This window comes from Ochotona princeps, chromosome 1 (genome assembly GCF_030435755.1).
Source record: "Ochotona princeps isolate mOchPri1 chromosome 1, mOchPri1.hap1, whole genome shotgun sequence".
NCBI lineage: Eukaryota > Metazoa > Chordata > Mammalia > Lagomorpha > Ochotonidae > Ochotona > Ochotona princeps.
In genome coordinates, this window is record NC_080832.1 from 144,690,559 (window position 1) to 144,832,914 (window position 142,356).

The following is a 142,356-nucleotide window of genomic DNA, read 5'->3' on the forward strand; positions in this document are numbered from 1 at the left end:
CTGTGCTGCTGCTTCGGGCAGTTGCCATTCACCAACACACTCCCTTCCCTAGGTGTCATATCCACTTTCAGACATACGTGCTGCCAGAGTACTTGGTTTCCATGGCAGCGGGAAATGGCTTGGGCACTGAACTTGTCTTTGGCCGTGGAGTTTTGAGCGCCTTGAGTGAGGAGCTCCATGTTCGTTTTGTGTGGGTGCTGAAGCTGCTTGATTCCATCCCACTGGGCTCAATGGGACTGGAAGTGACCCCACAGGGTTTCCTAGATAGCAGCCAGGACAGCTGATGGTATGTGAAGTTCATGAGGCAGGTGGAGTTGTTTTGGCACTGGAAGAGCTGTGCTGCTGCTTCGGGCAGTTGCCATTCACCACCACACTCCCTTCCCTAGGTGTCATATCCACTTTCAGACATATGTGCTGCCAGAGCACTTGGTTTCCATGGCAGCGGGAAATGGCTTGGGCACTGAACTTGTCTTTGGCTGTGGAGTTTTGAGCGCCTTGAGTGAGGAGCTCCATGTTCGTTTTGTGTGGGTGCTCAAGCTGCTTGATTCCATATCACTGGGCTCACTGGGCTCAATGGGACCGGAAGTGACCCAACAGGGTTTCCTAGATAGCAGCCAGGGCAGCTGATGGTATGTGAAGTTCATGAGGCAGGTGGAGTTGTTTTGGCAGTGGAAGAGCTGTGCTGCTGCTTCGGGCAGTTGCCATTCACCAGCACACTCCCTTCCCTAGGTGTCATATCCACTTTCAGACATATGTGCTGCCAGAGCACTTGGTTTCCATGGCAGCGGGAAATGGCTTGGGCACTGAACTTGTCTTTGGCCGTGGAGTTTTGAGCGCCTTGACTGAGGAGCTCCATGTTAGTTTTGTGTGGGTCCTCAAGCTGCTTGATTCCATCCCACTGGGCTCAATGGGCATGGCACCGGAAGTGACCCAACAGGGTTTCCTAGATAGCTGCCAGGACAGCTGATGATATGTGAAGTTCATGAGGCAGGTGGAGTTGTTTTGGCAGTGGAAGAGCTGTGCTGCTGCTTCGAGCAGTTGCCATTCACCAGCACACTCCCTTCCCTAGGTGTCATATCCACTTTCAGACATATGTGCTGCCAGAGCTCTTGGTTTCCATGGCAGCGGGAAATGGCTTGGGCACTGAACTTGTCTTTGGCCATGGAGTTTTGAGCGCCTTGAGTGAGGAGCTCCATGTTCGTTTTGTGTGGGTGCTCAAGCTGCTTGATTCCATCCCACTGGGCTCAATGGGACTGGAAGTGACCCCACAGGGTTTCCAGGATAGCTGCCAAGACAGCAGATGGTATGTGAGGTTGATGAGGCAGGTGGAGTTGTTTTGGCAGTGGAAGAGCTGTGCTGCTGCTTCGGGCAGTTGCCATTCACCAGCACACTCCCTTGCCTAGGTGTCATATCCACTTTCAGACATATGTGCTGCCAGAGCACTTGGTTTCCATGGCAGCAGGAAATATCTTGGGCACTGAACTTGTTTTTGGCCATGGAGTTTTGAGCGCCTTGAGTGAGGAGCCCCATGTTACTTTTGTGTGGGTGCTGAAGCTGCTTGATTCCATCCCCCTGGGCTCAATGGGCATGGGACCGGAAGTGACCCAACAGGGTTTCCTAAATAGCAGCCAGGACAGCTGATGGTATGTGAAGTTCATGATTCAGTTGGAGTTGTTTTGGCACTGGAAGAGCCGTGCTGCTGCTTCGGGCTGTTGCCATTCACCACCACACTCCCTTCCCTAGGTGTCATATCCACTTTCAGACATATGTGCTGCCAGAGCACTTGGTTTCCATGGCAGCGGGAAATGGCTTGGGCACTGAACTTGTCTTTGGCCATGGAGTTTCGAGCGCCTTGAGTGAGGAGCTCCATGTTCGTTTTGTGTGGGTGCTGAAGCTGCTTGATTCCATCCCACTGGGCTCAATGGGCATGGGACCGGAGTGACCCAACAGGGTTTCCTAGATAGCTGCCAGGACAGCTGATGGTATGTGAAGTTCATGAGGTAGGTGGAGTTGTTTTGGCACTGGAAGAGCTGTGCTGCTGCATCAGGCAGTTGCCATTCACCACCAGACTCCCTTCCCTAGGTGTCATATCCACTTTCAGACATATGTGCTGCCAGAGCACTTGGTTTCCATGGCAGCGGGAAATGGCTTGGGCACTGAACTTGTCTTTGGCTGTGGAGTTTTGAGCGCCTTGAGTGAGGAGCTCCATGTTCGTTTTGTGTGGGTGCTGAAGCTGCTTGATTCCATCCCCCTGGGCTCAATGGGCATGGGACCGGAAGTGACCCAACAGGGTTTCCTAGATAGCTGCCAGGACAGCTGATGGTATGTGAAGTTCATGAGGTAGGTGGAGTTTTTTTGGCACTGGAAGAGCTGTGCTGCTGCTTTGGGCAGTTGCCATTCACCAGCACACTCCCTTCCCTAGGTGTCATATCTACTTTCAGACATATGTGCTGCCAGAGCACTTGGTTTCCATTGCTGAGCACAGTCAGTCGCCATTACAAGATGGCGACAGGAACAGAGTAAACAACTCTGCCCTGACGTAGCTTCCTGCCCCAGTTTGCCTGGCAACAGCAGCGACCTATCCCGATCTCAAGTAAGCACTCACTGTCCTATCACGACCCGTCACTGAGCCACAGACACGCCTCTCATAGAGATGTATATAAGCCATCCGCTTTGCTCTCCCTGCGCCCCTCACCCCCATCTCACCCTCAATCAAGCAGCGCTCGAATAAAGTGTGATCAGAGAAGGACTTCGGTGTCTGCGTTTTATTCCCTGCTGGCCAGGGGCGCGCAACAGCTGGTGCCGGAACCCGGGAAACTTCGAATCCAGCGGACACCAGTGAGGGGTTGAAGTTCAGAACTCTACACACGGAGCGGACTACCGGTAGGTAACCTCTCAGGTATGATAAACCCTGTTCTTGTTGCTCTCATTGTTTTGGTACGGTAATAGTGGGACTGCTGTGTTGATTTTTCCTGCGCCTACATCAGCCTGGTCGTGAGTGTTTTTGCTGCTGCGAACCCGAACAAAGTGAAAGTAACTCCGCTGTAGATAAAGCGGCCTTTCACGAGATCTGAGAAAATGGGTAATAATCAAGGCCGAATATCAGCCAGCAGCGAGTTCGCTGACCCCATATTGGGACTCCTTAAACAACGAGGCTTAAAAGTTTCAGCAAGGTCAGTGCAGAAGATAATAAATGATTACGACGCAGCTGCGCCGTGGTTCGCAGTCTCCGGAGATCTGACCTTGAGCTGCTGGGACAAACTAGGCAAAGATTTGGAAAAGGCAAAAGAGGAAGGAAGGCTAGGACCTGGATCCCTCCCACTTTGGAAGTTGGTCCGGTCCTGTTTAAAAGAGGGACGGAACATGGAGCATGTTAGACAGGGTCGAGAGCAGCTCATTAAGTATCAGGAGAGCCTCTCGGAAGCAGAATCAATTGATGAGAGGGGTAAGAGCCTCTCGGAAGCAGAATCAATTGATGAGAGGGGTAATAGGCCTAAAAGAAAAAAGGAAGCATGCTTAAAAGAAAAAGATAAAGAAAAGAGTAATAAACAGCCGCTGTATCCAATATTAGATGAGTTTAGAAATTTAAAGGTAGCTACACAAGAAGACTCTTCTGATGATGAGTTATCAGAACTAGAAGAAAAGGACCATAGTCTACATGAGGCTTCCGTGTCTTCTGGAGAAATGGAATGCCGACCTCCCCCGTACTTCTTATTGTGCTTTGTTCTCCATTTTAATTATAAAAAGATTTCGTAGCAATAAACAGCTTTTTTGGTAAGGATGTAAATAATAATTTTTCCTCATAGCTTTAAACAGCTTACTTATTTAATATCCAAGGATGAAATAAGACAAATAGCACTATTAGCCCTTGTGGGTATAGGAGATTAAACTAAATTGGGCCCATAGAAGAATACTTAACTTCTTGTACTTCATAAACAATATTAGTACAAAATTAACATCTTTTTAAAATTGTTAAAATTTTATCTTGAATTTTTGAATTTTATGAATATAACTCTCAAGGTATTATTTGAGGCATTGCTTTAAAAGTGTAACATTTACCCCAATATGAACTGGTATAAAAGTAACATCTAAAAATTTTTCCAGGTATGGGATGCACCATATACTTTTATCTGCTATTTAAATAAAGAATAAATTCAAGTATACAAATGTGTTCTTGATGAAAAAGGTTGTAGAGGAAAGTTCTTGGATAAAAGAAAAAGGGCATGGCTTGTAAAATATTCTGTCCTATAGGAGAATGGCTACATTAGACTGCAGCACTGAAGAGGACAAAATATTGACAGGATAAAGTTTGTTAAAGAAGGGATAGAATAGCCATGAAGGTTGTGCAAAGAATACATCCTGTATGATTTATATTCGATGTAATTAATCATATTCTCTACACACTGTTTGCAGCATTTTCTAAAATGTTCATCCTTGATGCATGGAATCTGATCATCTGTTATAGCAACAAAGTTTTAAAATCACATGGTATTATAACATCTTCTCTTAAATATTTTTATCTACCTAATGATTAAATTTTTCTAGTTAGCTCCGGCGAACTCCAGACCTGACTTTGCTGAAGTGTCTCAGAATATGATAAGATTCTATATCGAGATATCAAGGTGATACTTGTATTTTCTGCCTTACAGTATGTTCATATTGCTTAAGATTGATAAAAGTTGTGCATTTATTTTATAGGTACTGAAGTGATCACTTAATGCCAACAATTAAACCTAACCTATATTGTGTTATATAAAGAGATCTTATTTCAACTAGATATTATGAGCCCTGGCATCAAAATAATTCAGAAATTTTATTTCATAGATATAATAACTGAGTAGGCTTTTGGATTGTATTAAATATGCTGTCAGATGCCAAGTAGAGCAAAATTTTGTCATATCAAAATACTACTAATTTTTTTTTTACAGACGTCTAATTCAAATTTGTGTGTTTTCCAATGTTCCAGGACAAGTAGTGCTTAATAATAATAGAATGCAGGCCAAAAAGCCAAGAAAGGATAAATGTTTACAGTTTTGTAAATATGTCCAGGCTATTAACTGCATGTCTCTTTTGCTAATTTATATTGTTGGGATAACTAATATCAATGTCTTCAATAATGACCAATATTTTTTTCTCTCAGGGTTTCTATTCACACTAAATTATCATTGTTGACTCTTCACTTATTAATTTTGAATGGGTACTGCTATCACCAAGCTTGGTTTATAAAGGCGCCTTAGTAAATCCTAAATTTGTCTGACATGATCTCTCATGCACTTTGCAACATTTTGGAGGCCTCAGTTAGAGGATAGTGGCCATCCTGTGTTTTAGAGCCTGGCTCGGTAGTCTGGGGAGGCCACCGTGATGATTAACACGGCCCCAGTGCCAGTCCTGGCTTCCTGGCTCACAGGATCTACACTGACCTCTGCCAATAAACAGGTATCTCATCATCCAAATTTGCTTGTTTTGAGTACTCATCTGGGACTCAAGAGGGTTGGATATAACATGACTTCTTGAGTCAGGGTCCATACAAGACATCGTTATGGCCCATTAGATTTTTAAAATTGAGTGAGTGTGGTGGCCACCTATGTCTGTCTTTCTGTATGTCTTTTGTCAAAATTGTTTGAAATTTTACTTATAGTCCTCTATAGTATGTAAAAAAATGTGTGTGTGTCTGTGTGTGTGTGTGTGTGTGTTTGCTGTTTGGCTTCAATGTTCCTTGATATCACATGAAATATAGATATATAGTAGATCTTAGTTTTATGCTGATTTTTTTTTGCAGCTAGAGTTTTTATAAAAAAATTTTTTTAGTTGTTACCATATTGTTTGTGTTTACCAGTTAGGAAATGCTATACTTTTGTTTGATTTTTGAAGTTTTTGTTACAGAAATATTATTTGAAAAAGCAGATGTACATGACTGAGATATTCCCTTGTCATCTTGGTAAGATCTTAATCATAATCCATTTTGTATTCTCCTCTATCTATACTTGTAAACCATCTGAACAACCATGGCACACTCATGTTGCTACAAAAACAGTCATCTTCCGACGTTTGAGCTCCATGATTCGGGCCACTCGCAGAGAACTGCGCATCCTTCTACTCAATAATATAAAAAGGGGAGATGCTGGGGTCTGTGCAGTAGGTGTGGATGACACAAAGGTGTGAAGAAACCAGCTCCCCTGTGTGGCAGGCCCGGTGAAAATCTCTCTCACCACCTTAGAAGAGGGCCTCCTTAATGTGCCACAATGAGAACACTTGGGAGAAGACTTAAAGAGAGCCAATAACCAACGCCTCTTCCCCTGGGGACAGGATAGCTCCACTGCTGATCTTACCCAGCTGCCATAGTTTATTTCCAGTTTAAAAGCCTTCAGAATGTCCCACTTGGTTTCTGATCATGGTAACAAAAGCACCATAGAGTTTTATCTTTCTTGTTAACAATGCTGGTTAGGTAGGGATTCACTTAACTTGTGGAACAGATTGCTCTTTTTCAGAAAATTGGAATACAACCGAGCACCCCCTGGCTGTGGTGATGTGCGTGCCCACCTATTTTTCCAGACCAGCGGCAGTTAAAGAAGACCTGTCAGTCCTCCTATGACCAGAGCACGACTTCGGGGTTACTGCTGCCGTTGTGACAGCAATAGCTAAAAGTAGCCTTGGACAAAGTAGAAAGGGCCATTGAACAGGCACAGCTATTTCGTCACGACCCCACCAAACCTCTTGCTTTATGCCTCTTACAAACCAAGGCCTATCCAACGGGAGTACTATGGCAAGAAGGACCCCTGTGGTGGCTTCATGGACATTCATTAGGAGCTAAGACCCTCGCATATTATCCTGAGCTTGTTGCACATTTAGCATTAGTGGGTTTGAAATTTTGTCTTAGTCATTTTGGTATGGATCCCCAATCCTTGATTGTACCTTATAATAGATCCCAAATAGAAGTATTGGCGGCCACTGTTGATGAGTGGGCTATTTTATGCAGCAGTTTTCCAGGATATATTGATAACCATTATCCAAACGATCCAATATTGTCCTTTGTGAGTAGAAATTTAGTCTATTTCCCAAAAATTACGTCCCAAGAACCGTTATCCCAGGCACTTGTTATATTCACAGATGGGTCCAAAACAGGTCGTGGTGCTTACATGGTTCAGGGACGGAAACCAGTCTGCCAGACGTTCCGCCCCGATGCCCCGCAAGTAGTTGAATGCCGCATAGTTCTTTCAGTGTTTCAGCAGTTTGAAGAACCTTTTAATTTGTATTCAGATTCTCAATATGTTGTTAACGTCGTCCGCGGATTAGAGGTTGCGGCAGATATCAATCATGTTAGTATGGTAGCACCCATTTTGCAACAAATCCAGTTATATGTTTTGTCAAGAAAGAATCCATTTTATATAAGCCATATTAGGGCTCATTCTTTGCTTCCAGGGCCATTATCAATGGGGAATGATTTAGTGGATAAGGCTACCCGTGCCATGGTTTTTCTTGCCACTGATCCATGTGTTTTGGCTGAAAATTTTCATAAATTATATCATGTTCCTAGCAGTGTTTTACGATCTAAATTCAAGATTACTAGAGAGCAAGCTCGTACTATTGTCAAGAGCGGTGGTTCTTGTGTTCCTTTTCATCCTTCCCCCCATGTGGGCGTCAATCCCCGTGGTTTAAAACCTTTGGCTTTGTGGCAGATGGATGTTACTCATATTCCAAAATTTGGTAGACTGAAATATGTCCATGTGTCAGTTGACACGTATTCCGGCATTATTCATGCCACCCCGCTGCCAGGAGAAAGAGTAACGCATGTCAAGACTCATTGCCTTGAGGCTTGGGCAGCATGGGGAAAGCCACTTAATTTAAAGACAGATAATGGACCAGCCTATACTTCCACAGGATTTGCAACATTTTGCTCACGGTTACAGGTTTCTCATACCACTGGCTTAGCCTATAATCCACAAGGACAAGGAATTGTTGAGAGAGCGAATCGCTCTTTGAAAGAGATGTTATTTAAGCAAAAAGGGGGAGTTTTAGGACTTGCCACCCCCAAGGAAAGAGTGTCTCTAGCACTCTACACACTTAATTTTTTTATTTTACGCGATCAGGGCTCCTCAGCGGCTGATCGTCATGCATCCCCGGTAAATAGCCCACCTATGACAGTAATGTGGAAAGATATTTTAGGTAACAAATGGTACGGACCGGATCCTGTGCTTCAGAGATCCAGGGGAGCTGTTTGTGTTTTTCCGCAGACTCGTTCTGATCCTGTGTGGGTTCCAGAGAGACTGACCAAGAAGATCGCGGCAACGCCACGCCAAAGCAATGAGGAAGATGATCTTACTTCGGAGCCTAATCTGGATGATATGCCTGATGATGTTGAGCATGGCTGAGAGTACAGACAAGATCTTCTGGTCCTTTACCAGGACCTGACCCATTCCCATTCCTGTCCATAATGAATCCAATAATTTTCCACAGTTTGTTGCTACTGCTTGCCGTTTTGAAGTACCCTGTTCTTCTGTATTAGATGGTAGTAGCAATGAGAAAAGTTTTAATCAGACTCATTTTTTACTTAATGGCACACTGTGCTTTTCCTATAATCGATCAGCCCCCTGTTTTTTCCTTAAGAATGGGACATTTGCTAGTTTTCAAAATCCTCTCATGAATCTAAAGGTAGGTAGTAAAATACTTACAGAAATGTTAACTAATATTGTTTCTAAAGGAGTTTTATCTGGGAGTGGTAATGGAAGTCATGGTTCTGTTACCGTTAATGTTACCACCTATATGATTTATAGTTTAGTTAGTTATCCCTCCGTTAAAAGATTTTCTTCGAATTTAACGGTTTCTATTTCTTTGCCTCGCTGTCCCAATTCCTATTTAGATTATCCTCCTCAGTTTTTGAATTGCAAAGATAGTTATATGAGAGCAATGCCCATATCTGATGGTTTTTGGATTGCACCCCATTTTTCTCGTTTTTTATGGAAGCATAATTCTACCAAGCTTGGAAATCCCTTTTCAGCCTGGATATTAGGCAATGCTCAGGGTGCTGTAGGCGATCTTTCAGCATTTGCTACCTTATCCCATAGCTCTATTACATTGTATAATGCTACTGGATTCTTAAATACCTCATCTCACAGTTTTACAGTAACCCACAAGCAGCAGTTAAACCAACTCAATTATACAGGAGGAAGAGTGTGTGTACATCCTCCCTTCTTTTTTTTACAATTTAATTATTCTACAGATGATTTGGAATGCGGCTTACAGAATTGTGTCCTGAGTCAATGTTGGCAGTCCAGCCGACACGATTCTGCAGTCGTTATGCGCCTACCAGTGTTTGTGCCTATCCCAGTACAGGCCAATCCAGAAGCCTTTCCTATAGCTAATTTGTTCCGCACAAAGAGAGATTTTGGCATTACAGCGGCCATTGTTACAGCCATAGTGACATCAGTGGCAGCCGCTGCCACAGCCGGCGTGGCTATGGCTAGCCAAGTACAAACAGTTCAGACGGTCAATACAGTAGTGGAAAGAACAGCACAAGCATTATATACTCAGCAAAGGATTAGCAACCATTTAGCCACCGGACTATTACTTTTAAATAAAAGAGTTGATTTGGTAGAACAGTCTATAGGTGAGTTATTTGATATAGTTAGTATAAGTTGTGTTAGCTGAGATAAGCATATGTGTATTACTCCCTATCCCGCTTCTTTACAGGAATCCAAAAAACTCTCCGCCTTTCTTGCAGGGAATTGGTCCCGGGAATTTGAAAAATTAATGAATAATCTTACCCTTGAGATTGTAAGCCTGAATGCCACCCGAGCCGAGGTGGTGACCCTTCAAGATTTTACCGATTGGATTTGGAATACCTTTTCCTATTTTAAAGAATGGGTTGGCGTAGGAATGTTTGCAATTTTTTGCCTCGGAGGTATAGTCTTGGCTCTGTTCTTGGTCTGTAGGATTCGGCGAAGTGTCAGGCGGGACAAGGTCGCCATCGTTCGAGCCTTGGCAGCTATGGAGGCAGGCGCTTTCCCCCAAGTCTGGATCAGTTTGCTCAGAGGAGAATGATGAGACCCTACCTGATGCCCTTGCACTCGGAGGCTTTTAAGCCATTGCACCCGATAGGGATCGGTAGTCTCAAGCCCATCACTTCTGGTTCTCACCTATACAGTAGCCAGGACTGGTAGTCAAAGACGGGCAACCTCTGACCCAGTCAGGTACCAACCTAAGACAGGAGTTAGGCCTTACCATCTGCCTAAGCTTCCCATGACGGGTAAGGACCTGACGGGAGGTCAGATGACCTAAGACAGGCAGAGTCACTGAGCCATACATTTGCTGTATCATACAAAAAATAAAAGGGGGAATTGCTGAGCACAGTCAGTCGCCATTACAAGATGGCGACAGGCACAGAGTAAACAACTCTACCCTGACGTAGCTTCCTGCCCCAGTTTGCCTGGCAACAGCAGAGACGTATCCCGATCTGACAAGTAAGCACTCACTGTCCTATCACGACCGGTCACTGAGCCACAGACACGCCTCACATAGAGATGTATATAAGCCATCCGCTTTGCTCTCCCTGCACCCCTCACCCCCATCTCACCCTCAATCAAGCAGCGCTCGAATAAAGTGTGATCAGAGAAGGACTTCGGTGTCTGCGTTTTATTCCCTGCTGGCCAGGGGCGCGCAACATTCCATGGCAGCGGGAAATGGCTTGGGCACTGAACTTGTCTTTGGCCGTGAAGTTTTGAGCGCCTTGAGTGAGGAGTTTCATGTTCGTTTTGTGTGGGTGCTCAAGCTGCTTGATTCCATCCCACTGGGCTCAATGCGACCGGAAGTGACCCAACAGGGTTTCCTAGATAGCTGCCAGGACAGCTGATGGTATGTGAAGTTCATGAGGCAGGTGGAGTTGTTTTGGCACTGGAAGAGCTGTGCTGCTGCTTCGGGCAGTTGCCATTCACCAGCACACTCCCTTCCCTAGGTGTCATATCCACTTTCAGACATATGTGCTGCCAGAGCACTTGGTTTCCATGGCAGCGGGAAATGGCTTGGGCACTAAACTTGTTTTGGCTGTGGAGTTTTGAGCGCCTTGAGTGAGGAGTTCCATGTTCGTTTTGTGTGGGTGCTCAAGCTGCTTGATTCCATCCCCCTGGGCTCAATGGGTATGGGACCGGAAGTGACCCAACAGGGTTTCCTAGACAGCTGCCAGGACAGCTGATGGTATATGAAGTTCATGAGGCAGGTGGAGTTGTTTTGGCAGTGGAAGAGCTCTGCTGCAGCTTCGGGCAGTTGCCATTCACCACCAGACTCCCTTCCCTAGGTGTCATATCCACTTTCAGACATATGTGCTGCCAGAGCACTTGGTTTCCATGGCAGCGGGAAATGGCTTGGGCACTGAACTTGTCTTTGGCCGTAGAGTTATGAGCAACTTGAGTGAGGAGCTCCATGTTCGTTTTGTGTGGGTGCTGAAGCTGCTTGATTGCATCCCACTGGGCTCAATGGGCATGGGACTGGAAGTGACCCAACAGGGTTTCCTAGATAGCTGCCAGGACAGCTGATGGTATGTGAAGTTCATGAGGCAGGTGGAGTTGTTTTTGCAATTGAAGAGCTGTGCTGCTGCTTCGGGCAGTTGTCATTCACCAGCACACTCCCTTCCCTAGGTGTCATATCCACTTTCAGACATATGTGCTGCCAGAGCACTTGGTTTCCATGGCAGCGGGAAATGGCTTGGGCACTGAACTTGTCTTTGGCCGTGGAGTTTTGAGCGCCTTGAGTGAGGAGCTCCATGTTCGTTTTGTGTGGGTGCTCAAGCTGCTTGATTCCATCCCACTGTACTCAGTGGGCATGGGACCGGAAGTGATCCAACAGGGTTTCCTAGATTGCTGCCAGGACAGCTGATGGTATGTGAAGTTCATGAGGCAGGTGGAGTTGTTTTGGCTGTGGAAGAGCTGTGCTGCTGCTTTGGGCATTTGCCATTCACCACCACACTCCCTTCCCTGGGTGTCATATCCACTTTCAGACATATGTGCTGCCAGAGCACTTGGTTTCCATGGCAGCGGGAAATGGCTTGGGCACTGAACTTGTCTTTGGCTGTGGAGTTTTGAGCGCCTTGAGTGAGGAGATCCATGTTGGTTTTGTGTGGGTGCTCAAGCTGCTTGATTCCATCCCCCTGGGCTCAATGGGCATGGGACCGGAAGTGACCCAACAGGGTTTCCTAGATAACTGCCATGACAGCAGATGGTATGTGAGGTTCATGAGGCAGGTGGAGTTGTTTTGTCATTGGAAGAGCTGTGCTGCTGCTTCGGGCAGTTGCCATTCACCAGCACACTCCCTTCCCTAGTGTCATATCCACTTTCACACATATGTGCTGCCAGAGCACTTGGTTTCCATGGCAGCGGGAAATGGCTTGGGCACTGAACTTTTCTTTCTCAATGTAGTTTTGAGCGCCTTGAGTGAGGAGCTCCATGTTAGTTTTGTGTGGGTGCTGAAGCTGCTTGATTCCATCCCACTGGGCTCAACGGGCATGGGACCGCAAGTGACCCAACAGGGTTTCCTAGATAGCTGCCAGGACAGCTGATGGTATGTGAAGTTCATGAGGCAGGTGGAGTTGTTTTGGCAGTGGAAGAGCTGTACTGCAGCTTCGGACAGTTGCCATTCACCAGCACACTCCCTTCCCTAGGTGTCATATCCACTTTCAGACATATGTGCTGCCAGAGCACTTGGTTTCCATGGCAGCGGGAAATGCTTGGGCACTGAACTTGTCTTTGGCCGTGGAGTTTTGAGCGCCTTGAGTGAGGAGCTCCATGTTCGTTTTGTGTGGGTGCTGAAGCTGCTTGACTGCATCCCACTGGGCTCAATGGGCATGGGACCGGAAGTGACCCAACAGGGTTTCCTAGATAGCTGCCAGGACAGCTGATGGTATGTGAAGTTCATGAGGCAGGTGGAGTTGTTTTGGCAGTGGAAGAGCTGTGCTGCTGCTTCGGGCAGTTGCCATTCACCAACACACTCCCTTCCCTAGGTGTCATATCCACTTTCAGACATATGTGCTGCCAGAGCACTTGGTTTCCATGGCAGCGGGAAATGGCTTGGGCACTGAACTTTTCTTTGGCCGTGAAGTTTTGAGCGCCTTGAGTGAAGATCTCCATGTTCGTTTTGTGTGGGTGCTGAAGCTGCTTGATTCCATCCCACTGATCTCTATGCGACCGGGTGACCCAACAGGGTTTCCTAGATAGCTGCCAGGACAGCTGATGGTATGTGAAGTTCATGAGGCAGGTGGAGTTGTTTTGGCACTGGAAGAGCTGTGCTGCTGCTTCGGGCAGTTGCCATTCACCAGCACACTCCCTTCCCTAGGTGTCATATCCACTTTCAGACATATGTGCTGCCAGAGCACTTGGTTTCCATGGCAGCGGGAAATGGCTTGGGAACTGAACTTGTCTTTGGCTGTGGAGTTTTGAGCGCCTTGAGTGAGGAGCTCCATGTTAGTTTTGTGTGGGTGCTCAAGCTGCTTGATTCCATCCCACTGGGCTCAATGGGCATGGGACCGGAAGTGACCCAACAGGGTTTCCTAGATAGCTGCCAGGACAGCTGATGGTATGTGAAGTTCATGAGGTAGGTGGAGTTGTTTTGGCAGTGGAAGAGCTGTGCTGCTGCTTCGGGCAGTTGCCATTCACCACCACACTCCCTTCCCTAGGTGTCATATCCACTTTCAGACATATGTGCTGCCAGAGCACTTGGTTTCCATGGCAGCGGGAAATGGCTTGGGCACTGAACTTGTCTTTGGCCGTGGAGTTTTGAGCGCCTTGAGTGAGGAGCTCCATGTTCATTTTCTGTGGGTGCTGAAGCTGCTTGATTCTATCCCACTGGGCTCAATGCGACCGGAAGTGACCCAACAGGGTTTCCTAGATAGCTGCCAGGACAGCAGATGGTATGTGAAGTTCATGAGGCAGTTGGAGTTGTTTTGGCAGTGAAAGAGCTGTGCTGCTGCTTCGGGCAGTTGCCATTCACCAGCACACTCCCTTCCCTAGGTGTCATATCCACTTTCAGACATATGTGCTGCCAGAGCACTTGGTTTCCATGGCAGCGGGAAATGCGTTGGGCACTGAACTTGTCTTTGGCTGTGGAGTTTTGAGCGCCTTGAGTGAGGAGCTCCATGTTAGTTTTGCGTGGGTGCTCAACCTGCTTGATTCGATCCCACTGTACTCAGTGGGCATGGGACCGGAAGTGATCCAACAGGGTTTCCTAGATAGCTGCCAGGACAGCTGATGGTATGTGAAGTTCATGAGGCAGGTGGAGTTGTTTTGGCTGTGGAAGAGCTGTGCTGCTGCTTCAGGCAGTTGCCATTCACCACCACACTCCCTTCCCTGGGTGTCATATCCACTTTCAGACATATGTGCTGCCAGAGCACTTGGTTTTCATGGCAGCGGGAAATGGCTTGGGCACTGAACTTCTCTTTGGCTGTGGAGTTTTGAGCGCCTTGAGTGAGGAGATCCATGTTGGTTTTGTGTGGGTGCTCAAGCTGCTTGATTCCATCCCCCTGGGCTCAATGGGCATGGGACCGGAAGTGACCCAACAGGGTTTCCTAGATAGCTGCCATGACAGCAGATGGTATGTGAGGTTCATGAGGCAGGTGGAGTTGTTTTGTCATTGGAAGAGCTGTGGTGCTGCTTCGGGCAGTTGCCATTCACCAGCACACTGCCTTGCCTAGGTGTCATATCCACTTTCAGACATATGTGCTGCCAGAGCACTTGGTTTCCATGGCAGCGGGAAATGGCTTGGGCACTGAACTTTTCTTTCTCAATGTAGTTTTGAGCGCCTTGAGTGAGGAGCTCCATGTTAGTTTTTTGTGGGTGCTCAAGCTGCTTGTTTCCATCCCCCTGGGCTCAATGGGCATGGGACCGGAAGTGACCCAACAGGGATTCCCAGATAGCTGCCAGGACAGCTGATGGTATGTGAAGTTCATGAGGCAGGTGGAGTTGTTTGGTACTGGAAGAGCTGTGCTGCTGCTTCGGGCAGTTGCCATTCACCAGCACACTCCCTTCCCTAGGTGTCATATCCACTTTCAGACATATGTGCTGCCAGAGCACTTGGTTTCCATGGCAGAGGAAAATGGCTTGGGCACTGAACTATTCTGTGGCCGTGAAGTTTTGAGCGCCTTGAGTGAGGAGCTCCATGTTAGTTTTGTGTGGGTGCTGAAGCTGATTGATTCCATCCCACTGATCTCAATGCGACCGGGTGACCCAACAGGGTTTCCTAGATAGCTGCCAGGACAGCTGATGGTATGTGAAGTTCATGAGGCAGGTGGAGTTGTTTTGGCAGTGGAAGAGCTGTGCTGCTGCTTCAGACAGTTGCCATTCACCAGCACACTCCCTTCCCTAGGTGTCATATCCACTTTCAGACATATGTGCTGCCAGAGCACTTGGTTTCCATGGCAGCGGGAAATGGCTTGGGCACTGAACTTGTCTTTGGCCGTGGAGTTTTGAGCTCCTTGAGTGAGGAGCTCCATGTTGGTTTTGTGTGGGTGCTGAAGCTGCTTGCTTCCATCCCACTGGGCTCAATGGGCATGGGACCGGAAGTGACCCAACAGGGTTTCCTAGATAGCTGCCAGGACAGCTGATGGTATGTGAAGTTCATGAGGCAGGTGGAGTTGTTTTGGCACTGGAAGAGCTGTGCTGCTGCTTCGGACAGTTGCCATTCACCAACACACTCCCTTGGCTACTTGTCATATCCACTTTCAGACATATGTGCTGCCAGAGCACTTGGTTTCCATGGCAGCAGGAAATGGCTTGGGCACTGAACTTGTCTTTGGCCGTGGAGTTTTGAGCGCCTTGAGTGAGGAACTCCATGTTGGTTTTGTGTGGGTGCTGAAGCTGCTTGATTCCATTCCCCTGGGCTCAATGTGCATGGGACCGGAAGTGACCCAATAGGGTTTCCTAGACAGCTGCCAGGACAGCTGATGGTATGTGAAGTTCATGAGGCAGGTGGAGTTGTTTTGGCAGTGGAAGAGCTGTGCTGCTGCTTCGGACAGTTGCCATTCACCAACACACTCCCTTCCCTAGGTGTCATATCCACTTTCAGACATATGTGCTGCCAGAGCACTTGGTTTTCATGGCAGCGGGAAATGGCTTGGGCACTGAACTTCTCTTTGGCTGTGGAATTTTGAGCGCCTTGAGTGCGGAGCTCCATGTTGGTTTTTTGTGGGTGCTGAAGCTGCTTGATTCCATCCCCCTGGGCTCAATGGGCATGGGACCGGAAGTGACCCAACAGGGTTTCCTAGATAGCTGCTAGGACAGCTGATGGTATGTGAAGTTCATGAGGCAAGTGGAGTTGTTTTGTCATTGGAAGAGCTGTGCTGCTGCTTCGGGCAGTTGCCATTCACCAACACACTCCCTTGCTTAGGTGTCATATCCACTTTGAGACATATGTGCTGCCAGAGCACTTGGTTTCCATGGCAGCGGGAAATGGCTTGGGCACTGAACTTGTCTTTGGCCGTGGAGTTTTGAGCGCCTTGAGTGAGGAGCTCCATGTTCGTTTTGTGTGGGTGCTCAAGCTGCTTGATTCCATCCCACTGGGCTCAATGGGCATGGGACCAGAAGTGACCCAACAGGGTTTCCTAGACAACTGCCAGGACAGCTGATGGTATGTGAAGTTCATGAGGCATGTGGAGTTGTTTTGGCAGTGGAAGAGCTGTGCTGCTGCTTCGGACAGTTGCCATTCACCAGCACACTCCCTTCCCTAGGTGTCATATCCACTTTGAGACATATGTGCTGCCAGAGCACTTGGTTTTCATGGCAGCGGGAAATGGCTCGGGCACTGAACTTGTCTTTGGCTGTGGAATTTTGAGCGCCTTGAGTGTGGAGCTCCATGTTGGTTTTTAGTGGGTGCTGAAGCTGCTTGATTCCATCCCCCTGGGCTCAATGGGCACGGGACCGGAAGTGACCCAACAGGGTTTCCTAGATAGCTGCCAGGACAGCTGATGGTATGTGAAGTTCATGAGGCAAGTGTAGTTGTTTTGGCAGTGGAAGAGCTGTGCTGCTGCTTCGGGCAGTTGCCATTCACCACCACACTCCCTTGCTTAGGTGTCATATCCACTTTGAGACATATGTGCTGCCAGAGCACTTGGTTTCCATGGCAGCGGGAAATGGCTTGGGCACTGAACTTGTCTTTGGCTGTGGAGTTTTGAGCGCCTTGAGTGAGGAGCTCCATGTTCGTTTTGTGTGGGTGCTGAAGCTGCTTGATTCCATCCCACTGGGCTCAATGGGCATGGGCCCGGAAGTGACCCAACAGCGTTTCCTAGATAGCTGCCAGGACAGCTGATGGTATGTGAAGTTCATGAGGCAGGTGGAGTTGTTTTGGCACTGGAAGAGCTGTGCTGCTGCTTCGGACAGTTTCCATTCGCCAGCACACTCCCTTCCCTAGGTGTCATATCCACTTTCAGACATATGTGCTGCCAGAGCACTTGGTTTCCATGGCAGCGGGAAATGGCTTGGGCACTGAACTTGTCTTTGGCCATGGAGTTTTGAGCGCCTTGAGTGAGGAGCTCCATGTTCGTTTTGTGTGCGTGCTCAAGCTGCTTGATTCCATCCCCCTGGGCTCACTGGGCATGGGACCGGAAGTGACCCAACAGGGTTTCCTAGACAGCTGCTAGGACAGCTGATGGTATGTGAAGTTCATGAGGCAGGTGGAGTTGTTTTGGCAGTGGAAGAGCTGTGCTGCTGCTTCGTGCAGTTGCCATTCACCCGCACACTCCCTTCCCTAGGTGTCATATCCACTTTCAGACATATGTGCTGCCAGAGCACTTGGTTTCCATGGCAGCGGGAAATGGCTTGGGCACTGAACTTGTCTTTGGCTGTGGAGTTTTGAGCGCCTTGAGTGAGGAGCTCCATGTTCGTTTTGTGTGGGTGCTGAAGCTGCTTGATTCTATCCCTGCGGGCTCAATGGGCATGGGACCGGAAGTGACCCAACAGGGTTTCCTAGATAGCTGCCAGGACAGCTGATGGTATGTGAAGTTCATGAGGCAGGTGGAGTTGTTTTGGCAGTGGAAGAGCTGTGCTGCTGCTTCGGACAGTTGCCATTCACCAGCACACTCCCTTCCATAGGTGTCATATCCACTTTCAGACATATGTGCTGCCAGAGCACTTGGTTTCCATGGCAGCGGGAAATGGCTTGGGCACTGAACTTGTCTTTGGCTGTGGAGTTTCGAGCGCCTTGAGTGAGGAGCTCCATGTTCTTTTGTGTGGGTGCTCAAGCTGCTTGATTCCATCCCCCTGGGCTCAATGGGCATGGGATCAGAAGTGACCCAACAGGGTTTCCTAGATAGCTGCCAGGACAGCTGATGGTATGTGAAGTTCATGAGGCAGGTGGAGTTGTTTTGGCAGTGGAAGAGCTGTGCTGCTGCTTCGGGCAGTTGCCATTCACCAGCATACTCCCTTCCCTAGGTGTCATATCCACTTTCAGACATATGTGCTGCCAGAGCACTTGGTTTCCATGGCAGCGGGAAATGGCTTGGGCACTGAACTTGTCTTTGGCTGTGGAGTTTCGTGCGCCTTGAGTGAGGAGCTCCATGTTGGTTTTTTGTGGGTGCTGAAGCTGCTTGATTCCATCCCACTGGGCTCAATGGGCATGGGATCGGAAGTGACCCAACAGGGTTTCCTAGATAGCTGCCAGGACAGCTGATGGTATGTGACGTTCATGAGGCAGGTGGAGTTGTTTTGGCACTGGAAGAGCTGTGCTACTGCTTCGGGCAGTTGCCATTCACCAGCACACTCCCTTCCCTAGGTGTCATATCCACTTTCAGACATATGTGCTGCCAGAGCACTTGGTTTCCATGACAGCAGGAAATGGCTTGGGCACTGAACTTGTCTTTGGCTGTGGAGTTTTGAGCACCTCGAGTGAGGAGCTCCATGTTAGTTTTGTGTGGGTGCTGAAGCTGCTTGATTCCATCCCACTGGGCTCAATGGGCATGGGACCGGAAGTGACCCAACAGGGTTTCCTAGACAGCTGCCAGGACAGCTGATGGTATGTGAAGTTCATGAGGCAGGTGGAGTTGTTTTGGCAGTGGAAGAGCTGTGCTGCTGCTTCGGGCAGTTGCCATTCACCAACACACTCCCTTGACTACTTGTCATATCCACTTTCAGACATATGTGCTGCCAGAGCACTTGGTTTCCATGGCAGCAGGAAATGGCTTGGGCACTGAACTTGTCTTTGGCCGTGGAGTTTCGAGCGCCTTGAGTGAGGAGCTCCATGTTCATTTGTGTGGGTGCTCAAGCTACTTGTTTCCATCCCACTGGGCTCAATGGGCATGGGACCGGAAGTGACCCAACAGGGTTTCCTAGATAGCTGCCAGGACAGCTGATGGTATGTGAAGCTCATGAGGCAGGTGGAGTTGTTTTGGCAGTGGAAGAGCTGTGCTGCTGCTTCGGACAGTTGCCATTCACCAGCACACTCCCTTCCCTAGGTGTCATATCCACTTTCAGACATATGTGCTGCCAGAGCACTTGGTTTCCATGGCAGCGGGAAATGGCTTGGGCACTGAACTTGTCTTTGGCTGTGGAATTTTGAGCGCCTTGAGTGAGGAACTCCATGTTCGTTTTGTGTGGGTGCTGAAGCTGCTTGATTCCATCCCCCTGGGCTCAATGTGCATGGGACCGGAAGTGACCCAATAGGGTTTCCTAGACAGCTGCCAGGACAGCTGATGGTATGTGAAGTTCATGAGGCATGTGGAGTTGTTTTGGCAGTGGAAGAGCTGTGCTGCTGCTTCGGACAGTTGCCATTCACCAGCACACTCCCTTCCCTAGGTGTCATATCCACTTTCAGACATATGTGCTGCCAGAGCACTTGGTTTTCATGGCAGCGGGAAATGGCTTGGGCACTGAACTTGTCTTTGGCTGTGGAATTTTGAGCGCCTTGAGTGCGGAGCTCCATGTTGGTTTTTTGTGGGTGCTGAAGCTGCTTGATTCCATCCCACTGGGGTCAATGGGCATGGGACCGGAAGTGACCCAACAGGGTTTCCTAGATAGCTGCCAGGACAGCTGATGGTATGTGAAGTTCATGAGGCAAGTGGAGTTGTTTTGGCAGTGGAAGAGCTGTGCTGCTGCTTCGGGCAGTTGCCATTCACCAGCACACTCCCTTCCCTAGGTGTCATATCCACTTTGAGACATATGTGCTGCCAGAGCACTTGGTTTCCATGGCAGCGGGAAATGGCTTGGGCACTGAACTTGTCTTTGGCCGTGGAGTTTTGAGCGAATTGAGTGAGGAGCTCCATGTTCGTTTTGTGTGGGTGCTCAAGCTGCTTGATTCCATCCCACTGGGCTCAATGGGCATGGGACCGGAAGTGACCCAACAGGGTTTCCTCGATAGCTGCCAGGACAGCTGATGGTATGTGAAGTTCATGAGGCAGGTGGAGTTGTTTTGGCACTGGAAGAGCTGTGCTGCTGCTTCGGACAGTTGCCATTCAGCAGCACACTCCCTTCCCTAGGTGTCATATCCACTTTCAGACATATGTGCTGCCCCAGCACTTGGTTTCCATGGCAGCGGGAAATGGCTTGGGCACTGAACTTGTCTTTGGCTGTGGAGTTTTGGGCGCCTTGAGTGAGGAGCTCCATGTTCGTTTTGTGTGGGTGCTGAAGCTGCTTGATTCCATCCCACTGGGCTCAATGGGCATGGGACCGGAAGTGACCCAACAGGGTTTCCTAGATAGCTGCCAGGACAGCTGATGGTATGTGAAGTTCATGAGGCAGATGGAGTTGTTTTGGCAGTGGAAGAGCTGTGCTGCTGCTTTGGGCAGTTGCCATTCACCAGCACACTCCCTTCCCTAGGTGTCATATCCACTTTCAGACATATGTGCTGCCAGAGCACTTGGTTTTCATGGCAGCGGGAAATGGCTTGGGCACTGAACTTGTCTTTGGCTGTGGAGTTTTGAGCTCCTTGAGTGAGGAGCTCCATGTTAGTTTTGTGTGTTTGCTGAAGCTGCTTCATTGCATCCCCCTGGGCTCAATGGGCATGAGACCGGAAGTGACCCAACAGGGTTTCCTAGATAGCTGCCAGGACAGCTGATGGTATGTGAAGTTCATGAGGCAGGTGGAGTTGTTTTGGCAGTGGAAGAGCTGTGCTGCTGCTTCAGGCAGTTGCCATTCACCAGCACACTCCCTTCCCTAGGTGTCATATCCACTTTCAGACATATGTGCTGCCAGAGCACTTGGTTTCCATGGCAGCGGGAAATGCCTTGGGCACTGAACTTGTCTTTGGCCATGGAGTTTTTAGCGCCTTGAGTGAGGAGCTCCATGTTCGTTTTGTGTGGGTGCTGAAGCTGCTTGATTCCATCCCACTGGGCTCAATGGGCATGGGACCGGAAGTGACCCAACAGGGTTTCCTAGATAGCTGGTAGGACAGCTGATGGTATGTGAAGTTCATGAGGCAGGTGAAGTTGTTTTGGCACTGGAAGAGCTGTGCTGCTGCTTCGGGCAGTTGCCATTCACCAGCACCCTCCCTTCCCTAGGTGTCATATCCACTTTCAGACATATGTGCTGCCAGAGCACTTGGTTTCCATGGCAGCGGGAAATGGCTTGGGCACTGAACTTGTCTTTGGCTGTGGAAGTTTGAGCGCCTTGAGTGAGGAGCTCCATGTTCGTTTTGTGTGGGTGCTGAAGCTGCTTGATTCCATCCCACTGGGCTCAATGGGCATGGGACCGGAAGTGACCCAACAGGGTTTCCTAGATAGCTGCCAGGACAGCTGATGGTATGTGAAGTTCATGAGGCAGGTGGAGTTGTTTTGGCACTGGAAGAGCTGTGCTGCTGCTTCGGGCAGTTGCCATTCACCACCACACTCCCTTCCCTAGGTGTCATATCCACTTTCAGACATATGTGCTGCCAGAGCACTTGGTTTCCATGGCAGCGGGAAATGGCTTGGGCACTGAACTTGTCTTTGGCTGTGGAGTTTTGAGCGCCTTGAGTGAGGAGCTCCATGTTTGTTTTGTGTGGGTGCTGAAGCTGCTTGATTCCATCCCACTGGGCTCAATGGGCATGGGACCGGAAGTGACCCAACAGGGTTTCCTAGATAGCTGACAGGACAGCTGATGGTATGTGAAGTTCATGAGGTAAGTGGAGTTGTTTTGGCAGTGGAAGAACTGTGCTGCTGCTTCAGGCAGTTGCCATTCACCAGCATACTCCCTTCCCTAGGTGTCATATCCACTTTCAGACATATGTGCTGCCAGAGCACTTGGTTTCCATGGCAGCGGGAAATGGCTTGGGCACTGAACTTGTCTTTGGCTGTGGAGATTTGAGCGCCTTGAGTGAGGAGCTCCATGTTCGTTTTGTGTGGGTGCTGAAGCTGCTTGATTCCATCCCACTGGGCTCAATGGGCATGGGACCGGAAGTGACCCAACAGGGTTTCCTCGATAGCTGCCAGGACAGCTGATGGTATGTGAAGTTCATGAGGCAGGTGGAGTTGTTTTGGCACTGGAAGAGCTGTGCTGCTGCTTCGGACAGTTGCCATTCAGCAGCACACTCCCTTCCCTAGGTGTCATATCCACTTTCAGACATATGTGCTGCCCCAGCACTTGGTTTCCATGGCAGCGGGAAACGGCTTGGGCACTGAACTTGTCTTTGGCTGTGGAAGTTTGAGCGCCTTGAGTGAGGAGCTCCATGTTGGTTTTGTGTGTTTGCTGAAGCTGCTTAATTCCATCCCCCTGGGCTCAATGGGCATGGGACCGGAAGTGACCCAACAGGGTTTCCTAGACAGCTGCCAGGACAGCTGATGGTATGTGAAGTTCATGAGGCATGTGGAGTTGTTTTGCCAGTGGAAGAGCTGTGCTGCTGCTTCGGGCAGTTGCCATTCGCCAGCACACTCCCTTCCCTAGGTGTCATATCCACTTTCAGACATATGTGCTGCCAGAGCACTTGGTTTCCATGGCAGCGGGAAATGGCTTCGGCACTGAACTTGCCTTTGGCTGTGACGTTTTGAGCGCCTTGAGTGAGGAGCTCCATGTTGGTTTTGTGTGGGTGCTGAAGCTGCTTGATTCCATCCCACTGGGCTCAATGGGCATGGGACCGGAAGTGACCCAACAGGGTTTCCTAGATAGCTGCCAGGACAGCTGATGGTATGTGAAGTTCATGAGGCAGGTGGAGTTGTTTTGGCAGTGGAAGAGCTGTGCTGCTGCTTCGGGCAGTTGCCATTCACCAGCACACTCCCTTCCCTAGGTGTCATATCCACTTTCAGACATATGTGCTGCCAGAGCACTTGGTTTCCATGGCAGCGGGAAATGGCTTGGGCACTGAACTTGTCTTTGGCTTGGAGATTTGAGCGCCTTGAGTGAGGAGCTCCATGTTGGTTTTGTGTGGGTGCTGAAGCTGCTTGATTGCATCCCCCTGGGCTCAATGGGCATGGGACCGGAAGTGACCCAACAGGGTTTCCTAGATAGCTGCCAGGACAGCTGATGGTATGTGAAGTTCATGAGGCAGGTGGAGTTGTTTTGGCAGTGGAAGAGCTGTGCTGCTGCTTCGGGCAGTTGCCATTCACCAGCACACTCCCTTCCTTAGGTGTCATATCCACTTTCAGACATATGTGCTGCCAGAGCACTTGGTTTCCATGGCAGCGGGAAATGGCTTGGGCACTGAACTTGTCTTTGGCTGTGGAGTTTTGCGCGCATTGAGTGAGGAGCTCCATGTTCGTTTTGTGTGGGTGCTGAAGCTGTTTGATTCCATCCCCCTGGGCTCAATGGGCATGGGACCGGAAGTGACCCAACAGGGTTTCCTAGACAGCTGCCAGGACAGCTGATGGTATGTGAAGTTCATGAGGCAGGTGGAGTTGTTTTGGCACTGGATGAGCTGTGTTGCTGCTTCGGGCAGTTGCCATTCACCACCACACTCCCTTCGCTAGGTGTCATATCCACTTTCAGACATATGTGCTGCCAGAGCACTTGGTTTCCATGGCAGCGGGAAATGGCTTGGGCACTGAACTTGTCTTTGGCTGTGGAGATTTGAGCGCCATGAGTGAGGAGCTCCATGTTCGTTTTGTGTGGGTGCTCAAGCTGCTTGATTCAATGAGACTGGGCTCAATGGGCATGGGACCGGAAGTGACCCAACAGGGTTTCCTAGATAGCTGCCAGGACAGCTGATGGTATGTGAAGTTCATGAGGTAGGTGGAGTTGTTTTGGCAGTGGAAGAGCTGTGCTGCTGCTTCGGGCAGTTGCCATTCACCAGCACACTCCCTTCCCTAGGTGTCATATCCACTTTCAGACATATGTGCTGCCAGAGCACTTGGTTTCCATGGCAGCGGGAAATGGCTTGGGCACTGAACTTGTCTTTGGCCGTGGAGTTTTGAGCGCCTTGAGTGAGGAGCTCCATGTTCGTTTTGTGTGGGTGCTGAAGCTGCTTGTTTCCATCCCCGTGGGCTCACTGGGCATGGGACCGGAAGTGACCCAACAGGGTTTCCTAGATAGCTGCCAGGGCAGCTGATGGTATGTGAAGTTCATGAGGCAGGTGGAGTTGTTTTGGCAGTGGAAGAGCTGTGCTGCTGCTTCGGGCAGTTGCTATTCACCAGCACCCTCCCTTCCCTAGGTGTCATATCCACTTTCAGACATATGTGCTGCCAGAGCACTTGGTTTCCATGGCAGCGGGAAATGGCTTGGGCACTGAACTTGTCTTTCGCAATGTAGTTTTGAGCGCCTTGAGTGAGGAGCTCCATGTTAGTTTTGTGTGGGTGCTGAAGCTTCTTGATTCCATCCCACTGGGCTCAATGGGCATGGGACCGGAAGTGACCCAACAGCGTTTCCTAGATAGCTGCCAGGACAGCTGATGGTATGTGAAGTTCATGAGGCAGGTGGAGTTGTTTTGGCAGTGGAAGAGCTGTGCTGCTGCTTCGGGCAGCTGCAATTCACCAACATACTCCCTTCGCTAGGTGTCATATCCACTTTCAGACATATGTGCTGCCAGAGCACTTGGTTTCCATGGCAGCGGGAAATGGCTTGGGCACTGAACTTGTCTTTGGCCGTGGAGTTTTGAGCGCCTTGAGTGAGGAGCTCCATGTTCGTTTTGTGTGGGTGCTGAAGCTGCTTGATTCCATCCCGCTGGGCTCAATGGGCATGGGACCGGAAGTGACCCAACAGGGTTTCCTAGATAGCTGCCAGGACAGCTGATGGTATGTGAAGTTCATGAGGCAGGTGGAGTTGGTTTGGCACTGGAAGAGCTGTGCTGCTGCTTCGGGCAGTTGCCATTCACCAGAACACTCCCTTCCCTAGGTGTCATATCCACTTTCAGACATATGTGCTGCCAGAGCACTTGGTTTCCATGGCAGCGGGAAATGGCTTGGGCACTGAACTTGTCTTTGGCTGTGGAAGTTTGAGCGCCTTGAGTGAGGAGCTCCATGTTCGTTTTGCGTGGGTGCTCAAGCTGCTTGATTCAATGAGACTGGGCTCAATGGGCATGGGACCGGAAGTGACCCAACAGGGTTTCCTAGATAGCTGCCAGGACAGCTGATGGTATGTGAAGTTCATGAGGCAGGTGGAGTTGTTTTGGCAATGGAAGAGCTGTGCTGCTGCTTCGGGCAGTTGCCATTCACCAGCACACTCCCTTCCCTAGGTGTCATATCCACTTTCAGACATATGTGCTGCCAGAGCACTTGGTTTCCATGGCAGCGGGAAATGGCTTGGGCACTGAACTTGTCTTTGGCTGTGGAGTTTTGAGCGCCTTGAGTGAGGAGCTCCATGTTCGTTTTGTGTGGGTGCTCAAGCTGCTTGATTCCATCCCTCTGGGCTCAATGGGCATGGGACCGGAAGTGACCCAACAGGGTTTCCTAGATAGCTGCCAGGACAGCTGATAGTATGTGAAGCTCATGAGGCAGGTGGAGTTGTTTTGGCAATGGAAGAGCTGTGCTGCTGCTACGGGCAGTTGCCATTCACCAGCACAGTCCCTTCCCTAGGTGTCATATCCACTTTCAGACATATGTGCTGCCAGAGCACTTGGTTTCCATGGCAGCGGGAAATGGCTTGGGCACTGAACTTGCCTTTGGCCGTGGAGTTTTGAGCGCCTTGAGTGAGGAGCTCCATGTTCGTTTTGTGTGGGTGCTGAAGCTGCTTGATTCCATCCCACTGGGCTCAATGGGCATGGGACCGGAAGTGACCCAACAGGGTTTCCTAGATAGCTGCCAGGACAGCTGATGGTATGTGACGTTCATGAGGCAGGTGAAGTTGTTTTGGCAGTGGAAGAGCTGTGCTGCTGCTTCGGGCAGTTGCCATTCACCAGCCCCCTCCCTTCCCTAGGTGTCATATCCACTTTCAGACATATGTGCTGCCAGAGCACTTGGTTTCCATGGCAGCGGGAAATGGCTTGGGCACTGAACTTGTCTTTGGCTGTGGAAGTTTGAGCGCCTTGAGTGAGGAGCTCCATGTTCGTTTTGTGTGGGTGCTGAAGCTGCTTGATTCCATCCCACTGGGCTCAATGGGCATGGGACCGGAAGTGACCCAACAGGGTTTCCTAGATAGCTGCCAGGACAGCTGATGGTATGTGAAGGTCATGAGGCAGGTGGAGTTGTTTTGGCACTGGAAGAGCTGTGCTGCTGCTGCCGCAGTTGCCATTCACCAGCACCCTCCCTTCGCTAGGTGTCATATCCACTTTCAGACATATGTGCTGCCAGAGCACTTGGTTTCCATGGCAGCGGGAAATGGCTTGGGCACTGAACTTGTCTTTCGCAATGTAGTTTTGAGCGCCTTGAGTGAGGAGCTCCATGTTCGTTTTGTGTGGGTGCTCAAGCTGCTTGATTCAATGAGACTGGGCTCAATGGGCATGGGACCGGAAGTGACCCAACAGGGTTTCCTAGATAGCTGCCAGGACAGCTGATGGTATGTGAAGTTCATGAGGCAGGTGGAGTTGTTTTGGCAGTGGAAGAGCTGTGCTGCTGCTTCGGGCAGTTGCCATTCACCAGCACAGTCCCTTCCCTAGGTGTCATATCCACTTTCAGACATATGTGCTGCCAGAGCGCTTGGTTTCCATGGCAGCGGGAAATGGCTTGGGCACTGAACTTGTCTTTGGCTGTGGAGTTTTGAGCGCCTTGAGTGAGGAGCTCCATGTTCGTTTTGTGTGGGTGCTGAAGCTGCTTGATTGCATCCCCCTGGGCTCAATGGGCATGGGACCGGAAGTGACCCAACAGGGTTTCCTAGACAGCTGCCAGGACAGCTGATGGTATGTGAAGTTCATGAGGCAGGTGGAGTTGTTTTGAAAGTGGAAGAGCTGTGCTGCTGCTTCGGGCAGTTGCCATTCACCAGCACACTCCCTTGCCTAGGTGTCATATCCACTTTCAGACATATGTGCTGCCAGAGCACTTGGTTTCCATGGCAGCGGGAAATGGCTTGGGCACTGAACTTGTCTTTGGCCGTGGAGTTTTGAGCGCCTTGAGTGAGGAGCTCCATGTTGGTTTTGTGTGGGTGCTGAAGCTGCTTGATTGCATCCCCCTGGGCTCAATGGGCATGGGACCGGAAGTGACCCAACAGGGTTTCCTAGACAGCTGCCAGGACAGCTGATGGTATGTGAAGTTCATGAGGCAGGTGGAGTTGTTTTGGCACTGGATGAGCTGTGCTGCTGCTTCAGGCAGTTGCCATTCACCACCACACTCCCTTCCCTAGGTGTCATATCCACTTTCAGACATATGTGCTGCCAGAGCACTTGGTTTCCATGGCAGCTGGAAATGGCTTGGGCACTGAACTTGTCTTTGGCCGTGGAGTTTCGAGCGCCTTGAGTGAGGAGCTCCATGTTCATTTGTGTGGGTGCTCAAGCTACTTGTTTCCATCCCACTGGGCTCAATGGGCATGGGACCGGAAGTGACCCAACAGGGTTTCCTAGATAGCTGCCAGGACAGCTGATGGTATGTGAAGCTCATGAGGCAGGTGGAGTTGTTTTGGCAGTGGAAGAGCTGTGCTGCTGCTTCGGACAGTTGCCATTCACCAGCACACTCCCTTCCCTAGGTGTCATATCCACTTTCAGACATATGTGCTGCCAGAGCACTTGGTTTCCATGGCAGCTGGAAATGGCTTGGGCACTGAACTTCTCTTTGGCCGTGGAGTTTTGAGCGCCTTGAGTGAGGAGCTCCATGTTCGTTTTGTGTGGGTGCTGAAGCTGCTTGATTCCATCCCCGTGGGCTCACTGGGCATGGGACCGGAAGTGACCCAACAGGGTTTCCTAGATAGCTGCCAGGGCAGCTGATGGTATGTGAAGTTCATGAGGCAGGTGGAGTTGTTTTGGCAGTGGAAGAGCTGTGCTGCTGCTTCGGGCAGTTGCTATTCACCAGCACCCTCCCTTCCCTAGGTGTCATATCCACTTTCAGACATATGTGCTGCCAGAGCACTTGGTTTCCATGGCAGCGGGAAATGGCTTGGGCACTGAACTTGTCTTTCGCAATGTTGTTTTGAGTGCCTTGAGTGAGGAGCTCCATGTTAGTTTTGTGTGGGTGCTGAAGCTTCTTGATTCCATCCCACTGGGCTCAATGGGCATGGGACCGGAAGTGACCCAACAGGGTTTCCTAGATAGCTGCCAGGACAGCTGATCGTATGTGAAGTTCATGAGGCAGGTGGAGTTGTTTTGGCAGTGGAAGAGCTGTGCTGCTGCTTCGGGCAGTTGCTATTCACCAGCACCCTCCCTTCGCTAGGTGTCATATCCACTTTCAGACATATGTGCTGCCAGAGCACTTGGTTTCCATGGCAGCGGGAAATGGCTTGGGCACTGAACTTGTCTTTGGCCGTGGAGTTTTGAGCGCCTTGAGTGAGGAGCTCCATGTTCGTTTTGTGTGGGTGCTGAAGCTGCTTGATTCCATCCCACTGGGCTCAATGGGCATGGCACCGGAAGTGACCCAACAGGGTTTCCTAGATAGCTGCCAGGACAGCTGATGGTATGTGAAGTTCATGAGGCATGTGTAGTTGGTTTGGCACTGGAAGAGCTGTGCTGCTGCTTCGGGCAGTTGCAATTCACCAGAACACTCCCTTCCCTAGGTGTCATATCCACTTTCAGACATATGTGCTGCCAGAGCACTTGGTTTCCATGGCAGCGGGAAATGGCTTGGGTACTGAACTTGTCTTTGGCTGTGGAAGTTTGAGCGCCTTGAGTGAGGAGCTCCATGTTCGTTTTGCGTGGGTGCTCAAGCTGCTTGATTCAATGAGACTGGGCTCAATGGGCATGGGACCGGAAGTGACCCAACATTGTTTCCTAGATAGCTGCCAGGACAGCTGATGGTATGTGAAGTTCATGAGGCAGGTGGAGTTGTTTTGGCAGTGGAAGAGCTGTGCTGCTGCTTCGGGCAGTTGCCATTCACCAGCACACTCCCTTGCCTAGGTATCATATCCACTTTCAGACATATGTGCTGCCAGAGCACTTGGTTTCCATGGCAGCGGGAAATGGCTTGGGCACTGAACTTGTCTTTGGCCGTGGAGTTTTGAGCGCCTTGAGTGAGGAGCTCCATGTTGGTTTTTTGTGGGTGCTGAAGCTGCTTGATTGCATCCCCCTGGGCTCAATGGGCATGGGACCGGAAGTGACCCAACAGGGTTTCCTAGACAGCTGCCAGGACAGCTGATGGTATGTGAAGTTCATGAGGCAGGTGGAGTTGTTTTGCCAGTGGAAGAGCTGTGCTGCTGCTTCGGGCAGTTGCCATTCACCAGCACACTCCCTTCCCTAGGTGTCATATCCACTTTCAGACATATGTGCTGCCAGAGCACTTGGTTTCCATGGCAGCGGGAAATGGCTTGGGCACTGAACTTGTCTTTGGCCGTGGAGTTTTGAGCGCCTTGAGTGAGGAGCTCCATGTTGGTTTTGTGTGGGTGCTGAAGCTGCTTGATTGCATCCCCCTGGGCTCAATGGGCATGGGACCGGAAGTGACCCAACAGGGATTCCTAGACAGCTGCCAGGACAGCTGATGGTATGTGAAGTTCATGAGGCAGGTGGAGTTGTTTTGGCACTGGATGAGCTGTGCTGCTGCTTCAGGCAGTTGCCATTCACCACCACACTCCCTTCCCTAGGTGTCATATCCACTTTCAGACATATGTGCTGCCAGAGCACTTGGTTTCCATGGCAGCGGGAAATGGCTTGGGCACTGAACTTGTCTTTGGCCGTGGAGTTTTGAGCGCCTTGAGTGAGGAGCTCCATGTTCGTTTTGTGTGGGTGCTGAAGCTTCTTGATTCCATCCCCGTGGGCTCACTGGGCATGGGACCGGAAGTGAGCCAACAGGGTTTCCTAGATAGCTGCCAGGACAGCTGATGGTATGTGAAGTTCATGAGGCAGGTGGAGTTGTTTTGGCAGTGGAAGAGCTGTGCTGCTGCTTCGGGCAGTTGCTATTCACCAGCACCCTCCCTTCCCTAGGTGTCATATCCACTTTCAGACATATGTGCTGCCAGAGCACTTGGTTTCCATGGCAGCGGGAAATGGCTTGGGCACTGAACTTGTCTTTCGCAATGTAGTTTTGAGCGCCTTGAGTGAGGAGCTCCATGTTCGTTTTGTGTGGGTGCTCAAGCTGCTTGATTCCATCCCACTGGGCTCAATGGGCATGGGACCGGAAGTGACCCAACAGGGTTTCCTAGATAGCTGCCAGGACAGCTGATGGTATGTGAAGTTCATGAGGCAGGTGGAGTTGTTTTGGCAGTGGAAGAGCTGTGCTGCTGCTTCGGGCAGTTGCTATTCACCAGCACCCTCCCTTCGCTAGGTGTCATATCCACTTTCAGACATATGTGCTGCCAGAGCACTTGGTTTCCATGGCGGCGGGAAATGGCTTGGGCACTGAACTTGTCTTTGGCCGTGGAGTTTTGAGCGCCTTGAGTGAGGAGCTCCATGTTGGTTTTTTGTGGGTGCTGAAGCTGCTTGATTGCATCCCCCTGGGCTCAATGGGCATGGGACCGGAAGTGACCCAACAGGGTTTCCTAGACAGCTGCCAGGACAGCTGATGGTATGTGAAGTTCATGAGGCAGGTGGAGTTGTTTTGCCAGTGGAAGAGCTGTGCTGCTGCTTCGGGCAGTTGCCATTCACCAGCACACTCCCTTGCCTAGGTGTCATATCCACTTTCAGACATATGTGCTGCCAGAGCACTTGGTTTCCATGGCAGCGGGAAATGGCTTGGGCACTGAACTTGTCTTTGGCCGTGGAGTTTTGAGCGCCTTGAGTGAGGAGCTCCATGTTCGTTTTGTGTGGGTGCTGAAGCTGCTTGATTCCATCCCCTTGGGCTCACTAGGCATGGGACCGGAAGTGACCCAACAGGGTTTCCTAGATAGCTGCCAGGGCAGCTGATGGTATGTGAAGTTCATGAGGCAGGTGGAGTTGGTTTGGCAGTGGAAGAGCTGTGCTGCTGCTTCGGGCAGTTGCCATTCACCAGCACCCTCCCTTCCCTAGGTGTCATATCCACTTTCAGACATATGTGCTGCCAGAGCACTTGGTTTCCATGGCAGCGGGAAATGGCTTGGGCACTGAACTTGTCTTTCGCAATGTAGTTTTGAGCGCCTTGAGTGAGGAGCTCCATGTTAGTTTTGTGTGGGTGCTGAAGCTTCTTGATTCCATCCGACTGGGCTCAATGGACATGGGACCGGAAGTGACCCAACAGGGTTTCCTAGATAGCTGCCAGGACAGCTGATGGTATGTGAAGTTCATGAGGCAGGTGGAGTTGTTTTGGCAGTGGAAGAGCTGTGCTGCTGCTTCGGGCAGCTGCAATTCACCAACATACTCCCTTCCCTAGGTGTCATATCCACTTTCAGACATATGTGCTGCCAGAGCACTTGGTTTCCATGGCAGCGGGAAATGGCTTGGGCACTGAACTTGTCTTTGGCCGTGGAGTTTTGAGCGCCTTGAGTGAGGAGCTCCATGTTCGTTTTGTGTGGGTGCTGAAGCTGCTTGATTCCATCCCACTGGGCTCAATGGGCATGGGACCGGAAGTGACCCAACAGGGTTTCCTAGATAGCTGCCAGGACAGCTGATGGTATGTGAAGTTCATGAGGCAGGTGGAGTTGGTTTGGCACTGGAAGAGCTGTGCTGCTGCTTCGGGCAGTTGCCATTCACCAGAACACTCCCTTCCCTAGGTGTCATATCCACTTTCAGACATATGTGCTGCCAGAGCACTTGGTTTCCATGGCAGCGGGAAATGGCTTGGGCACTGAACTTGTCTTTGGCTGTGGAAGTTTGAGCGCCTTGAGTGAGGAGCTCCATGTTCGTTTTGCGTGGGTGCTGAAGCTGCTTGATTCCATCCCACTGGGCTCAATGGGCATGGGACCGGAAGTGACCCAACAGGGTTTCCTAGATAGCTGCCAGGACAGCTGATAGTATCTGAAGCTCATGAGGCAGGTGGAGTTGTTTTGGCAATGGAAGAGCTGTGCTGCTGCTTCGGGCAGTTGCCATTCACCAGCACAGTCCCTTCCCTAGGTGTCATATCCACTTTCAGACATATGTGCTGCCAGAGCACTTGGTTTCCATGGCAGCGGGAAATGGCTTGGGCACTGAACTTGTCTTTGGCCGTGAAGTTTTGAGCGCCTTGAGTGAGGAGCTCCATGTTCGTTTTGTGTGGGTGCTGAAGCTGCTTGATTCTATCCCTGCGGGCTCAATGGGCATGGGACCGGAAGTGACCCAACAGGGTTTCCTAGATAGCTGCCAGGACAGCTGATGGTATGTGACGTTCATGAGGCAGGTGAAGTTGTTTTGGCACTGGAAAAGCTGTGCTGCTGCTTCGGGCAGTTGCCATTCACCAGCACCCTCCCTTCCCTAGGTTTCATATCCACTTTCAGACATATGTGCTGCCAGAGCACTTGGTTTCCATGGCAGCGGGAAATGGCTTGGGCACTGAACTTGTCTTTGGCTGTGGAAGTTTGAGCGCCTTGAGTGAGGAGCTCCATGTTCGTTTTGTGTGGGTGCTGAAGCTGCTTGATTCCATCCCACTGGGCTCAATGGGCATGGGACCGGAAGTGACCCAACAGGGTTTCCTAGATAGCTGCCAGGAGAGCTGATGGTATGTGAAGGTCATGAGGCAGGTGGAGTTGTTTTGGCACTGGAAGAGCTGTGCTGCTGCTTCGGGCAGTTGCCATTCACCAGCAAACTCCCTTCCCTAGGTGTCATATCCACTTTCAGACATATGTGCTGCCAGAGCACTTGGTTTCCATGGCAGCGGGAAATGGCTTGGGCACTGAACTTGTCTTTGGCTTGGAGATTTGAGTGCCTTGAGTGAGGAGCTCCATGTTCGTTTTGTGTGGGTGCTCAAGCTGCTTGATTCCATCCCACTGGGCTCAATGGGCATGGGACCGGAAGTGACCCAACAGGGTTTCCTAGATAGCTGCCAGGACAGCTGATGGTATGTGAAGTTCATGAGGCAGGTGGAGTTGTTTTGGCAGTGGAAGAGCTGTGCTGCTGCTTCGGGCAGTTGCTATTCACCAGCACCCTCCCTTCCCTAGGTGTCATATCCACTTTCAGACATATGTGCTGCCAGAGCACTTGGTTTCCATGGCAGCGGGAAATGGCTTGGGCACTGAACTTGTCTTTCGCAATGTAGTTTTGAGCGCCTTGAGTGAGGAGCTCCATGTTAGTTTTGTGTGGGTGCTGAAGCTTCTTGATTCCATCCCACTGGGCTCAATGGGCATGGGACCGGAAGTGACCCAACAGCGTTTCCTAGATAGCTGCCAGGACAGCTGATGGTATGTGAAGTTCATGAGGCAGGTGGAGTTGTTTTGGCAGTGGAAGAGCTGTGCTGCTGCTTCGGGCAGCTGCAATTCACCAACATACTCCCTTCGCTAGGTGTCATATCCACTTTCAGACATATGTGCTGCCAGAGCACTTGGTTTCCATGGCAGCGGGAAATGGCTTGGGCACTGAACTTGTCTTTGGCCGTGGAGTTTTGAGCGCCTTGAGTGAGGAGCTCCATGTTCGTTTTGTGTGGGTGCTCAAGCTGCTTGATTCCATCCCACTGGGCTCAATGGGCATGGGACCGGAAGTGACCCAACAGGGTTTCCTAGATAGCTGCCAGGACAGCTGATGGTATGTGAAGTTCATGAGGCAGGTGGAGTTGGTTTGGCACTGGAAGAGCTGTGCTGCTGCTTCGGGCAGTTGCCATTCACCAGAACACTCCCTTCCCTAGGTGTCATATCCACTTTCAGACATATGTGCTGCCAGAGCACTTGGTTTCCATGGCAGCGGGAAATGGCTTGGGCACTGAACTTGTCTTTGGCTGTGGAAGTTTGAGCGCCTTGAGTGAGGAGCTCCATGTTCGTTTTGCGTGGGTGCTCAAGCTGCTTGATTCAATGAGACTGGGCTCAATGGGCATGGGACCGGAAGTGACCCAACAGGGTTTCCTAGATAGCTGCCAGGACAGCTGATGGTATGTGAAGTTCATGAGGCAGGTGGAGTTGTTTTGGCACTGGAAGAGCTGTGCTGCTGCTTCGGGCAGTTGCCATTCACCAGCACACTCCCTTCCCTAGGTGTCATATCCACTTTCAGACATATGTGCTGCCAGAGCACTTGGTTTCCATGGCAGCGGGAAATGGCTTGGGCACTGAACTTGTCTTTCGCAATGTAGTTTTGAGCGCCTTGAGTGAGGAGCTCCATGTTAGTTTTGTGTGGGTGCTGAAGCTTCTTGATTCCATCCCACTGGGCTCAATGGGCATGGGACCGGAAGTGACCCAACAGGGTTTCCTAGATAGCTGCCAGGACAGCTGATGGTATGTGAAGTTCATGAGGCAGGTGGAGTTGTTTTGGCAGTGGAAGAGCTGTGCTGCTGCTTCGGGCAGTTGCTATTCACCAGCACCCTCCCTTCGCTAGGTGTCATATCCACTTTCAGACATATGTGCTGCCAGAGCACTTGGTTTCCATGGCAGCGGGAAATGGCTTGGGCACTGAACTTGTCTTTGGCCGTGGAGTTTTGAGCGCCTTGAGTGAGGAGCTCCATGTTCGTTTTGTGTGGGTGCTGAAGCTGCTTGATTCCATCCCACTGGGCTCAATGGGCATGGGACCGGAAGTGACCCAACAGGGTTTCCTAGATAGCTGCCAGGACAGCTGATGGTATGTGAAGTTCATGAGGCAGGTGGAGTTGGTTTGGCAGTGGAAGAGCTGTGCTGCTGCTTCGGGCAGTTGCCATTCACCAACACACTCCCTTCCCTAGGTGTCATATCCACTTTCAGACATATGTGCTGCCAGAGCACTTGGTTTCCATGGCAGCGGGAAATGGCTTGGGCACTGAACTTGTCTTTGGCTGTGGAAGTTTGAGCGCCTTGAGTGAGGAGCTCCATGTTCGTTTTGTGTGGGTGCTGAAGCTGCTTGATTCCATCCCACTGGGCTCAATGGGCATGGGACCGGAAGTGACCCAACAGGGTTTCCTAGATAGCTGCCAGGACAGCTGATGGTATGTGAAGTTCATGAGGCAGGTGGAGTTGTTTTGGCAATGGAAGAGCTGTGCTGCTGCTTCGGGCAGTTGCCATTCACCAGCACAGTCCCTTCCCTAGGTGTCATATCCACTTTCAGACATATGTGCTGCCAGAGCACTTGGTTTCCATGGCAGCGGGAAATGGCTTGGGCACTGAACTTGTTTTTGGCTGTGGAGTTTTGAGTACCTTGAGTGAGGAGCTCCATGCTCGTTTTGTGTGGGTGCTCAAGCTGCTTGATTCAATGAGACTGGGCTCAATGGGCATGGGACCGGAAGTGACCCAACAGGGTTTCCTAGATAGCTGCCAGGACAGCTGATGTTATGTGAAGTTCATGTGGCAGGTGGAGTTGTTTTAGCAGTGGAAGAGCTGTGCTGCTGCTTCAGGCAGTTGCCATTCACCAACACACTCCCTTCCCTGGGTGTCATATCCACTTTCAGACATATGTGCTGACAGAGCACTTGGTTTCCATGGCAGCGGGAAATGGCTTGGGCACTGAACTTGTCTTTCGCTGTGAAGTTTTGAGCGCCTTGAGTGAGGAGCTCCATGTTAGTTTTGCCTGGGTGCTGAAGCTGCTTGATTCCATCCCACTGGGCTCAATGGGCATGGGACCGGAAGTGACCCAACAGGGTTTCCTAGATAGCTGCCAGGACAGCTGATGGTATGTGAAGTTCATGAGGCAGGTGGAGTTGTTTTTGCAGTGGAAAAGCTGTGCTGCTGCTTCGGGCAGTTGCCATTCACCAACACACTCTCTTCCCTAGGTGTCATATCCACTTTCAGACATATGTGCTGCCAGAGCACTTGGTTTCCATGGCAGCGGGAAATGGCTTGATCACTGAACTTGTCTTTGGCTGTGAAGTTTTGAGCGCCTTGAGTGAGGAGCTCCATGTTCGTTTTGTGTGGGTGCTGAAGCTGCTTGATTCCATCCCACTGGGCTCAATGGGCATGGGACCGGAAGTGACCCAACAGGGTTTCCTAGATAGCTGCCAGGACAGCTGATGGTATGTGAAGTTCATGAGGCAGGTGGAGTTGGTTTGGCAGTGGAAGAGCTGTGCTGCTGCTTCGGGCAGTTGCCATTCACCAACACACTCCCTTCGCTAGGTGTCATATCCACTTTCAGACATATGTGCTGCCAGAGCACTTGGTTTCCATGGCAGCGGGAAATGGCTTGGGCACTGAACTTGTCTATGTCCGTGGAGTTTTGAGCGCCTTGAGTGAGGAGCTCCATGTTCGTTTTGTGTGGGTGCTGAAGCTGCTTGATTCCATCCCACTGGGCTCAATGGGCATGGGACCGGAAGTGACCCAACAGGGTTTCCTAGATAGCTGCCAGGACAGCTGATGGTATGTGAAGTTCATGAGGCAGGTGGAGTTGTTTTGGCAATGGAAGAGCTGTGCTGCTGCTTCGGGCAGTTGCCATTCACCAGCACACTCCCTTCCCTAGGTGTCATATCCACTTTCAGACATATGTGCTGCCAGAGCACTTGGTTTCCATGGCAGCGGGAAATGGCTTGGGCACTGAACTTGCCTTTGGCTGTGGAGTTTTGAGCGCCTTGAGTGAGGAGCTCCATGTTCGTTTTGTGTGGGTGCTCAAGCTGCTTGATTCAATGAGACTGGGCTCAATGGGCATGGGACCGGAAGTGACCCAACAGGGTTTCCTAGATAGCTGCCAGGACAGCTGATGGTATGTGAAGTTCATGAGGCAGGTGGAGTTGTTTTGGCAGTGGAAGAGCTGTGCTGCTGCTTCAGGCAATTGCCATTCACCAACACACCTCCTTCGCTAGGTGTCATATCCACTTTCAGACATATGTGCTGCCAGAGCACTTGGTTTCCATGGCAGCGGGAAATGGCTTGGGCACTGAACTTGTCTATGTCCGTGGAGTTTTGAGCGCCTTGAGTGAGGAGCTCCATGTTTGTTTTGTGTGGGTGCTGAAGCTGCTTGATTCCATCCCACTGGGGTCAATGGGCATGGGACCGGAAGTGACCCAACAGGGTTTCCTAGATAGCTGCCAGGACAGTTGATGGTATGTGAAGTTCATGAGGCAGGTGCAGTTGTTTTGGCACTGGAAGAGCTGTGCTGCTGCTTCGGGCAGTTGCCATTCACCACCACACTCCCTTCCCTAGGTGTCATATCCACTTTCAGACATATGTGCTGCCAGAGCACTTGGTTTCCATCGCAGCGGGAAATGGCTTGGGCACTGAACTTGTTTTTGGCTGTGGAGTTTTGAGCGCCTTGAGTGAGGAGCTCCATGTTCGTTTTGTGTGGGTGCTGAAGCTGCTTGATTCCATCCCACTGGGCTCAATGGGCATGGGACCGGAAGTGACCCAACAGGGTTTCCTAGATAGCTGCCAGGACAGCTGATGGTATGTGAAGTTCATGAGGCAGGTGGAGTTGTTTTGGCAGTGGAAGAGCTGTGCTGCTGCTTCAGGCAGTTGCCATTCACCAACACACTCCCTTCCCTAGGTGTCATATCCACTTTCAGACATATGTGCTGCCAGAGCACTTGGTTTCCATGGCAGCGGGAAATGGCTTGGGCACTGAACTTGTCTTTGGCCGTGGAGTTTTGAGCGCCTTGAGTGAGGAGCTCCATGTTCGTTTGTGTGGGTGCTGAAGCTGCTTGATTCCATCCCCCTGGGCTCAATGGGCATGGGTCCGGAAGTGACCCAACAGGGTTTCCTAGATAGCTGCCAGGACAGCTGATGGTATGTGAAGTTCATGAGGCAGGTGGAGTTGTTTTGGCAGTGGAAGAGCTGTGCTGCTGCTTCAGGCAGTTGCCATTCACCAGCACACTCCCTTCCCTAGGTGTCACATCCACTTTCAGACATATGTGCTGCCAGAGCACTTGGTTTCCATGGCAGCGGGAAATGGCTTGGGCACTGAACTTGTCTTTGGCTGTGAAGTTTTGTGCGCCTTGAGTGAGAGCTCCATGTTCGTTTTGTGTGGGTGCTGAAGCTGCTTGATTCCATCCCACTGGGCTCAATGGCATGGGACCGGAAGTGACCCAACAGGGTTTTCTAGAAAACTGCCAGGACAGCTGATGATATGTGAAGTGCATGAGGCAGGTGGAGTTGTTTTGGCAGTGGAAGAGCTGTGCTGCTGCTTCGGGCAGTTTCCATTCACCAACACACTCCCTTCCCTAGGTGTCATATCCACTTTCAGACCTATGTGCTGCCAGAGCACTTGGTTTCCATGGCAGCGGGAAATGGCTTGGGCACTGAACTTGTCTTTGGCCATGGAGTTTTGAGCGCCTTGAGTGAGGAGCTCCATGTTCGTTTTGTGTGGGTGCTGAAGCTGCTTGATTCCATCCCTCTGGGCTCAATGGGCATGGGACCGGAAGTGACCCAACAGGGTTTCCTAGATAGCAGCCAGGACAGCTGATGGTATGTGAAGTTCATGAGGCAGGTGGAGTTGTTTTGGCAGTGGAAGAGCTGTGCTGCTGCTTAGGACAGTTGCCATTCACCAGCACACTCCCTTTTCTAGGTGTCATATCCACTTTCAGACATATGTGCTGCCAGAGCACTTGGTTTCCATGGCAGCGGGAAATGGCTTGGGCACTGAACTTGTCTTTGGCCGTGGAGTTTTGAGCGCCTTGAGTGAGGAGCTCCATGTTCGTTTTGTGTGGGTGCTCAAGCTGCTTGATTCCATCCCACTGGGCTCAATGGCCATGGGACCGGAAGTGACCCAACAGGGTTTCCTAGATAGCTGCCAGGACAGCTGATGTTATGTGAAGTTCATGTGGCAGGTGGAGTTGTTTTAGCAGTGGAAGAGCTGTGCTGCTGCTTCAGGCAGTTGCCATTCACCAACACACTCCCTTCCCTGGGTGTCATATCCACTTTCAGACATATGTGCTGCCAGAGCACTTGGTTTCCATGGCAGCGGGAAATGGCTTGGGCACTGAACTTGCCTTTGGCTGTGAAGTTTTGAGCGCCTTGAGTGAGGAGCTCCATGTTCGTTTTGTGTGGTTGCTGAAGCTGCTTGATTCCATCCCACTGGGCTCAATGGGCATGGCACCGGAAGTGACCCAACAGGGTTTCCTAGATAGCTGCCAGGACAGCTGATGGTATGTGAAGTTCATGAGGCAGGTGGAGTTGTTTTGGCACTGGAAGAGCTGTGCTGCTGCTTCAGGCAATTGCCATTCACCAACACACTCCCTTCCCTAGGTGTCATATCCACTTTCAGACATATGTGCTGCCAGAGCACTTGGTTTCCATGGCAGCCGGAAATGGCTTGGGCACTGAACTTGTCTAGGTCCGTGGAGTTTTGAGCACCTTGAGTGAGGAGCTCCATGTTCGTTTTGTGTGGGTGCTGAAGCTGCTTGATTCCATCCCACTGGGCTCAATGGGCATGGGACCGGAAGTGACCCAACAGGTTTTCTAGATAGCTGCCAGGACAGTTGATGGTATGTGAAGTTCATGAGGCAGGTGCAGTTGTTTTGGCAGTGGAAGAGCTGTGCTGCTGCTTCGGGCAGTTGCCATTCACCAGCACAGTCCCTTCCCTAGGTGTCATATCCACTTTCAGACATATGTGCTGCCAGAGCACTTGGTTTCCATGGCAGCGGGAAATGGCTTGGGCACTGAACTTGTTTTTGGCTGTGGAGTTTTGAGCGCCTTGAGTGAGGAGCTCCATGTTCGTTTTGTGTGGGTGCTGAAGCTGCTTGATTCCATCCCACTGGGCTCAATGGGCATGGGACCGGAAGTGACCCAACAGGGTTTCCTAGATAGCTGCCAGGACAGCTGATGGTATGTGAAGTTCATGAGGCAGGTGGAGTTGTTTTGGCAGTGGAAAAGCTGTGCTGCTGCTTCGGGCAGTTGCCATTCACCAACACACTCTCTTCCCTAGGTGTCATATCCACTTTCAGACATATGTGCTGCCAGAGCACTTGGTTTCCATGGCAGCGGGAAATGGCTGGGGCACTGAACTTGTCTTTGGCCGTGGAGTTTGGAGCGCCTTGAGTGAGGAGCTCCATGTTCGTTTTGTGTGGATGCTCAAGCTGCTTGATTCCATCCCACTGGGCTCAATGGGCATGGGACCGGAAGTGACCCAACAGGGTTTCCTAGATAGCTGCCAGGACAGCTGATGGTATGTGAAGTGCATGAGGCAGGTGGAGTTGTTTTGGCACTGGAAAAACTGTGCTGCTGCTTCAGGCAGTTGCCATTCACCAACACACTCTCTTCCCTAGGTGTCATATCCACTTTCAGACATATGTGCTGCCAGAGCACTTGGTTTCCATGGCAGCGGGAAATGGCTTGGGCACTGAACTTGTCTTTGGCCGTGGAGTTTTGAGCGTCTTGAGTGAAGAGCTCCATGTTTGTTTTGTGTGGATGCTCAAGCTGCTTGATTCCATCCCACTGGGCTCAATGGGCATGGGACCGGAAGTGACCCAACAGGGTTTCCTAGATAGCTGCCAGGACAGCTGATGGTATGTGAAGTGCATGAGGCAGGTGGAGTTGTTTTGGCACTTTAAGAACTGTGCTGCTGCTTCAGGCAGTTGCCATTCACCACCACACTCCCTTCCCTAGGTGTCACATCCACTTTCAGACATATGTGCTGCCAGAGCACTTGGTTTCCATGGCAGCGGGAAATGGCTTGGGCACTGAACTTGTTTTTGGCTGTGGAGTTTTGAGCGCCTTGAGTGAGGAGCTCCATGTTCGTTTTGTGTGGGTGCTGAAGCTGCTTGATTCCATCCCACTGGGCTCAATGGGCATGGGACCGGAAGTGACCCAACAGGGTTTCCTAGATAGCTGCCAGGACAGCTGATGGTATGTGAAGTTCATGAGGCAGGTGGAGTTGTTTTCTCGGTGGAAGAGCTGCGCTGCTGCTTCGGATAGTTCCCATTCACCAACACACTCCCTTCCCTAGGTGTCATATCCACTTTCAGACATATGTGCTGCCAGAGCACTTGGTTTCCATGGCAGCGGGAAATGGCTTGGGCACTGAACTTGTTTTTGGCTGTGGAGTTTTGAGCGCCTTGAGTGAGGAGCTCCATGTTCGTTTTGTGTGGGTGCTGAAGCTGCTTGATTCCATCCCACTGGGCTCAATGGGCATGGGACCGGAAGTGACCCAACAGGGTTTCCTAGATAGCTGCCAGGACAGCTGATGGTATGTGAAGTTCATGTGGCAGGTGGAGTTGTTTTAGCAGTGGAAGAGCTGTGCTGCTGCTTCAGGCAGTTGCCATTCACCAACACACTCCCTTCCCTGGGTGTCATATCCACTTTCAGACATATGTGCTGACAGAGCACTTGGTTTCCATGGCAGCGGGAAATGGCTTGGGCACTGAACTTGTCTTTGGCTGTGAAGTTTTGAGCGCCTTGAGTGAGGAGCTCCATGTTAGTTTTGCCTGGGTGCTGAAGCTGCTTGATTCCATCCCACTGGGCTCAATGGGCATGGGACCGGAAGTGACCCAACAGGGTTTCCTAGATAGCTGCCAGGACAGCTGATGGTATGTGAAGTTCATGAGGCAGGTGGAGTTGTTTTTGCAGTGGAAGAGCTGTGCTGCTGCTTCAGGCAATTGCCATTCACCAACACACTCCCTTAGCTAGGTGTCATATCCACTTTCAGACATATGTGCTGCCAGAGCACTTGGTTTCCATGGCAGCTGGAAATGGCTTGGGCACTGAACTTGTCTTTGGCCGTGGAGTTTTGAGCGCCTTGAGTGAGGAGCTCCATGTTCGTTTTGTGTGGATGCTCAAGCTGCTTGATTCCATCCCTCTGGGCTCAATGGGCATGGGACCGGAAGTGACCCAACAGGGTTTCCTAGATAGCTGCCAGGACAGCTGATGGTATGTGAAGTTCATGAGGCAGGTGGAGTTGTTTTGGCAGTGGAAAAGCTGTGCTGCTGCTTCGGGCAGTTGCCATTCACCAACACACTCTCTTCCCTAGGTGTCATATCCACTTTCAGACATATGTGCTGCCAGAGCACTTGGTTTCCATGGCAGCGGGAAATGGCTTGGGCACTGAACTTGTCTTTGGCCGTGGAGTTTTGAGCGCCTTGAGTGAGGAGCTCCATGTTCGTTTTGTGTGGATGCTGAAGCTGCTTGATTCCATCCCACTGGGCTCAATGGGCATGGGACCGGAAGTGACCCAACAGGGTTTCCTAGATAGCTGCCAGGACAGCTGATGGTATGTGAAGTGCATGAGGCAGGTGGAGTTGTTTTGGCACTGGAAGAACTGTGCTGCTGCTTCAGGCAGTTGCCATTCACCAACACACTCTCTTCCCTAGGTGTCATATCCACTTTCAGACATATGTGCTGCCAGAGCACTTGGTTTCCATGGCAGCGGGAAATGGCTTGGGCACTGAACTTGTCTTTGGCTGTGGAGTTTTGAGCGTCTTGAGTGAAGAGCTCCATGTTTGTTTTGTGTGGATGCTCAAGCTGCTTGATTCCATCCCACTGGGCTCAATGGGCATGGGACCGGAAGTGACCCAACAGGGTTTCCTAGATAGCTGCCAGGACAGGTGATGGTATGTGAAGTGCATGAGGCAGGTGGAGTTGTTTTGGCACTTTAAGAACTGTGCTGCTGCTTCAGGCAGTTGCCATTCACCACCACACTCCCTTCCCTAGGTGTCACATCCACTTTCAGACATATGTGCTGCCAGAGCACTTGGTTTCCATGGCAGCGGGAAATGGCTTGGGAACTGAACTTGTCTTTGGCCGTGGAGTTTTGACCGTCTTGAGTGAGGAGCTCCATGTTAGTTTTTTGTGGGTGCTGAAGCTGCTTAATTCCATCCCACTGGGCTCAATGGGCATGGGACCGGAAGTGACCCAACAGGGTTTCCTAGATAGCTGCCAGGACAGCTGATGGTATGTGAAGTTCATGAGGCAGGTGGAGTTGTTTTCTCGATGGAAGAGCTGCGCTGCTGCTTCGGATAGTTCCCATTCACCAACACACTCCCTTCCCTAGGTGTCATATCCACTTTCAGACATATGTGCTGCCAGAGCACTTGGTTTCCATGGCAGCGGGAAATGGCTTGGGCACTGAACTTGCCTTTGGCCGTGGAGTTTTGAGCGCCTTGAGTGAGGAGCTCCATGTTCGTTTTGTGTGGATGCTCAAACTGCTTGATTCCATCCCACTGGGCTCAATGGGCATGGGACAGGAAGTGACCCAACAGGGTTTCCTAGATAGCTGCCAGGACAGCTGATGGTATGTGAAGTTCATGAGGCAGGTGGAGTTGTTTTGGCAGTGGAAGAGCTGTGCTGCTGCTTCGGGCAGTTGCCATTCACCAACACACTCTCTTCCCTAGGTGTCATATCCACTTTCAGACATATGTGCTGCCAGAGCACTTGGTTTCCATGGCAGCGGGAAATGGCTTGGGAACTGAACTTGTCTTTGGCTTTGGAGTTTTGACCGCCTTGAGTGAGGAGCTCCATGTTAGTTTTTTGTGGGTGCTGAAGCTGCTTGATTCCATCCCACTGGGCTCAATGGGCATGGGACCGGAAGTGACCCAACAGGGTTTCCTAGATAGCTGCCAGGACAGCTGATGGTATGTGAAGTTCATGAGGCATGTGTAGTTGTTTTGGCAGTGGAAGAACTGTGCTGCTGCTTCAGACAATTGCCATTCACCAACACACTCCCTTCCCTAGGTGTCATATCCACTTTCAGACATATGTGCTGCCAGAGCACTTGGTTTCCATGGCAGCGGGAAATGGCTTGGGCACTGAACTTGTCTTTGGCCGTGGAGTTTTGAGCGCCTTGAGTGAGGAGCTCCATGTTCGTTTGTGTGGGTGCTGAAGCTGCTTGATTCCATCCCACTGGGCTCAATGGGCATGGGACCGGAAGTGACCCAACAGGGTTTCCTAGATAGCTGCCAAGACAGCTGATGGTATGTGAAGTTCATGAGGCAGGAGGAGTTGTTTTGGCAGTGGAAGAGCTGTGCTGCTGCTTCGGACAGTTCCCATTCACCAACACACTCCCTTCCCTAGGTGTCATATCCACTTTCAGACATATGTGCTGCCAGAGCACTTGGTTTCCATGGCAGCGGGAAATGGCTTGGGCACTGAACTTGTCTTTGGCCGTGGAGTTTTGAGCGCCTTGAGTGAGGAGCTCCATGTTCGTTTGTGTGGGTGCTGAAGCTGCTTGATTCCATCCCACTGGGCTCAATGGGCATGGGACCGGAAGTGACCCAACAGGGTTTCCTAGATAGCTGCCAGGACAGCTGATGGTATGTGAAGTTCATGAGGCAGGTGGAGTTGTTTTGGCAGTGGAAGAGCTGTGCTACTGCTTTGGGCAGTTGCCATTCACCAGCACACTCCCTTCCCTAGGTGTCATATCCACTTTCAGACATATGTGCTGCCAGAGCACTTGGTTTCCATGGCAGCGGGAAATGGCTTGGGCACTGAACTTCTCTTTCGCCGAGTAGTTTTGAGCGCCTTGAGTGAGGAGCTCCATGTTCTTTTTGTGTGGGTGCTGAAGCTGCTTGATTCCATCCCACTGGGCTCAATGGGCATGGGACCGGAAGTGACCCAACAGGGTTTCCTAGATAGCTGCCAGGATAGTTGATGGTATGTGAAGTTCATGAGGCAGGTGGAGTTGTTTTGGCAGTGGAAGAGCTGTGCTGCTGCTTCGGGCAGTTGCCATTCACCAACACACTCCCTTCCCTAGGTGTCATATCCACTTTCAGACATATGTGCTGCCAGAGCACTTGGTTTCCATGGCAGCGGGAAATGGCTTCAGCACTGAACTTGTTTTTGGCTGTGGAGTTTTGAGCGCCTTGAGTGAGGAGCTCCATGTTCGTTTTGTGTGGGTGCTGAAGCTGCTTGATTCCATCCCACTGGGCTCAATGGGCATGGGACCGGAAGTGACCCAACAGGGTTTCCTAGATAGCTGCCAGGACAGCTGATGGTATGTGAAGTTCATGAGGCAGGTGCAGTTGTTTTGGCAGTGGAAGAGCTGTGCTACTGCTTTGGGCAGTTGCCATTCACCAGCACACTCCCTTCCCTAGGTGTCATATCCACTTTCAGACATATGTGCTGCCAGAGCACTTGGTTTCCATGGCAGCGGGAAATGGCTGGGGCACTGAACTTGTCTTTCGCAATTTTATTTTGAGCGCTTTGAGTGAGGAGCTCCATGTTCGTTTTGTGTGGGTGCTCAAGCTGCTTGATTCCATCCCACTGGGCTCAATGGGCATGGGACCGGAAGTGACCCAACAGGGTTTCCTAGATAGCTGCCAGGACAGCTGATGGTATGTGAAGTTCATGAGGCAGGTGCAGTTGTTTTGGCAGTGGAAGAGCTGTGCTGCTGCTTCGGGCAGTTGCCATTCACCAACACACTCTCTTCCCTAGGTGTCATATCCACTTTCAGACATATGTGCTGCCAGAGCACTTGGTTTCCATGGCAGCGGGAAATGGCTTGGGCACTGAACTTGTCTTTGGCCGTGGAGTTTTGAGCGCCTTGAGTGAGGAGCTCCATGTTCGTTTTGTCTGGATGCTCAAGCTGCTTGATTCCATCCCACTGGGCTCAATGGGCATGGGACCGGAAGTGACCAAACAGGTTTTCCTAAATAGCTGCCAGGACAGTTGATGGTATGTGAAGTTCATGAGGCAGGTGCAGTTGTTTTGGCACTGGAAGAGCTGTGCTGCTGCTTCGGGCAGTTGCCATTCACCACCACACTCCCTTCCCTAGGTGTCATATCCACTTTCAGACATATGTGCTGCCAGAGCACTTGGTTTCCATGGCAGCGGGAAATAGCTTGGGCACTGAACTTGTCTTTGGCTGTGGAGTTTTGAGCGCCTTGAGTGAGGAGCTCCATGTTCGTTTTGTGTGGGTGCTCAAGCTGCTTGATTCCATCCCACTGGGCTCAATGGGCATGGGACCGGAAGTGACCCAACAGGGTTTCCTAGATAGCTGCCAGGACAGCTGATGGTATGTGAAGTTCATGAGGCAGGTGGAGTTGTTTTGGCAGTGGAAGAGCTGTGCTGCTGCTTCGGGCAGTTGCCATTCACCACCAGACTCCCTTCCCTAGGTGTCATATCCACGTTCAGACATATGTGCTGCCAGAGCACTTGGTTTCCATGGCAGCGGGAAATGGCTTGGGCACTGAACTTGTCTTTGGCTGTGGAAGTTTGATCGCCTTGAGTGAGGAGCTCCATGTTCGTTTTGTGTGGGTGCTGAAGCTGCTTGATTCCATCCCACTGGGCTCAATGGGCATGGGACCGGAAGTGACCCAACAGGGTTTCCTAGATAGCTGCCAGGACAGCTGATGGTATGTGAAGTTCATGAGGCAGGTGGAGTTGTTTTGGCAGTGGAAGAGCTGTGCTGCTGCTTCGGGCAGTTCCCATTCACCAGCACACTCCCTTCCCTAGGTGTCATATCCACTTTCAGACATATGTGCTGCCAGAGCACTTGGTTTCCATGGCAGCGGGAAATGGCTTGGGCACTGAACTTGTCTTTGGCCGTGGAGTTTTGAGCGCCTTGAGTGAGGAGCTCCATGTTCGTTTTGTGTGGGTGCTCAAGCTGCTTGATTCCATCCCACTGGGCTCAATGGGCATGGGACCGGAAGTGACCCAACAGGGTTTCCTAGATAGCTGCCAGGACAGCTGCTGTTATGTGAAGTTCATGTGGCAGGTGGAGTTGTTTTAGCAGTGGAAGAGCTGTGCTGCTGCTTCAGGCAGTTGCCATTCACCAACACACTCCCTTCCCTGGGTGTCATATCCACTTTCAGACATATGTGCTGACAGAGCACTTGGTTTCCATGGCAGCGGGAAATGGCTTGGGCACTGAACTTGTCTTTGGCTGTGAAGTTTTGGCCGCCTTGAGTGAGGAGCTCCATGTTAGTTTTGCCTGGGTGCTGAAGCTGCTTGATTCCATCCCACTGGGCTCAATGGGCATGGGACCGGAAGTGACCCAACAGGGTTTCCTAGATAGCTGCCAGGACAGCTGATGGTATGTGAAGTTCATGAGGCAGGTGGAGTTGTTTTGGCACTGGAAGAGCTGTGCTGCTGCTTCAGGCAATTGCCATTCAGCAACACACTCCCTTAGCTAGGTGTCATATCCACTTTCAGACATATGTGCTGCCAGAGCACTTGGTTTCCATGGCAGCGGGAAATGGCTTGGGCACTGAACTTGTCTTTGGCCGTGGAGTTTTGAGCGCCTTGAGTGAGGAGCTCCATGTTCGTTTTGTGTGGATGCTCAAGCTGCTTGATTCCATCCCTCTGGGCTCAATGGGCATGGGACCGGAAGTGACCCAACAGGGTTTCCTAGATAGCTGCCAGGACAGCTGATGGTATGTGAAGTGCATGAGGCAGGTGGAGTTGTTTTGGCACTGGAAGAACTGTGCTGCTGCTTCAGGCAGTTGCCATTCACCAACACACTCTCTTCCCTAGGTGTCATATCCACTTTCAGACATATGTGCTGCCAGAGCACTTGGTTTCCATGGCAGCGGGAAATGGCTTGGGCACTGAACTTGTCTTTGGCCGTGGAGTTTTGAGCGTCTTGAGTGAGGAGCTCCATTTTTGTTTTGTGTGGATGCTCAAGCTGCTTGATTCCATCCCACTGGGCTCAATGGGCATGGGACCGGAAGTGACCCAACAGGGTTTCCTAGATAGCTGCCAGGACAGGTGATGGTATGTGAAGTGCATGAGGCAGATGGAGTTGTTTTGGCACTTTAAGAACTGTGCTGCTGCTTCAGGCAGTTGCCATTCACCACCACACTCCCTTCCCTAGGTGTCACATCCACTTTCAGACATATGTGCTGCCAGAGCACTTGGTTTCCATGGCAGCGGGAAATGGCTTGGGAACTGAACTTGTCTTTGGCCGTGGAGTTTGACCGTCTTGAGTGAGGAGCTCCATGTTCTTTTTGTGTGGGTGCTGAAGCTGCTTGATTCCATCCCACTGGGCTCAATGGGCATGGGACCGGAAGTGACCAAACAGGGTTTCCTAGATAGTTGCCAGGACAGCTGATGGTATGTGAAGTTCATGAGGCAGGTGGAGTTGTTTTGGCAGTGGAAGAGCTGTGCTGCTGCTTCGGGCAGTTGCCATTCACCAACACACTCCCTTCCCTAGGTGTCATATCCACTTTCAGACATATGTGCTGCCAGAGCACTTGGTTTCCATGGCAGCGGGAAATGGCTTCAGCACTGAACTTGTTTTTGGCTGTGGAGTTTTGAGCGCCTTGAGTGAGGAGCTCCATGTTCGTTTTGTGTGGGTGCTGAAGCTGCTTGATTCCATCCCACTGGGCTCAATGGGCATGGGACCGGAAGTGACCCAACAGGGTTTCCTAGATAGCTGCCAGGACAGCTGATGGTATGTGAAGTTCATGAGGCAGGTGGAGTTGTTTTGGCAGTGGAAGAGCTGTGCTACTGCTTTGGGCAGTTGCCATTCACCAGCACACTCCCTTCCCTAGGTGTCATATCCACTTTCAGACATATGTGCTGCCAGAGCACTTGGTTTCCATGGCAGCGGGAAATGGCTGGGGCACTGAACTTGTCTTTCGCAATTTTATTTTGAGCGCTTTGAGTGAGGAGCTCCATGTTCGTTTTGTGTGGGTGCTCAAGCTGCTTGATTCCATCCCACTGGGCTCAATGGGTATGGGACCGGAAGTGACTCAACAGGATTTCCTAGATAGCTGCCAAGACAGCTGATGGTATGTGAAGTTCATGAGGCAGGTGGAGTTGTTTTGGCAGTGGAAGAGCTGTGCTGCTGCTTCGGGCAGTTGCCATTCACCAACACACTCTCTTCCCTAGGTGTCATATCCACTTTCAGACATATGTGCTGCCAGAGCACTTGGTTTCCATGGCAGCGGGAAATGGCTTGGGCACTGAACTTGTCTTTGGCCGTGGAGTTTTGAGCGCCTTGACTGAGGAGCTCCATGTTTGTTTTGTGTGGATGCTGAAGCTGCTTGATTCCATCCCACTGGGCTCAATGGGCATGGGACCGGAAGTGACCCAACAGGGTTTCCTAGATAGCTGCCAGGACAGTTGATGGTATGTGAAGTTCATGAGGCAGGTGCAGTTGTTTTGGCAGTGGAAGAGCTGTGCTGCTGCTTCGGGCAGTTGCCATTCACCAGCACACTCCCTTCCCTAGGTGTCATATCCACTTTCAGACATATGTGCTGCCAGAGCACTTGGTTTCCATGGCAGCGGGAAATGGCTTGGGCACTGAACTTGTCTTTGGCTGTGGAGTTTTGAGCGCCTTGAGTGAGGAGCTCCATGTTCGTTTTGTGTGGGTGCTGAAGCTGCTTGATTCCATCCCACTGGGCTCAATGGGCATGGGACCGGAAGTGACCCAACAGGGTTTCCTAGATAGCTGCCAGGACAGCTGATGGTATGTGAAGTTCATGAGGCAGGTGGAGTTGTTTTGGCAGTGGAAGAGCTGTGCTGCTGCTTCGGGCAGTTGCCATTCACCAGCATACTCCCTTCCCTAGGTGTCATATCCACTTTCAGACATATGTGCTGCCAGAGCACTTGGTTTCCATGGCAGCGGGAAATGGCTTGGGCACTGAACTTGTCTTTGGCCGTGGAGTTTTGAGCGCCTTGAGTGAGGAGCTCCATGTTCGTTTTGTGTGGATGCTGAAGCCGCTTGATTCCATCCCACTGGGCTCAATGGGCATGGGACCGGAAGTGACCCAACAGGGTTTCCTAGAGAGCTGCCAGGACAGCTGATGGTATGTGAAGTTCATGAGGCAGGTGGAGTTGTTTTGGCAGTGGAAGAGCTGTGCTGCTGCTTCGGGCAGTTGCCATTCACCAACACACTCCCTTCCCTAGGTGTCATATCCACTTTCATACATATGTGCTGCCAGAGCACTTGGTTTCCATGGCAGCGGGAAATGGCTGGGGCACTGAACTTGTCTTTCGCAATTTTATTTTGAGCGCTTTGAGTGAGGAGCTCCATGTTCGTTTTGTGTGGGTGCTGAAGCTGCTTGATTCCATCCCACTGGGCTCAATGGGCATGGGACCGGAAGTGACCCAACAGGGTTTCCTAGATAGCTGCCAGGACAGCTGATGGTATGTGAAGTTCATGAGGCAGGTGGAGTTGTTTTGGCACTGGAAGAGCTGTGCTGCTGCTTCGGGCAGTTGCCATTCACCAACACACTCTCTTCCCTAGGTGTCATATCCACTTTCAGACATATGTGCTGCCAGAGCACTTGGTTTCCATGGCAGCGGGAAATGGCTTGGGAACTGAACTTGTCTTTGGCTGTGGAGTTTTGACCGCCTTGAGTGAGGAGCTCCATGTTAGTATTTTGTGGGTGCTGAAGCTGCTTAATTCCATCCCACTGGGCTCAATGGGCATGGGACCGGAAGTGACCCAACAGGGTTTCCTAGATAGCTGCCAGGACAGCTGATGGTATGTGAAGTTCATGAGGCATGTGTAGTTGTTTTGGCACTGGAAGAACTGTGCTGCTGCTTCGGGCAATTGCCATTCACCAACACACTCCCTTCCGTAGGTGTCATATCCACTTTCAGACATATGTGCTGCCAGAGCACTTGGTTTCCATGGCAGCGGGAAATGGCTTGGGAACTGAACTTGTCTTTGGCCGTGGAGTTTTGACCGTCTTGAGTGAGGAGCTCCATGTTCGTTTTTTGTGGGTGCTGAAGCTGCTTAATTCCATCCCACTGGACTCAATGGGCATGGGACCGGAAGTGACCCAACAGGGTTTCCTAGATAGCTGCCAGGACAGCTGATGGTATGTGAAGTTCATGAGGCAGGTGGAGTTGTTTTCTCGGCGGAAGAGCTGTGCTACTGCTTCGGATAGTTCCCATTCACCAACACACTCCCTTGCCTAGGTGTCATATCCACTTTCAGACATATGTGCTGCCAGAGCACTTGGTTTCCATAACAGCGGGAAATGGCTTCAGCACTGAACTTGTCTTTGGCTGTGGAGGTTTGAGCGCCTTGAGTGAGGAGCTCCATGTTCGTTTTGTGTGGGTGCTGAAGCTGGTTGATTCCATCCCACTGAGCTCAATGGACATTGGTCCAGAAGTGACACAACAGGGTTTCCTAGATAGCTGCCAGGACAGCTGATGGTATGTGAAGTTCATGAGGCAGGTGTAGTTGTTTTGGCAGTGGAAAAGCTTTGCTTCTGCTTCGGGCAGTTGCTATTCAGCAGCACCCTCCCTTCCCTAGGTGTCATATCCACTTTCAGACATATGTGCTGCCAGAGCACTTGGTTTCCATGGCAGCGGGAAATGGCTTGGGCACTGAACTTGTCTTTGGCTGTGGAAGTTTGAGCGCCTTGAGTGAGGAGCTCCATGTTCGTTTTTTGTGGGTGCTCAAGCTGCTTGATTCCATCCCACTGGGCTCAATGGGCATGGGACCGGAAGTGACTCAACAGGATTTCCTAGATAGCTGCCAGGACAGCTGATGGTATGTGAAGTTCATGAGGCAGGTGGAGTTGTTTTGGCACTGGAAGAGCTGTGCTGCTGCTTCGGGCAGTTGCCATTCACCAACACACTCTCTTCCCTAGGTGTCATATCCACTTTCAGACATATATGCTGCCAGAGCACTTGGTTTCCATGGCAGCGGGAAATGGCTTGGGAACTGAACTTGTCTTTGGCTGTGGAGTTTTGACCGCCTTGAGTGAGGAGCTCCATGTTAGTTTTTTGTGGGTGCTGAAGCTGCTTAATTCCATCCCACTGGGCTCAATGGGCATGGGACCGGAAGTGACCCAACAGGGTTTCCTAGATAGCTGCCAGGACAGCTGATGGTATGTGAAGTTCATGAGGCATGTGTAGTTGTTTTGGCACTGGAAGAACTGTGCTGCTGCTTCGGGCAATTGCCATTCACCAACACACTCCCTTCCCTAGGTGTCATATCCACTTTCAGACATATGTGCTGCCAGAGCACTTGGTTTCCATGGCAGCGGGAAATGGCTTGGGCACTGAACTTGTCTTTGGCCGTGGAGTATTGAGCGCCTTGAGTGAGGAGCTCCATGTTCGTTTTGTGTGGGTGCTCAAGCTGCTTGATTCCATCCCTCTGGGCTCAATGGGCATGGGACCGGAAGTGACCCAACAGGGTTTACTAGATAGCTGCCAGGACAGCTGATGGTATGTGAAGTTCATGAGGCAGGTGGAGTTGTTTTGGCACTGGAAGAGCTGTGCTGCTGCTTCTGGCAGTTGCCATTCACCAACACACTCCCTTCCCTAGGTGTCATATCCACTTTCAGACATATGTGCTGCCAGAGCACTTGGTTTCCATGGCAGCGGGAAATGGCTTGGGCACTGAACTTGTCTTTGGCCGTGGAGTTTTGAGCGTCTTGAGTGAAGAGCTCCATGTTTGTTTTGTGTGGGTGCTGAAGCTGCTTGATTCCATCCCACTGGGCTCAATGGGCATGGGACCGGAAGTGACCCAACAGGGTTTCCTAGATAGCTGCCAGGACAGCTGATGGTATGTGAAGTTCATGAGGCAGGTGGAGTTGTTTTCTCGGTGGAAGAGCTGTGCTACTGCTTCGGATATTCCCATTTACCAACACACTCCCTTGCCTAGGTGTCATATCCACTTTCAGACATATGTGCTGCCAGAGCACTTGGTTTCCATGGCAGCGGGAAATGGCTTGGGCACTGAACTTGTCTTTGGCCGTGGAGTTTTGAGCGCCTTGAGTGAGGAGCTCCATGTTGGTTTTGTGTGGGTGCTGAAGCTGCTTGATTCCATCAGACTGGGCTCAATGGGCATGGGACCGGAAGTGACCCAACAGGGTTTCCTAGATAGCTGCCAGGACAGCTGATGGTATGTGAAGTTCATGAGGCAGGTGGAGTTGTTTTGGCAGTGGAAGAGCTGTGCTGCTGCTTCGGGCAGTTGCCATTCACCAGCACACTCCCTTCCCTAGGTGTCATATCCACTTTCAGACATATGTGCTGAGAGAGCACTTGGTTTCCATGGCAGCGGGAAATGGCTTCGGCACTGAACTTGTCTTTGGCTGTGGAGGTTTGAGCGCCTTGAGTGAGGAGCTGCATGTTCGTTTTGTGTGGGTGCTGAAGCTGCTTGATTCCATCCCACTGGGCTCAATGGGCATTGGTCCAGAAGTGACCCAACAGGGTTTCCTAGATAGCTGCCAGGACAGCTGATGGTATGTGAAGTTCATGAGGCAGGTGTAGTTGTTTTGGCAGTGGAAAAGCTTTGCTTCTGCTTCTGGCAGTTGCTATTCACCAGCACCCTCCCTTCCCTAGGTGTCATATCCACTTTCAGACATATGTGCTGCCAGAGCACTTGGTTTCCATGGCAGCGGGAAATGGCTTCGGCACTGAACTTGTCTTTGGCTGTGGAAGTTTGAGCGCCTTGAGTGAGGAGCTCCATGTTCGTTTTGTGTGGGTGCTGAAGCTGCTTGATTCCATCCCACTGGGCTCAATGGGCATGGGACCGGAAGTGACCCAACAGGGTTTCCTAGATAGCTGCCAGGACAGCTGATGGTATGTGAAGTTCATGAGGCAGGTGGAGTTGTTTTGGCACTGGAAGAGCTGTGCTGCTGCTTCGGGCAGTTGCCATTCACCAACACACTCTCTTCCCTAGGTGTCATATCCACTTTCAGACATATATGCTGCCAGAGCACTTGGTTTCCATGGCAGCGGGAAATGGCTTGGGAACTGAACTTGTCTTTGGCTGTGGAGTTTTGACCGCCTTGAGTGAGGAGCTCCATGTTAGCTTTTTGTGGGTGCTGAAGCTGCTTAATTCCATCCCACTGGGCTCAATGGGCATGGGACCGGAAGTGACCCAACAGGCTTTCCTAGATAGCTGCCAGGACAGCTGATGGTATGTGAAGTTCATGAGGCATGTGTAGTTGTTTTGGCACTGGAAGAACTGTGCTGCTGCTTCGGGCAATTGCCATTCACCAACACACTCCCTTCCCTAGGTGTCATATCCACTTTCAGACATATGTGCTGCCAGAGCACTTGGTTTCCATGGCAGCGGGAAATGGCTTGGGCACTGAACTTGTCTTTGGCCGTGGAGTATTGAGCGCCTTGAGTGAGGAGCTCCATGTTCGTTTTGTGTGGGTGCTCAAGCTGCTTGATTCCATCCCTCTGGGCTCAATGGGCATGGGACCGGAAGTGACCCAACAGGGTTTCCTAGATAGCTGCCAGGACAGCTGATGGTATGTGAAGTTCATGAGGCAGGTGGAGTTGTTTTGGCACTGGAAGAGCTGTGCTGCTGCTTCGGGCAGTTGCCATTCACCACCACACTCCCTTCCCTAGGTGTCATATCCACTTTCAGACATATGTGCTGCCAGAGCACTTGGTTTCCATGGCAGCGGGAAATGGCTTGGGCACTGAACTTGTCTTTGGCCGTGGAGTTTTGAGCGTCTTGAGTGAAGAGCTCCATGTTTGTTTTGTGTGGGTGCTGAAGCTGCTTGATTCCATCCCACTGGGCTCAATGGGCATGGGACCGGAAGTGACCCAACAGGGTTTCCTAGATAGCTGCCAGGACAGCTGATGGTATGTGAAGTTCATGAGGCAGGTGGAGTTGTTTTGGCACTGGAATAACTGTGCTGCTGCTTCGGGCAATTGCCATTCACCAACACACTCCCTTCCCTAGGTGTCATATCCACTTTCAGACATATGTGCTGCCAGAGCACTTGGTTTCCATGGCAGCGGGAAATGGCTTGGGCACTGAACTTGTCTTTGGCCGTGGAGTATTGAGCGCCTTGAGTGAGGAGCTCCATGTTCGTTTTGTGTGGGTGCTCAAGCTGCTTGATTCCATCCCATGGGCTCAATGGGCATGGGACCGGAAGTGACCCAACAGGGTTTCCTAGATAGCTGCCAGGACAGCTGATGGTATGTGAAGTTCATGAGGCAGGTGGAGTTGTTTTGGCACTGGAAGAGCTGTGCTGCTGCTTCGGGCAGTTGCCATTCACCAACACACTCCCTTCGCTAGGTGTCATATCCACTTTCAGACATATGTGCTGCCAGAGCACTTGGTTTCCATGGCAGCGGGAAATGGCTTGGGCACTGAACTTGTCTTTGGCCGTGGAGTTTTTAGCGTCTTGAGTGAAGAGCTCCATGTTTGTTTTGTGTGGGTGCTGAAGCTGCTTGATTCCATCCCACTGGGCTCAATGGGCATGGGACCGGAAGTGACCCAACAGGGTTTCCTAGATAGCTGCCAGGACAGCTGATGGTATGTGAAGTTCATGAGGCAGGTGGAGTTGTTTTGGCAGTGGAAGAGCTGTGCTGCTGCTTCGGACAGTTGCCATTCACCACCACACTCCCTTCCCTAGGTGTCACATCCATTTTCAGACATATGTGCTGCCAGAGCACTTGGTTTCCATGGCAGTGGGAAACGGCTTGGGAACTGAACTCGTCTTTGGCCGTGGAGTTTTGACCGTCTTGAGTGAGGAGCTCCATGTTAGTTTTTTGTGGGTGCTGAAGCTGCTTAATTCCATCCCACTGGGCTCAATGGGCATGGGACCGGAAGTGACCCAACAGGGTTTCCTAGATAGCTGCCAGGACAACTGATGGTATGTGAAGTTCATGAGGCAGGTGGAGTTGTTTTCTCGGTGGAAGAGCTGTGCTACTGCTTCGGATATTCCCATTCACCAACACACTCCCTTGCCTAGGTGTCATATCCACTTTCAGACATATGTGCTGCCAGAGCACTTGGTTTCCATGGCAGCGGGAAATGGCTTGGGCACTGAACTTGTCTTTGGCCGTGGAGTTTTGAGCGCCTTGAGTGAGGAGCTCCATGTTGGTTTTGTGTGGGTGCTGAAGCTGCTTGATTCCATCAGACTGGGCTCAATGGGCATGGGACCGGAAGTGACCCAACAGGGTTTCCTAGATAGCTGCCAGGACAGCTGATGGTATGTGAAGTTCATGAGGCAGGTGGAGTTGTTTTGGCAGTGGAAGAGCTGTGCTGCTGCTTCGGGCAGTTGCCATTCACCAGCACACTCCCTTCCCTAGGTGTCATATCCACTTTCAGACATATGTGCTGAGAGAGCACTTGGTTTCCATGGCAGCGGGAAATGGCTTCGGCACTGAACTTGTCTTTGGCTGTGGAGGTTTGAGCGCCTTGAGTGAGGAGCTGCATGTTCGTTTTGTGTGGGTGCTGAAGCTGCTTGATTCCATCCCACTGGGCTCAAAGGGCATTGGTCCAGAAGTGACCCAACAGGGTTTCCTAGATAGCTGCCAGGACAGCTGATGGTATGTGAAGTTCATGAGGCAGGTGGAGTTGTTTTGGCACTGGAAAAGCTTTGCTTCTGCTTCGGGCAGTTGCTATTCACCAGCACCCTCCCTTCCCTAGGTGTCATATCCACTTTCAGACATATGTGCTGCCAGAGCACTTGGTTTCCATGGCAGCGGGAAATGGCTTCGGCACTGAACTTGTCTTTGGCTGTGGAAGTTTGAGCGCCTTGAGTGAGGAGCTCCATGTTCGTTTTGTGTGGGTGCTGAAGCTGCTTGATTCCATCCCACTGGGCTCAATGGGCATGGGACCGGAAGTGACCCAACAGGGTTTCCTAGATAGCTGCCAGGACAGCTGATGGTATGTGAAGTTCATGAGGCAGGTGGAGTTGTTTTGGCAGTGGAAGAGCTGTGCTGCTGCTTCGGGCAGTTGCTATTCACCAGCACCCTCCCTTCGCTAGGTGTCATATCCACTTTCAGACATATGTGCTGCCAGAGCACTTGGTTTCCATGGCAGCGGGAAATGGCTGGGGCACTGAACTTGTCTTTCGCAATTTCATTTTGAGCGCTTTGAGTGAGGAGCTCCATGTTCGTTTTGTGTGGGTGCTGAAGCTGCTTGATTCCATCCCACTGGGCTCAATGGGCATGGGACCGGAAGTGACCCAACAGGGTTTCCTAGATAGCTGCCAGGACAGCTGATGGTATGTGAAGTTCATGAGGCAGGTGGAGTTGGTTTGGCACTGGAAGAGCTGTGCTGCTGCTTCGGGCAGTTGCCATTCACCAACACAATCTCTTCCCTAGGTGTCATATCCACTTTCAGACATATGTGCTGCCAGAGCACTTGGTTTCCATGGCAGCGGGAAATGGCTTGGGAACTGAACTTGTCTTTGGCTGTGGAGTTTTGACCGCCTTGAGTGAGGAGCTCCATGTTAGTATTTTGTGGGTGCTGAAGCTGCTTAATTCCATCCCACTGGGCTCAATGGGCATGGGACCGGAAGTGACCCAACAGGGTTTCCTAGATAGCTGCCAGGACAGCTGATGGTATGTGAAGTTCATGAGGCATGTGTAGTTGTTTTGGCACTGGAAGAACTGTGCTGCTGCTTCGGGCAATTGCCATTCACCAACACACTCCCTTCCGTAGGTGTCATATCCACTTTCAGACATATGTGCTGCCAGAGCACTTGGTTTCCATGGCAGCGGGAAATGGCTTGGGAACTGAACTTGTCTTTGGCCGTGGAGTTTTGACCGTCTTGAGTGAGGAGCTCCATGTTCGTTTTTTGTGATTGCTGAAGCTGCTTAATTCCATCCCACTGGACTCAATGGGCATGGGACCGGAAGTGACCCAACAGGGTTTCCTAGATAGCTGCCAGGACAGCTGATGGTATGTGAAGTTCATGAGGCAGGTGGAGTTGTTTTCTCGGTGGAAGAGCTGTGCTACTGCTTCGGATAGTTCCCATTCACCAACACACTCCCTTCCCTAGGTGTCATATCCACTTTCAGACATATGTGCTGCCAGAGCACTTGGTTTCCATGACAGCGGGAAATGGCTGGGGCACTGAACTTGTCTTTGGCTGTGGAGGTTTGAGCGCCTTGAGTGAGGAGCTCCATGTTCGTTTTGTGTGGGTGCTGAAGCTGGTTGATTCCATCCCACTGAGCTCAATGGACATTGGTCCAGAAGTGACACAACAGGGTTTCCTAGATAGCTGCCAGGACAGCTGATGGTATGTGAAGTTCATGAGGCAGGTGTAGTTGTTTTGGCAGTGGAAAAGCTTTGCTTCTGCTTCGGGCAGTTGCTATTCAGCAGCACCCTCCCTTCCCTAGGTGTCATATCCACTTTCAGACATATGTGCTGCCAGAGCACTTGGTTTCCATGGCAGCGGGAAATGGCTTGGGCACTGAACTTGTCTTTGGCTGTGGAAGTTTGAGCGCCTTGAGTGAGGAGCTCCATGTTCGTTTTGTGTGGGTGCTCAAGCTGCTTGATTCCATCCCACTGGGCTCAATGGGCATGGGACCGGAAGTGACTCAACAGGATTTCCTAGATAGCTGCCAGGACAGCTGATGGTATGTGAAGTTCATGAGGCAGGTGGAGTTGTTTTGGCACTGGAAGAGCTGTGCTGCTGCTTCGGGCAGTTGCCATTCACCAACACACTCTCTTCCCTAGGTGTCATATCCACTTTCAGACATATATGCTGCCAGAGCACTTGGTTTCCATGGCAGCGGGAAATGGCTTGGGAACTGAACTTGTCTTTGGCTGTGGAGTTTTGAGCGCCTTGAGTGAGGAGCTCCATGTTAGTTTTTTGTGGGTGCTGAAGCTGCTTAATTCCATCCCACTGGGCTCAATGGGCATGGGACCGGAAGTGACCCAACAGGCTTTCCTAGATAGCTGCCAGGACAGCTGATGGTATGTGAAGTTCATGAGGCAGGTGGAGTTGTTTTGGCACTGGAAGAACTGTGCTGCTGCTTCGGGCAATTGCCATTCACCAACACACTCCCTTCCCTAGGTGTCATATCCACTTTCAGACATATGTGCTGCCAGAGCACTTGGTTTCCATGGCAGCGGGAAATGGCTTGGGCACTGAACTTATCTTTGGCCGTGGAGTATTGAGCGCCTTGAGTGAGGAGCTCCATGTTCGTTTTGTGTGGGTGCTCAAGCTGCTTGATTCCATCCCTCTGGGCTCAATGGGCATGGGACCGGAAGTGACCCAACAGGGTTTACTAGATAGCTGCCAGGACAGCTGATGGTATGTGAAGTTCATGAGGCAGGTGGAGTTGTTTTGGCAGTGGAAGAGCTGTGCTGCTGCTTCGGGCAGTTGCCATTCACCAACACACTCCCTTCCCTAGGTGTCATATCCACTTTCAGACATATGTGCTGCCAGAGCACTTGGTTTCCATGGCAGCGGGAAATGGCTTGGGCACTGAACTTGTCTTTGGCCGTGGAGTTTTGAGCGTCTTGAGTGAAGAGCTCCATGTTTGTTTTGTGTGGGTGCTGAAGCTGCTTGATTCCATCCCACTGGGCTCAATGGGCATGGGACCGGAAGTGACCCAACAGGGTTTCCTAGATAGCTGCCAGGACAGCTGATGGTATGTGAAGTTCATGAGGCAGGTGGAGTTGTTTTGGCAGTGGAAGAGCTGTGCTGCTGCTTCGGACAGTTGCCATTCACCACCACACTCCCTTCCCTAGGTGTCACATCCACTTTCAGACATATGTGCTGCCAGAGCACTTGGTTTCCATGGCAGTGGGAAACGGCTTGGGAACTGAACTTGTCTTTGGCCGTGGAGTTTTGACCGTCTTGAGTGAGGAGCTCCATGTTAGTTTTTTGTGGGTGCTGAAGCTGCTTAATTCCATCCCACTGGGCTCAATGGGCATGGGACCGGAAGTGACCCAACAGGGTTTCCTAGATAGCTGCCAGGACAGCTGATGGTATGTGAAGTTCATGAGGCAGGTGGAGTTGTTTTCTCGGTGGAAGAGCTGTGCTGCTGCTTCGGATAGTTCCCATTCACCAACACACTCCCTTGCCTAGGTGTCATATCCACTTTCAGACATATGTGCTGCCAGAGCACTTGGTTTCCATGGCAGCGGGAAATGGCTTGGGCACTGAACTTGTCTTTGGCCGTGGAGTTTTGAGCGCCTTGAGTGAGGAGCTCCATGTTCGTTTTGTGTGGGTGCTGAAGCTGCTTGATTCCATCCCACTGGGCTCAATGGGCATGGGACCGGAAGTGACCCAACAGGGTTTCCTAGATAGCTGCCAGGACAGCTGATGGTATGTGAAGTTCATGAGGCAGGTGGAGTTGTTTTGGCAGTGGAAGAGCTGTGCTGCTGCTTCGGGCAGTTGCCATTCACCAGCACACTCCCTTCCCTAGGTGTCATATCCACTTTCAGACATATGTGCTGCCAGAGCACTTGGTTTCCATGGCAGCGGGAAATGGCTTCGGCACTGAACTTGTCTTTGGCTGTGGAGGTTTGAGCGCCTTGAGTGAGGAGCTCCATGTTCGTTTTGTGTGGGTGCTGAAGCTGCTTGATTCCATCCCACTGGGCTCAATGGGCATTGGTCCAGAAGTGACCCAACAGGGTTTCCTAGATAGCTGCCAGGACAGCTGATGGTATGTGAAGTTCATGAGGCAGGTGTAGTTGTTTTGGCAGTGGAAAAGCTTTGCTTCTGCTTCGGGCAGTTGCTATTCAGCAGCACCCTCCCTTCCCTAGGTGTCATATCCACTTTCAGACATATGTGCTGCCAGAGCACTTGGTTTCCATGGCAGCGGGAAATGGCTTGGGCACTGAACTTGTCTTTGGCTGTGGAAGTTTGAGCGCCTTGAGTGAGGAGCTCCATGTTCGTTTTGTGTGGGTGCTGAAGCTGCTTGATTCCATCCCACTGGGCTCAATGGGCATGGGACCGGAAGTGACTCAACAGGATTTCCTAGATAGCTGCCAGGACAGCTGATGGTATGTGAAGTTCATGAGGCAGGTGGAGTTGTTTTGGCACTGGAAGAGCTGTGCTGCTGCTTCGGGCAGTTGCCATTCACCAACACACTCTCTTCCCTAGGTGTCATATCCACTTTCAGACATATATGCTGCCAGAGCACTTGGTTTCCATGGCAGCGGGAAATGGCTTGGGAACTGAACTTGTCTTTGGCTGTGGAGTTTTGACCGCCTTGAGTGAGGAGCTCCATGTTAGTTTTTTGTGGGTGCTGAAGCTGCTTAATTCCATCCCACTGGGCTCAATGGGCATGGGACCGGAAGTGACCCAACAGGCTTTCCTAGATAGCTGCCAGGACAGCTGATGGTATGTGAAGTTCATGAGGCAGGTGGAGTTGTTTTGGCACTGGAAGAACTGTGCTGCTGCTTCGGGCAATTGCCATTCACCAACACACTCCCTTCCCTAGGTGTCATATCCACTTTCAGACATATGTGCTGCCAGAGCACTTGGTTTCCATGGCAGCGGGAAATGGCTTGGGCACTGAACTTGTCTTTGGCCGTGGAGTATTGAGCGCCTTGAGTGAGGAGCTCCATGTTCGTTTTGTGTGGGTGCTCAAGCTGCTTGATTCCATCGCTCTGGGCTCAATGGGCATGGGACCGGAAGTGACCCAACAGGGTTTACTAGATAGCTGCCAGGACAGCTGATGGTATGTGAAGTTCATGAGGCAGGTGGAGTTGTTTTGGCACTGGAAGAGCTGTGCTGCTGCTTCGGGCAGTTGCCATTCACCAACACACTCCCTTCCCTAGGTGTCATATCCACTTTCAGACATATGTGCTGCCAGAGCACTTGGTTTCCATGGCAGCGGGAAATGGCTTGGGCACTGAACTTGTCTTTGGCCGTGGAGTTTTGAGCGTCTTGAGTGAAGAGCTCCATGTTTGTTTTGTGTGGGTGCTGAAGCTGCTTGATTCCATCCCACTGGGCTCAATGGGCATGGGACCGGAAGTGACCCAACAGGGTTTCCTAGATAGCTGCCAGGACAGCTGATGGTATGTGAAGTTCATGAGGCAGGTGGAGTTGTTTTGGCAGTGGAAGAGCTGTGCTGCTGCTTCGGACAGTTGCCATTCACCACCACACTCCCTTCCCTAGGTGTCACATCCACTTTCAGACATATGTGCTGCCAGAGCACTTGGTTTCCATGGCAGTGGGAAACGGCTTGGGAACTGAACTTGTCTTTGGCCGTGGAGTTTTGACCGTCTTGAGTGAGGAGCTCCATGTTAGTTTTTTGTGGGTGCTGAAGCTGCTTAATTCCATCCCACTGGGCTCAATGGGCATGGGACCGGAAGTGACCCAACAGGGTTTCCTAGATAGCTGCCAGGACAGCTGATGGTATGTGAAGTTCATGAGGCAGGTGGAGTTGTTTTCTCGGTGGAAGAGCTGTGCTGCTGCTTCGGATAGTTCCCATTCACCAACACACTCCCTTGCCTAGGTGTCATATCCACTTTCAGACATATGTGCTGCCAGAGCACTTGGTTTCCATGGCAGCGGGAAATGGCTTGGGCACTGAACTTGTCTTTGGCCGTGGAGTTTTGAGCGCCTTGAGTGAGGAGCTCCATGTTCGTTTTGTGTGGGTGCTGAAGCTGCTTGATTCCATCCCACTGGGCTCAATGGGCATGGGACCGGAAGTGACCCAACAGGGTTTCCTAGATAGCTGCCAGGACAGCTGATGGTATGTGAAGTTCATGAGGCAGGTGGAGTTGTTTTGGCAGTGGAAGAGCTGTGCTGCTGCTTCGGGCAGTTGCCATTCACCAGCACACTCCCTTCCCTAGGTGTCATATCCACTTTCAGACATATGTGCTGCCAGAGCACTTGGTTTCCATGGCAGCGGGAAATGGCTTCGGCACTGAACTTGTCTTTGGCTGTGGAGGTTTGAGCGCCTTGAGTGAGGAGCTCCATGTTCGTTTTGTGTGGGTGCTGAAGCTGCTTGATTCCATCCCACTGGGCTCAATGGGCATTGGTCCAGAAGTGACCCAACAGGGTTTCCTAGATAGCTGCCAGGACAGCTGATGGTATGTGAAGTTCATGAGGCAGGTGTAGTTGTTTTGGCAGTGGAAAAGCTTTGCTTCTGCTTCGGGCAGTTGCTATTCACCAGCACCCTCCCTTCCCTAGGTGTCATATCCACTTTCAGACATATGTGCTGCCAGAGCACTTGGTTTCCATGGCAGCGGGAAATGGCTTCGGCACTGAACTTGTCTTTGGCTGTGGAAGTTTGAGCGCCTTGAGTGAGGAGCTCCATGTTCGTTTTGTGTGGGTGCTGAAGCTGCTTGATTCCATCCCACTGGGCTCAATGGGCATGGGACCGGAAGTGACCCAACAGGGTTTCCTAGATAGCTGCCAGGACAGCTGATGGTATGTGAAGTTCATGAGGCAGGTGCAGTTGTTTTGGCAGTGGAAGAGCTGTGCTACTGCTTTGGGCAGTTGCCATTCACCAGCACACTCCCTTCCCTAGGTGTCATATCCACTTTCAGACATATGTGCTGCCAGAGCACTTGGTTTCCATGGCAGCGGGAAATGGCTGGGGCACTGAACTTGTCTTTCGCAATTTTATTTTGAGCGCTTTGAGTGAGGAGCTCCATGTTCGTTTTGTGTGGGTGCTCAAGCTGCTTGATTCCATCCCACTGGGCTCAATGGGCATGGGACCGGAAGTGACTCAACAGGATTTCCTAGATAGCTGCCAGGACAGCTGATGGTATGTGAAGTTCATGAGGCAGGTGGAGTTGTTTTGGCACTGAAAGAGCTGTGCTGCTGCTTCGGGCAGTTGCCATTCACCAACACACTCTCTTCCCTAGGTGTCATATCCACTTTCAGACATATGTGCTGCCAGAGCACTTGGTTTCCATGGCAGCGGGAAATGGCTTGGGAACTGAACTTGTCTTTGGCTGTGGAGTTTTGACCGCCTTGAGTGAGGAGCTCCATGTTAGTTTTTTGTGGGTGTTGAAGCTGCTTAATTCCATCCCACTGGGCTCAATGGGCATGGGACCGGAAGTGACCCAACAGGGTTTCCTAGATAGCTGCCAGGACAGCTGATGGTATGTGAAGTTCATGAGGCAGGTGGAGTTGTTTTGGCACTGGAAGAACTGTGCTGCTGCTTCGGGCAATTGCCATTCACCAACACACTCCCTTCCAGAGGTGTCATATCCACTTTCAGACATATGTGCTGCCAGAGCACTTGGCTTCCATGGCAGCCGGAAATGGCTTGGGCACTGAACTTGTCTTTGGCCGTGGAGTTTTGAGCGTCTTGAGTGAAGAGCTCCATGTTTGTTTTGTGTGGGTGCTGAAGCTGCTTGATTCCATCCCACTGGGCTCAATGGGCATGGGACCGGAAGTGACCCAACAGGGTTTCCTAGATAGCTGCCAGGACAGCTGATGGTATGTGAAGTTCATGAGGCAGGTGGAGTTGTTTTGGCAGTGGAAGAGCTGTGCTGCTGCTTCGGACAGTTGCCATTCACCACCACACTCCCTTCCCTAGGTGTCACATCCACTTTCAGACATATGTGCTGCCAGAGCACTTGGTTTCCATGGCAGCGGGAAATGGCTTGGGAACTGAACTTGTCTTTGGCCGTGGAGTTTTGACAGTCTTGAGTGAGGAGCTCCATGTTCGTTTTGTGTGGGTGCTGAAGCTGCTTAATTCCATCCCACTGGGCTCAATGGGCATGGGACCGGAAGTGACCCAACAGGGTTTCCTAGATAGCTGCCAGGACAGCTGATGGTATGTGAAGTTCATGAGGCAGGTGGAGTTGTTTTCTCGGTGGAAGAGCTGTGCTACTGCTTCGGATATTCCCATTCACCAACACACTCCCTTGCCTAGGTGTCATATCCACTTTCAGACATATGTGCTGCCAGAGCACTTGGTTTCCATGGCAGCGGGAAATGGCTTGGGCACTGAACTTGTCTTTGGCCGTGGAGTTTTGAGCGCCTTGAGTGAGGAGCTCCATGTTGGTTTTGTGTGGGTGCTGAAGCTGCTTGATTCCATCAGACTGGGCTCAATGGGCATGGGACTGGAAGTGACCCAACAGGGTTTCCTAGATAGCTGCCAGGACAGCTGATGGTATGTGAAGTTCATGAGGCAGGTGGAGTTGTTTTGGCAGTGGAAGAGCTGTGCTGCTGCTTCGGGCAGTTGCCATTCACCAGCACACTCCCTTCCCTAGGTGTCATATCCACTTTCAGACATATGTGCTGCCAGAGCACTTGGTTTCCATGGCAGCGGGAAATGGCTTCGGCACTGAACTTGTCTTTGGCTGTGGAGGTTTGAGCGCCTTGAGTGAGGAGCTCCATGTTCGTTTTGTGTGGGTGCTGAAGCTGCTTGATTCCATCCCACTGGGCTCAATGGGCATTGGTCCGGAAGTGACCCAACAGGGTTTCCTAGATAGCTGCCAGGACAGCTGATGGTATGTGAAGTTCATGAGGCAGGTGTAGTTGTTTTGGCAGTGGAAAAGCTTTGCTTCTGCTTCGGGCAGTTGCTATTCACCAGCACCCTCCCTTGCCTAGGTGTCATATCCACTTTCAGACATATGTGCTGCCAGAGCACTTGGTTTCCATGGCAGCGGGAAATGGCTTGGGCACTGAACTTGTCTTTGGCTGTGGAAGTTTGAGCGCCTTGAGTGAGGAGCTCCATGTTCGTTTTGTGTGGGTGCTGAAGCTGCTTGATTCCATCCCACTGGGCTCAATGGGCATGGGACCGGAAGTGACCCAACAGGGTTTCCTAGATAGCTGCCAGGACAGCTGATGGTATGTGAAGTTCATGAGGCAGGTGGAGTTGTTTTGGCAGTGGAAGAGCTGTGCTACTGCTTTGGGCAGTTGCCATTCACCAGCACACTCCCTTCCCTAGGTGTCATATCCACTTTCAGACATATGTGCTGCCAGAGCACTTGGTTTCCATGGCAGCGGGAAATGGCTGGGGCACTGAACTTGTCTTTCGCAATTTTATTTTGAGCGCTTTGAGTGAGGAGCTCCATGTTCGTTTTGTGTGGGTGCTCAAGCTGCTTGATTCCATCCCACTGGGCACAATGGGCATGGGACCGGAAGTGACCCAACAGGGTTTCCTAGATAGCTGCCAGGACAGCTGATGGTATGTGAAGTTCATGAGGCAGGTGGAGTTGTTTTGGCACTGGAAGAGCTGTGCTGCTGCTTCGGGCAGTTGCCATTCACCAACACACTCTCTTCCCTAGGTGTCATATCCACTTTCAGACATATGTGCTGCCAGAGCACTTGGTTTCCATGGCAGCGGGAAATGGCTTGGGAACTGAACTTGTCTTTGGCTGTGGAGTTTTGACCGCCTTGAGTGAGGAGCTCCATGTTAGTATTTTGTGGGTGCTGAAGCTGCTTAATTCCATCCCACTGGGCTCAATGGGCATGGGACCGGAAGTGAGCCAACAGGGTTTCCTAGATAGCTGCCAGGACAGCTGATGGTATGTGAAGTTCATGAGGCATGTGTAGTTGTTTTGGCACTGGAAGAACTGTGCTGCTGCTTCGGGCAATTGCCATTCACCAACACACTCCCTTCCGTAGGTGTCATATCCACTTTCAGACATATGTGCTGCCAGAGCACTTGGTTTCCATGGCAGCGGGAAATGGCTTGGGAACTGAACTTGTCTTTGGCCGTGGAGTTTTGACCGTCTTGAGTGAGGAGCTCCATGTTCGTTTTGTGTGGGTGCTGAAGCTGCTTAATTCCATCCCACTGGACTCAATGGGCATGGGACCGGAAGTGACCCAACAGGGTTTCCTAGATAGCTGCCAGGACAGCTGATGGTATGTGAAGTTCATGAGGCAGGTGGAGTTGTTTTCTCGGTGGAAGAGCTGTGCTACTGCTTCGGATAGTTCCCATTCACCAACACACTCCCTTGCCTAGGTGTCATATCCACTTTCAGACATATGTGCTGCCAGAGCACTTGGTTTCCATGACAGCGGGAAATGGCTTCAGCACTGAACTTGTCTTTGGCTGTGGAGGTTTGAGCGCCTTGAGTGAGGAGCTCCATGTTCGTTTTGTGTGGGTGCTGAAGCTGGTTGATTCCATCCCACTGGGCTCAATGGGCATGGGACCGGAAGTGACCCAACAGGGTTTCCTAGATAGCTGCCAGGACAGCTGATGGTATGTGAAGTTCATGAGGCAGGTGTAGTTGTTTTGGCAGTGGAAAAGCTTTGCTTCTGCTTCGGGCAGTTGCTATTCAGCAGCACCCTCCCTTCCCTAGGTGTCATATCCACTTTCAGACATATGTGCTGCCAGAGCACTTGGTTTCCATGGCAGCGGGAAATGGCTGGGGCACTGAACTTGTCTTTGGCTGTGGAAGTTTGAGCGCCTTGAGTGAGGAGCTCCATGTTCGTTTTGTGTGGGTGCTGAAGCTGCTTGATTCCATCCCACTGGGCTCAATGGGCATGGGACCGGAAGTGACCCAACAGGGTTTCCTAGATAGCTGCCAGGACAGCTGATGGTATGTGAAGTTCATGAGGCAGGTGGAGTTGTTTTGGCACTTTAAGAACTGTGCTGCTGCTTCAGGCAGTTGCCATTCACCAGCACACTCCCTTCCAGAGGTGTCATATCCACTTTCAGACATATGTGCTGCCAGAGCACTTGGTTTCCATGGCAGCGGGAAATGGCTTGGGCACTGAACTTGTCTTTGGCCGTGGAGGTGTGACCGCCTTGAGTGAGGAGCTCCATGTTAGTTTTTTGTGGGTGCTGAAGCTGCTTGATTCCATCCCACTGGGCTCAATGGGCATGGGACCCGAAGTGACCCAACAGGGTTTCCTAGATAGCTGCCAGGACAGCTGATGGTATGTGAAGTTCATGAGGCAGGTGGAGTTGTTTTGGCACTGGAAGAACTGTGCTGCTGCCTCAGGCAATTGCCATTCACCAACACACTCCCTTCCCTAGGTGTCATATCCACTTTCAGACATATGTGCTGCCAGAGCACTTGGTTTCCATGGCAGCGGGAAATGGCTTCGGCACTGAACTTGTCTTTGGCCGTGGAGTATTGAGCGCCTTGAGTGAGGAGCTCCATGGTCGTTTTGTGTGGGTGCTCAAGCTGCTTGATTCCATCCCACTGGGCTCAATGGGCATGGGACCGGAAGTGACCCAACAGGGTTTACTAGATAGCTGCCAGGACAGCTGATGGTATGTGAAGTTCATGAGGCAGGTGGAGTTGTTTTGGCACTGGAAGAGCTGTGCTGCTGCTTCGGGCAGTTGCCATTCACCAACACACTCCCTTCGCTAGGTGTCATATCCACTTTCAGACATATGTGCTGCCAGAGCACTTGGTTTCCATGGCAGCGGGAAATGGCTTGGGCACTGAACTTGTCTTTGGCCGTGGAGTTTTGAGCGTCTTGAGTGAAGAGCTCCATGTTTGTTTTGTGTGGGTGCTGAAGTTGCTTGATTCCATCCCACTGGGCTCAATGGGCATGGGACCGGAAGTGACCCAACAGGGTTTCCTAGAGAGCTGCCAGGACAGCTGATGGTATGTGAAGTTCATGAGGCAGGTGGAGTTGTTTTGGCACTTTAAGAACTGTGCTGCTGCTTCAGGCAGTTGCCATTCACCACCACACTCCCTTCCCTAGGTGTCACATCCACTTTCAGACATATGTGCTGCCAGAGCACTTGGTTTCCATGGCAGCGGGAAATGGCTTGGGAACTGAACTTGTCTTTGGCCGTGGAGTTTTGATCGTCTTGAGTGAGGAGCTCCATGTTAGTTTTTTGTGGGTGCTGAAGCTGTTTGATTCCATCCCACTGGGCTCAATGGGCATGGGACCGGAAGTGACCCAACAGGGTTTCCTAGATAGCTGCCAGGACAGCTGATGGTATGTGAAGTTCATGAGGCAGGTGGAGTTGTTTTGGCAGTGGAAGAGCTGTGCTGCTGCTTCGGGCAGTTGCCATTCACCAACACACTCCCTTCCGTAGGTGTCATATCCACTTTCAGACATATGTGCTGCCAGAGCACTTGGTTTCCATGGCAGCGGGAAATGGCTTGGGCACTGAACTTGTCTTTGGCCGTGGAGTTTTGAGCGCCTTGAGTGAGGAGCTCCATGTTCGTTTTGTGTGGGTGCTCAAGCTGCTTGATTCCATCCCACTGGGCTCAATGGGCATGGGACCGGAAGTGACCCAACAGGGTTTCCTAGATAGCTGCCAGGACAGCTGATGGTATGTGAAGTTCATGAGGCAGGTGGAGTTGTTTTGGCAGTGGAAGAGCTGTGCTGCTGCTTCGGGCAGTTGCCATTCACCAGCACACTCCCTTCCCTAGGTTTCATATCCACTTTCAGACATATGTGCTGCCAGAGCACTTGGTTTCCATGGCAGCGGGAAATGGCTTCGGCACTGAACTTGTCTTTGGCCGTGGAGGTTTGAGCGCCTTGAGTGAGGAGCTCCATGTTCGTTTTGTGTGGGTGCTGAAGCTGCTTGATTCCATCCCACTGGGCTCAATGGGCATTGGTCCGGAAGTGACCCAACAGGGTTTCCTAGATAGCTGCCAGGACAGCTGATGGTATGTGAAGTTCATGAGGCAGGTGGAGTTGTTTTGGCAGTGGAAAAGCTTTGCTTCTGCTTCGGGCAGTTGCTATTCACCAGCACCCTCCCTTGCCTAGGTGTCATATCCACTTTCAGACATATGTGCTGCCAGAGCACTTGGTTTCCATGGCAGCGGGAAATGGCTTGGGCACTGAACTTGTCTTTGGCTGTGGAAGTTTGAGCGCCTTGAGTGAGGAGCTCCATGTTCGTTTTGTGTGGGTGCTGAAGCTGCTTGATTCCATCCCACTGGGCTCAATGGGCATGGGACCGGAAGTGACCCAACAGGGTTTCCTAGATAGCTGCCAGGACAGCTGATGGTATGTGAAGTTCATGAGGCAGGTGGAGTTGTTTTGGCACTTTAAGAACTGTGCTGCTGCTTCAGGCAGTTGCCATTCACCACCACACTCCCTTCCCTAGGTGTCACATCCACTTTCAGACATATGTGCTGCCAGAGCACTTGGTTTCCATGGCAGCGGGAAATGGCTTGGGAACTGAACTTGTCTTTGGCCATGGAGTTTTGACCGTCTTGAGTGAGGAGCTCCATGTTAGTTTTTTGTGGGTGCTGAAGCTGTTTGATTTCTTCCCACTGGGCTCAATGGGCATGGGACCGGAAGTGACCCAACAGGGTTTCCTAGATAGCTGCCAGGACAGCTGATGGTATGTGAAGTTCATGAGGCAGGTGGAGTTGTTTTGGCAGTGGAAAAGCTTTGCTTCTGCTTCGGGCAGTTGCTATTCACCAGCACCGTCCCTTCCCTAGGTGTCATATCCACTTTCAGACATATGTGCTGCCAGAGCACTTGGTTTCCATGGCAGCGGGAAATGGCTTGGGCACTGAACTTGTCTTTGGCTGTGGAAGTTTGAGCGCCTTGAGTGAGGAGCTCCATGTTCGTTTTGTGTGGGTGCTGAAGCTGCTTGATTCCATCCCACTGGGCTCAATGGGCATGGGACCGGAAGTGACCCAACAGGGTTTCCTAGATAGCTGCCAGGACAGCTGATGGTATGTGAAGTTCATGAGGCAGGTGGAGTTGTTTTGGCACTTTAAGAACTGTGCTGCTGCTTCAGGCAGTTGCCATTCACCACCACACTCCCTTCCCTAGGTGTCACATCCACTTTCAGACATATGTGCTGCCAGAGCACTTGGTTTCCATGGCAGCGGGAAATGGCTTGGGAACTGAACTTGTCTTTGGCCGTGGAGGTTTGACCGCCTTGAGTGAGGAGCTCCATGTTAGTTTTTTGTGGGTGCTGAAGCTGCTTGATTCCATCCCACTGGGCTCAATGGGCATGGGACCCGAAGTGACCCAACAGGGTTTCCTAGATAGCTGCCAGGACAGCTGATGGTATGTGAAGTTCATGAGGCAGGTGGAGTTGTTTTGGCAGTGGAAGAGCTGTGCTGCTGCTTCGGGCAGTTGCCATTCACCACCACACTCCCTTCCCTAGGTTTCATATCCACTTTCAGACATATGTGCTGCCAGAGCACTTGGTTTCCATGGCAGCGGGAAATGGCTTTGGCACTGAATTTGTCTTTGGCCGTGGAGGTTTGAGCGCCTTGAGTGAGGAGCTCCATGTTCGTTTTGTGTGGGTGCTCAAGCTGCTTGATTCTATCCCACTGGGCTCAATGGGCATTGGTCCGGAAGTGACCCAACAGGGTTTCCTAGATAGCTGCCAGGACAGCTGATGGTATGTGAAGTTCATGAGGCAGGTGTAGTTGTTTTGGCAGTGGAAAAGCTTTGCTTCTGCTTCGGGCAGTTGCTATTCAGCAGCACCCTCCCTTCCCTAGGTGTCATATCCACTTTCAGACATATGTGCTGCCAGAGCACTTGGTTTCCATGGCAGCGGGAAATGGCTTGGGCACTGAACTTGTCTTTGGCTGTGGAAGTTTGAGCGCCTTGAGTGAGGAGCTCCATGTTCGTTTTGTGTGGGTGCTGAAGCTGCTTGATTCCATCCCACTGGGCTCAATGGGCATGGGACCGGAAGTGACCCAACAGGGTTTCCTAGATAGCTGCCAGGACAGCTGATGGTATGTGAAGTTCATGAGGCAGGTGGAGTTGTTTTGGCACTTTAAGAACTGTGCTGCTGCTTCAGGCAGTTGCCATTCACCAGCACACTCCCTTCCAGAGGTGTCATATCCACTTTCAGACATATGTGCTGCCAGAGCACTTGGTTTCCATGGCAGCGGGAAATGGCTTGGGAACTGAACTTGTCTTTGGCCGTGGAGGTTTGACCGCCTTGAGTGAGGAGCTCCATGTTAGTTTTTTGTGGGTGCTGAAGCTGCTTGATTCCATCCCACTGGGCTCAATGGGCATGGGACCGGAAGTGACCCAACAGGGTTTCCTAGATAGCTGCCAGGACAGCTGATGGTATGTGAAGTTCATGAGGCAGGTGGAGTTGTTTTGGCACTGGAAGAACTGTGCTGCTGCCTCAGGCAGTTGCCATTCACCACCAGACACCCTTCCCTAGGTGTCATATCCACTTTCAGACATATGTGCTGCCAGAGCACTTGGTTTCCATGGCAGCGGGAAATGGCTTGGGCACTGAACTTGTCTTTGGCCGTGGAGTATTGAGCGCCTTGAGTGAGGAGCTCCATGTTCGTTTTGTGTGGGTGCTCAAGCTGCTTGATTCCATCCCATGGGCTCAATGGGCATGGGACCGGAAGTGAGCCAACAGGGTTTCCTAGATAGCTGCCAGGACAGCTGATGGTATGTGAAGTTCATGAGGCAGGTGGAGTTGTTTTGGCACTGGAAGAGCTGTGCTGCTGCTTCGGGCAGTTGCCATTCACCAACACACTCCCTTCCCTAGGTGTCATATCCACTTTCAGACATATGTGCTGCCAGAGCACTTGGTTTCCATGGCAGCGGGAAATGGCTTGGGCACTGAACTTGTCTTTGGCCGTGGAGTTTTGAGCGTCTTGAGTGAGGAGCTCCATGTTAGTTTTTTGTGGGTGCTGAAGCTGTTTGATTCCATCCCACTGGGCTCAATGGGCATGGGACCGGAAGTGACCCAACAGGGTTTCCTAGATAGCTGCCAGGACAGCTGATGGTATGTGAAGTTCATGAGGCAGGTGGAGTTGTTTTCTCGGTGGAAGAGCTGTGCTGCTGCTTCGGATAGTTCCCATTCACCAACACACTCCCTTGCCTAGGTGTCATATCCACTTTCAGACATATGTGCTGCCAGAGCACTTGGTTTCCATGGCAGCGGGAAATGGCTTGGGCACTGAACTTGTCTTTGGCCGTGGAGTTTTGAGCGCCTTGAGTGAGGAGCTCCATGTTCGTTTTGTGTGGATGCTCAAGCTGCTTGATTCCATCCCACTGGGCTCAATGGGCATGGGACCGGAAGTGACCCAACAGGGTTTCCTAGATAGCTGCCAGGACAGCTGATGGTATGTGAAGTTCATGAGGCAGGTGGAGTTGTTTTGGCAGTGGAAGAGCTGTGCTGCTGCTTCGGGCAGTTGCCATTCACCAACACACTCCCTTCCGTAGGTGTCATATCCACTTTCAGACATATGTGCTGCCAGAGCACTTGGTTTCCATGGCAGCGGGAAATGGCTTGGGCACTGAACTTGTCTTTGGCCGTGGAGTTTTGACCGCCTTGAGTGAGGAGCTCCATGTTCGTTTTGTGTGGGTGCTGAAGCTGCTTGATTCCATCCCACTGGGCTCAATGGGCATGGGACCGGAAGTGACCCAACAGGGTTTCCTAGATAGCTGCCAGGACAGCTGATGGTATGTGAAGGTCATGAGGCAGGTGGAGTTGTTTTGGCAGTGGAAGAGCTGTGCTGCTGCTTCGGGCAGTTGCCATTCACCACCACACTCCCTTCCCTAGGTTTCATATCCACTTTCAGACATATGTGCTGCCAGAGCACTTGGTTTCCATGGCAGCGGGAAATGGCTTCGGCACTGAACTTGTCTTTGGCCGTGGAGGTTTGAGCGCCTTGAGTGAGGAGCTCCATGTTCGTTTTGTGTGGGTGCTGAAGCTGCTTGATTCCATCCCACTGGGCTCAATGGGCATTGGTCCGGAAGTGACCCAACAGGGTTTCCTAGATAGCTGCCAGGACAGCTGATGGTATGTGAAGTTCATGAGGCAGGTGGAGTTGTTTTGGCAGTGGAAAAGCTTTGCTTCTGCTTCGGGCAGTTGCTATTCACCAGCACCCTCCCTTCCCTAGGTGTCATATCCACTTTCAGACATATGTGCTGCCAGAGCACTTGGTTTCCATGGCAGCGGGAAATGGCTTGGGCACTGAACTTGTCTTTGGCTGTGGAAGTTTGAGCGCCTTGAGTGAGGAGCTCCATGTTCGTTTTGTGTGGGTGCTGAAGCTGCTTGATTCCATCCCACTGGGCTCAATGGGCATGGGACCGGAAGTGAGCCAACAGGGTTTCCTAGAGAGCTGCCAGGACAGCTGATGGTATGTGAAGTTCATGAGGCAGGTGGAGTTGTTTTGGCACTTTAAGAACTGTGCTGCTGCTTCAGGCAGTTGCCATTCACCACCACACTCCCTTCCCTAGGTGTCACATCCACTTTCAGACATATGTGCTGCCAGAGCACTTGGTTTCCATGGCAGCGGGAAATGGCTTGGGAACTGAACTTGTCTTTGGCCGTGGAGTTTTGACCGTCTTGAGTGAGGAGCTCCATGTTAGTTTTTTGTGGGTGCTGAAGGTGTTTGATTTCTTCCCACTGGGCTCAATGGGCATGGGACCGGAAGTGACCCAACAGGGTTTCCTAGATAGCTGCCAGGACAGCTGATGGTATGTGAAGTTCATGAGGCAGGTGGAGTTGTTTTCTCGGTGGAAGAGCTGTGCTGCTGCTTCGGATAGTTCCCATTCACCAACACACTCCCTTGCCTAGGTGTCATATCCACTTTCAGACATATGTGCTGCCAGAGCACTTGGTTTCCATGGCAGCGGGAAATGGCTTGGGCACTGAACTTGTCTTTGGCCGTGGAGTTTTGAGCGCCTTGAGTGAGGAGCTCCATGTTCGTTTTGTGTGGATGCTCAAGCTGCTTGATTCCATCCCACTGGGCTCAATGGGCATGGGACCGGAAGTGACCCAACAGGGTTTCCTAGATAGCTGCCAGGACAGCTGATGGTATGTGAAGTTCATGAGGCAGGTGGAGTTGTTTTGGCACTGGAAGAGCTGTGCTGCTGCTTCGGGCAGTTGCCATTCACCAACACACTCCCTTCCGTAGGTGTCATATCCACTTTCAGACATATGTGCTGCCAGAGCACTTGGTTTCCATGGCAGCGGGAAATGGCTTGGGCACTGAACTTGTCTTTGGCCGTGGAGGTTTGAGCGCCTTGAGTGAGGAGCTCCATGTTCGTTTTGTGTGGGTGCTGAAGCTGGTTGATTCCATCCCACTGGGCTCAATGGGCATTGGTCCAGAAGTGACCCAACAGGGTTTCCTAGATAGCTGCCAGGACAGCTGATGGTATGTGAAGTTCATGAGGCAGGTGGAGTTGTTTTGGCAGTGGAAAAGCTTTGCTTCTGCTTCGGGCAGTTGCTATTCAGCAGCACCCTCCCTTCCCTAGGTGTCATATCCACTTTCAGACATATGTGCTGCCAGAGCACTTGGTTTCCATGGCAGCGGGAAATGGCTTGGGCACTGAACTTGTCTTTGGCTGTGGAAGTTTGAGCGCCTTGAGTGAGGAGCTCCATGTTCGTTTTGTGTGGGTGCTGAAGCTGCTTGATTCCATCCCACTGGGCTCAATGGGCATGGGACCGGAAGTGACCCAACAGGGTTTCCTAGATAGCTGCCAGGACAGCTGATGGTATGTGAAGTTCATGAGGCAGGTGGAGTTGTTTTGGCACTTTAAGAAGTGTGCTGCTGCTTCAGGCAGTTGCCATTCACCAGCACACTCCCTTCCAGAGGTGTCATATCCACTTTCAGACATATGTGCTGCCAGAGCACTTGGTTTCCATGGCAGCGGGAAATGGCTTGGGCACTGAACTTGTCTTTGGCCGTGGAGGTTTGACCGCCTTGAGTGAGGAGCTCCATGTTAGTTTTTTGTGGGTGCTGAAGCTGCTTGATTCCATCCCACTGGGCTCAATGGGCATGGGACCGGAAGTGACCCAACAGGGTTTCCTAGATAGCTGCCAGGACAGCTGATGGTATGTGAAGTTCATGAGGCAGGTGGAGTTGTTTTGGCACTGGAAGAGCTGTGCTGCTGCTTCAGGCAGTTGTCATTCACCACCAGACTCCCTTCCCTAGGTGTCATATCCACTTTCAGACATATGTGCTGCCAGAGCACTTGGTTTCCATGGCAGCGGGAAATGGCTTCGGCACTGAACTTGTCTTTGGCCGTGGAGTATTGAGCGCCTTGAGTGAGGAGCTCCATGTTAGTTTTGTGTGGGTGCTCAAGCTGCTTGATTCCATCCCATGGGCTCAATGGGCATGGGACCGGAAGTGACCCAACAGGGTTTCCTAGATAGCTGCCAGGACAGCTGATGGTATGTGAAGTTCATGAGGCAGGTGGAGTTGTTTTGGCACTTTAAGAACTGTGCTGCTGCTTCAGGCAGTTGCCATTCACCACCACACTCCCTTCCCTAGGTGTCACATCCACTTTCAGACATATGTGCTGCCAGAGCACTTGGTTTCCATGGCAGCGGGAAATGGCTTGGGAACTGAACTTGTCTTTGGCCGTGGAGTTTTGACCGTCTTGAGTGAGGAGCTCCATGTTAGTTTTTTGTGGGTGCTGAAGCTGTTTGATTTCTTCCCACTGGGCTCAATGGGCATGGGACCGGAAGTGACCCAACAGGGTTTCCTAGATAGCTGCCAGGACAGCTGATGGTATGTGAAGTTCATGAGGCAGGTGGAGTTGTTTTGGCAGTGGAAGAGCTGTGCTGCTGCTTCGGGCAGTTGCCATTCACCAGCACACTCCCTTCCCTAGGTGTCATATCCACTTTCAGACATATGTGCTGCCAGAGCACTTGGTTTCCATGGCAGCGGGAAATGGCTTCGGCACTGAACTTGTCTTTGGCTGTGGAGGTTTGAGCGCCTTGAGTGAGGAGCTCCATGTTCGTTTTGTGTGGGTGCTGAAGCTGCTTGATTCCATCCCACTGGGCTCAATGAGCATGGCACCGGAAGTGACCCAACAGGGTTTCCTAGATAGCTGCCAGGACAGCTGATGGTATGTGAAGTTCATGAGGCAGGTGGAGTTGTTTTGGCAGTGGAAAAGCTTTGCTTCTGCTTCGGGCAGTTGCCATTCACCACCACACTCCCTTCCCTAGGTGTCATATCCACTTTCAGACATATGTGCTGCCAGAGCATTTGGTTTCCATGGCAGCGGGAAATGGCTTGGGCACTGAACTTGTCTTTGGCTGTGGAAGTTTGAGCGCCTTGAGTGAGGAGCTCCATGTTCGTTTTGTGTGGGTGCTGAAGCTGCTTGATTCCATCCCCCTGGGCTGAATGGGCATGGGACCGGAAGTGACCCAACAGGGTTTCCTAGAGAGCTGCCAGGACAGCTGATGGTATGTGAAGTTCATGAGGCAGGTGGAGTTGTTTTGGCACTTTAAGAACTGTGCTGCTGCTTCGGGCAGTTGCCATTCACCAGCACACTCCCTTCCAGAGGTGTCATATCCACTTTCAGACATATGTGCTGCCAGAGCACTTGGTTTCCATGGCAGCGGGAAATGGCTTGGGCACTGAACTTGTCTTTGGCCGTGGAGTTTTGAGTGCCTTGAGTGAGGAGCTCCATGTTCGTTTTGTGTGGGTGCTCAAGCTGCTTGATTCCATCCCACTGGGCTCAATGGGCATGGGACCGGAAGGGACCCAACAGGGTTTCCTAGATAGCTGCCAGGACAGCTGATGGTATGTGAAGTTCATGAGGCAGGTGGAGTTGTTTTGGCAGTGGAAGAGCTGTGCTGCTGCTTTGTTCAGTTGCCATTCACCAGCACACTCCCTTCCCTAGGTGTCATATCCACTTTCAGACATATGTGCTGCCAGAGCACTTGGTTTCCATGGCAGCGGGAAATGGCTTGGGCACTGAACTTGTCTTTGGCCGTGGAGTTTTGAGCGCCTTGAGTGAGGAGCTCCATGTTCGTTTTGTGTGGGTGCTCAAGCTGCTTGATTCCATCCCGCTGGGCTCAATTGGCATGGCACTGGAAGTGACCCAACAGGGTTTCCTAGATAGCTGCCAGGACAGCTGATGGTATGTGAAGTTCATGAGGCAGGTGGAGTTGTTTTTGCAATGGAAGAGCTGTGCTGCTGCTTCGGGCAGTTGCCATTCAGCAACACACTCCCTTCCCTAGGTGTCATATCCACTTTCAGACATATGTGCTGCCAGAGCACTTGGTTTCCATGGCAGCGGGAAATGGCTTGGGCACTGAACTTGTCTTTCGCCAAGTAATTTTGAGCGCCTTGAGTGAGGAGCTCCATGTTCGTTTAGTGTGGGTGCTGAAGCTGCTTGATTCCATCCCACTGGGCTCAATCGGCATGGGACCGGAAGTGACCCAACAGGGTTTCCTAGATAGCTGCCAGGACAGCTGATGGTATGTGAAGTTCATGAGGCAGGTGGAGTTGTTTTGGCAGTGGAAGAGCTGTGCTGCTGCTTCGGGCAGTTGCCATTCACCAGCACACTCCCTTCCCTAGGTGTCATATCCACTTTCAGACATATGTGCTGCCAGAGCACTTGGTTTCCATGGCAGCGGGAAATGGCTTCGGCACTGAACTTGTCTTTTGCTGTGGAGGTTTGAGCGCCTTGAGTGAGGAGCTCCATGTTCGTTTTGTGTGGGTGCTGAAGCTGCTTGATTCCATCCCACTGGGCTCAATGGGCATTGGTCCGGAAGGGACCCAACAGGGTTTCCTAGATAGCTGCCAGGACAGCTGATGGTATGTGAAGTTCATGAGGCAGGTGGAGTTGTTTTGGCAGTGGAAAAGCTTTGCTTCTGCTTCGGGCAGTTGATATTCACCACCACACTCCCTTCCCTAGGTGTCATATCCACTTTCAGACATATGTGCTGCCAGAGCATTTGGTTTCCATGGCAGCGGGAAATGGCTTGGGCACTGAACTTGTCTTTGGCTGTGGAAGTTTGAGCGCCTTGAGTGAGGAGCTCCATGTTCGTTTTGTGTGGGTGCTCAAGCTGCTTGATTCCATCCCCCTGGGCTGAATGGGCATGGGACCGGAAGTGACCCAACAGGGTTTCCTAGAGAGCTGCCAGGACAGCTGATGGTATGTGAAGTTCATGAGGCAGGTGGAGTTGTTTTGGCACTTTAAGAACTGTGCTGCTGCTTCGGACAGTTGCCATTCACCAGCACACTCCCTTCCCTAGGTGTCATATCCACTTTCAGACATATGTGCTGCCAGAGCACTTGGTTTCCATGGCAGCGGGAAATGGCTTGGGAACTGAACTTGTCTTTGGCCGTGGAGTTTTGAGCGCCTTGAGTGAGGAGCTCCATGTTCGTTTTTTGTGGGTGCTGAAGCTGCTTGATTCCATCCCACTGGGCTCAATCGGCATGGGACCCGAAGTGACCCAACAGGGTTTCCTAGATAGCTGCCAGGACAGCTGATGGTATGTGAAGTTCATGAGGCAGGTGGAGTTGTTTTGGCACTGGAAGAACTGTGCTGCTGCTTCAGGCAATTGCCATTCACCAACACACTCCCTTCCCTAGGTGTCATATCCACTTTCAGACATATGTGCTGCCAGAGCACTTGGTTTCCATGGCAGCGGGAAATGGCTTGGGCACTGAACTTGTCTTTGGCCGTGGAGTTTTGAGCGCCTTGAGTGAGGAGCTCCATGTTCGTTTTGTGTGGGTGCTCAAGCTGCTTGATTCCATCAGACTGGGCTCAATGGGCATGGGACCGGAAGTGAGCCAACAGGGTTTCCTAGATAGCTGCCAGGACAGCTGATGGTATGTGAAGTTCATGAGGCAGGTGGAGTTGTTTTGGCACTGGAAGAGCTGTGCTGCTGCTTCGGTCAGTTGCCATTCACCAGCACACTCCCTTCCCTAGGTGTCATATCCACTTTCAGACATATGTGCTGCCAGAGCACTTGGTTTCCATGGCAGCGGGAAATGGCTTGGGCACTGAACTTGTCTTTGGCCGTGGAGTTTTGAGCGCCTTGAGTGAGGAGCTCCATGTTCGTTTTCTGTGGGTGCTGAAGCTGCTTGATTCCATCCCACTGGGCTCAATGGGCATGGGACCGGAAGTGACCCAACAGGGTTTCCTAGATAGCTGCCAGGACAGCTGATGGTATGTGAAGTTCATGAGGTAAGTGGAGTTGTTTTGGCAGTTGAAGAGCTGTGCTACTGCTTCGGGCAGTTGCCATTCACCAACACACTCCCTTCCCTAGGTGTCATATCCACTTTCAGACATATGTGCTGCCAGAGCACTTGGTTTCCATGGCAGCGGGAAATGGCTTCGGCACTGAACTTGTCTTTGGCCGTGGAGTTTTGAGTACCTTGAGTGAGGAGCTCCATGTTCGTTTTGTGTGGGTGCTGAAGCTGCTTCATTCTATCCCACTTGGTTCAATGGGCATGGGACCGGAAGTGACCCAACAGGGTTTCCTAGATAGCTGCCAGGACAGCTGATGGTATGTGAAGTTCATGAGGCAGGTGGAGTTGTTTTGGCACTGGAAGAGCTGTGCTGCTGCTTCGGGCAGTTGCCATTCACCAGCACACTCCCTTCCAGAGGTGTCATATCCACTTTCAGACATATGTGCTGCCTGAGCACTTGGTTTCCATGGCAGCCGGAAATGGCTTGGACACTGAACTTGTCTTTGGCCGTGGAGTTTTGAGCGCCTTGAGTGAGGAGCTCCATGTTGGTTTTGTGTGGGTGCTGAAGCTGCTTGATTCCATCCCCCTGGGCTCAATGGGCATGGGACCGGAAGTGACCCAACAGGGTTTCCTAGATAGCTGCCAGGACAGCTGATGGTATGTGAAGTTCATGAGGCAGGTGGAGTTGTTTTGGCACTGGAAGAACTGTGCTGCTGCTTCAGGCAATTGCCATTCACCAGCACACTCCCTTCCCTAGGTGTCATATCCACTTTCAGACATATGTGCTGCCAGAGCACTTGGTTTCCATGGCAGCGGGAAATGGCTTGGGCACTGAACTTGTCTTTCGCCAAGTAATTTTGAGCGCCTTGAGTGAGGAGCTCCATGTTCGTTTAGTGTGGGTGCTGAAGCTGCTTGATTCCATCCCACTGGGCTCAATGGGCATGGGACCGGAAGTGACCCAACAGGGTTTCCTAGATAGCTGCCAGGACAGCTGATGGTATGTGAAGTTCATGAGGCAGGTGGAGTTGTTTTGGCAGTGGAAGAGCTGTGCTGCTGCTTCGGGCAGTTGCCATTCACCAGCACACTCCCTTCCCTAGGTGTCATATCCACTTTCAGACATATGTGCTGCCAGAGCACTTGGTTTCCATGGCAGCGGGAAATGGCTTCGGCACTGAACTTGTCTTTGGCTGTGGAGGTTTGAGCGCCTTGAGTGAGGAGCTCCATGTTCGTTTTGTGTGGGTGCTGAAGCTGCTTGATTCCATCCCACTGGGCTCAATGGGCATTGGTCCGGAGGTGACCCAACAGGGTTTCCTAGATAGCTGCCAGGACAGCTGATGGTATGTGAAGTTCATGAGGCAGGTGGAGTTGTTTTGGCAGTGGAAAAGCTTTGCTTCTGCTTCGGGCAGTTGCCATTCACCACCACACTCCCTTCCCTAGGTGTCATATCCACTTTCAGACATATGTGCTGCCAGAGCACTTGGTTTCCATGGCAGCGGGAAATGGCTTGGGCACTGAACTTGTCTTTGGCTGTGGAAGTTTGAGCGCCTTGAGTGAGGAGCTCCATGTTCGTTTTGTGTGGGTGCTGAAGCTGCTTGATTCCATCCCCCTGGGCTGAATGGGCATGGGACCGGAAGTGACACAACAGGGTTTCCTAGATAGCTGCCAGGACAGCTGATGGTATGTGAAGTTCATGAGGCAGGTGGAGTTGTTTTGGCACTGGAAGAACTGTGCTGCTGCTTCGGGCAGTTGCCATTCACCAGCACACTCCCTTCCAGAGGTGTCATATCCACTTTCAGACATATGTGCTGCCAGAGCACTTGGTTTCCATGGCAGCGGGAAATGGCTTGGGAACTGAACTTGTCTTTGGCCGTGGAGTTTTGAGCGCCTTGAGTGAGGAGCTCCATGTTCGTTTTTTGTGGGTGCTGAAGCTGCTTGATTCCATCCCACTGGGCTCAATCGGCATGGGACCCGAAGTGACCCAACAGGGTTTCCTAGATAGCTGCCAGGACAGCTGATGGTATGTGAAGTTCATGAGGCAGGTGGAGTTGTTTTGGCACTGGAAGAACTGTGCTGCTGCTTCAGGCAATTGCCATTCACCAACACACTCCCTTCCCTAGGTGTCATATCCACTTTCAGACATATGTGCTGCCAGAGCACTTGGTTTCCATGGCAGCGGGAAATGGCTTGGGCACTGAACTTGTCTTTGGCCGTGGAGTTTTGAGCGCCTTGAGTGAGGAGCTCCATGTTCGTTTTGTGTGGGTGCTCAAGCTGGTTGATTCCATCCCACTGGGCTCAATGGGCATGGGACCCGAAGTGACCCAACAGGGTTTCCTAGATAGCTGCCAGGACAGCTGATGGTATGTGAAGTTCATGAGGCAGGTGGAGTTGTTTTGGCAGTGGAAGAGCTGTGCTGCTGCTTCGGTCAGTTGCCATTCAGCAGCACACTCCCTTCCCTAGGTGTCATATCCACTTTCAGACATATGTGCTGCCAGAGCACTTGGTTTCCATGGCAGCGGGAAATGGCTTGGGCACTGAACTTGTCTTTGGCCGTGGAGTTTTGAGCGCCTTGAGTGAGGAGCTCCATGTTCGTTTTGTGTGGGTGCTGAAGCTGCTTGATTCCATCCCACTGGGCTCAATGGGCATGGGACCGGAAGTGACCCAACAGGGTTTCCTAGATAGCTGCCAGGACAGCTGATGGTATGTGAAGTTCATGAGGCAGGTGGAGTTGTTTTGGCAGTTGAAGAGCTGTGCTACTGCTTCGGGCAGTTGCCATTCACCAACACACTCCCTTCCCTAGGTGTCATATCCACTTTCAGACATATGTGCTGCCAGAGCACTTGGTTTCCATGGCAGCGGGAAATGGCTTGGGCACTGAACTTGTCTTTGGCCGTGGAGTTTTGAGTACCTTGAGTGAGGAGCTCCATGTTCGTTTTGTGTGGGTGCTGAAGCTGCTTCATTCTATCCCACTAGGTTCAATGGGCATGGGACCGGAAGTGACCCAACAGGGTTTCCTAGATAGCTGCCAGGACAGCTGATGGTATGTGAAGTTCATGAGGCAGGTGGAGTTGTTTTGGCACTGGAAGAGCTGTGCTGCTGCTTCGGGCAGTTGCCATTCACCAGCACACTCCCTTCCCTAGGTGTCATATCCACTTTCAGACATATGTGCTGCCTGAGCACTTGGTTTCCATGGCAGCCGGAAATGGCTTGGACACTGAACTTGTCTTTGGCCGTGGAGTTTTGAGCGCCTTGAGTGAGGAGCTCAATGTTCGTTTTGTGTGGGTGCTGAAGCTGCTTGATTCCATCCCCCTGGGCTCAATGGGCATGGGACCGGAAGTGACCCAACAGGGTTTCCTAGAGAGCTGCCAGGACAGCTGATGGTATGTGAAGTTCATGAGGCAGGTGGAGTTGTTTTGGCACTGGAAGAACTGTGCTGCTGCTTCAGGCAATTGCCATTCACCAGCACACTCCCTTCCCTAGGTGTCATATCCACTTTCAGACATATGTGCTGCCAGAGCACTTGGTTTCCATGGCAGCGGGAAATGGCTTGGGCACTGAACTTGTCTTTGGCCGTGGAGTTTTGAGCGCCTTGAGTGAGAAGCTCCATGTTCGTTTTGTGTGGGTGCTCAAGCTGCTTGATTCCATCCCACTGGGCTCAATGGGCATGGGACCGGAAGGGACCCAACAGGGTTTCCTAGATAGCTGCCAGGACAGCTGATGGTATGTGAAGTTCATGAGGCAGGTGGAGTTGTTTTGGCAGTGGAAGAGCTGTGCTGCTGCTTCGGGCAGTTGCCATTCACCAGCACACTCCCTTCCCTAGGTGTCATATCCACTTTCAGACATATGTGCTGCCAGAGCACTTGGTTTCCATGGCAGCGGGAAATGGCTTGGGCACTGAACTTGTCTTTGGCCGTGGAGTTTTGAGCGCCTTGAGTGAGGAGCTCCATGTTCGTTTTGTGTGGGTGCTCAAGCTGCTTGATTCCATCCCACTGGGCTCAATGGGCATGGGACCGGAAGTGACCCAACAGGGTTTCCTAGATAGCTGCCAGGACAGCTGATTGTATGTGAAGTTCATGAGGCAGGTGGAGTTGTTTTGGCACTGGAAGAGCTGTGCTGCTGCTTCGGGCAGTTGCCATTCACCAGCACAGTCCCTTCCCGAGGTGTCATATCCACTTTCAGACATATGTGCTGCCAGAGCACTTGGTTTCCATGGCAGCGGGAAATGGTTTGGACACTGAACTTGTCTTTGGCCGTGGAGTTTTGAGCGCCTTGAGTGAGGAGCTCCATGTTCGTTTTGTGTGGGTGCTCAAGCTGCTTGATTCCATCCCGCTGGGCTCAATGGGCATGGCACTGGAAGTGACCCAACAGGGTTTCCTAGATAGCTGCCAGAACAGCTGATGGTATGTGAAGTTCATGAGGTAGGTGGAGTTGTTTTTGCAATGGAAGAGCTGTGCTGCTGCTTCGGGCAGTTGCCATTCAGCAACACACTCCCTTCCCTAGGTGTCATATCCACTTTCAGACATATGTGCTGCCAGAGCACTTGGTTTCCATGGCAGCGGGAAATGGCTTGGGCACTGAACTTGTCTTTCGCCAAGTAATTTTGAGCGCCTTGAGTGAGGAGCTCCATGTTCGTTTAGTGTGGGTGCTGAAGCTGCTTGATTCCATCCCACTGGGCTCAATGGGCATGGGACCGGAAGTGACCCAACAGGGTTTCCTAGATAGCTGCCAGGACAGCTGATGGTATGTGAAGTTCATGAGGCAGGTGGAGTTGTTTTGGCAGTGGAAGAGCTGTGCTGCTGCTTCGGGCAGTTGCCATTCACCAGCACACTCCCTTCCCTAGGTGTCATATCCACTTTCAGACATATGTGCTGCCAGAGCACTTGGTTTCCATGGCAGCGGGAAATGGCTTCGGCACTGAACTTGTCTTTGGCTGTGGAGGTTTGAGCGCCTTGAGTGAGGAGCTCCATGTTCGTTTTGTGTGGGTGCTGAAGCTGCTTGATTCCATCCCACTGGGCTCAATCGGCATTGGTCCGGAAGTGACCCAACAGGGTTTCCTAGATAGCTGCCAGGACAGCTGATGGTATGTGAAGTTCATGAGGCAGGTGGAGTTGTTTTGGCAGTGGAAAAGCTTTGCTTCTGCTTCGGGCAGTTGCCATTCACCACCACACTCCCTTCCCTAGGTGTCATATCCACTTTCAGACATATGTGCTGCCAGAGCATTTGGTTTCCATGGCAGCGGGAAATGGCTTGGGCACTGAACTTGTCTTTGGCTGTGGAAGTTTGAGCGCCTTGAGTGAGGAGCTCCATGTTCGTTTTGTGTGGGTGCTGAAGCTGCTTGATTCCATCCCCCTGGGCTGAATGGGCATGGGACCGGAAGTGACCCAACAGGGTTTCCTAGAGAGCTGCCAGGACAGCTGATGGTATGTGAAGTTCATGAGGCAGGTGGAGTTGTTTTGGCACTTTAAGAACTGTGCTGCTGCTTCGGACAGTTGCCATTCACCAGCACACTCCCTTCCAGAGGTGTCATATCCACTTTCAGACATATGTGCTGCCAGAGCACTTGGTTTCCATGGCAGCGGGAAATGGCTTCGGCACTGAACTTGTCTTTGGCCGTGGAGTTTTGAGCGCCTTGAGTGAGGAGCTCCATGTTCGTTTTGTGTGGGTGCTCAAGCTGCTTGATTCCATCCCACTGGGCTCAATGGGCATGGGACCGGAAGGGACCCAACAGGGTTTCCTAGATAGCTGCCAGGACAGCTGATGGTATGTGAAGTTCATGAGGCAGGTGGAGTTGTTTTGGCAGTGGAAGAGCTGTGCTGCTGCTTTGTTCAGTTGCCATTCACCAGCACACTCCCTTCCCTAGGTGTCATATCCACTTTCAGACATATGTGCTGCCAGAGCACTTGGTTTCCATGGCAGCGGGAAATGGCTTTTGCACTGAACTTGTCTTTGGCCGTGGAGTTTTGAGCGCCTTGAGTGAGGAGCTCCATGTTCGTTTTGTGTGGGTGCTGAAGCTGCTTGATTCCATCCCACTGGGCTCAATGGGCATTGGTCCGGAAGTGACCCAACAGGGTTTCCTAGATAGCTGCCAGGACAGCTGATGGTATGTGAAGTTCATGAGGCAGGTGGAGTTGTTTTGGCAGTGGAAAAGCTTTGCTTCTGCTTCGGGCAGTTGCCATTCACCACCACACTCCCTTCCCTAGGTGTCATATCCACTTTCAGACATATGTGCTGCCAGAGCATTTGGTTTCCATGGCAGCGGGAAATGGCTTGGGCACTGAACTTGTCTTTGGCTGTGGAAGTTTGAGCGCCTTGAGTGAGGAGCTCCATGTTCTTTTTGTGTGGGTGCTGAAGCTGCTTGATTCCATCCCCCTGGGCTGAATGGGCATGGGACCTGAAGGGACCCAACAGGGTTTCCTAGATAGCTGCCAGGACAGCTGATGGTATGTGAAGTTCATGAGGCAGGTGGAGTTGTTTTGGCAGTGGAAGAGCTGTGCTGCTGCTTCGGGCAGTTGCCATTCACCAGCACACTCCCTTCCCTAGGTGTCATATCCACTTTCAGACATATGTGCTGCCAGAGCACTTGGTTTCCATGGCAGCGGGAAATGGCTTGGGCACTGAACTTGTCTTTGGCCGTGGAGTTTTGAGCGCCTTGAGTGAGGAGCTCCATGTTCGTTTTGTGTGGGTGCTCAAGCTGCTTGATTCCATCCCACTGGGCTCAATGGGCATGGGACCGGAAGTGACCCAACAGGGTTTCCTAGATAGCTGCCAGGACAGCTGATTGTATGTGAAGTTCATGAGGCAGGTGGAGTTGTTTTGGCACTGGAAGAGCTGTGCTGCTGCTTCGGGCAGTTGCCATTCACCAGCACAGTCCCTTCCCGAGGTGTCATATCCACTTTCAGACATATGTGCTGCCAGAGCACTTGGTTTCCATGGCAGCGGGAAATGGTTTGGACACTGAACTTGTCTTTGGCCGTGGAGTTTTGAGCGCCTTGAGTGAGGAGCTCCATGTTCGTTTTGTGTGGGTGCTCAAGCTGCTTGATTCCATCCCGCTGGGCTCAATGGGCATGGCACTGGAAGTGACCCAACAGGGTTTCCTAGATAGCTGCCAGAACAGCTGATGGTATGTGAAGTTCATGAGGCAGGTGGAGTTGTTTTTGCAATGGAAGAGCTGTGCTGCTGCTTCGGGCAGTTGCCATTCAGCAACACACTCCCTTCCCTAGGTGTCATATCCACTTTCAGACATATGTGCTGCCAGAGCACTTGGTTTCCATGGCAGCGGGAAATGGCTTGGGCACTGAACTTGTCTTTCGCCAAGTAATTTTGAGCGCCTTGAGTGAGGAGCTCCATGTTCGTTTAGTGTGGGTGCTGAAGCTGCTTGATTCCATCCCACTGGGCTCAATGGGCATGGGACCGGAAGTGACCCAACAGGGTTTCCTAGATAGCTGCCAGGACAGCTGATGGTATGTGAAGTTCATGAGGCAGGTGGAGTTGTTTTGGCAGTGGAAGAGCTGTGCTGCTGCTTCGGGCAGTTGCCATTCACCAGCACACTCCCTTCCCTAGGTGTCATATCCACTTTCAGACATATGTGCTGCCAGAGCACTTGGTTTCCATGGCAGCGGGAAATGTCTTGGGCACTGAACTTGTCTTTGGCTGTGGAGGTTTGAGCGCCTTGAGTGAGGAGCTCCATGTTCGTTTTGTGTGGGTGCTGAAGCTGCTTGATTCCATCCCACTGGGCTCAATCGGCATTGGTCCGGAAGTGACCCAACAGGGTTTCCTAGATAGCTGCCAGGTCAGCTGATGGTATGTGAAGTTCATGAGGCAGGTGGAGTTGTTTTGGCAGTGGAAAAGCTTTGCTTCTGCTTCGGGCAGTTGCCATTCACCACCACACTCCCTTCCCTAGGTGTCATATCCACTTTCAGACATATGTGCTGCCAGAGCATTTGGTTTCCATGGCAGCGGGAAATGGCTTGGGCACTGAACTTGTCTTTGGCTGTGGAAGTTTGAGCGCCTTGAGTGAGGAGCTCCATGTTCGTTTTGTGTGGGTGCTGAAGCTGCTTGATTCCATCCCCCTGGGCTGAATGGGCATGGGACCGGAAGTGACCCAACAGGGTTTCCTAGAGAGCTGCCAGGACAGCTGATGGTATGTGAAGTTCATGAGGCAGGTGGAGTTGTTTTGGCACTTTAAGAACTGTGCTGCTGCTTCGGACAGTTGCCATTCACCAGCACACTCCCTTCCAGAGGTGTCATATCCACTTTCAGACATATGTGCTGCCAGAGCACTTGGTTTCCATGGCAGCGGGAAATGGCTTGGGCACTGAACTTGTCTTTGGCCGTGGAGTTTTGAGCGCCTTGAGTGAGGAGCTCCATGTTCGTTTTGTGTGGGTGCTCAAGCTGCTTGATTCCATCCCACTGGGCTCAATGGGCATGGGACCGGAAGGGACCCAACAGGGTTTCCTAGATAGCTGCCAGGACAGCTGATGGTATGTGAAGTTCATGAGGCAGGTGGAGTTGTTTTGGCAGTGGAAGAGCTGTGCTGCTGCTTTGTTCAGTTGCCATTCACCAGCACACTCCCTTCCCTAGGTGTCATATCCACTTTCAGACATATGTGCTGCCAGAGCACTTGGTTTCCATGGCAGCGGGAAATGGCTTTTGCACTGAACTTGTCTTTGGCCGTGGAGTTTTGAGCGCCTTGAGTGAGGAGCTCCATGTTCGTTTTGTGTGGGTGCTGAAGCTGCTTGATTCCATCCCACTGGGCTCAATGGGCATTGGTCCGGAAGTGACCCAACAGGGTTTCCTAGATAGCTGCCAGGACAGCTGATGGTATGTGAAGTTCATGAGGCAGGTGGAGTTGTTTTGGCAGTGGAAAAGCTTTGCTTCTGCTTCGGGCAGTTGCCATTCACCACCACACTCCCTTCCCTAGGTGTCATATCCACTTTCAGACATATGTGCTGCCAGAGCATTTGGTTTCCATGGCAGCGGGAAATGGCTTGGGCACTGAACTTGTCTTTGGCTGTGGAAGTTTGAGCGCCTTGAGTGAGGAGCTCCATGTTCTTTTTGTGTGGGTGCTGAAGCTGCTTGATTCCATCCCCCTGGGCTGAATGGGCATGGGACCGGAAGTGACCCAACAGGGTTTCCTAGATAGCTGCCAGGACAGCTGATGGTATGTGAAGTTCATGAGGCAGGTGGAGTTGTTTTGGCACTTTAAGAACTGTGCTGCTGCTTCGGGCAGTTGCCATTCACCAGCACACTCCCTTCCAGAGGTGTCATATCCACTTTCAGACATATGTGCTGCCAGAGCACTTGGTTTCCATGGCAGCGGGAAATGGCTTGGGAACTGAACTTGTCTTTGGCCGTGGAGTTTTGAGCGCCTTGAGTGAGGAGCTCCATGTTCGTTTTTTGTGGGTGCTGAAGCTGCTTGATTCCATCCCACTGGGCTCAATCGGCATGGGACCCGAAGTGACCCAACAGGGTTTCCTAGATAGCTGCCAGGACAGCTGATGGTATGTGAAGTTCATGAGGCAGGTGGAGTTGTTTGGCACTGGAAGAACTGTGCTGCTGCTTCAGGCAATTGCCATTCACCAACACACTCCCTTCCCTAGGTGTCATATCCACTTTCAGACATATGTGCTGCCAGAGCACTTGGTTTCCATGGCAGCGGGAAATGTCTTGGGCACTGAACTTGTCTTTGGCCGTGGAGTTTTGAGCGCCTTGAGTGAGGAGCTCCATGTTCGTTTTGTGTGGGTGCTCAAGCTGGTTGATTCCATCCCCCTGGGCTCAATGGGCATGGGACCGGAAGTGAGCCAACAGGGTTTCCTAGATAGCTGCCAGGACAGCTGATGGTATGTGAAGTTCATGAGGCAGGTGGAGTTGTTTTGGCACTGGAAGAGCTGTGCTGCTGCTTCGGTCAGTTGCCATTCACCAGCACACTCCCTTCCCTAGGTGTCATATCCACTTTCAGACATATGTGCTGCCAGAGCACTTGGTTTCCATGGCAGCGGGAAATGTCTTGGGCACTGAACTTGTCTTTGGCCGTGGAGTTTTGAGCGCCTTGAGTGAGGAGCTCCATGTTCGTTTTGTGTGGGTGCTCAAGCTGCTTGATTCCATCCCACTGGGCTCAATCGGCATTGGTCCGGAAGTGACCCAACAGGGTTTCCTAGATAGCTGCCAGGACAGCTGATGGTATGTGAAGTTCATGAGGCAGGTGGAGTTGTTTTGGCAGTGGAAAAGCTTTGCTTCTGCTTCGGGCAGTTGCCATTCACCACCACACTCCCTTCCCTAGGTGTCATATCCACTTTCAGACATATGTGCTGCCAGAGCATTTGGTTTCCATGGCAGCGGGAAATGGCTTGGGCACTGAACTTGTCTTTGGCTGTGGAAGTTTGAGCGCCTTGAGTGAGGAGCTCCATGTTCGTTTTGTGTGGGTGCTGAAGCTGCTTGATTCCATCCCCCTGGGCTGAATGGGCATGGGACCGGAAGTGACCCAACAGGGTTTCCTAGAGAGCTGCCAGGACAGCTGATGGTATGTGAAGTTCATGAGGCAGGTGGAGTTGTTTTGGCACTTTAAGAACTGTGCTGCTGCTTCGGGCAGTTGCCATTCACCAGCACACTCCCTTCCAGAGGTGTCATATCCACTTTCAGACATATGTGCTGCCAGAGCACTTGGTTTCCATGGCAGCGGGAAATGGCTTGGGCACTGAACTTGTCTTTTGCCCTGGAGTTTTGAGCGCCTTGAGTGAGGAGCTCCATGTTCGTTTTGTGTGGGTGCTCAAGCTGCTTGATTCCATCCCACTGGGCTCAATGGGCATGGGACCGGAAGGGACCCAACAGGGTTTCCTAGATAGCTGCCAGGACAGCTGATGGTATGTGAAGTTCATGAGGCAGGTGGAGTTGTTTTGGCAGTGGAAGAGCTGTGCTGCTGCTTTGTTCAGTTGCCATTCACCACCACACTCCCTTCCCTAGGTGTCATATCCACTTTCAGACATATGTGCTGCCAGAGCACTTGGTTTCCATGGCAGCGGGAAATGGCTTGGGCACTGAACTTGTCTTTGGCCGTGGAGTTTTGAGCGCCTTGAGTGAGGAGCTCCATGTTCGTTTTGTGTGGGTGCTCAAGCTGCTTGATTCCATCCCACTGGGCTCAATGGGCATGGGACCGGAAGTGACCCAACAGGGTTTCCTAGATAGCTGCCAGGACAGCTGATTGTATGTGAAGTTCATGAGGCAGGTGGAGTTGTTTTGGCAGTGGAAGAGCTGTGCTGCTGCTTCGGGCAGTTGCCATTCACCAGCACAGTCCCTTCCCTAGGTGTCATATCCACTTTCAGACATATGTGCTGCCAGAGCACTTGGTTTCCATGGCAGCGGGAAATGGTTTGGACACTGAACTTGTCTTTGGCCGTGGAGTTTTGAGCGCCTTGAGTGAGGAGCTCCATGTTCGTTTTGTGTGGGTGCTCAAGCTGCTTGATTCCATCCCGCTGCGCTCAATTGGCATGGCACTGGAAGTGACCCAACAGGGTTTCCTAGATAGCTGCCAGAACAGCTGATGGTATGTGAAGTTCATGAGGCAGGTGGAGTTGTTTTGGCAATGGAAGAGCTGTGCTGCTGCTTCGGGCAGTTGCCATTCAGCAACACACTCCCTTCCCTAGGTGTCATATCCACTTTCAGACATATGTGCTGCCAGAGCACTTGGTTTCCATGGCAGCGGGAAATGGCTTGGGCACTGAACTTGTCTTTCGCCAAGTAATTTTGAGCGCCTTGAGTGAGGAGCTCCATGTTCGTTTAGTGTGGGTGCTGAAGCTGCTTGATTCCATCCCACTGGGCTCAATGGGCATGGGACCGGAAGTGACCCAACAGGGTTTCCTAGATAGCTGCCAGGACAGCTGATGGTATGTGAAGTTCATGAGGCAGGTGGAGTTGTTTTGGCAGTGGAAGAGCTGTGCTGCTGCTTCGGGCAGTTGCCATTCACCAGCACACTCCCTTCCCTAGGTGTCATATCCACTTTCAGACATATGTGCTGCCAGAGCACTTGGTTTCCATGGCAGCGGGAAATGGCTTCGGCACTGAACTTGTCTTTTGCTGTGGAGGTTTGAGCGCCTTGAGTGAGGAGCTCCATGTTCGTTTTGTGTGGGTGCTGAAGCTGCTTGATTCCATCCCACTGGGCTCAATCGGCATTGGTCCGGAAGTGACCCAACAGGGTTTCCTAGATAGCTGCCAGGACAGCTGATGGTATGTGAAGTTCATGAGGCAGGTGGAGTTGTTTTGGCAGTGGAAAAGCTTTGCTTCTGCTTCGGGCAGTTGCCATTCACCACCACACTCCCTTCCCTAGGTGTCATATCCACTTTCAGACATATGTGCTGCCAGAGCATTTGGTTTCCATGGCAGCGGGAAATGGCTTGGGCACTGAACTTGTCTTTGGCTGTGGAAGTTTGAGCGCCTTGAGTGAGGAGCTCCATGTTCTTTTTGTGTGGTTGCTGAAGCTGCTTGATTCCATCCCCCTGGGCTGAATGGGCATGGGACCGGAAGTGACCCAACAGGGTTTCCTAGAGAGCTGCCAGGACAGCTGATGGTATGTGAAGTTCATGAGGCAGGTGGAGTTGTTTTGGCACTTTAAGAACTGTGCTGCTGCTTCGGGCAGTTGCCATTCACCAGCACACTCCCTTCCAGAGGTGTCATATCCACTTTCAGACATATGTGCTGCCAGAGCACTTGGTTTCCATGGCAGCGGGAAATGGCTTGGGAACTGAACTTGTCTTTGGCCGTGGAGTTTTGAGCGCCTTGAGTGAGGAGCTCCATGTTCGTTTTTTGTGGGTGCTGAAGCTGCTTGATTCCATCCCACTGGGCTCAATCGGCATGGGACCCGAAGTGACCCAACAGGGTTTCCTAGATAGCTGCCAGGACAGCTGATGGTATGTGAAGTTCATGAGGCCGGTGGAGTTGTTTGGCACTGGAAGAACTGTGCTGCTGCTTCAGGCAATTGCCATTCACCAACACACTCCCTTCCCTAGGTGTCATATCCACTTTCAGACATATGTGCTGCCAGAGCACTTGGTTTCCATGGCAGCGGGAAATGGCTTGGGCACTGAACTTGTCTTTGGCCGTGGAGTTTTGAGCGCCTTGAGTGAGGAGCTCCATGTTCGTTTTGTGTGGGTGCTCAAGCTGGTTGATTCCATCCCCCTGGGCTCAATGGGCATGGGACCGGAAGTGAGCCAACAGGGTTTCCTAGATAGCTGCCAGGACAGCTGATGGTATGTGAAGTTCATGAGGCAGGTGGAGTTGTTTTGGCACTGGAAGAGCTGTGCTGCTGCTTCGGTCAGTTGCCATTCACCAGCACACTCCCTTCCCTAGGTGTCATATCCACTTTCAGACATATGTGCTGCCAGAGCACTTGGTTTCCATGGCAGCGGGAAATGGCTTGGGCACTGAACTTGTCTTTGGCCGTGGAGTTTTGAGCGCCTTGAGTGAGGAGCTCCATGTTCGTTTTGTGTGGGTGCTCAAGCTGCTTGATTCCATCCCACTGGGCTCAATCGGCATTGGTCCGGAAGTGACCCAACAGGGTTTCCTAGATAGCTGCCAGGACAGCTGATGGTATGTGAAGTTCATGAGGCAGGTGGAGTTGTTTTGGCAGTGGAAAAGCTTTGCTTCTGCTTCGGGCAGTTGCCATTAACTACCACACTCCCTTCCCTAGGTGTCATATCCACTTTCAGACATATGTGCTGCCAGAGCATTTGGTTTCCATGGCAGCGGGAAATGGCTTGGGCACTGAACTTGTCTTTGGCTGTGGAAGTTTGAGCGCCTTGAGTGAGGAGCTCCATGTTCGTTTTGTGTGGGTGCTGAAGCTGCTTGATTCCATCCCCCTGGGCTGAATGGGCATGGGACCGGAAGTGACACAACAGGGTTTCCTAGATAGCTGCCAGGACAGCTGATTGTATGTGAAGTTCATGTGGCAGGTGGAGTTGTTTTGGCACTGGAAGAGCTGTGCTGCTGCTTCGGGCAGTTGCCATTCACCAGCACAGTCCCTTCCCGAGGTGTCATATCCACTTTCAGACATATGTGCTGCCAGAGCACTTGGTTTCCATGGCAGCGGGAAATGGTTTGGACACTGAACTTGTCTTTGGCCGTGGAGTTTTGAGCGCCTTGAGTGAGGAGCTCCATGTTCGTTTTGTGTGGGTGCTCAAGCTGCTTGATTCCATCCCGCTGGGCTCAATGGGCATGGCACTGGAAGTGACCCAACAGGGTTTCCTAGATAACTGCCAGAACAGCTGATGGTATGTGAAGTTCATGAGGCAGGTGGAGTTGTTTTTGCAATGGAAGAGCTGTGCTGCTGCTTCGGGCAGTTGCCATTCAGCAACACACTCCCTTCCCTAGGTGTCATATCCACTTTCAGACATATGTGCTGCCAGAGCACTTGGTTTCCATGGCAGCGGGAAATGGCTTGGGCACTGAACTTGTCTTTCGCCAAGTAGTTTTGAGCGCCTTGAGTGAGGAGCTCCATGTTCGTTTAGTGTGGGTGCTGAAGCTGCTTGATTCCATCCCACTGGGCTCAATGGGCATGGGACCGGAAGTGACCCAACAGGGTTTCCTAGATAGCTGCCAGGACAGCTGATGGTATGTGAAGTTCATGAGGCAGGTGGAGTTGTTTTTGCAATGGAAGAGCTGTGCTGCTGCTTCGGGCAGTTGCCATTCACCAACACACTCCCTTCCCTAGGTGTCATATCCACTTTCAGACATATGTGCTGCCAGAGCACTTGGTTTCCATGGCAGCGGGAAATGGCTTGGGCACTGAACTTGTCTTTGGCCGTGGAGTTTTGAGCGCCTTGAGTGAGGAGCTCCATGTTCGTTTTGTGTGGGTGCTGAAGCTGCTTGATTCCATCCCACTGGGCTCAATGGGCATGGCACCGGAAGTGACCCAACAGGGTTTTCTAGATAGCTGCCAGGACAGCTGATGGTATGTGAAGTTCATGAGGTAAGTGGAGTTGTTTTGGCAGTTGAAGAGCTGTGCTACTGCTTCCGGCAGTTGCCATTCACCAGCACACTCCCTTCCCTAGGTGTCATATCCACTTTCAGACATATGTGCTGCCAGAGCACTTGGTTTCCATGGCAGCGGGAAATGGCTTGGGCACTGAACTTGTCTTTGGCCGAGGAGTTTTGAGTACCTTGAGTGAGGAGCTCCATGTTCTTTTTGTGTGGGTTGCTGAAGCTGCTTGATTCCATCCCACTGGGCTCAATGTGCATGGGACCGGAAGTGACCCAACAGGGTTTCCTAGATAGCTGCCAGGACAGCTGATGGTATGTGAAGTTCATGAGGCAGGTGGAGTTGTTTTGGCAGTGGAAGAGCTGTGCTGCTGCTTCAGGCAGTTGCCATTTAGCAGCACAGTCGCTTCCCTAGGTGTCATATCCACTTTCAGACATATGTGCTGCCAGAGCACTTGGTTTCCTTGGCAGCGGGAAATGGCTTGGGCACTGAACTTGTCTTTGGCTGTGAAGTTTTGAGCGCCTTGAGTGCGGATCTCCATGTTAGTTTTGTGTGGGTGCTGAAGCTGCTTGATTCCATCCCACTGGGCTCAATGGGCATGGGACCGGAAGTGACTCAACAGGTTTTCCCTGATAGCTGCCAGGACAGCTGATGGTATGTGAAGTTCATGAGGCAGGTGGAGTTGTTTTGGCACTGGAAGAGCTGTGCTGCTGCTTCGGTCAGTTGCCCTTCACCACCACACTCCCTTCCCTAGGTGTCATATCCACTTTCAGACATATGTGCTGCCAGAGCACTTGGTTTCCATGGCAGCGGGAAATGGCTTGGGCACTGAACTTGTCTTTGGCCGTGGAGTTTTGAGCGCCTTTAGTGCGGATCTCCATGTTAGTTTTGTGTGGGTGCTGAAGCTGCTTGATTCCATCCCACTGGGCTCAATGGGCATGGGACCGGAAGTGACCCAACAGGGTTTCCTAGATAGCTGCCAGGACAGCTGATGGTATGTGAAGTTCATGAGGCAGGTGTGGTTGTTTTGGCACTGCAAGAGCTGTGCTGCTGCTTCGGGCAGTTGCTATTCACCAGCACCCTCCCTTCCCTAGGTGTCATATCCACTTTCAGACATATGTGCTGCCAGAATACTTGGTTTGCATGGCAGCGGGAAATGGCTTGGGCACTGAACTTGTCTTTGGCTGTGGAGTTTTGAGCGCCTTGAGTGAGGAGCTCCATGTTCGTTTTGTGTGTGTGCTGAAGCTGCTTGATTCCATCCCACTGGGCTCAATGGGCATGGGACCGGAAGTGAGCCAACAGGGTTTCCTAGAGAGCTGCCAGGACAGCTGATGGTATGTGAAGTTCATGAGGCAGGTGGGGTTGTTTTGGCACTGGAAGAGCTGTGCTGCTGCTTCGGGCATTGCCATTCACCAGACTCCCTTCCCTAGGTGTCATATCCACTTTCAGACATATGTGCTGCCAGAGCATTTGGTTTCCATGGCAGCAGGAAATGGCTTCAGCACTGAACTTGTCTTTGGTCGAGGAGTTTTTAGCGCCTTGAGTGAGGAGCTCCATGTTCGTTTTGTGTGGGTGCTCAAGCTGCTTGATTTCATCCCACTGGGCTCAATGGGCATGGGACCGGAAGTGACCCAACAGGGTTTCCTAGATAGCTGCCAGGACAGCTGATGGTATGTGAAGTTCATGAGGCAGGTGGAGTTGTTTTGGCACTGGAAGAGCTGTGCTGCTGCTTCGGGCAGTTGCCATTCACCAGCACACTCCCTTCCCTAGGTGTCATATCCACTTTCAGACATATGTGCTGCCAGAGCACTTGGTTTCCATGGCAGCGGGAAATGTCTTGGGCACTGAACTTGTCTTTGGCCGTGGAGTTTTGAGCGCCTTGAGTGAGGAGCTCCATGTTCGTTTTGTTTGGGTGCTCAAGCTGCTTGATTCCATCCCACTGGGCTCAATGGGCATGGGACCGGAAGCGACCCAACAGGGTTTCCTAGATAGCTGCCAGGACAGCTGATGGTATGTGAAGTTCATGAGGCAGGTGGAGTTGTTTTTGCAATGGAAGAGCTGTGCTGCTGCTTCGGGCAGTTGCCATTCACCAGCACACTCCCTTCCCTAGGTGTCATATCCACTTTCAGACATATGTGCTGCCAGAGCACTTGGTTTCCATGGCAGCGGGAAATGGCTTGGGCACTGAACTTGTCTTTGGCCGTGGAGTTTTGAGCGCCTTGAGTGAGGAGCTCCATGTTCGTTTTGTGTGGGTGCTGAAGCTGCTTGATTCCATCCCACTGGGCTCAATGGGCATGGGACCGGAAGTGACCCAACAGGGTTACCTAGATAGCTGCCAGGACAGCTGATGGTATGTGAAGTTCATGAGGCAGGTGGAGTTGTTTTGGCAGTGGAAGAGCTTTGCTGCTGCTTCGGGCAGTTCCCATTCACCAGCACACTCCCTTCCCTAGGTGTCATATCCACTTTCAGACATATGTGCTGCCAGAGCACTTGGTTTCCATGGCAGCAGGAAATGGCTTGGGCACTGAACTTGTCTTTGGCTGTGGAGTTTTGAGCGTCTTGAGTGAGGAGCTCCATGTTCGTTTTGTGTGGGTGCTCAAGCTGCTTGATTCCATCCCACTGGGCTCAATGGGCATGGGACCGGAAGTGACCCAACAGGGTTACCTAGATAGCTGCCAGGACAGCAGATGGTATGTGAAGTTCATGAGGCAGGTGGAGTTGTTTTGGCACTGGAAGAGCTGTGCTGCTGCTTCAGGCAGTTGCCATTCACCAGCACACTCCCTTCCCTAGGTGTCATATCCACTTTCAGACATATGTGCTGCCAGAGCACTTGGTTTCCATGGCAGCGGGAAATGGCTTGGGCACTGAACTTGTCTTTGGACGTGGAGTTTTGAGCGCCTTGAGTGAGGAGCTCCATGTTCGTTTTGTGTGGGTGCTCAAGCTGCTTGATTCCATCCCACTGGGCTCAATGGGCATGGGACCGGAAGTGACCCAACAGGGTTTCCTAGATAGCTGCCAGGACAGCTGATGGTATGTGAAGTTCATGAGGCAGGTGGAGTTGTTTTGGCAGTGGAAGAGCTGTGCTGCTGCTTCGCGCAGTTGCCATTCACCAGCACACTCCCTTCCCTAGGTGTCACATCCACTTTCAGACATATGTGCTGCCAGAGCACTTGGTTTCCATGGCAGCGGGAAATGGCGTGGGCACTGAACTCGTTTTTGGCTGTGGAGTTTTGAGCGCCTTGAGTGAGGAGCTCCATGTTCGTTTTGTGTGGGTTCTCAAGCTGCTTGATTCCATCCCACTGGGCTCAATGGGCATGGGACCGGAAGTGACCCAACAGGGTTTCCTAGAGAGCTGCCAGGACAGCTGATGGTATGTGAAGTTCATGAGGCAGGTGGAGTTGTTTTGGCAGTGGAAGAGCTTTGCTGCTGCTTCGGGCAATTGCCATTCACCACCACACTCCCTTCCCTAGGTGTCATATCCACTTTCAGACATATGTGCTGCCAGAGCACTTGGTTTCCATGGCAGCGGGAAATGGCTTGGGCACTGAACTTGTCTTTGGCCGTGGAGTTTTGAGCGCCTTGAGTGAGGAGCTCCATGTTCGTTTTGTGTGGGTTCTCAAGCTGGTTGATTCCATCCCCCTGGGCTCAATGGGCATGGGACCGGAAGTGACCCAACAGAGTTTCCTAGATAGCTGCCAGGACAGCTGATTGTATGTGAAGTTCATGAGGCAGGTGGAGTTGTTTTGGCACTGGAAGAGCTGTGCTGCTACTTCGGGCAGTTGCCATTCACCACCACATTCCCTTTCCTAGGTGTCATATCCACTTTCAGACATATGTGCTGCCAGAGCACTTGGTTTCCATGGCAGCGGGAAATGTCTTGGGCACTGAACTTGTCTTTCGCCAAGTAGTTTTGAGCGCCTTGAGTGAGGAGCTCCATGTTCGTTTTGTGTGGGTGCTCAAGGTGCTTGATTCCATCCCACTGAGCTCAATGGGCATGGCACCGGAAGTGACCCAACAGGGTTTCCTAGATAGCTGCCAGGACAGCTGATGGTATGTGAAGTTCATGAGGCAGGTGGAGTTGTTTTGGCACTGGAAGAGCTGTGCTGCTGCTTCGGGCAGTTGCCATTCACCAGCACAGTCCCTTCCCTAGGTGTCATATCCACTTTCAGACATATGTGCTGCCAGAGCACTTGGTTTCCATGGCAGCGGGAAATGGCTTGGGCACTGAACTTGTCTTTGGCCGTGGAGTTTTGAACGCCTTGAGTGAGGAGCTCCATGTTCGTTTTGTGTGGGTGCTCAAGCTGCTTGATTCCATCCCACTGGGCTCAATGGGCATGGGACCGGAAGTGACCCAACAGGGTTTCCTAGATAGCTGCCAGGACAGCTGATTGTATGTGAAGTTCATGAGGCAGGTGGAGTTGTTTTGGCACTGGAAGAGCTGTGCTGCTACTTCGGGCAGTTGCCATTCACCACCACATTCCCTTTCCTAGGTGTCATATCCACTTTCAGACATATGTGCTGCCAGAGCACTTGGTTTCCATGGCAGCGGGAAATGTCTTGGGCACTGAACTTGTCTTTCGCCAAGTAGTTTTGAGCGCCTTGAGTGAGGAGCTCCATGTTCGTTTTGTGTGGGTGCTCAAGGTGCTTGATTCCATCCCACTGAGCTCAATGGGCATGGCACCGGAAGTGACCCAACAGGGTTTCCTAGATAGCTGCCAGGACAGCTGATGGTATGTGAAGTTCATGAGGCAGGTGGAGTTGTTTTGGCACTGGAAGAGCTGTGCTGCTGCTTCGGGCAGTTGCCATTCACCAGCACAGTCCCTTCCCTAGGTGTCATATCCACTTTCAGACATATGTGCTGCCAGAGCACTTGGTTTCCATGGCAGCGGGAAATGGCTTGGGCACTGAACTTGTCTTTGGCCGTGGAGTTTTGAACGCCTTGAGTGAGGAGCTCCATGTTCGTTTTGTGTGGGTGCTCAAGCTGCTTGATTCCATCCCACTGGGCTCAATGGGCATGGGACAGGAAGTGACCCAACAGGGTTTTCTAGATAGCTGCCAGGACAGCTGATGGTATGTGAAGTTCATGAGGTAAGTGGAGTTGTTTTGGCAGTTGAAGAGCTGTGCTACTGTTTTGGGCAGTTGCCATTCACCACCACACTCCCTTCCCTAGGTGTCATATCCACTTTCAGACATATGTGCTGCCAGAGCACTTGGTTTCCCTGGCAGCGGGAAATGGCTTGGGTACTGAACTTGTCTTTGGCTGTGGAGTTTTGAGCGCCTTGAGTGAGGAGCTCCATGTTCGTTTTGTGTGGGTGCTCAAGCTGGTTGATTCCATCCCACTGGGCTCAATGGGCATGGGACCGGAAGTGACCCAACAGGGTTTCCTAGATAGCTGCCAGGACAGCTGATGGTATGTGAAGTTCATGAGGCAGGTGGAGTTGTTTTGGCACTGGAAGAGCTGTGCTGCTGCTTCGGGCAGTTGCCATTCACCATCACACTCCCTTCCCTAGGTGTCATATCCACTTTCAGACATATGTGCTGCCAGAGCACTTGGTTTCCATGGCAGCGGGAAATGGCTTGGGCACTGAACTTGTCTTTGGCCGTGGAGTTTTGAGCGCCTTGAGTGAGGAGCTCCATGTTCGTTTTGTGTGGGTGCTGAAGCTGCTTGATTCCATCCCCCTGGGCTCAATGGGCATGGGACCGGAAGTGACCCAACAGGGTTTCCTAGATAGCTGCCAGGACAGCTGATGGTATGTGAAGTTCATGAGGCAGGTGGAGTTGTTTTTGCAATGGAAGAGCTGTGCTGCTGCTTCAGGCAGTTGCCATTCACCACCACACTCCCTTTCCTAGGTGTCATATCCACTTTCAGACATATGTGCTGCCAGAACACTTGGTTTCCATGGCAGCGGGAAATGGCTTGGGCACTGAACTTGTCTTTTTCTGTGGAGTTTTGAGCGCCTTGAGTGAGGAGCTCCATGTTCGTTTTGTGTGGGTGCTGAAGCTGCTTGATTCCATCCCGTTGGGCTCAATGGGCATGGCAAAGGAAGTGACCCAACAGGGTATCCTAGATAGCTGCCAGGACAGCTGATGGTATGTGAAGTTCATGAGGCAGGTGGAGTTGTTTTTGCAATGGAAGAGCTGTGCTGCTGCTTCGGGCAGTTGCCATTCACCAGCACAGTCCCTTCCCTAGGTGTCATATCCACTTTCAGACATATGTGCTGCCAGAGCACTTGGTTTCCATGGCAGCGGGAAATGGCTTGGGCACCGAACTTGTCTTTGGCCGTGGAGTTTTGAGCGCCTTGAGTGAGGAGCTCCATGTTCGTTTTGTGTGGGTGCTCAAGCTGCTTGATTCCATCCCACTGGGCTCAAATGGGCATGGGACCGGAAGTGACCCAACAGGGTTTTCTAGATAGCTGCCAGGACAGCTGATGGTATGTGAAGTTCATGAGGTAAGTGGAGTTGTTTTGGCAGTTGAAGAGCTGTGCTACTGCTTCGGGCAGTTGCCATTCACCAACACACTCCCTTCCCTAGGTGTCATATCCACTTTCAGACATATGTGCTGCCAGAGCACTTGGTTTCCATGGCAGCGGGAAATGGCTTGGGCACTGAACTTGTCTTTGGCCATGGAGTTTTGAGCGCCTTGAGTGAGGAGCCCCATGTTTGTTTTGTGTGGGTGCTGAAGCTGCTTGATTTTATCCCACTTGGCTCAATGGGCATGGCACAGGAAGTGACCCAACAGGGTTTCCTAGATAGCTGCCAGGACAGCTGATGGTATGTGAAGTTCATGAGGCAGGTGGAGTTGTTTTGGCACTAGAAGAGCTGTGCTGCTGCTTCGGGCAGTTGCCATTCACCAGCACAGTCCCTTGCCTAGGTGTCATATCCACTTTCAGACATATGTGCTGCCAGAGCATTTGGTTTCCATGGCAGCGGGAAATGGCTTGGGCACTGAACTTGTCTTGGGCCGTGGAGTTTTGAGCGCCTTGAGCGAGGAGCTCCATGTTCGTTTTGTGTGGGTGCTGAAGCTGCTTGATTCCATCCCACTGGGCTCAATGGGCATGGGACCGGAAGTGACCCAACAGGGTTTCCTAGATAGCTGCCAGGACAGCTGATGGTATGTGAAGTTCATGAGGCAGGTGGAGTTGTTTTGGCACTGGAAGAGCTGTGCTGCTGCTTCGGGCAGTTGCCATTCACCACCACACTCCCTTTCCTAGGTGCCATATCCACTTTCAGACATATGTGCTGCCAGAGCACTTGGTTTCCATGGCAGCGGGAAATGGCTTGGGCACTGAACTTGTCTTTTTCTGTGGAGTTTTGAACGCCTTGAGTGAGGAGCTCCATGTTCATTTTGTGTGGGTGCTCAAGCTGCTTGATCCCATCCCACTGGGCTCAAGGGGCATGTGACCAGAAGTGACCCAACAGGGTTTCCTAGATAGCTGCCAGGACAGCTGATGGTATGTGAAGTTCATGAGGCAGGTGGAGTTGTTTTGGCATTAGAAGAGCTGTGCTGCTGCTTCGGGCAGTTGCCATTCACCAGCACACTCCCTTCCCTAGGTGTCATATCCACTTTCAGACATATGTGCTGCCAGAGCACTTGGTTTCCATGGCAGCGGGAAATGGCTTGGGCACTGAACTTGGCTTTGGCCGTGGAGTTTTGAGCGCCTTAAGTGAGGAGCTCCATGTTCGTTTTGTGTGGGTGCTGAAGCTGCTTGATTCCATCCCACTGGGCTCAATGGGCATGGGACCGGAAGTGACCCAACAGGGTTTCCTAGATAGCTGCCAGGACAGCTGATGGTATGTGAAGTTCATGAGGCAGGTGGAGTTGTTTTGGCACTGGAAGAGCTGTGCTGCTGCTTCGGGCAATTGCCATTCACCAACACACTCCCTTCCCTAGGTGTCATATCCACTTTCACACATATGTGCTGCCAGAGCACTTGGTTTCCATGGCAGCGGGAAATGGCTTGGGCACTGAACTTGTCTTTGGCCGTGGAGTTTTGAGCGCCTTAAGTGAGGAGCTCCATGTTCGTTTTGTGTGGGTGCTGAAGCTGCTTGATTCCATCCCACTAGGCTCAATGGGCATGGGACCGGAAGTGACCCAACAGGGTTTCCTAGATAGCTGCCAGGACAGCTGATGGTATGTGAAGTTCATGAGGCAGGTGGAGTTGTTTTGGCACTGGAAGAGCTGTGCTGCTGCTTCGGGCACTTGCCATTCACCAACACACTCCCTTCCCTAGGTGTCATATCCACTTTCAGACATATGTGCTGCCAGAGCACTTGGTTTCCATGGCAGCGGGAAATGGCTTGGGCACTGAACTTGTCTTTGGCTGTGGAGTTTTGAGCGCCTTGAGTGAGGAGCTCCATGTTCGTTTTGTGTGTGTGCTCAAGGTTCTTGATTCCATCCCACTGGGCTCAATGGGCATGAGACCGGAAGTGACCCAATATGATTTTTTAGATAGCTGCCAGGACACCTGATGGTATGTGAAGTTCATGAGGCAGGTGGAGTTGTTTTGTCAATGGAAGAGCTGTGCTGCTGCTTTGGGCATTGCCATTCACCAGACTCCCTTCCCTAGGTGTCATATCCACTTTCAGACATATGTGCTGCCAGAGCATTTGGTTTCCATGGCAGCGGGAAATGGCTTCAGCACTGAACTTGTTTTTGGCCGTGGAGTTTTGAGCGCCTTGAGTGAGGAGCTCCATGTTCGTTTTGTGTGGGTGCTGAAGCTGCTTGATTCCATCCCACTGGGCTCAATGGGCATGGGACCGGAAGTGACGCAACAGGGTTTCCTAGATAGCTGCCAGGACAGCTGATGGTATGTGAAGTTCATGAGGCAGGTGGGGTTGTTTTGGCAGTGGAAGAGCTGTGCTGCTGCTTCGGGCAGTTGCCATTCACCAGCATACTCCCTTCCCTAGGTGTCATATCCACTTTCAGACATATGTGCTGCCAGAGCACTTGGTTTCCATGGCAGCGGGAAATGGCTTGGGCACTGAACTTGTCTTTGGCTGTGGAGTTTTGAGCGCCTCTAGTGAGGAGCTCCATGTTTGTTTTGTGTGGGTGCTGAAGCTGCTTGATTCCATCCCACTGGGCTCAATGGGCATGGGACCGGAAGTGACCCAACAGGGTTTCCTAGATAGCTGCCAGGACAGCTGATGGTATGTGAAGTTCATGAGGCAGGTGGAGTTGTTTTGGCACTGGAAGAGCTGTGCTGCTGCTTCGGGCAGTTGCCATTCACCAGCGCACTCCCTTCCCTAGGTGTCATATCCACTTTCAGACATATGTGCTGCCAGAGCACTTGGTTTCCATGGCAGCGGGAAATGGCTTGGGCACTGAACTTGTCTTTGGCCGTGGAGTTTGGAGCGCCTTGAGTGAGGAGCTCCATGTTCGTTTTGTGTGGGTGCTGAAGCTGCTTGATTCCATCCCACTGGGCTCAATGGGCATGGGACCCGAAGTGACGCAACAGGGTTTCCTAGATAGCTGCCAGGACAGCTGATGGTATGTGAAGTTCATGAGGCAGGTGGAGTTGTTTTGGCACTGGAAGTGCTGTGCTGCTGCTTCGGGCACTTGCCATTCACCACCACACTCCCTTCCCTAGGTGTCATATCCACTTTCAGACATAGGTGCTGCCAGAGCACTTGGTTTCCATGGCAGCGGGAAATGGCTTGGGCACTGAACTTGTCTTTGGCTGTGGAGTTTTGAGCGCCTTGAGTGAGGAGCTCCATGTTCGTTTTGTGTGGGTGCTCAAGCTGCTTGATTCCATCCCACTGTGCTCAATGGGCATGGGACCGGAAGTGACCCAACAGGGTTTCCTAGCTAGCTGCCAGGACAGCTGATGGTATGTGAAGTTCATGAGGCAGATGGAGTTGTTTTGGCAGTGGGAGAGCTGTGCTGCTGCTTCGCGCATTGCCATTCACCAGCACACTCCCTTCCCTAGGTGTCATATCCACTTTCAGACTTATGTGCTGCCAGAGCACTTGGTTTCCATGGCAGCGGGAAATGGCTTGGGCACTGAACTTGTCTTTGGCTGTGGAGTTTTGAGCGCCTTGCGTGAGGCGCTCCATGTTCGTTTTGTGTGGGTGCTCAAGCTGCTTGATTCCATCCCACTGGGCTCAATGGGCATGGGACCGGAAGTGACCCAACAGGGTTTCCTAGATAGCTGCCAGGACAGCTGATGGTATGTGAAGTTCATGAGGCAGGTGGAGTTGTTTTGGCACTGGAAGAGCTGTGCTGCTGCTTCGGGCAGTTGCCATTCACCACCACACTCCCTTCCCTAGGTGTCATATCCACTTTCAGACCTATGTGCTGCCAGAGCACTTGGTTTCCATGGCAGCGGGAAATGGCTTGGGCACTGAACTTGTCTTTGGCTGTGGAGTTTTGAGCGCCTTGACTGAGGAGCTCCATGTTCGTTTTGTGTGGGTGCTCAAGCTGCTTGATTCCATCCCACTGGGCTCAATGGGCATGGGACCCGAAGTGACGCAACAGGGTTTCCTAGATAGCTGCCAGGACAGCTGATGGTATGTGAAGTTCATGAGGCAGGTGGAGTTGTTTTGGCAGTGGAAGTGCTGTGCTGCTGTTTCGGGCAGTTGCCATTCACCAACACACTCCCTTCCCTAGGTGTCATATCCACTTTCAGACATATGTGCTGCCAGAGCACTTGGTTTCCATGGCAGCAGGAAATGGCTTTGGCACTGAACTTGTCTTTGGCTGTGGAGTTTTGAGCGCCTTGAGTGAGGAGCTCCATGTTCGTTTTGTGTGGGTGCTCAAGGTTCTTGATTCCATCCCCCTGGGCTCAATGGGCATGGGACCGGAAGTGACCCAACATGGTTTTTCAGATAGCTGCCAGGACAGCTGATGGTATGTGAAGTTCATGAGGCAGGTGGAGTTGTTTTGGCACTGGAAGAGCTGTGCTGCTGCTTCGGGCAGTTGCCATTCACCAGCACACTCCCTTCCCTAGGTGTCAAATCCACTTTCAGACATATGTGCTGCCAGAGCACTTGGTTTCCATGGCAGCGGGAAATGGCTTGGGCACTGAACTTGTCTTTGGCCGTGGAGGTTTGAGCGCCTTGAGTGAGGAGCTCCATGTTCGTTTTGTGTGGGTGCTCAAGCTGCTTGATTCCATCCCACTGGGCTCAATGGGCATGGCACCAGAAGTGACCCAACAGGGTTTCCTAGATAACTGCCAGGACAGCTGATGGTATGTGAAGTTCATGAGGCAGGTGGAGTTGTTTTGGCAGTGGAAGTGCTGTGCTGCTGCTTCGGGCAGTTGCCATTCACCAACACACTCCCTTCCCTAGGTGTCATATCCACTTTCAGACATATGTGCTGCCAGAGCACTTGGTTTCCATGGCAGCGGGAAATGGCTTGGGCAATGAACTTGTCTTTGGCCGTGAAGTTTTGAGCGCCTTGAGTGAGGAGCTCCATGTTCGTTTTGTGTGGGTGCTGAAGCTGCTTGATCCCATCCCACTGGGCTCAATGGGCATGGGACCGGAAGTGACCCAACAGGGTTTCCTAGATAGCTGCCAGGACAGCTGATGGTATGTGAAGTTCATGAGGCAGGTGGAGTTGTTTTGGTAGTGGAAGAGCTGTGCTGCTGCTTCGGGCAGTTGTCATTCACCAGCATACTCCCTTCCCTAGGTGTCATATCCACTTTCAGACATAGGTGCTGCCAGAGCACTTGGTTTCCATGGCAGCGGGAAATGGCTTGGGCACTGAACTTGTCTTTGGCTGTGGAGTTTTGAGCGCCTTGCGTGAGGAGCTCCATGTTCGTTTTGTGTGGGTGCTCAAGCTGCTTGATTCCATCCCACTGGGCTCAATGGGCATAGGACCGGAAGTGACCCAACAGGGTTTCCTAGATAGCTGCCAGGACAGCTGATGGTATGTGAAGTTCATGAGGCAGGTGGAGTTGTTTTGGCAGTGGAAGAGCTGTGCTGCTGCTTCGGGCACTTGCCATTCACCAACACACTCCCTTCCATAGGTGTCATATCCACTTTCAGACATATGTGCTGCCAGAGCACTTGGTTTCCATGGCAGCGGGAAATGGCTTGGGCACTGAACTTGACTTTGGCTGTGGAGTTTTGAGCCCCTTGAGTGAGGAGCTCCATGTTCGTTTTGTGTGGGTGCTCAAGCTGCTTGTGTCCATCCCACTGGGCTCAATGGGCATGGGACCGGAAGTGACTCAACAGGGTTTCCTAGATAGCTGCCAGGACAGCTGATGGTATGTGAAGTTCATGAGGCAGGTGGATTTGTTTTGGCACTGGAAGTGCTGTGCTGCTGCTTCGGGCAGTTGCCATTCACCAGCACACAGAGTTCCCTAGGTGTCATATCCACTTTCAGACATATGTGCTGCCAGATCTTTTAGTTTCCATGGCAGCGGGAAATGGCTTGGGCACTGAACTTGTCTTTGGCTGTGGAGTTTTGAGCGCCTTGAGTGAGGAGCTCCATGTTCGTTTTGTGTGCGTGCTGAAGCTGCTTGATTCCATCCCACTGGGCTCAAAGGGCATGGGACCGGAAGTGACCCAACAGGGTTTCCTAGATAGCTGCCAGGACAGCTGATGGTATGTGAAGTTCATGAGGCAGGTTGAGTTGTTTTGGCACTGGAAGAGCTGTGCTGCTGCTTCGGGCAGTTGCCATTCCCCAGCACACTCCCTTCCCTAGGTTTCATATCCACTTTCAGACCTATGTGCTGCCAGAGCACTTGGTTACCACTGCAACGGGAAATGGCTTGGGAACTGAACTTGTCTTTGGCCGTAGAGTTTTGACCGCCTTGAGTGAGGAGCTCCATGTTCGTTTTGTGTGGGTGCTCAAGCTGCTTGATTCCATCCCACTGGGCTCAATCGGCATGGGACCAGAAGTGACCCAACAGGGTTTCCTAGATAGCTGCCAGGACAGCTGATGGTATGTGCAGTTCATGAGGCAGGTGGAGTTTTTTTGTCACTAGAAGAGCTGTGCTGCTGCTTCGGGCAGTTGCCATTCACCAGCACAGTCCCTTCCCTAGGTGTCATATCCACTTTCAGACCTATGTGCTGCCAGAGCACTTGGTTACCACGGCAGCGGGAAATGGCTTGGGCACTGAACTTGTCTTTGGCTGTGGAGTTTGGAGCGCCTTGAGTGAGGAGCTCCATGTTCGTTTTGTGTGGGTGCTCAAGCTGCTTGATTCCATCCCACTGGCTCAATGGGCATGGGATCGGAAGTGACCCAACAGGGTTTCCTAGATAGCTGCCAGGACAGCTGATGGTATGTGAAGTTCATGAGGCAGGTGGAGTTGTTTTGGCACTGGAAGAGCTGTGCTACTGCTTCTGGCAGTTGCCATTCACCAGCACAGTCCCTTGCCTAGGTGTCATATCCACTTTCAGACATATGTGCTGCCAGAGCATTTGGTTTCCATGGCAGCGGGAAATGGCTTGGGCACTGAACTTGTCTTTGGCCATGGAGTTTTGAGCGCCTTGAGTGAGGAGCTCCATGTTCGTTTTGTGTGGGTGCTGAAGCTGCTTGATTCCATCCCACTGGGCTCAATGGGCATGGGACCGGAAGTGACCCAACAGGGTTTCCTAGATAGCTGCCAGGACAGCTGATGGTATGTGAAGTTCATGAAGCAGGAGGAGTTGTTTTGGCAGTGGAAGTGCTGTGCTGCTGCTTCGGGCAGTTGCCCTTCACCACCACACTCCCTTCCCTAGGTGTCATATCCACTTTCAGACATATGTGCTGCCAGAGCACTTGGTTTCCATGGCAGCGGGAAATGGCTTGGGCACTGAACTTGTCTTTGGCTGTGGAGTTTTGAGCGCCTTGAGTGAGGAGCTCCATGTTCGTTTTGTGTGGGTGCTCAAGCTGCTTGATTCCATCCCACTGGGCTCAATGGGCATGGGACCGGAAGTGACCCAACAGGGTTTCCTAGATAGCTGCCAGGACAGCTGATGGTATGTGAAGTTCATGAGGCAGGTGGAGTTGTTTTGGCAGTTGAAGAGCTGTGCTGCTGCTTCGGGCACTTGCCATTCACCAACACACTCCCTTCCATAGGTGTCATATCCACTTTCAGACATATGTGCTGCCAGAGCACTTGGTTTCCATGGCAGCGGGAAATGGCTTGGGCACTGAACTTGTCTTTGGCTGTGGAGTTTTGAGCGCCTTGAGTGAGGAGCTCCATGTTCGTTTTGTGTGGGTGCTCAAGCTGCTTGATTCCATCCCACTGGGCTCAATGGGCATGGGACCGGAAGTGACCCAACAGGGTTTCCTAGATAGCTGCCAGGACAGCTGATGGTATGTGAAGTTCATGAGGCAGGTGGGGTTGTTTTGGCAGTGGAAGAGCTGTGCTGCTGCTTCGGGCAGTTGCCATTCACCAGCACACTCCCTTCCCTAGGTGTCATATCCACTTTCAGACATATGTGCTGCCAGAGCACTTGGTTTCCATGGCAGCCGGAAATAGCTTGGGCACTGGACTTGTCTTTGGCTGTGGAGTTTTGAGCGCCTTGACTGAGGAGCCCCGTGTTCGTTTTGTGTGGGTGCTGAAGCTGCTTGATTCCATCCCACTGGGCTCAATGGGCATGGGACCGGAAGTGACCCAACAGGGTTTCCTAGATAGCTGCCAGGACAGCTGATTTTATGTGAAGGTCATGAGGCAGGTGGAGTTGTTTTGGCAGTGGAAGAGCTGTGCTGCTGCTTTGGGCATTTCCCATTCACCACCACACTCCCTTCCCTAGGAGTCATATCCACTTTCAGACCTATGTGCTGCCAGAGCACTTGGTTTCCATGGCAGCGGGAAATGGCTTGGGCACTGAACTTGTCTTTGGCCGTGGAGTTTTGAGCGCCTTGAGTGAGGAGCTCCATGTTCGTTTTGTGTGGGTGCTCAAGCTGCTTGATCCCATCCCACTGGGCTCAATGGGCATGGGACCGGAAGTGACCCAACAGGGTTTCCTAGATAGCTGCCAGGACAGCTGATGGTATGTGAAGTTCATGAGGCAGGTGGAGTTGTTTTGGCAGTTGAAGAGCTGTGCTGCTGCTTCGGGCAGTTGTCATTCACCAACACACTCCCTTCCCTAGGTGTCATATCCACTTTCAGACATATGTGCTGCCAGAGCACTTGGTTTCCATGGCAGCGGGAAATGGCTTGGGCACTGAACTTGTCTTTGGCCGTGGAGTTTTGAGCGCCTTGAATGAGGAGCTCCATGTTCGTTTTGTGTGGGTGCTGAAGCTGCTTGATTCCATCCCACTGGGCTCAATGAGCATGGGACCGGAAGTGACCCAACAGGGTTTCCTAGATAACTGCCAGGACAGCTGATGGTATGTGAAGTTCATGAGGCAGGTGGAGTTGTTTTGGCAGTGGAAGAGCTGTGCTGCTGCTTCGGGCACTTGCCATTCACCAACACACTCCCTTCCCTAGGTGTCATATCCACTTTCAGACATATGTGCTGCCAGAGCACTTGGTTTCCATGGCAGCGGGAAATGGCTTGGGCACTGAACTTGTCTTTGGCCGTGGAGTTTGGAGCGCCTTGAGTGAGGAGCTCCATGTTCGTTTTGTGTGGGTGCTCAAGCTGCTTGATTCCATCCCACTGGCTCAATGGGCATGGGATCGGAAGTGACCCAACAGGGTTTCCTAGATAGCTGCCAGGACAGCTGATGGTATGTGAAGTTCATGAGGCAGGTGGAGTTGTTTTGGCACTGGAAGAGCTGTGCTACTGCTTCGGGCAGTTGCCATTCACCAGCACAGTCCCTTGCCTAGGTGTCATATCCACTTTCAGACATATGTGCTGCCAGAGCATTTGGTTTCCATGGCAGCGGGAAATGGCTTGGGCACTGAACTTGTCTTTGGCCATGGAGTTTTGAGCGCCTTGAGTGAGGAGCTCCATGTTCGTTTTGTGTGGGTGCTGAAGCTGCTTGATTCCATCCCACTGGGCTCAATGGGCATGGGACCGGAAGTGACCCAACAGGGTTTCCTAGATAGCTGCCAGGACAGCTGATGGTATGTGAAGTTCATGAAGCAGGAGGAGTTGTTTTGGCAGTGGAAGTGCTGTGCTGCTGCTTCGGGCAGTTGCCCTTCACCACCACACTCCCTTCCCTAGGTGTCATATCCACTTTCAGACATATGTGCTGCCAGAGCACTTGGTTTCCATGGCAGCGGGAAATGGCTTGGGCACTGAACTTGTCTTTGGCTGTGGAGTTTTGAGCGCCTTGAGTGAGGAGCTCCATGTTCGTTTTGTGTGGGTGCTCAAGCTGCTTGATTCCATCCCACTGGGCTCAATGGGCATGGGACCGGAAGTGACCCAACAGGGTTTCCTAGATAGCTGCCAGGACAGCTGATGGTATGTGAAGTTCATGAGGCAGGTGGAGTTGTTTTGGCAGTTGAAGAGCTGTGCTGCTGCTTCGGGCACTTGCCATTCACCAACACACTCCCTTCCCTAGGTGTCATATCCACTTTCAGACATATGTGCTGCCAGAGCACTTGGTTTCCATGGCAGCGGGAAATGGCTTGGGCACTGAACTTGTCTTTGGCCGTGGAGTTTGGAGCGCCTTGAGTGAGGAGCTCCATGTTCGTTTTGTGTGGGTGCTCAAGCTGCTTGATTCCATCCCACTGGCTCAATGGGCATGGGATCGGAAGTGACCCAACAGGGTTTCCTAGATAGCTGCCAGGACAGCTGATGGTATGTGAAGTTCATGAGGCAGGTGGAGTTGTTTTGGCACTGGAAGAGCTGTGCTACTGCTTCGGGCAGTTGCCATTCACCAGCACAGTCCCTTGCCTAGGTGTCATATCCACTTTCAGACATATGTGCTGCCAGAGCACTTGGTTTCCATGGCAGCGGGAAATGGCTTGGGCACTGAACTTGTCTTTGGCCATGGAGTTTTGAGCGCCTTGAGTGAGGAGCTCCATGTTCGTTTTGTGTGGGTGCTGAAGCTGCTTGATTCCATCCCACTGGGCTCAATGGGCATGGGACCGGAAGTGACCCAACAGGGTTTCCTAGATAGCTGCCAGGACAGCTGATGGTATGTGAAGTTCATGAAGCAAGTGGAGTTGTTTTGGCAGTGGAAGTGCTGTGCTGCTGCTTCGGGCAGTTGCCCTTCACCACCACACTCCCTTCCCTAGGTGTCATATCCACTTTCAGACATATGTGCTGCCAGAGCACTTGGTTTCCATGGCAGCGGGAAATGGCTTGGGCACTGAACTTGTCTTTGGCTGTGGAGTTTTGAGCGCCTTGAGTGAGGAGCTCCATGTTCGTTTTGTGTGGGTGCTCAAGCTGCTTGATTCCATCCCACTGGGCTCAATGGGCATGGGACCGGAAGTGACCCAACAGGGTTTCCTAGATAGCTGCCAGGACAGCTGATGGTATGTGCAGTTCATGAGGCAGGTGGAGTTTTTTTGGCACTAGAAGAGCTGTGCTGCTGCTTTGGGCAGTTGCCATTCACCAGCACAGTCCCTTCCCTAGGTGTCATATCCACTTTCAGACCTATGTGCTGCCAGAGCACTTGGTTTCCATAGCAGCGGGAAATGGCTTGGGCACTGAACTTGTCTTTGGCTGTGGAGTTTTGAGCGCCTTTAGTGAGGAGCTCCATGTTCGTTTTGTGTGGGTGCTGAAGCTGCTTGATTCCATCCCACTGGGCTCAATGGGCATGGGACCGGAAGTGACCCAACAGGGTTTCCTAGATAGCTGCCAGGACAGCTGATGGTATGTGAAGTTCATGAGGCAGGTGGAGTTGTTTTGGCAGTTGAAGAGCTGTGCTGCTGCTTCGGGCACTTGCCATTCACCAACACACTCCCTTCCATAGGTGTCATATCCACTTTCAGACATATGTGCTGCCAGAGCACTTGGTTTCCATGGCAGCGGGAAATGGCTTGGGCACTGAACTTGTCTTTGGCTGTGGAGTTTTGAGCGCCTTGAGTGAGGAGCTCCATGTTCGTTTTGTGTGGGTGCTCAAGCTGCTTGATTCCATCCCACTGGGCTCAATGGGCATGGGACCGGAAGTGACTCAACAGGGTTTCCTAGATAGCTGCCAGGACAGCTGATGGTATGTGAAGTTCATGAGGCAGGTGGATTTGTTTTGGCACTGGAAGAGCTGTGCTGCTGCTTCGGGCACTTGCCATTCACCAGCACACTCCCTTCCCTAGGTGTCATATCCACTTTCAGACCTATGTGCTGCCAGAGCACTTGGTTTCCATGGCAGCGGGAAATGGCTTGGGCACTGAACTTGTCTTTGGCTGTGGAGTTTTGAGCGCCTTGAGTGAGGAGCTCCATGTTCGTTTTGTGTGGGTGCTGAAGCTGCTTGATTCCATCCCACTGGGCTCAATGTGCATGGGACCGGAAGTGACCCAACAGGGTTTCCTAGATAGCTGCCAGGACAGCTGATGGTATGTGAAGTTCATGAGGCAGGTGGGGTTGTTTTGGCAGTGGAAGAGCTGTGCTGCTGCTTCGCGCAGTTGCCATTCACCAGCACACTCCCTTCCCTAGGTGTCATATCCACTTTCACATATGTGCTGCCAGAGCACTTGGTTTCCATGGCAGCCGGAAATGGCTTGGGCACTGAACTTGTCTTTGGCTGTGGAGTTTTGAGCGCCTTGAGTGAGGAGCTCCATGTTCGTTTTGTGTGGGTGCTCAAGGTTCTTGATTCCATCCCACTGGGCTCAATGGGCATGGGACCGGAAGTGACCCAACATGGTTTTTTAGATAGCTGCCAGGACAGCTGATGGTATGTGAAGTTCATGAGGCAGGTGGAGTTGTTTTGGCACTGGAAGAGCTGTGCTGCTGCTTCGGGCAGTTGCCATTCACCAGCACACTCCCTTCCCTAGGTGTCATATCCACTTTCAGACATATGTGCTGCCAGAGCACTTGGTTTCCATGACAGCGGGAAATAGCTTGGGCACTGAACTTGTCTTTTTCTGTGGAGTTTTGAGCGCCTTGAGTGAGGAGCTCCATGTTCGTTTTGTGTGGGTGCTCAAGCTGCTTGATCCCATCCCACTGGGCTCAAGGGGCATGGGACCGGAAGTGACCCAACAGGGTTTCCTAGATAGCTGCCAGGACTGCTGATGGTATGTGAAGTTCATGAGGCAGGTGGAGTTGTTTTGGCACTAGAAGAGCTGTGCTGCTGCTTCGGGCACTTGCCATTCATCAGCACACTCCCTTCCCTAGGTGTCATATCCACTTTCAGACATATGTGCTGCCAGAGCACTTGGTTTCCATGGCAGCGGGAAATGGCTTGGGCACTGAACTTGTCTTTGGCCTTGGAGTTTTGAGCGCCTTGAGTGAGGAGCTCCATGTTCGTTTTGTGTGGGTGCTCAAGCTGCTTGATTCCATCCCACTGGGCTCAATGGGCATGGCACCAGAAGTGACCCAACAGGGTTTCCTAGATAACTGCCAGGACAGCTGATGGTATGTGAAGTTCATGAGGCAGGTGGAGTTGTTTTGGCAGTGGAAGTGCTGTGCTGCTGCTTCGGGCACTTGCCATTCACCAACACACTCCCTTCCCTAGGTGTCATATCCACTTTCAGACATATGTGCTGCCAGAGCACTTGGTTTCCATGGCAGCGGGAAATGGCTTGGGCACTGAACTTGTCTTTGGCCGTGGAGTTTTGAGCAACTGGAGTGCGGAGCTCCATGTTCGTTTTGTGTGGGTGCTGAAGCTGCTTGATTCCATCCCACTGGGCTCAATGGGCATGGGACCGGATGTGACCCAACAGGGTTTCCTAGATAGCTGCCAGGACAGCTGATGGTATGTGAAGTTCATGAGGCAGATGGAGTTGTTTTGGCAGTGGGAGAGCTGTGCTGCTGCTTCGCGCAGTTGCCATTCACCAGCACACAGAGTTCCCTAGGTGTCATATCCACTTTCAGACATATGTGCTGCCAGAGCAATTGGTTTCCATGGCAGCGGGAAATGGCTTGGGCACTGAACTTGTCTTTGGCTGTGAAGTTTTGAGCGCCTTGCGTGAGGAGCTCCATGTTCGTTTTGTGTGGGTGCTGAAGCTGCTTGATTCCATCCCACTGGGCTCAATGTGCATGGGACCGGAAGTGACCCAACAGGGTTTCTTAGATAGCTGCCAGGACAGCTGATGGTATGTGAAGTTCATGAGGCAGGTGGAGTTGTTTTGGCAGTGGAAGAGCTGTGCTGCTGCTTCGGGCACTTGCCATTCACCAACACACTCCCTTCCATAGGTGTCATATCCACTTTCAGACATATGTGCTGCCAGAGCACTTGGTTTCCATGGCAGCGGGAAATGGCTTGGGCACTGAACTTGACTTTGGCTGTGGAGTTTTGAGCCCCTTGAGTGAGGAGCTCCATGTTCGTTTTGTGTAGGTGCTCAAGCTGCTTGTGTCCATCCCACTGGGCTTAATGGGAATGGGACCGGAAGTGACTCAACAGGGTTTCCTAGATAGCTGCCAGGACAGCTGATGGTATGTGAAGTTCATGAGGCAGGTGGATTTGTTTTGGCAGTGGAAGAGCTGTGCTGCTGCTTCGGGCAGTTGCCATTCACCAGCACACAGAGTTCCCTAGGTGTCATATCCACTTTCAGACATATGTGCTGCCAGAGCACTTGGTTTCCATGGCAGCGGGAAATGGCTTGGGCACTGAACTTGTCTTTGGCCGTGGAGTTTGGAGCGCCTTGAGTGAGGAGCTCCATGTTCGTTTTGTGTGGGTGCTCAAGCTGCTTGATTCCATCCCACTGGCTCAATGGGCATGGGATCGGAAGTGACCCAACAGGGTTTCCTAGATAGCTGCCAGGACAGCTGATGGTATGTGAAGTTCATGAGGCAGGTGGAGTTGTTTTGGCACTGGAAGAGCTGTGCTACTGCTTCGGGCAGTTGCCATTCACCAGCACACTCCCTTCCCTAGGTGTCATATCCACTTTCAGACATATGTGCTGCCAGAGCACTTGGTTTCCATGGCAGCGGGAAATGGCTTGGGCACTGAACTTGTCTTTGGCTGTGGAGTTTTGAGCGCCTTTAGTGAGGAGCTCCATGTTCGTTTTGTGTGGGTGCTGAAGCTGCTTGATTCCATCCCACTGGGCTCAATGGGCATGGGACCGGAAGTGACCCAACAGGGTTTCCTAGATAGCTGCCAGGACAGCTGATGGTATGTGAAGTTCATGAGGCAGGTGGATTTGTTTTGGCACTGGAAGAGCTGTGCTGCTGCTTCGGGCAGTTGCCATTCACCAGCACACTCCCTTCCCTAGGTGTCATATCCACTTTCAGACCTATGTGCTGCCAGAGCACTTGGTTTCCATGGCAGCGGGAAATGGCTTGGGCACTGAACTTGTCTTTGGCTGTGGAGTTTTGAGCGCCTTGAGTGAGGAGCTCCATGTTCGTTTTGTGTGGGTGCTGAAGCTGCTTGATTCCATCCCACTGGGCTCAATGTGCATGGGACCGGAAGTGACCCAACAGGGTTTCCTAGATAACTGCCAGGACAGCTGATGGTATGTGAAGTTCATGAGGCAGGTGGGGTTGTTTTGGCAGTGGAAGAGCTGTGCTGCTGCTTCGGGCAGTTGCCATTCACCAGCACACTCCCTTCCCTAGGTGTCATATCCACTTTCACATATGTGCTGCCAGAGCACTTGGTTTCCATGGCAGCCGGAAATGGCTTGGGCACTGGACTTGTCTTTGGCTGTGGAGTTTTGAGCGCCTTGACTGAGGAGCCCCATGTTCGTTTTGTGTGGGTGCTGAAGCTGCTTGATTCCATCCCACTGGGCTCAATGGGCATGGGACCGGAAGTGACCCAACAGGGTTTCCTAGATAGCTGCCAGGACAGCTGATTTTATGTGAAGGTCATGAGGCAGGTGGAGTTGTTTTGGCAGTGGAAGAGCTGTGCTGCTGCTTTGGGCATTTCCCATTCACCAGCACACTCCCTTCCCGAGGTGTCATATCCACTTTCAGACCTATGTGCTGCCAGAGCACTTGGTTTCCATGGCAGCGGGAAATGGCTTGGGCACTGAACTTGTCTTTGGCTGTGGAGTTTTGAGCGCCTTGCGTGAGGAGCTCCATGTTCGTTTTGTGTGGTTGTTGAAGCTGCTTGATTCCATCCCACTGGGCTCAATGGGCATGGGACCGGAAGTGACCCAACAGGATTTCCTAGATAGCTGCCAGGACAGCTGATGGTATGTGAAGTTCATGAGGCAGGTGGAGTTGTTTTGGCAGTGGAAGAGCTGTGCTGCTGCTTCGGGCACTTGCCATTCACCAACACACTCCCTTCCCTACGTGTCATATCCACTTTCAGACATATGTGCTGCCAGACCACTTGGTTTCCATGGCAGCAGGAAATGGCTTGGGCACTGAACTTGTCTTTGGCTGTGGAGTTTTGACCGTCTTGAGTGAGGAGCTCCATGTTCGTTTTGTGTGGGTGCTGAAGCTGCTTGATTCCATCCCACTGGGCTCAATGGGCATGGGACCGGAAGTGACCCAACAGGGTTTCCTAGATAGCTGCCAGGACAGCTGATGGTATGTGAAGTTCATGAGGCAGGTGGGGTTGTTTTGGCAGTGGAAGAGCTGTGCTGCTGCTTCGGGCAGTTGCCATTCACCAGCATACTCCCTTCCCTGGGTGTCATATCCACTTTCAGACATATGTGCTGCCAGAGCACTTGGTTTCCATGGCAGCGGGAAATGGCTTGGGCACTGAACTTGTCTTTGGCTGTGGAGTTTTGAGCGCCTTGAGTGAGGAGCTCCATGTTCGTTTTGTGTGGGTGCTCAAGGTTCTTGATTCCATCCCACTGGGCTCAATGGGCATGGGACCGGAAGTGACCCAACATGGTTTTTTAGATAGCTGCCAGGACAGCTGATGGTATGTGAAGTTCATGAGGCAGGTGGAGTTGTTTTGGCACTGGAAGAGCTGTGCTGCTGCTTCGGGCAGTTGCCATTCACCAGCACACTCCCTTCCCTAGGTGTCATATCCACTTTCAGACATATGTGCTGCCAGAGCACTTGGTTTCCATGACAGCGGGAAATAGCTTGGGCACTGAACTTGTCTTTTTCTGTGGAGTTTTGAGCGCCTTGAGTGAGGAGCTCCATGTTCGTTTTGTGTGGGTGCTCAAGCTGCTTGATCCCATCCCACTGGGCTCAAGGGGCATGGGACCGGAAGTGACCCAACAGGGTTTCCTAGATAGCTGCCAGGACTGCTGATGGTATGTGAAGTTCATGAGGCAGGTGGAGTTGTTTTGGCACTAGAAGAGCTGTGCTGCTGCTTCGGGCACTTGCCATTCATCAGCACACTCCCTTCCCTAGGTGTCATATCCACTTTCAGACATATGTGCTGCCAGAGCACTTGGTTTCCATGGCAGCGGGAAATGGCTTGGGCACTGAACTTGTCTTTGGCCTTGGAGTTTTGAGCGCCTTGAGTGAGGAGCTCCATGTTCGTTTTGTGTGGGTGCTCAAGCTGCTTGATTCCATCCCACTGGGCTCAATGGGCATGGCACCAGAAGTGACCCAACAGGGTTTCCTAGATAACTGCCAGGACAGCTGATGGTATGTGAAGTTCATGAGGCAGGTGGAGTTGTTTTGGCAGTGGAAGTGCTGTGCTGCTGCTTCGGGCACTTGCCATTCACCAACACACTCCCTTCCCTAGGTGTCATATCCACTTTCAGACATATGTGCTGCCAGAGCACTTGGTTTCCATGGCAGCGGGAAATGGCTTGGGCACTGAACTTGTCTTTGGCCGTGGAGTTTTGAGCAACTGGAGTGCGGAGCTCCATGTTCGTTTTGTGTGGGTGCTGAAGCTGCTTGATTCCATCCCACTGGGCTCAATGGGCATGGGACCGGATGTGACCCAACAGGGTTTCCTAGATAGCTGCCAGGACAGCTGATGGTATGTGAAGTTCATGAGGCAGATGGAGTTGTTTTGGCAGTGGGAGAGCTGTGCTGCTGCTTCGCGCAGTTGCCATTCACCAGCACACAGAGTTCCCTAGGTGTCATATCCACTTTCAGACATATGTGCTGCCAGAGCAATTGGTTTCCATGGCAGCGGGAAATGGCTTGGGCACTGAACTTGTCTTTGGCTGTGAAGTTTTGAGCGCCTTGCGTGAGGAGCTCCATGTTCGTTTTGTGTGGGTGCTGAAGCTGCTTGATTCCATCCCACTGGGCTCAATGGGCATGGGACCGGAAGTGACCCAACAGGGTTTCCTAGATAGCTGCCAGGACAGCTGATGGTATGTGAAGTTCATGAGGCAGGTGGAGTTGTTTTGGCAGTGGAAGAGCTGTGCTGCTGCTTCGGGCACTTGCCATTCACCAACACACTCCCTTCCATAGGTGTCATATCCACTTTCAGACATATGTGCTGCCAGAGCACTTGGTTTCCATGGCAGCGGGAAATGGCTTGGGCACTGAACTTGACTTTGGCTGTGGAGTTTTGAGCCCCTTGAGTGAGGAGCTCCATGTTCGTTTTGTGTAGGTGCTCAAGCTGCTTGTGTCCATCCCACTGGGCTTAATGGGAATGGGACCGGAAGTGACTCAACAGGGTTTCCTAGATAGCTGCCAGGACAGCTGATGGTATGTGAAGTTCATGAGGCAGGTGGATTTGTTTTGGCAGTGGAAGAGCTGTGCTGCTGCTTCGGGCAGTTGCCATTCACCAGCACACAGAGTTCCCTAGGTGTCATATCCACTTTCAGACATATGTGCTGCCAGAGCACTTGGTTTCCATGGCAGCGGGAAATGGCTTGGGCACTGAACTTGTCTTTGGCTGTGGAGTTTTGAGCGTCTTGAGTGAGGAGCTCCATGTTCGTTTTGTGTGGGTGCTCAAGCTGCTTGATTCCATCCCACTGGGCTCAATGTTCATGGGACCGGAAGTGACTCAACAGGGTTTCCTAGATAGCTGCCAGGACAGCTGATGGTATGTGAAGTTCATGAGGCAGGTGGATTTGTTTTGGCACTGGAAGAGCTGTGCTGCTGCTTCGAGCAGTTGCCATTCACCAGCACACTCCCTTCCCTAGGTGTCATATCCACTTTCAGACATATGTGCTGACAGAGCACTTGGTTTCCATGGCAGCGGGAAATGGCTTGAGCACTGAACTTGTCTTTGGCTGTGGAGTTTTGAGCGCCTTGAGTGAGGAGCTCCATGTTCGTTTTGTGTGGGTGCTCAAGCTGCTTGATTCCATCCCACTGGGCTCAATGAGCATGGCACCGGAAGAGACCCAACAGGGTTTCCTAGATAACTGCCAGGACAGCTGATGGTATGTGAAGTTCATGAGGCAGGTGGAGTTGATTTGGCACTGGAAGAGCTGTGCTGCTGCTTCGGGCACTTGCCATTCACCAACACACTCCCTTCCCTAGGTGTCATATCCACTTTCAGACATATGTGCTGCCAGAGCACTTGGTTTCCATGGCAGCGGGAAATGGCTTGGGCACTGAACTTGTCTTTGGCTGTGGAGTTTGGAGCGCCTTGAGTGAGGAGCTCCATGTTCGTTTTGTGTGGGTGCTGAAGCTGCTTGATCCCATCCCACTGGGTTCAATGGGCATGGGACCAGAAGTGACCCAACAGGGTTTCCTAGATAGCTGCCAGGACAGCTGATGGTATGTGAAGTTCATGAGGCAGGTGGAGTTGTTTTGGCAGTGGAAGAGCTGTGCTGCTGCTTTGGGCAGTTGCCATTCACCAGCACACTCCCTTCCCTAGGTGTCATATCCACTTTCAGACATATGTGCTGCCAGAGCATTTGGTTTCCATGGCAGCGGGAAATGGCTTGGGCACTGAACTTGTCTTTGGCCGTGGAGTTTTGAGCGCCTTGAGTGAGGAGCTCCATGTTCGTTTTGTGTGGGTGCTGAAGCTGCTTGATTCCATCCCACTGGGCTCAATGGGCATGGGACCGGATGTGACCCAACAGGGTTTCCTAGATAGCTGCCAGGACAGCTGATGGTATGTGAAGTTCATGAGGCAGGTGGAGTTGTTTTGGCAGTGGAAGAGCTGTGCTGCTGCTTTGGGCATTTCCCATTCACCAGCACATTCCCTTCCCGAGGTGTCATATCCACTTTCAGACCTATGTGCTGCCAGAGCACTTGGTTTCCATGGCAGCGGGAAATGGCTTGGGCACTGAACTTGTCTTTGGCTGTGGAGTTTTGAGCGCCTTGCGTGAGGAGATCCATGTTCGTTTTGTGTGGTTGTTGAAGCTGCTTGATTCCATCCCACTGGGATCAATGGGCATGGGCCCGGAAGTGACCCAACAGGATTTCCTAGATAGCTGCCAGGACAGCTGATGGTATGTGAAGTTCATGAGGCAGGTGGAGTTGTTTTGGCAGTGGAAGAGCTGTGCTGCTGCTTCGGGCACTTGCCATTCACCAACACACTCCCTTCCCTACGTGTCATATCCACTTTCAGACATATGTGCTGCCAGACCACTTGGTTTCCATGGCAGCGGGAAATGGCTTGGGCACTGAACTTGTCTTTGGCTGTGGAGTTTTGAGCGCCTTGAGTGAGGAGCTCCATTTTAGATTTGTGTGGGTGCTGAAGCTGCTTGATTCCATCCCAGTGGGCTCAATGGGCATGGGACCGGAAGTGACCCAACATGGTTTTTTAGATAGCTGCCAGGACAGCTGATGGTATGTGAAGTTCATGAGGCAGGTGGGGTTGTTTTGGCACTGGAAGAGCTGTGCTGCTGCTTCGGGCAGTTGCCATTCACCAGCACACTCCCTTCCCTAGGTGTCATATCCACTTTCAGACATATGTGCTGCCAGAGCACTTGGTTTCCATGACAGCGGGAAATGGCTTGGGCACTGAACTTGTCTTTGGCTGTGGAGTTTTGAGCGCCTTGAGTGAGGAGCTCCATGTTCGTTTTGTGTGGGTGCTCAAGCTGCTTGATCCCATCCCACTGGGCTCAAGGGGCATGGGACCGGAAGTGACCCAACAGGGTTTCCTAGATAGCTGCCAGGACAGCTGATGGTATGTGAAGTTCATGAGGCAGGTGGAGTTGTTTTGGCACTAGAAGAGCTGTGCTGCTGCTTCGGGCACTTGCCATTCATCAGCACACTCCCTTCCCTAGGTGTCATATCCACTTTCAGACATATGTGCTGCCAGAGCACTTGGTTTCCATGGCAGCGGGAAATGGCTTGGGCACTGAACTTGTCTTTGGCCTTGGATTTTTGAGCGCCTTGAGTGAGGAGCTCCATGTTCGTTTTGTGTGGGTGCTCAAGCTGCTTGATTCCATCCCAGTGGGCTCAATGGGCATGGCACCAGAAGTGACCCAACAGGGTTTCCTAGATAACTGCCAGGACAGCTGATGGTATGTGAAGTTCATGAGGCAGGTGGAGTTGTTTTGGCAGTGGAAGTGCTGTGCTGCTGCTTCGGGCACTTGCCATTCACCAGCACACTCCCTTCCCTAGGTGTCATATCCACTTTCAGACATATGTGCTGCCAGAGCACTTGGTTTCCATGGCAGCGGGAAATGGCTTGGGCACTGAACTTGTCTTTGGCCGTGGAGTTTTGAGCAACTGGAGTGCGGAGCTCCATGTTCGTTTTGTGTGGGTGCTGAAGCTGCTTGATTCCATCCCACTGGGCTCAATGGGCATGGGACCGGATATGACCCAACATGGTTTCCTAGATAGCTGCCAGGACAGCTGATGGTATGTGAAGTTCATGAGGCAGATGGAGTTGTTTTGGCAGTGGGAGAGCTGTGCTGCTGCTTCGCGCAGTTGCCATTCACCAGCACACTCCCTTGCCTAGGTGTCATATCCACTTTCAGACATATGTGCTGCCAGAGCAATTGGTTTCCATGGCAGCGGGAAATGGCTTGGGCACTGAACTTGTCTTTGGCTGTGGAGTTTTGAGCGCCTTGCGTGAGGAGCTCCATGTTCGTTTTGTGTGGGTGCTGAAGCTGCTTGATTCCATCCCACTGGACTCAATGGGCATGGGACCGGAAGTGACCCAACAGGGTTTCCTAGATAGCTGCCAGGACAGCTGATGGTATGTGAAGTTCATGAGGCAGGTGGAGTTGTTTTGGCACTGGAAGAGCTGTGCTGCTGCTTCGGGCACTTGCCATTCACCAACACACTCCCTTCCCTAGGTGTCATATCCACTTTCAGACATATGTGCTGCCAGAGCACTTGGTTTCCATGGCAGCGGGAAATGTCTTGGGCACTGAACTTGACTTTGGCTGTGGAGTTTTGAGCCCCTTGAGTGAGGAGCTCCATGTTCGTTTTGTGTAGGTGCTCAAGCTGCTTGTGTCCATCCCACTGGGCTCAATGGGCATGGGACCGGAAGTGACTCAACAGGGTTTCCTAGATAGCTGCCAGGACAGCTGATGGTATGTGAAGTTCATGAGGCAGGTGGATTTGTTTTGGCACTGGAAGAGCTGTGCTGCTGCTTCGGGCAGTTGCCATTCACCAGCACACTCCGTTCCCTAGGTGTCATATCCACTTTCAGACATATGTGCTCCCAGAGCACTTGGTTACCACGGCAGCGGGAAATGGCTTGGGCACTGAACTTGTCTTTGGCCGTGGAGTTTGGAGCGCCTTGAGTGAGGAGCTCCATTTTAGATTTGTGTGGGTGCTGAAGCTGCTTGATTCCATCCCACTGGGCTCAATGGGCATGGGACCTGAAGTGACCCAACAGGGTTTCCTAGATAGCTGCCAGGACAGCTGATGGTATGTGAAGGTCATGAGGCAGGTGGAGTTGTTTTGGTAGTGGAAGAGCTGTGCTGCTGCTTCAGGCACTTGCCATTCACCAGCACACTCCCTTCCCTAGGTGTCATATCCACTTTCAGACATATGTGCTGCCAGAGCACTTGGTTTCCATGGCAGCGGGAAATGGCTTGGGCACTGAACTTGTCTTTGGCTGTGGAGTTTGGAGCGCCTTGAGTGAGGAGCTCCATGTTCGTTTTGTGTGGGTGCTGAAGCTGCTTGATTCCATCCCACTGGGCTCAATGGGCATGGGATCGGAAGTGACCCAACAGGGTTTCCTAGATAGCTGCCAGGACAGCTGATGGTATGTGAAGTTCATGAGGCAGGTGGAGTTGTTTTGGCAGTGGAAGAGCTGTGCTGCTGCTTCGGGCAGTTGCCATTCACCAGCACAGTCCCTTCCCTAGGTGTCATATCCACTTTCAGACATATGTGCTGCCAGAGCACTTGGTTTCCATGGCAGCGGGAAATGGCTTGGGCACTGAACTTGTCTTTGGCCGTGGAGTTTTGAGCGCCTTGATTGAGGAGCTCCATGTTCGTTTTGTGTGGGTGCTGAAGCTGCTTGATTCCATCCCACTGGGCTCAATGGGCATGGGACCGGAAGTGACCCAACAGGGTTTCCTAGATAGCTGCCAGGACAGCTGATGGTATGTGAAGTTCATGAGGCAGGTGGAGTTGTTTTGGCACTGGAAGAGCTGTGCTGCTGCTTCGGGCAGTTGCCATTCACCAGCACACTCCCTTCCCTAGGTGTCATATCCACTTTCAGACATATGTGCTGCCAGAGCACTTGGTTTCCATGGCAGCGGGAAATGGCTTGGGCACTGAACTTGTCTTTGGCTGTGGAGGTTTGAGCGCCTTGAGTGAGGAGCTCCATGTTCGTTTTGTGTGGGTGCTGAAGCTGCTTGATTCCATCCCACTGGGCTCAATGGGCATGGGACCGGAAGTGACTCAACAGGGTTTCCTAGATAGCTGCCAGGACAGCTGATTTTATGTGAAGTTCATGAGGCAGTTGGAGTTGTTTTGGCAGTGGAAGAGCTGTGCTGCTGCTTCAGGCACTTGCCATTAACCAGCACACTCCCTTCCCTAGGTGTCATATCCACTTTCAGACATATGTGCTGCCAGAGCACTTGGTTTCCATGGCAGCGGGAAATGGCTTGGGCACTGAACTTGTCTTTGGCTGTGGAGTTTGGAGCGCCTTGAGTGAGGAGCTCCATGTTCGTTTTGTGTGGGTGCTGAAGCTGCTTGATTCCATCCCACTGGCTCAATGGGCATGGGATCGGAAGTGACCCAACAGGGTTTCCTAGATAGCTGCCAGGACAGCTGATGGTATGTGAAGTTCATGAGGCAGGTGGGGTTGTTTTGGCACTGGAAGAGCTGTGCTGCTGCTTCGGGCAGTTGCCATTCACCAGCACAGTCCCTTCCCTAGGTGTCATATCCACTTTCAGACATATGTGCTGCCAGAGCACTTGGTTTCCATGGCAGCGGGAAATGGCTTGGGCACTGAACTTGTCTTTGGCTGTGGAGTTTGGAGCGCCTTGAGTGAGGAGCTCCATGTTCGTTTTGTGTGGGTGCTGAAGCTGCTTGATCCCATCCCACTGGGTTCAATGGGCATGGGACCAGAAGTGACCCAACAGGGTTTCCTAGATAGCTGCCAGGACAGCTGATGGTATGTGAAGTTCATGAGGCAGGTGGAGTTGTTTTGGCAGTGGAAGAGCTGTGCTGCTGCTTTGGGCAGTTGCCATTCACCAGCACACTCCCTTCCCTAGGTGTCATATCCACTTTCAGACATATGTGTTGCCAGAGCATTTGGTTTCCATGGCAGCGGGAAATGGCTTGGGCACTGAACTTGTCTTTGGCCGTGGAGTTTTGAGCGCCTTGAGTGAGGAGCTCCATGTTCGTTTTGTGTGGGTGCTGAAGCTGCTTGATTCCATCCCACTGGGCTCAATGGGCATGGGACCGGATGTGACCCAACAGGGTTTCCTAGATAGCTGCCAGGACAGCTGATGGTATGTGAAGTTCATGAGGCAGGTGGAGTTGTTTTGGCAGTGGAAGAGCTGTGCTGCTGCTTTGGGCATTTCCCATTCACCAGCACACTCCCTTCCCGAGGTGTCATATCCACTTTCAGACCTATGTGCTGCCAGAGCACTTGGTTTCCATGGCAGCGGGAAATGGCTTGGGCACTGAACTTGTCTTTGGCTGTGGAGTTTTGAGCGCCTTGCGTGAGGAGCTCCATGTTCGTTTTGTGTGGGTGCTCAAGCTGCTTGATTCCATCCCACTGGGCTCAATGGGCATGGGACCGGAAGTGACCCAACAGGATTTCCTAGATAGCTGCCAGGACAGCTGATGGTATGTGAAGTTCATGAGGCAGGTGGAGTTGTTTTGGCAGTGGAAGAGCTGTGCTGCTGCTTCGGGCACTTGCCATTCACCAACACACTCCCTTCCCTACGTGTCATATCCACTTTCAGACATATGTGCTGCCAGACCACTTGGTTTCCATGGCAGCGGGAAATGGCTTGGGCACTGAACTTGTCTTTGGCTGTGGAGTTTTGAGCGCCTTGAGTGAGGAGCTCCATGTTCGTTTTGTGTGGGTGCTCAAGCTGCTTGATTCCATCCCACTGGGCTCAATGTGCATGGGACCGGAAGTGACCCAACAGGGTTTCCTAGATAGCTGCCAGGACAGCTGATGGTATGTGAAGTTCATGAGGCAGGTGGGGTTGTTTTGGCAGTGGAAGAGCTGTGCTGCTGCTTCGGGCAGTTGCCATTCACCAGCATACTCCCTTCCCTGGGTGTCATATCCACTTTCAGACATATGTGCTGCCAGAGCACTTGGTTTCCATGGCAGCGGGAAATGGCTTGGGCACTGAACTTGTCTTTGGCTGTGGAGTTTGGAGCGCCTTGAGTGAGGAGCTCCATGTTCGTTTTGTGTGGGTGCTCAAGGTTCTTGATTCCATCCCACTGGGCTCAATAGGCATGGGACCGGAAGTGACCCAACATGGTTTTTTAGATAGCTGCCAGGACAGCTGATGGTATGTGAAGTTCATGAGGCAGGTGGAGTTGTTTTGGCACTGGAAGAGCTGTGCTGCTGCTTCGGGCAGTTGCCATTCACCAGCACACTCCCTTCCCTAGGTGTCATATCCACTTTCAGACATATGTGCTGCCAGAGCACTTGGTTTCCATGACAGCGGGAAATAGCTTGGGCACTGAACTTGTCTTTTTCTGTGGAGTTTTGAGCGCCTTGAGTGAGGAGCTCCATGTTCGTTTTGTGTGGGTGCTCAAGCTGCTTGATCCCATCCCACTGGGCTCAAGGGGCATGGGACCGGAAGTGACCCAACAGGGTTTCCTAGATAGCTGCCAGGACAGCTGATGGTATGTGAAGTTCATGAGGCAGGTGGAGTTGTTTTGGCACTAGAAGAGCTGTGCTGCTGCTTCGGGCAGTTGCCATTCATCAGCACACTCCCTTCCCTAGGTGTCATATCCACTTTCAGACATATGTGCTGCCAGAGCACTTGGTTTCCATGGCAGCGGGAAATGGCTTGGGCACTGAACTTGTCTTTGGCCTTGGAGTTTTGAGCGCCTTGAGTGAGGAGCTCCATGTTCGTTTTGTGTGGGTGCTCAAGCTGCTTGATTCCATCCCACTGGGCTCAATGGTCGTGGCACCAGAAGTGACCCAACAGGGTTTCCTAGATAACTGCCAGGACAGCTGATGGTATGTGAAGTTCATGAGGCAGGTGGAGTTGTTTTGGCAGTGGAAGTGCTGTGCTGCTGCTTCGGGCACTTGCCATTCACCAACACACTCCCTTCCCTAGGTGTCATATCCACTTACAGACATATGTGCTGCCAGAGCAATTGGTTTCCATGGCAGCGGGAAATGGCTTGGGCACTGAACTTGTCTTTGGCTGTGGAGTTTTGAGCGCCTTGCGTGAGGAGCTCCATGTTCGTTTTGTGTGGGTGCTGAAGCTGCTTGATTCCATCCCACTGGGCTCAATGTGCATGCGACCGGAAGTGACCCAACAGGGTTTCCTAGATAGCTGCCAGGACAGCTGATGGTATGTGAAGTTCATGAGGCAGGTGGAGTTGTTTTGGCAGTGGAAGAGCTGTGCTGCTGCTTCGGGCACTTGCCATTCACCAACACACTCCCTTCCATAGGTGTCATATCCACTTTCAGACATATGTGCTGCCAGAGCACTTGGTTTCCATGGCAGCGGGAAATGGCTTGGGCACTGAACTTGACTTTGGCTGTGGAGTTTTGAGCCCCTTGAGTGAGGAGCTCCATGTTCGTTTTGTGTAGGTGCTCAAGCTGCTTGATTCCATCCCACTGGGCTCAATGGGCATGGGACCGGAAGTGACTCAACAGGGTTTCCTAGATAGCTGCCAGGACAGCTGATGGTATGTGAAGTTCATGAGGCAGGTGGATTTGTTTGGGCACTGGAAGAGCTGTGCTGCTGCTTCGGGCAGTTGCCATTCACCAGCACACAGAGTTCCCTAGGTGTCATATCCACTTTCAGACATATGTGCTGCCAGAGCACTTGGTTACCACGGCAGCGGGAAATGGCTTGGGCACTGAACTTGTCTTTGGCCGTGGAGTTTTGAGCGCCTTGAGTGAGGAGCTCCATGTTCGTTTTGTGTGGGTGCTGAAGCTGCTTGATTCCATCCCACTGGGCTCAATGGGCATGGGACCTGAAGTGACCCAACAGGGTTTCCTAGATAGCTGCCAGGACAGCTGATGGTATGTGAAGGTCATGAGGCAGGTGGAGTTGTTTTGGCAGTGGAAGAGCTGTGCTGCTGCTTCAGGCACTTGCCATTCACCAGCACACTCCCTTCCCTAGGTGTCATATCCACTTTCAGACATAGGTGCTGCCAGAGCACTTGGTTTCCATGGCAGCGGGAAATGGCTTGGGCACTGAACTTGTCTTTGGCTGTGGAGTTTGGAGCGCCTTGAGTGAGGAGCTCCATGTTCGTTTTGTGTGGGTGCTCAAGCTGTTTGATTCCATCCCACTGGGCTCAATGGGCATGGGATCGGAAGTGACCCAACAGGGTTTCCTAGATAGCTGCCAGGACAGCTGATGGTATGTGAAGTTCATGAGGCAGGTGGAGTTGTTTTGGCAGTGGAAGAGCTGTGCTGCTGCTTCGGGCAGTTGCCATTCACCAGCACACTCCCTTCCCTAGGTGTCATATCCACTTTCAGACATATGTGCTGCCAGAGCACTTGGTTTCCATGGCAGCGGGAAATGGCTTGGGCACTGAACTTGTCTTTGGCCGTGGAGTTTTGAGCGCCTTGAGTGAGGAGCTCCATGTTCGTTTTGTGTGGGTGCTGAAGCTGCTTGATTCCATCCCACTGGGCTCAATGGGCATGGGACCGGAAGTGACCCAACAGGGTTTCCTAGATAGCTGCCAGGACAGCTGATGGCATGTGAAGTTCATGAGGCAGGTGGAGTTGTTTTGGCAGTGGAAGAGCTGTGCTGCTGCTTCGGGCAGTTGCCATTCACCAGCACAGTCCCTTCCCTAGGTGTCATATCCACTTTCAGACATATGTGCTGCCAGAGCACTTGGTTTCCATGGCAGCGGGAAATGGCTTCGGCACTGAACTTGTCTTTGGCTGTGGAGGTTTGAGCGCCTTGAGTGAGGAGCTCCATGTTCGTTTTGTGTGGGTGCTGAAGCTGCTTGATTCCATCCCACTGGGCTCAATGGGCATGGGACCCGAAGTGACTCAACAGGGTTTCCTAGATAGCTGCCAGGACAGCTGATTTTATGTGAAGTTCATGAGGCAGTTGGAGTTGTTTTGGCAGTGGAAGAGCTGTGCTGCTGCTTCAGGCACTTGCCATTAACCAGCACACTCCCTTCCCTAGGTGTCATATCCACTTTCAGACATATGTGCTGCCAGAGCACTTGGTTTCCATGGCAGCGGGAAATGGCTTGGGCACTGAACTTGTCTTTGGCTGTGGAGTTTGGAGCGCCTTGAGTGAGGAGCTCCATGTTCGTTTTGTGTGGGTGCTGAAGCTGCTTGATTCCATCCCACTGGCTCAATGGGCATGGGATCGGAAGTGACCCAACAGGGTTTCCTAGATAGCTGCCAGGACAGCTGATGGTATGTGAAGTTCATGAGGCAGGTGGGGTTGTTTTGGCACTGGAAGAGCTGTGCTGCTGCTTCGGGCAGTTGCCATTCACCAGCACAGTCCCTTCCCTAGGTGTCATATCCACTTTCAGACATATGTGCTGCCAGAGCACTTGGTTTCCATGGCAGCGGGAAATGGCTTGGGCACTGAACTTGTCTTTGGCTGTGGAGTTTGGAGCGCCTTGAGTGAGGAGCTCCATGTTCGTTTTGTGTGGGTGCTGAAGCTGCTTGATCCCATCCCACTGGGTTCAATGGGCATGGGACCAGAAGTGACCCAACAGGGTTTCCTAGATAGCTGCCAGGACAGCTGATGGTATGTGAAGTTCATGAGGCAGGTGGAGTTGTTTTGGCAGTGGAAGAGCTGTGCTGCTGCTTTGGGCAGTTGCCATTCACCAGCACACTCCCTTCCCTAGGTGTCATATCCACTTTCAGACATATGTGTTGCCAGAGCATTTGGTTTCCATGGCAGCGGGAAATGGCTTGGGCACTGAACTTGTCTTTGGCCGTGGAGTTTTGAGCGCCTTGAGTGAGGAGCTCCATGTTCGTTTTGTGTGGGTGCTGAAGCTGCTTGATTCCATCCCACTGGGCTCAATGGGCATGGGACCGGATGTGACCCAACAGGGTTTCCTAGATAGCTGCCAGGACAGCTGATGGTATGTGAAGTTCATGAGGCAGGTGGAGTTGTTTTGGCAGTGGAAGAGCTGTGCTGCTGCTTTGGGCATTTCCCATTCACCAGCACACTCCCTTCCCGAGGTGTCATATCCACTTTCAGACATATGTGCTGCCAGAGCACTTGGTTTCCATGGCAGCGGGAAATGGCTTGGGCACTGAACTTGTCTTTGGCTGTGGAGTTTTGAGCGCCTTGCGTGAGGAGCTCCATGTTCGTTTTGTGTGGGTGCTCAAGCTGCTTGATTCCATCCCACTGGGCTCAATGGGCATGGGACCGGAAGTGACCCAACAGGATTTCCTAGATAGCTGCCAGGACAGCTGATGGTATGTGAAGTTCATGAGGCAGGTGGAGTTGTTTTGGCAGTGGAAGAGCTGTGCTGCTGCTTCGGGCACTTGCCATTCACCAACACACTCCCTTCCCTACGTGTCATATCCACTTTCAGACATATGTGCTGCCAGACCACTTGGTTTCCATGGCAGCGGGAAATGGCTTGGGCACTGAACTTGTCTTTGGCTGTGGAGTTTTGAGCGCCTTGAGTGAGGAGCTCCATGTTCGTTTTGTGTGGGTGCTCAAGCTGCTTGATTCCATCCCACTGGGCTCAATGTGCATGGGACCGGAAGTGACCCAACAGGGTTTCCTAGATAGCTGCCAGGACAGCTGATGGTATGTGAAGTTCATGAGGCAGGTGGGGTTGTTTTGGCAGTGGAAGAGCTGTGCTGCTGCTTCGGGCAGTTGCCATTCACCAGCATACTCCCTTCCCTGGGTGTCATATCCACTTTCAGACATATGTGCTGCCAGAGCACTTGGTTTCCATGGCAGCGGGAAATGGCTTGGGCACTGAACTTGTCTTTGGCTGTGGAGTTTTGAGCGCCTTGAGTGAGGAGCTCCATGTTCGTTTTGTGTGGGTGCTCAAGGTTCTTGATTCCATCCCACTGGGCTCAATGGGCATGGGACCGGAAGTGACCCAACATGGTTTTTTAGATAGCTGCCAGGACAGCTGATGGTATGTGAAGTTCATGAGGCAGGTGGAGTTGTTTTGGCACTGGAAGAGCTGTGCTGCTGCTTCGGGCAGTTGCCATTCACCAGCACACTCCCTTCCCTAGGTGTCATATCCACTTTCAGACATATGTGCTGCCAGAGCACTTGGTTTCCATGACAGCGGGAAATAGCTTGGGCACTGAACTTGTCTTTTTCTGTGGAGTTTTGAGCGCCTTGAGTGAGGAGCTCCATGTTCGTTTTGTGTGGGTGCTCAAGCTGCTTGATCCCATCCCACTGGGCTCAAGGGGCATGGGACCGGAAGTGACCCAACAGGGTTTCCTAGATAGCTGCCAGGACAGCTGATGGTATGTGAAGTTCATGAGGCAGGTGGAGTTGTTTTGGCACTAGAAGAGCTGTGCTGCTGCTTCGGGCAGTTGCCATTCATCAGCACACTCCCTTCCCTAGGTGTCATATCCACTTTCAGACATATGTGCTGCCAGAGCACTTGGTTTCCATGGCAGCGGGAAATGGCTTGGGCACTGAACTTGTCTTTGGCCTTGGAGTTTTGAGCGCCTTGAGTGAGGAGCTCCATGTTCGTTTTGTGTGGGTGCTCAAGCTGCTTGATTCCATCCCACTGGGCTCAATGGTCGTGGCACCAGAAGTGACCCAACAGGGTTTCCTAGATAACTGCCAGGACAGCTGATGGTATGTGAAGTTCATGAGGCAGGTGGAGTTGTTTTGGCAGTGGAAGTGCTGTGCTGCTGCTTCGGGCACTTGCCATTCACCAACACACTCCCTTCCCTAGGTGTCATATCCACTTACAGACATATGTGCTGCCAGAGCAATTGGTTTCCATGGCAGCGGGAAATGGCTTGGGCACTGAACTTGTCTTTGGCTGTGGAGTTTTGAGCGCCTTGCGTGAGGAGCTCCATGTTCGTTTTGTGTGGGTGCTGAAGCTGCTTGATTCCATCCCACTGGGCTCAATGTGCATGCGACCGGAAGTGACCCAACAGGGTTTCCTAGATAGCTGCCAGGACAGCTGATGGTATGTGAAGTTCATGAGGCAGGTGGAGTTGTTTTGGCAGTGGAAGAGCTGTGCTGCTGCTTCGGGCACTTGCCATTCACCAACACACTCCCTTCCATAGGTGTCATATCCACTTTCAGACATATGTGCTGCCAGAGCACTTGGTTTCCATGGCAGCGGGAAATGGCTTGGGCACTGAACTTGACTTTGGCTGTGGAGTTTTGAGCCCCTTGAGTGAGGAGCTCCATGTTCGTTTTGTGTAGGTGCTCAAGCTGCTTGATTCCATCCCACTGGGCTCAATGGGCATGGGACCGGAAGTGACTCAACAGGGTTTCCTAGAGAGCTGCCAGGACAGCTGATGGTATGTGAAGTTCATGAGGCAGGTGGATTTGTTTGGGCACTGGAAGAGCTGTGCTGCTGCTTCGGGCAGTTGCCATTCACCAGCACACAGAGTTCCCTAGGTGTCATATCCACTTTCAGACATATGTGCTGCCAGAGCACTTGGTTACCACGGCAGCGGGAAATGGCTTGGGCACTGAACTTGTCTTTGGCCGTGGAGTTTTGAGCGCCTTGAGTGAGGAGCTCCATGTTCGTTTTGTGTGGGTGCTGAAGCTGCTTGATTCCATCCCACTGGGCTCAATGGGCATGGGACCTGAAGTGACCCAACAGGGTTTCCTAGATAGCTGCCAGGACAGCTGATGGTATGTGAAGGTCATGAGGCAGGTGGAGTTGTTTTGGCAGTGGAAGAGCTGTGCTGCTGCTTCAGGCACTTGCCATTCACCAGCACACTCCCTTCCCTAGGTGTCATATCCACTTTCAGACATATGTGCTGCCAGAGCACTTGGTTTCCATGGCAGCGGGAAATGGCTTGGGCACTGAACTTGTCTTTGGCTGTGGAGTTTTGAGCGCCTTGAGTGAGGAGCTCCATGTTCGTTTTGTGTGGGTGCTCAAGCTGTTTGATTCCATCCCACTGGGCTCAATGGGCATGGGATCGGAAGTGACCCAACAGGGTTTCCTAGATAGCTGCCAGGACAGCTGATGGTATGTGAAGTTCATGAGGCAGGTGGAGTTGTTTTGGCAGTGGAAGAGCTGTGCTGCTGCTTCGGGCAGTTGCCATTCACCAGCACAGTCCCTTCCCTAGGTGTCATATCCACTTTCAGACATATGTGCTGCCAGAGCACTTGGTTTCCATGGCAGCGGGAAATGGCTTGGGCACTGAACTTGTCTTTGGCCGTGGAGTTTTGAGCGCCTTGAGTGAGGAGCTCCATGTTCGTTTTGTGTGGGTGCTGAAGCTGCTTGATTCCATCCCACTGGGCTCAATGGGCATGGGACCGGAAGTGACCCAACAGGGTTTCCTAGATAGCTGCCAGGACAGCTGATGGCATGTGAAGTTCATGAGGCAGGTGGAGTTGTTTTGGCAGTGGAAGAGCTGTGCTGCTGCTTCGGGCAGTTGCCATTCACCAGCACAGTCCCTTCCCTAGGTGTCATATCCACTTTCAGACATATGTGCTGCCAGAGCACTTGGTTTCCATGGCAGCGGGAAATGGCTTGGGCACTGAACTTGTCTTTGGCTGTGGAGTTTTGAGCGCCTTGAGTGAGGAGCTCCATGTTCGTTTTGTGTGGGTGCTCAAGCTGCTTGATTCCATCCCACTGGGCTCAATGGGCATGGGACCGGAAGTGACCCAACAGGGTTTCCTAGATAGCTGCCAGGACAGCTGATGGTATGTGAAGTTCATGAGGCAGGTGGAGTTGTTTTGGCAGTGGAAGAGCTGTGCTGCTGCTTCAGGCACTTGCCATTCACCAGCACACTCCCTTCCCTAGGTGTCATATCCACTTTCAGACATATGTGCTGCCACAGCACTTGGTTTCCATGGCAGCGGGAAATGGCTTGGGCACTGAACTTGTCTTTGGCTGTGGAGTTTGGAGCACCTTGAGTGAGGAGCTCCATGTTCGTTTTGTGTGGGTGCTGAAGCTGCTTGATTCCATCCCACTGGCTCAATGGGCATGGGATCGGAAGTGACCCAACAGGGTTTCCTAGATAGCTGCCAGGACAGCTGATGGTATGTGAAGTTCATGAGGCAGGTGGAGTTGTTTTGGCACTGGAAGAGCTGTGCTGCTGCTTCGGGCAGTTGCCATTCACCAGCACAGTCCCTTCCCTAGGTGTCATATCCACTTTCAGACATATGTGCTGCCAGAGCACTTGGTTTCCATGGCAGCGGGAAATGGCTTGGGCACTGAACTTGTCTTTGGCTGTGGAGTTTTGAGCGCCTTGAGTGAGGAGCTCCATGTTCGTTTTGTGTGGGTGCTCAAGCTGCTTGATTCCATCCCACTGGGCTCAATGGGCATGGGACCGGAAGTGACCCAACAGGGTTTCCTAGATAGCTGCCAGGACAGCTGATGGTATGTGAAGTTCATGAGGCAGGTGGAGTTGTTTTGGCTGTGGAAGAGCTGTGCTGCTGCTTCAGGCACTTGCCATTCACCAGCACACTCCCTTCCCTAGGTGTCATATCCACTTTCAGACATATGTGCTGCCAGAGCACTTGGTTTCCATGGCAGCGGGAAATGGCTTGGGCACTGAACTTCTCTTTGGCCATGGTGTTTGGAGCGCCTTGGGTGAGGAGCTCCATGTTCGTTTTGTGTGGGTGCTGAAGCTGCTTGATTCCATCCCACTGGGCTCAATGGGCATGGGACCGGAAGTGACCCAACAGGGTTTCCTAGATAGCTGCCAGGACAGCTGATGGTATGTGAAGTTCATGAGGCAGGTGGAGTTGTTTTGGCAGTGGAAGTGCTGTGCTGCTGCTTCGGGCAGTTGCCATTCACCAGCACAGTCCCTTCCCTAGGTGTCATATCCACTTTCAGACATATGTGCTGCCAGAGCACTTGGTTTCCATGGCAGCGGGAAATGGCTTGGGCACTGAACTTGTCTTTGGCTGTGGAGTTTTGAGCGCCTTGAGTGAGGAGCTCCATGTTCGTTTTGTGTGGGTGCTCAAGCTGCTTGATTCCATCCCACTGGGCTCAATGGGCATGGGACCGGAAGTGACCCCACAGGGTTTCCTAGATAGCTGCCAGGACAGCTGATGGTATGTGCAGTTCATGAGGCAGGTGGAGTTTTTTTGGCACTAGAAGAGCTGTGCTGCTGCTTCGGGCAGTTGCCATTCACCAGCACAGTCCCTTCCCTAGGTGTCATATCCACTTTCAGACCTATGTGATGCCAGAGCACTTGGTTTCCATAGCAGCGGGAAATGGCTTGGGCACTGAACTTGTCTTTTTCTGTGGAGTTTTGAGCGCCTTGAGTGAGGAGCTCCATGTTCGTTTTGTGTGGGTGCTCAAGCTGCTTGATTCCATCCCACTGGGCTCAATGGGCATGGGACCGGAAGTGATCCAACAGGGTTTCCTAGATAGCTGCCAGGACAGCTGATGGTATGTGAAGTTCATGAGGCAGGTGGGGTTGTTTTGGCAGTGGAAGAGCTGTGCTGCTACTTCGGGCAGTTGCCATTCACCAGCATACTCCCTTCCCTAGGTGTCATATCCACTTTCAGACATATGTGCTGCCAGAGCACTTGGTTTCCATGGCAGCCGGAAATAGCTTGGGCACTGGACTTGTCTTTGGCTGTGGAGTTTTGAGCGCCTTGACTGAGGAGCCCCATGTTCGTTTTGTGTGGGTGCTGAAGCTGCTTGATTCCATCCCACTGGGCTCAATGGGCATGGGACCGGAAGTGACCCAACAGGGTTTCCTAGATAGCTGCCAGGACAGCTGATGGTATGTGAAGTTCATGAGGCAGGTGGGGTTGTTTTGGCAGTGGAAGAGCTGTGCTGCTGCTTTGGGCATTTCCCATTCACCACCACACTCCCTTCCCTAGGAGTCATATCCACTTTCAGACCTATGTGCTGCCAGAGCACTTGGTTTCCATGGCAGCGGGAAATGGCTTGGGCACTGAACTTGTCTTTGGCCGTGGAGTTTGGAGCGCCTTTAGTGAGGAGCTCCATGTTCGTTTTGTGTGGGTGCTCAAGCTGCTTGATTCCATCCCACTGGGCTCAATGGGCATGGGACCGGAAGGGACCCAACAGGGTTTCCTAGATAGCTGCCAGGACAGCTGATGGCATGTGAAGTTCATGAGGCAGGTGGAGTTGTTTTGGCACTGGAAGTGCTGAGCTGCTGCTTCGGGCAGTTGCCATTCACCAACCCACTCCCTTCCCTAGGTGTCATATCCACTTTCAGACATATGTGCTGCCAGAGCACTTGGTTTCCATGGCAGCGGGAAATGGCTTGGGCACTGAACTTGTCTTTGGCCGTGGAGTTTTGAGCGCCTTGAATGAGGAGCTCCATGTTCGTTTTGTGTGGGTGCTCAAGCTGCTTGATCCCATCCCACTGGGCTCAATGGGCATGGGACCAGAAGTGACCCAACAGGGTTTCCTTGATAGCTGCCAGGACAGCTGATGGTATGTGAAGTTCATGAGGCAGGTGGAGTTGTTTTGGCACTAGAAGAGCTGTGCTGCTGCTTCGGGCAGTTGTCATTCACCAGCACACTCCCTTCCCTAGGTGTCATATCCACTTTCAGACATATGTGCTGCCAGAGCACTTGGTTTCCATGGCAGCGGGAAATGGCTTGGGCACTGAACTTGTCTTTGGCCGTGGAGTTTTGAGCGCCTTGAATGAGGAGCTCCATGTTCGTTTTGTGTGGGTGCTGAAGCTGCTTGATTCCATCCCACTGGGCTCAATGAGCATGGCACCGGAAGTGACCCAACAGGGTTTCCTAGATAACTGCCAGGACAGCTGATGGTATGTGAAGTTCATGAGGCAGGTGGAGTTGTTTTGGCACTGGAAGAGCTGTGCTGCTGCTTCGGGCAGTTGCCATTCACCAGCACAGTCCCTTCCCTAGGTGTCATATCCACTTTCAGACATATGTGCTGCCAGAGCACTTGGTTTCCATGGCAGCGGGAAATGGCTTGGGCACTGAACTTGTCTTTGGCTGTGGAGTTTTGAGCGCCTTGAGTGAGGAGCTCCATGTTCGTTTTGTGTGGGTGCTCAAGCTGCTTGATTCCATCCCACTGGGCTCAATGGGCATGGGACCGGAAGTGACCCAACAGGGTTTCCTAGATAGCTGCCAGGACAGCTGATGGTATGTGAAGTTCATGAGGCAGGTGGAGTTGTTTTGGCACTGGAAGAGCTGTGCTGCTGCTTCAGGTACTTGCCATTCACCAGCACACTCCCTTCCCTAGGTGTCATATCCACTTTCAGACATATGTGCTGCCAGAGCACTTGGTTTCCATGGCAGCGGGAAATGGCTTGGGCACTGAACTTGTCTTTGGCTGTGGAGTTTGGAGCGCCTTGAGTGAGGAGCTCCATGTTCGTTTTGTGTGGGTGCTGAAGCTGCTTGATTCCATCCCACTGGCTCAATGGGCATGGGATCGGAAGTGACCCAACAGGGTTTCCTAGATAGCTGCCAGGACAGCTGATGGTATGTGAAGTTCATGAGGCAGGTGGGGTTGTTTTGGCAATGGAAGAGCTGTGCTGCTGCTTCGGGCAGTTGCCATTCACCAGCACAGTCCCTTCCCTAGGTGTCATATCCACTTTCAGACATATGTGCTGCCAGAGCACTTGGTTTCCATGGCAGCGGGAAATGGCTTGGGCACTGAACTTCTCTTTGGCCATGGTGTTTGGAGCGCCTTGGGTGAGGAGCTCCATGTTCGTTTTGTGTGGGTGCTCAAGCTGCTTGATTCCATCCCACTGGGCTCAATGGGCATGGGACCGGAAGTTACCCAACAGGGTTTCCTAGATAGCTGCCAGGACAGCTGATGGTATGTGAAGTTCATGAGGCAGGTGGAGTTGTTTTGGCAGTGGAAGTGCTGTGCTGCTGCTTCGGGCAGTTGCCATTCACCACCACACTCCCTTCCCTAGGTGTCATATCCACTTTCAGACATATGTGCTGCCAGAGCACTTGGTTTCCATGGCAGCGGGAAATGGCTTGGGCACTGAACTTGTCTTTGGCCGTGGAGTTTTGAGCGCCTTGAGTGAGGAGCTCCATGTTCGTTTTGTGTGGGTGCTCAAGCTGCTTGATTCCATCCCACTGGGCTCAATGGGCATGGGACCGGAAGTGACCCAACAGGGTTTCCTAGATAGCTGCCAGGACAGCTGATGGTATGTGCAGTTCATGAGGCAGGTGGAGTTTTTTTGGCACTAGAAGAGCTGTGCTGCTGATTCCGGCAGTTGCCATTCACCAGCACAGTCCCTTCCCTAGGTGTCATATCCACTTTCAGACCTATGTGATGCCAGAGCACTTGGTTTCCATAGCAGCGGGAAATGGCTTGGGCACTGAACTTGTCTTTTTCTGTGGAGTTTTGAGCGCCTTGAGTGAGGAGCTCCATGTTCGTTTTGTGTGGGTGCTCAAGCTGCTTGATTCCATCCCACTGGGCTCAATGGGCATGGGACCGGAAGTGATCCAACAGGGTTTCCTAGATAGCTGCCAGGACAGCTGATGGTATGTGAAGTTCATGAGGCAGGTGGGGTTGTTTTGGCAGTGGAAGAGCTGTGCTGCTACTTCGGGCAGTTGCCACTCACCAGCATACTCCCTTCCCTAGGTGTCATATCCACTTTCAGACATATGTGCTGCCAGAGCACTTGGTTTCCATGGCAGCCGGAAATAGCTTGGGCACTGGACTTGTCTTTGGCTGTGGAGTTTTGAGCGCCTTGACTGAGGAGCCCCATGTTCGTTTTGTGTGGGTGCTGAAGCTGCTTGATTCCATCCCACTGGGCTCAATGGGCATGGGACCGGAAGTGACCCAACAGGGTTTCCTAGATAGCTGCCAGGACAGCTGATGGTATGTGAAGTTCATGAGGCAGGTGGAGTTGTTTTGGCAGTGGAAGAGCTGTGCTGCTGCTTTGGGCATTTCCCATTCACCAGCACACTCCCTTCCCGAGGTGTCATATCCACTTTCAGACCTATGTGCTGCCAGAGCACTTGGTTTCCATGGCAGCGGGAAATGGCTTGGGCACTGAACTTGTCTTTGGCTGTGGAGTTTTGAGCGCCTTGCGTGAGGAGCTCCATGTTCGTTTTGTGTGGGTGCTCAAGCTGCTTGATTCCATCCCACTGGGCTCAATGGGCATGGGACCGGAAGTGACCCAACAGGATTTCCTAGATAGCTGCCAGGACAGCTGATGGTATGTGAAGTTCATGAGGCAGGTGGAGTTGTTTTGGCAGTGGAAGAGCTGTGCTGCTGCTTCCGGCACTTGCCATTCACCAACACACTCCCTTCCCTAGGTGTCATATCCACTTTCAGACATATGTGCTGCCAGAGCACTTGGTTTCCATGGCAGCGGGAAATGGCTTGGGCACTGAACTTGTCTTTGGCTGTGGAGTTTTGAGCGCCTTGAGTGAGGAGCTCCATGTTCGTTTTGTGTGGGTGCTGAAGCTGCTTGATTCCATCCCACTGGGCTCAATGGGCATGGGACCGGAAGTGACTCAACAGGGTTTCCTAGATAGCTGCCAGGACAGCTGATGGTATGTGAAGTTCATGAGGCAGGTGGAGTTGTTTTGGCACTGGAAGAGCTGTGCTGCTGCTTCGGGCAGTAGCCATTCACCAGCACACTCCCTTCCCTAGGTGTCATATCCACTTTCAGACATATGTGCTGCCAGAGCACTTGGTTTCCATGGCAGCGGGAAATGGCTTGGGCACTGAACTTGTCTTTGGCTGTGGAGTTTTGAGCGCCTTGAGTGAGGAGCTCCATGTTCGTTTTGTGTGGGTGCTCAAGCTGCTTGATTCCATCCCACTGGGCTCAATGGGCATGGGACCGGAAGTGACCCAACAGGGTTTCCTAGATAGCTGCCAGGACAGCTGATTTTATGTGAAGTTCATGAGGCAGGTGCAGTTGTTTTGGAAGTTGAAGAGCTGTGCTGCTGCTTCGGGCACTTGCCATTCACCAACACACTCCCTTCCCTAGGTGTCATATCCACTTTCAGACATATGTGCTGCCAGAGCACTTGGTTTCCATGGCAGCGGGAAATGGCTTGGGCCCTGAACTTGTCTTTGGCCGTGGAGTTTTGAGCGCCTTGAGTGAGGAGCTCCATGTTCGTTTTGTGTGGGTGCTGAAGCTGCTTGATTCCATCCCACTGGGCTCAATGGGCATGGGACTGGAAGTGACCCAACAGGGTTTCCTAGATAGCTGCCAGGACAGCTGATGGTATGTGAAGTTCATGAGGCAGTTGGAGTTGTTTTGGCAGTTGAAGAGCTGTGCTGCTTCTTCGGGCACTTGCCATTCACCAACACACTCCCTTCCCTAGGTGTCATATCCACTTTCAGACATATGTGCTGCCAGAGCACTTGGTTTCCAGGGCAGCGGGAAATGGCTTGGGCACTGAACTTGTCTTTGGCTGTGGAGTTTTGAGCGCCTTGAGTGAGGAGCTCCATGTTCGTTTTGTGTGGGTGCTCAAGCTGCTTGATTCCATCCCACTGGGCTCAATGGGCATGGGCCCGGAAGTGACCCAACAGGGTTTCCTAGATAGCTGCCAGGACAGCTGATGGTATGTGAAGTTCATGAGGCAGGTGGAGTTGGTTTGGCAGTGGAAGAGCTGTGCTGCTGCTTCGGGCAGTTGCCATTCACCAGCACACTCCCTTCCCTAGGTGTCATATCCACTTTCAGACCTATGTGCTGCCAGAGCACTTGGTTACCACGGCAGCGGGAAATGGCTTGGGCACTGAACTTGTCTTTGGCCGTGGAGTTTGGAGCGCCTTGAGTGAGGAGCTCCATGTTCGTTTTGTTTGGGTGCTCAAGCTGCTTGATTCCATCCCACTGGGCTCAATGGGCATGGGACCGGAAGTGACCCAACAGGGTTTCCTAGATAGCTGCCAGGACAGCTGATGGTATGTGAAGTTCATGAGGCAGGTGGAGTTGTTTTGGCACTGGAAGAGCTGTGCTGCTGCTTCGGGCACTTGCCATTCACCAGCACACTCCCTTCCCTAGGTGTCATATCCACTTTCAGACATATGTGCTGCCAGAGCACTTGGTTTCCATGGCAGCGGGAAATGGCTTGGGCACTGAACTTGTCTTTGGCTGTGGAGTTTTGAGCGCCTTGAGTGAGGAGCTCCATGTTCGTTTTGTGTGGGTGCTCAAGCTGCTTGATTCCATCCCACTGGGCTCAATGGGCATGGGATCGCAAGTGACCCAACAGGGTTTCCTAGATAGCTGCCAGGACAGCTGATTTTATGTGAAGTTCATGAGGCAGTTGGAGTTGTTTTGGAAGTTGAAGAGCTGTGCTGCTGCTTCGGGCACTTGCCATTCACCACCACACTCCCTTCCCTAGGTGTCATATCCACTTTCAGACATATGTGCTGCCAGAGCACTTGGTTTCCATGGCAGCGGGAAATGGCTTGGGCACTGAACTTGTCTTTGGCTGTGGAGTTTTGAGCGCCTTGAGTGAGGAGCTCCATGTTCGTTTTGTGTGGGTGCTGAAGCTGCTTGATTCCATCCCACTGGGCTCAATGGGCATGGGACCGGAAGTGACTCAACAGGGTTTCCTAGATAGCTGCCAGGACAGCTGATGGTATGTGAAGTTCATGAGGCAGGTGGAGTTGTTTTGGCACTGGAAGAGCTGTGCTGCTGCTTCGGGCAGTAGCCATTCACCAGCACACTCCCTTCCCTAGGTGTCATATCCACTTTCAGACATATGTGCTGCCAGAGCACTTGGTTTCCATGGCAGCGGGAAATGGCTTGGGCCCTGAACTTGTCTTTGGCCGTGGAGTTTTGAGCGCCTTGAGTGAGGAGCTCCATGTTCGTTTTGTGTGGGTGCTGAAGCTGCTTGATTCCATCCCACTGGGCTCAATGGGCATGGGACTGGAAGTGACCCAACAGGGTTTCCTAGATAGCTGCCAGGACAGCTGATGGTATGTGAAGTTCATGAGGCAGTTGGAGTTGTTTTGGCAGTTGAAGAGCTGTGCTGCTTCTTCGGGCACTTGCCATTCACCAACACACTCCCTTCCCTAGGTGTCATATCCACTTTCAGACATATGTGCTGCCAGAGCACTTGGTTTCCAGGGCAGCGGGAAATGGCTTGGGCACTGAACTTGTCTTTGGCTGTGGAGTTTTGAGCGCCTTGAGTGAGGAGCTCCATGTTCGTTTTGTGTGGGTGCTCAAGCTGCTTGATTCCATCCCACTGGGCTCAATGGGCATGGGCCCGGAAGTGACCCAACAGGGTTTCCTAGATAGCTGCCAGGACAGCTGATGGTATGTGAAGTTCATGAGGCAGGTGGAGTTGGTTTGGCAGTGGAAGAGCTGTGCTGCTGCTTCGGGCAGTTGCCATTCACCAGCACACTCCCTTCCCTAGGTGTCATATCCACTTTCAGACCTATGTGCTGCCAGAGCACTTGGTTACCACGGCAGCGGGAAATGGCTTGGGCACTGAACTTGTCTTTGGCCGTGGAGTTTGGAGCGCCTTGAGTGAGGAGCTCCATGTTCGTTTTGTTTGGGTGCTCAAGCTGCTTGATTCCATCCCACTGGGCTCAATGGGCATGGGACCGGAAGTGACCCAACAGGGTTTCCTAGATAGCTGCCAGGACAG